General features: G+C 37.9%; 1 protein-coding gene across 2 annotated transcripts; it reads left to right on the top strand.

The window, feature by feature from the left end:
• Nucleotides 1-34,589: 34,589 nt before the first annotated feature.
• LOC131050260 (dihydroorotase, mitochondrial) lies at nt 34,590-119,113 on the top strand. 2 transcript variants are annotated; one of them, XM_057984447.2, is made up of 8 exons: nt 34,590-35,884; nt 62,921-63,039; nt 63,207-63,388; nt 63,684-63,820; nt 64,055-64,220; nt 64,435-64,551; nt 65,349-65,509; nt 118,548-119,113. In XM_057984447.2, the coding sequence occupies exons 1-8, from the start codon at nt 35,741-35,743 to the stop codon at nt 118,737-118,739; spliced, it is 1,218 nt and encodes a 405-aa protein (XP_057840430.2). In that variant the 5' UTR covers nt 34,590-35,740; the 3' UTR covers nt 118,740-119,113. The 2 variants fall into 2 exon arrangements, with proteins under 2 accessions (XP_057840430.2, XP_057840431.2); XM_057984448.2 differs by having other exon boundaries at nt 35,757-35,884; nt 62,893-63,039.
• Nucleotides 119,114-144,179: the final 25,066 nt, after the last annotated feature.

The raw sequence follows: 144,179 nt of genomic DNA, 5'->3' as shown, positions 1-144,179 counted from the left end.
CTCAGGTAGCTGCTTCTCAAACTTTGCAATCCCCAAAAACACCTTCAGCTAGTATTATTCCATTTTCTCCTCAGCCAAAAATTGAGCCAAAATCTCCTAAACATAAGGTGCATGATGGTCTTAATCCGGTGCGAGTTAAAGATCCTATTTTTATAAATCTTGATGATGATATAGATGAAAATGTTATTCATAATGAAAATGTTACTTCTGTTCATTCTGATAGTGAATATGAATATGTTGATGTTGATAACCATTTATCTAACGAATTTTCTAAAGCAATTATCCTAGCTCCTAGACAAGAACAATGTGGCTTGGAACATGAACATAGCCCTTGTTTGGACCTTGTGATAGCTCCATCTGCTGTGTTGGATGTTCCTCCTCTAGCATGTTTCCTGCCTTCCTGAAATATTGATCAGCAAGATCGGGGGGTAGATGACGTGCTAGACTAGTTTCATTAGCATAGCAGACTCTCTCCTCCTCTCTTGATCTCTTTTGTTACTTCTTCTATGTGTTACTCTCATTCTTCTATTTGTTGTCCTTAGTGTTGTCTGCTTGAGGACGATGCAAAGCATTGAGATCTCTTTTGGTCTCTCTCATGTTGACTCAAAAGACACATGTGTTCCCTTCTTCTAGGTGACCTTCCTTGATTGGGGAATGAAGAACAATTATGCATACATACATATGATATACATGAATTATCATACAACATACTGACCCCGAGGAAAGTGAAGTCACCTTGTGCTTTGTGTTTTGTGTTTATTATCCTTGGGCTTATCTCACACTTGGGGGCTAAATCCTTGTGATAACGTGCTCCTTTCTCATTTCTTATATGTATCACTACCTTAAAGCAATCACCCCCGGTGAGGCGTGTGCGATTGCTTTAACGTAGGGGGGCATACATCCCGTCCATATCTTTTCAAGATACTTGAAAATTTCTTGACAAATTTAGCTTTGCCTTGAAAATTTTTGATATCTTTCTTGCATGACTCATAGTGAGGGAACCTTACTACTGACAGTCATGGTTCTCCCTCGTGATCTTCCCTTTTACTTTGTCAATCAAAGTTGTAAGATCCTTAGTCCACTGGGGGCTTGGTGTATCTTGCCTCCTTGACGTGGTGAAAGTTTTTCAATGTTGTTTCCTTGTACTTTACCGGAAGTATGAGCGTACGCTTATACTCCCGCTAAAGTGGGGGCTAAATGTAGCGTCCTAAAATTGTGACACTTGCAATTTCGACTGCATTTGGGTCTTCACGATGGCGGCGCAACACTGAACTTGAATGGAGACCCCGAAACCTGTTGTGACACCAAAAACTGCATTTTTCTACACCTCGGCATCATCCCTCCTTGCACCCTGTTGTCCCGGGAGGTGGGACCATGGCACCCAGCGCCTTGGTCCCTGGCCCTATTTTGGGCCCGGTCTCTTTTGGGCATCGGGTTTTTAAGTTTGCAATTCGGAAAATATTGTTTCCTGGTCGGCCTAAGGTCGGGAAAATCAGTCTATCGGCCCTAATTGACAAGTATATAAACTACTTTTCCTCTCCTAGAAAGGGAGAGAAAAGGAGGAGGACATATGTGAGCAAGGCGCGAAAGCAATATTCAAACATTCAAACATTCAAGCATTCAGGCATTCCTTCAAGCAATTGAGCATTCTAAGTCTCCATTCAAGGCTAAGTGTTGCATTCAAGACAAGGATTCAACCATTGAAGAGGAGATCACATACAACATACAACATACTACATACATTACACCTTCGCATGTAAGAATACAAACATTCTTACAACAAGGTATCAGTACTTGTTTACATTACAAACATTTACATTTACAGCATTCTCATTTCTTGGTTAATTCCAAAACCGGGGTTTGACCTAAAGGCAAACCCCTCATCCCTAACCCCCCAATCGTCCTCTCTTTTCTGTGTGTAGGTTGCAGGTACGCGGCTGTAATTGAAGATCTGGAATCCTTGTACAGAGACGAACAGATCCACCTTCGTTTCGCGGATTTTTCGGAGGACCGTGTGCATGCCGAGCGCCATCGTCCCGTCAACTCTCGCTCAAATTTGCAGAACAGCACCGTCTCGACATCTTACTGCTAATTCCAGGTCCGCAGCTTCATCCTGTATCCCTAGCTCTATTTATAAGCGAATCTTTCCTATTTTACATGCATTCTTAGTTCAATCATCTTATCTACATTTCTTTACAAAAGAGGGTATCCTTGATGTCTTAACCCTTGAAACTCATTTAGAATCCAACCCTGCATTGTGTGGGATTGGATCTTGTGGGTTTCAACCCCTCTTTTGAATGTAAAGTCTCTCCCAAGTGAAAACCATCAACCCTAGTGACCTCCCTTCTCTCTCCTCGGAGTTGGAGAGGGGAGAACAACGAGGGTTCGATTTTTCCACTTTACAGTTTCATACCTCCTTCTTATAATATGATGATGGCTTCATTTTTTATTTGACACTTTAAATAGTTGGCAGTTTAATTGGAAAGGTATAATGTCTTGTCACGTGTGTAAATTAACTTATGGTAAGGTATTTTGGTACGTGCAAAGTTTTGCTTTGATCATTGCTCTGTATGTTTCGTTTCCGTTTAGGTATTGTGGTGGCTTGCTGAGGATGTTTATATTGCAAAAGATATCTTTGTGTAGATATGAATTTTCTGTTGTTTTGATGATTGCATATATCGATCTATGTGAGCTTTTATTATCCTTTTGTTCCTGGTTGTATTTATTTGGTTTTTCTTCCCATTTCGAACATGCATTTGTTTTGTGTTGCTTTGGGAGTTCTCTCGGTATTCCATGTCGTTTTCAATTTTGCTGGGTCGATATAGAATTTTGGCTCCTCCAATTCTTGGTGATTTTTAGCATGAACATGCTTATAATGATGAAAAAATGGGTAAAATTTTTAATCTCTATTCTCTTGAGGTATCTTATGCAATCATAAAGGTGGTGGGAAGAGTTTGGCTTTTGGAAAAAAAAAATTATTGCATGCATGAGATGTGGTCTTATTAGTGGAAATTATGATGATACTTTGTTGGCTCTGGAAAGGCTGATTGTTTATGTGCCACATTCTATCATGGCTCCTACATTTGAGGTCTTCATGAGAATTCATTTTCTTCTTGATCTTTGGGCGTCTATGATGGCTGCTCCTTAGGTTGCTGAACCCTTACAGATGGTTCCTTCTCCTCTTGGCGATCCTCCAGATGAGAGCTCTAGCAATTGGTTTAGAGACTCATGAGTTGTATGGATTTCTGATTGGGTTGACTCTTTTTTGTAATATTCTACATATGTAATGGGGTTCTTTGTTGGGTGGTGGATGGTTAGGTTTGGGCTGAGTTTTTTCTTCTTGATATCAGATGTAATGGGTTTTCTTTTTTGGGTGCATGGGTGGATGATCTTATATCAGGGTTCATGGGTAGTTTTTCTTAGGTTTTATGGGCTACAACCAGAGGTTTTCTTCTCCTAGTTCTTTCCTACCGGTATGCCTTTTTTTGAACTAGGATTGTAAATACTTTTATTAATTTAATAAAACAAAGTTCAGTGGCTATGCCACTTTTATCAAAAATAAAATAAAATTAATTAAGATTTATTAGAATTAATTTAATTTATTCATTTGATTAAAATTTTAATAATCATAACATAATTATATTTTGAATAAAATGTCTCAATTACTTCTTGTTCTTTTGATACGAATAAAATTTAATTTTTTCTTCTTTTTATTATACCTTGTTTTTTATTATTAATTTATTCTAATTATCATCTTCTCCTTCTTTTATAGTTTAATTTTCATTAATTTAAAATTTTATTTTAATTATTTTTGTCTTTTTATGGAATTACAAATAATAATTAAAAGATAATATAATTAATTTAATTGATAATTTTTGTATTATTTAATTTTGATTTATTGTAAAATAGTTTTCTTTAATTTTTATTTTTTTATTTATATAATAACATAAATTTCAATTGAAAACCTAAATTAAAAGTTTAAATTGAGAGATCAAGAGAGAGGATTTAACTTTTGCTTACTCGTAGATATCATGTGTCCTTGGGGAGTTATGCTTAGGGTAGCATGCCATTTGAATATTATCTTCATCTCTATCTCTCTCCCCTATTTACATCCTTACCTCTCCCCATATCTCTCTCTTCTCTCTCTATTCTTTTCATTGTATCTATATCTCTATACCTCCCTCTTTCTATCCCTCTCCCTATGTCCCTCTCTCCTATGGCTCCCTCTTTTAATATCTCTCTCCTTCTCCTGTAGCCTCTTTTTTATTTCTCTACATCTCTGCCCTTCTATATCTATTTATAGATATCTTTCTCCCTCTCTATATCTATCTCCATATCTCCCTCACATACACATTCCCTATTTCTCCCTCCCTATCTTTATCTCCATATCTCTCTCACTCACAGAGACTCAGTCTCCCTTTTTCTCCCTCCTTAGATTCTCTATCTGTATCTCTCTCTTAAACACTACTCTCCCTTTGTCTCTCCTACATACTCTCTATATATCACTTCCTATATCTTTATCTTTATATTTATCTCTCTATCTCCCTCTTGCTCATTGTCTTCCTCTTTATTTCTCCTTCCATCTCTCCCTCTCACTCATTGTCTCCCTCTTTATTTCTCCTTCCATCTCTCCCTCTCTCTCTCACTCCCTCTATATTTCACTTTATATCAATTTTTTCTATCCTTTCTATTCCTATCTCTACCTCTTTCTATCCCTATTTCTCCCTCTTTCTCCCTCTTTTTATCCCCCTCTCCCTCTCTCCTCATCACTCCCTTTGTTTATATCTGTGTGTGTGAAAAGTGGACCTGTATCTGTATCTGGAATACACAACACTTCAATTAAGTCAATACATGCATGGTTAGACAGATATAATCAATGAATAATAAAACCATAACAAATCGACCCATTGCCTTCTAAAAGATGCGAGTATAAGATTGCTCTCAGATTATTTAGCAATACCAGTGACCAGACAACATCAAGACGAAGGATTTAATCTATATGAGCATGATATTAGCTAGATGGATACAATATTAATCTAACAAGATTTAAGCAATAAATGAGATAAATAATCTAAATATGTATGCAATATTCTCAATGAACCTAGAGCAAAAACAGTATAATAACAATGTATTCTTGTTGGCATTTTTGATGTTTATGTTGTGATTGTCATTGATGGACACACACTTGTATTGAGATCCCCTTTATATGTATGAGCTCATGCTCAACCGGTATTTGTTCCAACCGGTATGTTGTACTCTAGTCTTTTGACTAGTGGTGATTTTGCAGAATGTGTTTCCCGGTCTGAAGCGGCATGTTGACCCCAAGCGATTCGTAGATCACAAGTGGTCTGAGGAAGCAAAGCGGCACAACACATTCTTACCAGTCTTCATTTTTGTCAAATCGACAACCGGCATTTTTGTCAAACCGGCAATCGGCATTTTGTATGAACCTGTAACACTCTGTGATGAGTTACCAACCGACATTTTGTGATGAGTTACCAATCCACCGATTGTTTGACAGTGCCGACACATTGATGGTGATTCTTGTGTCGTGTTACTGAGTATATCTAGATTCACTAAACCTAGGAAATTGTAATGTAATCCTATTGGACCGACATGAAATCAGATTCCTTTAAAATGACATCATGTCTAGGGTTTTAAGGTGGTTGAAAGAGCTGCGAATAGGGTTTATGTTGAGCTAGGGTTTAAGGTGGAAGAGTAGAGCAATCTTATTAGAGAAGATCGAGTTGTAACTGAGAGTGAGACAGAGAAGACTGAAGTAATGCTGGAATGCACTAGCTGTGAGTAATACTGGATCTAACCAAGCAGTTTGTGCTAGTAGATAGATCAAACACTTGTTGATTACTCACATCTTTGACAAGTTTGTAGCCCTTAACCGAGTAGGCCTCAAAGCCTTTGTAAAATCCTCTAACAAGGTGGTTCACACATGTGAATCTAAAATCCTCTAACAAGGTAGTCTTTAATCAGACTTATCTCCTAACAGAGATTGAGATTCCTAACAGGATCTGTTCTGGTGAAGAACATTAAACCGGTCTGGTTTCTATTCTGTAGATAGTGACTTATGAGTTCCATCTCACTGTGGTTTTTCCCAGTTGGGTTTCCACATCAAATATCTTGTGTTATGGTTGTATTGCTTTTGTGGGTGAATGGTTTATTCACATTTTGGTTTGTATGTGTGATAACCAGTTTGATTGTCAGACTGCTTTACCGGTTTATCTCTAGACTGTGTAAGTGTTTTAGTGCAAGGTGTTTTGGCATACTAATTCACCCCCCCCTCATAGTATTCATCAATTGGTATCAGAACCAACCTTTCTATAAGTTTAACCACTTGGAAAGAGATATGGGAGAATACACATTGAGGGAACTTACTCAATGGCTCACTAAGTCTAAGCAAGCCTATGATGATCTTATGGTCAAATACAAGGCATATCAAGCAAAAAGAAGAGAACATGCAGAGAGGCTGATGGAACTATCTGAAAGTAGTTCTGAAGATGAAGCTAACATGGAAGCTATGATTGCTGAAGTGAATAAGCTGAATGATTCAAATTCTAATCTGAGAAAGGAGTTGGAAGGACTGACTATTCGGTTTAGCCAAGAGCTTGAGAACCGGAGAAAGGCTGAAGATCTGGTAAAAGACAGAGATCATGAGATCTCCAAGTTGAAATAAGAGATTAGTGCACTAACTGCTCACCTTCATGAGAGTAGAATGGAGAAAGAAGACATGCAAGGAGAACTGAACATTGCCATCTCAGAAAATGCAAGTCTTATGGAGACAAATGCTGCTATTTCCAAAGAACTCTTTGAATCAAAGGAAATACTAGCTAAGTTTGGCAAAAGTACAGTCAGCCTAGAGCAAAAGCTTGAGTCATCTAGACCAGCAAAGAATACCAATGGTCTTGGTTTTTCTGGACATGAGGAAGGAGAATCCTCAAGGACAAATGCTGAAGCATCAAAGAAGCAACCGGCACTCAAAGGAAAAGGTAAGCAAAAATTCAAACATGTTTGCTTTAACTGTCTTAAAGAAGGAGACACTGCCAATGTGTGTAGGAGCAAAGCCTACAATAATTTTCCTTATTTTATCAACAATATACCTAGATCCAATAAGTTCAATGGTCATTGTTATGCATGCAACAAGTTTGGGCATAGAGCATTTAAATGCAGGTCTGTAATGGATAACACCGGAAGATATCCTCAGAGGACCAAAGGAACTGGTCCTGAATATTTTATGAACCGGAACCACAACCGGTTTAATGTCTTCAATCATCAATCAAGAAGCGATGGTCATCAAGCAACAACTGGATGGAGAGAAAGTTGTATGATATGTCATGGTCATGGTCACACTGCTGCAACATGCAGAAGGAAGAATGGAAACATGTACAATGGACCTTGGAGAACACCTGGACTTGTTTGCTTTCACTGCAACAAACCGGGTCACATTGCAAGATTCTGCAGAAGCAGAAAAAGTATATCTGATGATATACCGGTCACTCAGGAAGGAGAAATAGATGTTGAAAAAGTTCAAGAAGACATGAAGAAAGTATGGAAGAAGAAACCAGTATTATTGGAGGAGGAACCAGTTTCTGCACCCAGTGTGGAAATATCTGAACCGGCAAACTAAGCCTCAAAGGCTTAGGGGTAGCAAACGGCAAAATGCTTTCAAACCCCCAGTTAACACCGGTAAAAGACCTTAATCGGTATGCTACACCTGTCACTTGGCAGAAGACTGGAAATGGTAAAGAGGCAAATTAGGGTTTACGCCCTAATATAGGAGCATTAATGATGGTAAGTGAGAGACATGTATAAATGCAATTTTCAAATCATTTCTCACTATCTATTTTTCAAGCGAAGAAAAGTTTTCAAGTGCAGAGTGAAGAGAAGGCAATTTGAGCTTAGATTTCAAGGAATTGGAGAGATTTGAAGGAGATTCAAATATAGTTTGCAATCGGCAGTGGAGAACTCAAAGCGGTGATTTGGCATCCGACAGAGAGCGAAGCAAAGCAGAATCAAGAAGCCCTAAATTCGCATTTGAAAGGTATTTTTCGTATTCTTGAAATACTCTTCAATGGCTTCCGCATCTCATACCAGTTCAAGCACATCCATTGAGTCAGAAAATTTCACTCAGAGGAAGTCCAAGTATAATGCTTTGTCACAAGTCCCAGCTGGAGTCATAGTCGAAGAAAGAATTTCAGACTATATTGATTGCAAGATAGAAGACCTAGGGTCCTTAGCCATTCATACTCAATTAGGTCTATTTTGCGGTAAGGACAAAAGGATCAAACTGGAGTTCAGTATCTTAGAGAAGAAGAAACTCCATAATGCGGTATATTTTTATGGAAGATTTCACAGAGGATCACATCAGAATCATCCTGAGTAGAGTCCATGGTGACAAGATGTACCTGGAGAGAACGCATGATATCACACCTGAGGCAATTCATGCAATCACCGGTTTCTGCAACACAGGGGAAGTACCAGCCCTGAGAACGGTAAGCAAAATGGAAATGACCAAGCTCACCGGTTCGACAAGTGATTCACGAGGTATGACAGTTAATCCTATCAAGGATGAACTGGTAAAATACGCCTGCATGGTGGTAGGCTACAGGACATTCTCAGCCAGCAGGATTAATTCTGTATCTGCTGCAGCGGTAAATGCCGCTTACCGGATGATTATAGAGGATAAATCATTTGACCTATGCACCGGTATGCAAAGGCAACTCCTGTCAAATCTCAAGGCAATCAAAAAGGACAGTTCACTGAGATTTAAATTTGGACAACTACTGGTAGGATTGTTTTTCTATTTCCAAGGCTACTTTCCGGGTGTAGGAGATGTCCAGTGGTCCCCTGACCAACCGGTAACCAAGCAGATAAAGGAAAGTGTGCAAGCCATTGGAACCGGCTACCCTGAGATCCTGAACAAATACTTTGATGAGTTCAAAAAAAAAATGAGTCAGAGGATGTGAATCTCAGGTGACATAGTGAAGAAGTATGAAGACGACATTTGTTTCACTATTCAGGTGGACAAATGTCTAATGGAGACTGTTGAGCCTAGAATGGAGGAAGTGGAGTCTATGGGCTATGAAGTCATGTATGACATGTTGGAAGGGTATGCTTCAACCCTTATTGCCTCGCCTCTTGATCCAAAGGCGAAGTGAACCGGAACCTACTTGGAGAGGATCGCACCGGTTGAAGAAGGGAAAAGAATCGGCAACCAAGAAAGCTAAGGCAGTGCCTACGGCATCAGCACCAGCTACCACTGAGACTCCAAAAGTGACCAAGCGGTCACCGGCAAACAAGAAATCAAAGGCAACACTGGCAAAAGTCTTCGAAAGAAAGAGGAAGACTAAGGCAAATGAACCTGACTCCGAAGAAACTGAGTCTGATGAACAGCCAAAGAAGGCTAGACAAACCAAGAAGGTGAAGAACAATGAACCGGCAACATTCGCACCAATAAATATAGATATCTCCTCTTACAAACCTTTGACACATTGTCAAAGAACAGTAAAGAATATTAGGAGAAAGTTACTTCATGATTTAATTGATTATTATGATGATTTCAATAGTGAGGAAAAAGATGAAGTACTGCAGGAGATTATTCTTTATTTATGTAGAAATGACTAGTCACCATCAGAGATTAAATCTCAGACACCGGATTCATTGTATAAAGCATTGGATAACAAATGGCACATTGCCATTGAAAAGGAATAAGAGATTAGGGAGAAAGTTTTTGCACATTACTTCCCCGAACTTTCAAACTCAGAATTATTTGATGTATTAGATCAAAATAAAGGTCTCTTCTTCACAAGGAGAAGAAGACTCTGGTTGTTGGAAGGGAGAGTTGATGATGTAGAAAAGGATACACATTAACACATGGCCCATGCTATCAGTTCACACAAAGCTCGAATGGCCAACCTCCAAGTGGAAAAGGAACCAGTTATTTCCAAACCGGATGAAGTTTTTGATGAGGAAGGAAACCTGGTGGAGGAACCAATCGACACCATAGATGTTGATGCCCTGGATACAGAAGATGTCACTTAGGATATACCATATGAGGGAACTGAACAGGGGCAACAGGGCGGTCGGGGTGGTGAACAAGCTATGGACACACAGCAATCGGCAAAAGACAAAGAAGAAGAGAAAAAGAAGAAGGATGAAGATGAGAAACAGAGAAAAGATGAAGAGAAAAAGAAAGAGGAAGAGGAGAAAATAAAAGATGAAGAGAAAAAGAAGCAAGAAGAAGAAAGGAAAAAGAAAGAAGAAGAGGACAAGGAAGAAAAGAGGTAGAAGGAAGAAGAAGAAAAGAAGAAGAAAGAAGAAGAGAAGAGGAAGAAGGAAGAGGAAGAAAAGAAGAAGGAAGAGGAAGAAAAGAAGAAAAAGGAAGAGGAAGAGAAGAAGAAGAGGGAAGAAGAAGAAAAGGAAGAGCAGAAGAGGAGAGCAGAGGAGAAGAAAAAGGCAGAAGAAGACAAGGAAGAAGAGAAGAGAAGAGAAGTGGAAAAGAAGAAAGCTGAAGAAGCCAAGGAACGTGAAGCGGCAAAAAGCTCTCAGGTGGAGACTCCGAAGGCAACCGGAAGTCAACCCTCACCGGTTGATCTCTCTAGTCCTATCGATCTCCAATCTGCAAGTGAGTCAGAACTTATGCAAAGCATCAAGGTTGCTCAAGAGCGCCTTGAGATCATCCACAGGAAAAAGGAACAAGACATCATTTAGGCAGCTGTAGACACGCTCACAGGTTTAATCCCCGGTACTAATCTTCCTGACACTGATTCATCACTAGCACAACTCAAACTTTTGTGTACTATAGTGGATGATCAGGTGCAGAGCCTAGAAGAAGCAACTGAGGCCAATGTAAAGAAAGAGCACCAAAAGGCTCTTAATGTTGCTCTGGTGAAGAAACTGAATGAGCTTAGGACTGAACTGTCAAAAGATCAAAAGGACATAAGGAGTGCTTTGGATGAGGGAAACTTGCTACTCAGCAAAATCTGTCAACCTCATCTGTTTTGTGATGATGTGCTAGCTAAGAAGAAACAGCTTCAAATGAACTTACAGTCCTACTTAAGCACATTCAAGACTCCTTATGACTCCTTTGCGGCATATGGGCAAACCGTTCACCGGTTCCAGATCCAATCAGCCAAGATAGAGCAAGAGATCAGCACAAGATCTAGAGATTTGTAGGAACTTCAACTGGTATTACTTCCATGACTACAAATTCTTCAGAAATGCTATCTGAACCTGGAAGCACTAACAGTTACCCAAGAACTGAGCACAATAGATGCCATGGAGGAACAGGTATCATAAATGCAGACAGAGAAGGAAGTGGCGACCTCCCTACTTGAGTCCTGGTCTCTCTCCATGAAACAATTTTTGTAGGACTACAAAGCGGTTTTTGACAAGTATTATTCATTATTGTCATAAACTCTTTTATATATATATGGAAATAGGTTTTTGCAGCGGTACTTTGTCATTGTTGGCAAAGGGGGAGAAGTACATGGTTTTAAAATTTTGATGGTCTTAAATTTTGAAATTTTGATATATCAGGGGGAGAAGTATATCAGTCGGAGAAGTATCTGTTTTTGAAATTTTGATATATGCTGTGATATATGCTATATGCTCTGATGATTATGCTCTGAATGCAAAATTGCTATACACTCTGTTGATTAAAGGATAGTGTATATGCTTAGGGGGAGCAATTTTGTTAATGGCAAGTTTTTGTTGTAAAACACTTAGATGTCAAAATTTTATTTTCCTAAGTGTTGCCATCAATGCCAAAGGGGGAGATTGTTGGCATTTTTTATGTTTATGTTGTGATTGTTATTGATGGACACACACTTGTATTGAGATCCCCTTTATATGTAAGAGCTCATGCTCAACCGGTATCTGTTCCAACCGGTATGTTGTACTCTAGTCTTTTGACTAGTGGTGATTTTGCAAAATGTGTTTCCCGGTCTGAAGTGGCATGTTGACCCCAAGTGGTTCGCAGATCACAAGCGGTACGAGGAAGCAAAGTGGCACAACACATTCTTACCAGTCTTCATTTTTGTCAAACTGGCAACCGACATTTTTGTCAAACTGGCAACCGACATTTTGTATGAACCGGTAACACTCTGTGATGAGTTACCAACAGGCATTTTGTGATGAGTTACCAATCCACCGATTGTTTGACAGTGCCGACACATTGATGGTGATTCTTGTGTCATGTTACTGAGTATGTCTATATTCACTGAACCTAGGAAATTGTAATGTAATCCTATTGGACCGACATGAAATCAGATTCCTTTAAAAGGACATCATGTCTAGGGTTTTAAGGTGGTTGAAAGAGCTGCGAATAGGGTTTATGTTGAGCTAGGGTTTAAGGTGGAAGAGTAGAGCGATCTTATTAGAGAAGATCAAGTTGTAACTAAGAGTGAGACAGAGAAGACTGAAGTAATGCTGGAATGAATTAGCTGTGAGCAATACTGGATCTAACCAAGCAGTTTGTGCTAGTAGATAGATCAAACACTTGTTGATTACTCACATCTTTGACAAGTTTGTAGCCCTTCACCGGGTAGGCCTCAAAGCCTTTGTAAAATCCTCTAACAAGGTGGTTCACACATGTGAATCTAAAATCCTCTAACAAAGTAGTATTTAATCAGACTTATCTCCTAACAGAGATTGAGATTCCTAACAGGATCTGTTCTAGTGAAGAACATTGTAAGACCTTAACCGGTCTAGTTTCTATTCTGCAGATAGTGACTTGTGAGTTCCATCTCACCGTGGTTTTTCCCAGTTGGGTTTCCACATCAAATATCTTGTGTTATGGTTGTATTTCTTTTGTGGGTGAATGGTTTATTCGCATTTTGGTTTGTATGTGTGATAACCGGTTTGATTGTCAGACTGCTTTACCGGTTTATCTCTAGACTATGTAAGTGTTTTAGTGCAAGGTGTTTTGGCATACTAATTCACCCCCCCCTCTTAGTATTCATCAATTCTCCAACCTCAAAGATCTTTTTTTGAATGAGAGATGAGCCTGAATTTATAGAAAATTTAGAAAGAAACCAACGGTTGAGATTAAATGATGATGTAAATATGTAATGAGAAATGAGGAATGCAATTGTTTTTTCATTTTTTCTATGCAATAAGATGAATGCAAATGAATGATAATGAATGTATGAATCTATATTAAATGCTCATGTATGCAGCTAACATCTCAAAACACAAGTACTCGATCGAAGAAACGATGATGAAAAAGAGATCACTCAGTGAAGAAATGAAGACGCTCCCGACTCTCATTCAAAAGATAAAGAGATCATTGTTATTATACCGAAATCACTCTAATTTCACAAAATGCAGAATGAAATGCAAGATGAGATTCAAAATGAGATGCAATCCTAAACCTAGTCACTGGATTTGAACAACTTAATTTTCATCATTGAGCTTTTTACAATTTATAGCAGGCAGAATAGAGTTCATTTCTTTTCATGTGCAATATTAATTATCTTGTTCGCAATGACCCTTTTTTTGTTCATATCCTTGGACAAATTACTCATGGACATGGATTGCACAATGAAGAAATTCCCTCAAAACAGACAAAGAAATGATATGGAACCTCCCTGAAGCATTCAAATAAGCGGAGTCGAGGTATGTGAGGCGATTCCACCTTGATGTGAAGGCTCTTATCACAGACACCCAACTAATTTTAGATGTTTCCATATCATTGGGATCATTCTTTCAAGCAAAAAACAAAGAAGATAGTATGCCCCCAATCCTTGCTCCTCTTAGTCAAGATAGACTTCCTCGAGTTACTCAGAGGGATAATAATCGAAAACCAATATAAAAGACAACACACAAATAAAATTTTCATGCATAGCTCAAACTATTTAGTGATTGTTTTTCGTTATGTTGTTTTGCTTGTTAACTCAATGATAAAACTCTTCAGTAGTCAGGAGATAGGTAACTAACTTAGAGTGGACGACCAGGTTTCACTGACGTAAGGTTGACTTGGTTGATACTTCTTAGGACATGTAAATTGATCAGTCGATTACCCTAAGACTAGGACATTGATCGGTTTCGAGCCATAATGGTTCCAATGAACCAGGATGTCACAAAAGTGATTGAAATATGTACAAGCGAAAGCAAAGATGCGTGAAAGCGGAAATGCCAACGTTGCGTTGATAGATGGAGCGCTTGAGTACAAGAGGCGCCTGTTTACCAGGTTTTCACCTGCTTGGCAGAGATTCATATATTTTTTATTTTTTTTACCAAGGTGCTTGTTTACCAAGTTTTCACTAGGGCATTTTCTCTTCTTTTTTTCTTTTTTTTTTTTTTTCTTCTTTTTTTCTTTTTCTTTTTTTCTTTTTTTTTGAATTTCTTCAGGACTTTTTCTGATTTTTAGGATTTCTTCAGGACTTTTTCTGATTTTTAGGATTTCTTCAGGACTTTTTCTGATTTTTAGGATTTCTTCAGGATGTTTTCCGCTGTAAAAGTTGCTGGAGCAGAGAATATTTAGGTGAAGAATTTCTTCAGATGGATGGTGTTAATTGGTTCGCGGAGCTGTTCTCCTTTTGATGTTGAAAGTTGATAAGCACCAGAGCCAAAAGTTGCAGTAACGATATAGGGACCCAGCTAGTTGGGTTCAAACTTCCCTTTGTTATCTCGAAACTGTTGATTTTTAGGATTCTCTCTTAGAACTAAGTCACCAACCTGAAATTCTCAGTGTCGAACTTTCTTGTTATATCCTCTGGACATTCTCTTTTGATACACTTTGAGATGATCAAACGCCACTTGTCGACGCTCATCCAGCAATTTGAGCTCTTGCAATCTAGATATTCTACAGTCTTCATCAGTAACAAGACCTTGCAAGGAAACTCTTAGAGATGGTATTTCTACTTCAATGGGTAATACTGCTTCAGACCCATACACCAAAGAAAAAGGTGTAGCCCCAATAGGTGTTCTGATACTTGTTCTATAAGCCCACAGTGCAGGATTGAGCTACAGATGCCAATCCTTCCTAGATTTGTTCACTGTTCTATGTAAGATAGTCAGTAGGTTTTTGTTAGATGCCTCTGCCTGTCCATTACCTTGAGGGTAGTATACTGAGGACCACTGTTGTTTGATTTTAAACTTCTAACAGAGTTCATCTAGATCTTTGTTCTTAAATTGTCCTCCATTGTATGTTATAATTGATGAAGTTATACCATATCTGTAGATGATATAGTTGAGAATAAACAAAGCTACTTGTTTTCCGGTTGCCTTGATGAACCGTTTCTACCCACTTAGTGAAGTACTCAATGGCAGTGATAATAAATTTATGTACATTAGATGACATAGGATATATTTGGCCTATCAGATCGAATGCCCACTGTTGGAAGGGCCAGTGTGTCACAAAGGGTATGAGATCCCTTGTCAGAGCATGTATAAGGTGCCCATGCAATTGACACTTTTCATAGGTTTTAGCAAATTTTATAGCTTCCTTCTCCATGTCTGGCCAGTAGTAGCCAACCCTTAGTAGTTTGTGTGCTAAAGTCAGATCGTTCGAATGAGATCGGCAAACACCTTCATGAACTTTGGATAATGCGCATTGAGACTCCTCAGTTTCTAGACATCTAAGCAAAGTATTATCTAAACCTCGCCTAAATAGGTCATTAGCTATGATGACGTACTGTGACGCATTTTGGATTAGGTTCCTTTTTTCATTTCGGGAAAGATTAGCAGGGACGACTTGGTCACGCAAGTAAGAGAAAATGTGGCTATAACGAGATGAGTCATGTCCAATAATAGAACAGATTACCTGGGACTCAGGAGAATTATAGGTAGGGTAATGTAACTCTTCCACCAGGAATTCAAAGCAAAAATTAGACTCCTATAGCTATGGTATAGATGCCAAAGTGGCCATTGCATCCGCTACTCTATTTGTTGTTCTGGGGATCTGCTGAAATGATACAGAGGTAAAATATTTCTTGAGGTCATCCACCATCCTCTTGTAAGGCATCAGTTTCTCATATCTTGTCTGATATAGGTCATTAATCTGGTTGATAATGAGTTGAGAATCTCCATAGATGTGTAATTCCACATCTTCCACTCAATGGCCAGCTTGATCCCATTTACCAAAGCTTCATATTCTGCAATGTTGTTTGTGCAAGGGAAGAGAAGTTTGTAAGCTTTTGGAATTGAGTATTTCTAGGGAGTAATAAATAGTATCCCGACACCAGAACCATGTTGAGTGAAAGACCCATCAAAGAACATCTTCCATGATTGTTTAGTAAGGTGCGTGATTGATTCATCTGGGAATTCTATATGCAGAGGTTGATAGTCTTCCAGTGGAGCTTTGGCAAGTTGGTCTGCAATAAAATGTCCTTTGATGGCTGTACGTTCCACATACTCAATGTCAAATTTCTGTAAGGACCATGACCCATTTGGCTAGTCTTCCTGTAAGTGTTGCTTTACTGAGAAGATACTTGAGTGGATCAATCTTGGCTACCAGCTTAATAGAGTGTGCCAACATATAATGCCTTAATTTTTGTGATGAAAAGAACAAAGCTAAGCATGCTTTCTCTATTATAGTATAATTCATTTCATATGACACCAATGTTCTGCTAATGTAATAGATAGCTCGTTCCTTTTTATTATCATCATGTTGTGCCAGAAGTGCCCCTAGTGAAGTATCCGTAGTTGATATGTATTGGATTAGTGGCTTACCTTGAATCAGTGGCATTAATATGGGCGGATTAGAAAGATATTCTTTGATTTGTTGTAAATGTTGTTCACAATCTTCATCCCAGTTGTATTGAATCCCTTTCCTTAATACCTTTGTGAAGGGTTGAGCTTTATCAGCTAGCTGAGATATAAAATGCCTTATGGACTGAAGACAACCTTGTAGACTTCTCATCTGACTGATATTCTTTGGTGGAGGCATTTCCATTATATCTTGGACCTTTTCAGGGTCAACCTCAATTCCTTTTCTGGACATTATGTACCCAAGCAATTTTCCTGATGTTACCCCAAATGCACATTTCTTCCGATTTAAGCGGAGCTTGAATCTTTCCATTCGATCTAATATGAGGCCTAGCTCTTGAATGTGTGTAGATCTCTTCATAGTTTTTACCAGGGTGTCATCAACATAATCTTCCATGATTTTATGCATCATATCATGGAAAATAGTGGTTACTGCTCTTTGGTAAGTTGCTCCTGCGTTCTTTAGACCAAACAACATAACATTCCAGCAGAAGGCTCCCCATGCACATGTGAAAGTTGTCTTCTCTTGATCTGCAGGTGCTATCTTGATTTGATTGTAACCAGAGAATCCATCCATTAATGAATACATCTCATATCCAGCAGTCATATCTACTATCATGTCAATGTTGGGCAATGGAAAATCATCTTTTGGACATGCCTTGTTGAGATCCTTGAAATCTGTGCAAACTCTAATAGATTTGTCTGCTTTTGATATAGGTACTATGTTGGATATCCATTCTGCATAGTCTATAGCTCTAATAAATCCAACTTTTAGTAATTTCTCTAGTTCAGCCTTGACTAGTAGTGCCACATGAGGATGCATTTTTCAGAGTTTTTGTTTGACTGGTTTAACTCTTGACATAATAGAGAGATGATGCATGATGAGATCAGGATCTAGTCCTAGCATATTTGAGTATGTCCATGCAAAGTTGATCTTCTTTTCTAAAAACAAATTGCTGAAATATTTTAACTCTTCTGCTGATAGTGATTGAGCTAAATGAATGATATGCGGTATCTCTTGACTCCCAATGTTCCTTGGCTGAGTTGGCTCGATCAATATAGAAGATCTCTCCTGGAAGTGACTCGACAGTATGATAACTCAATGATGAACGAATAGTACCAAATCGGTACTGAGAGGGGGGGGTGAATCAGTATAGACAAAAACATAGTCCTAAACCGGTTTGACAACAGACACTTCAAATGACTAGTAAACAGTGATACCGGTTTGAAACAGAGTGCAACTAGTAAAGCTAAGAGTGACTGAGACAAGCATTAACCGGTTAATCACTTAGCTTTCCACTCAACTCAAAACTACACTACCATTTCACCCTTATGCATGAATAGGTAATCTATCATCGAAACATAATAACAGCTCGTTCAACATGTTTTATTGACAAACATAAAACACAGAACCATCACATGCTTGACAAGCAATAACAAAGCATCACAAGATAAAAGCATCACACATGACAAACATATTTTTCGCGTGGAAACCCAATTGGGAAAAACCACAGTGGGGATGAATACGCACAAGCTATTTTTGAACTCTTTAGAAGTCCGCTTTGTTATGAGCCTTGTCCGGTTAGAGACATTACAATAGGTTCTGCTAGGAACCGATCCTATTAGGGATCACCCGGTTAAGGGATGGCTAGAATACCCGGTTAAGGGTTAAACCTTGTTAAAGGTTACCTTGTTAGAGGATTTCAAGAACTCAATAGCTAAAGGATGTCAATAACTCAATAGCTTCGAGTTACCCTGTTAAAGGATTTACAGCAAGCCGGTTAAGGCTACCCTGTTAAGGGATTTCACAACTGTTGAAGTGGTTAAAGATCAACAGGTATAACAATGATCTAATGATAGCACTTAATGCCAATGCAAATCCGCTTAAGCTCCTCTTCACATTCTGCACTTACACTCTGCAGGTATCACTTCTCTCCTTTGGTCTGGCAAGAATCACGTATCCTTTCTCTTGGATACACACACACAACTTTTGCCAACAACTTTAGAAAGAAAAACAACATCGACCTTATAGGAAACAGACAGGTCAGTAGCATAAACCCTAAACCCTAAACCTGTTTAGGTTAAGCAATTCAAACGGTTCAATCCTGACCATTGAGCATACTGCATTAAATGCAATAGTTCTTGATCCACTCTCAAGACCTTCTCCATCGTCCATTTTCCACCGATTTCATGGCTGCTAATAACCCATCACGCGTTATCACCGTTTACAAACTTCACACATTCCCGAGGTAGATAGGGATAGTCTCCTTCATGCAAGATCCTTCACGCGCACAAGGGTGGCGTGGCAACATGAATAGTTCTTCATTATACTGCTAACTCATCACACAAAGATCACCGATTGAGTCACACAGGCTTGAGGTACTCCAACCGGAGACCCTGAGACTACCAACTGGAAACCCTGAGACTACCCACCAGTAGTCACACAAGGGTTCCATGTACCGGTTCCCATAACAACATGTCGGTTCACCTTGACATGCCGGTTCACCTTGAACAAATATACCGCTTCACTTTGGCTTATATACCGGTTCTCACATATGTCGGTTCTCTCTTCTCACATATGCCGGTTCTCTCTTCTCATATATGCTGGTTCACTTCATATCACATATTGACATCAATGATAACATACAATATCATTATGTCCTCATACCCGTTCACAAAATGCCAACACAGTATATCAAGTATCTCACCTTCAGGCGCCTCAAAGAGGTTTTCACCTTTCGGTTCATCCTTTATTTTCTCTTTTTTAGAGTCTGACACCACCACAATGTGGTTTTTGCCATCAGATCTTTTATTCTTATTTTTCTTGTTTTTTATGACTAAGATACTTGATATCCGCTTCAGTCATGTTTTCATTTTGTTCGCTGGTGGAAGAGTACATGGGTTCAACTGCATTGAGATAGTAGGCTAGTGTATAGTCATTGGCAAAAGTAGGTACATTCAAGGGTTGGTTATAAAGGGTGCAATCAATCAGTTCTGGATGCATTAAGGATAAGGTTGGAACAGGATCAAGGGAGTTCACGGTACTATCATCATTGATTCGGACTGACCAGTCGAGTTCCAGAAGATTACCTTGCGTATGTGTCTTGAGACCAGGAAGAGTTACGACATGATTATCGTCATTCATGTTAGTATGTATTGGACCTAATTCAACCGACCTACTTCTAGCGTCGTTACCTACTTCAAACTGGGCTACATACCGTGGTATAACAGTAGACAATATCTCATCATTCATGACAGAGTAGTCATAATGTGTTGTTGAATAGTTGTTGTCATAGATAGAGCTCTTGTCTGAGTCATTAGAGTCATAGGATGGAGTTGCTGACTCATCTTTAAGTGGTTTAGTGAAGGCATATATAGTATCAACACCCACATCCTTGATGCTGCAAGTTCCTTCGTGATTTGGTTCATTGACTGCTTGAATTTGACACACTTGTGGACATGACTTTGACGGTTCTGTTAATCCCTGTCGTTTGTTCCATTCAGCTTCTTCTGGACTGATGGCTGGTTCTTTTTCTGTAGCTTCTAGTTCTTCTTGTGTAGTTTTGTACCTGATTTGTCCTATCTCATTAGGAGGGTTGGTAGGTGAAGGAATTGCTTGTGTCTTTTCTTTCTTCAGCTGTTGTTCATAGTCTTCTTGTCTTTTTAGTCTGATTTCTTCTATTTCCTTTTGCATTCTTAGGCATATCAATTCTTGTGCGTCATCTGTAATAACTCTGGATTCTTCAGGGGTGTCTATAGTAGATGTATCTGAGAGATGGTCAGGACCCCATTCATACTCATTTGAATCAGTTTCTGAATCATCTACCTATTGTCTACTAGTATATGTGACCGGAATGTTCAGCGGTGCAAACAATTCTCTGATTTTGTATACTTCATCTCTCATATCCTCTGGGACTTCTACTTCCTGTTGTATTATAGTTGATATAACTGGAACTTGATTATCATCTGTTTCCTCTCTCTGGGTGGGCAATTCTTTTTGTTCACCATCACATTTCTCCTGAGTTTGTTGAGTATCAATTTCTTGTGTTGTTAAAGGTAGTACCTTTTTCTTCCATTTACATTGATGGTGAGATGTGTGCTTCTGATCTGATGACTTTCTTGGATCATATCCCAGTCCAGCTTTATCATTGGCAGACTTAGTTTGTAATTGAATAGGTTCAACAATACCTTTTTGACATTTGCCAAGAGGATCGATACCCGAATATCCCTTGCGTTGAAGCATCTTATAGCCTGGACCATATTGTGTTGGAGAAATCTCACAATGTCATATTTCTTTATCTGCACTGTCTTCTTTGAAGAGTGATTTAAGGACATCATCCCCTTCTATTTCACCTGCAAGAGAAGTAGAGGACTGTATAAAGGTGCCATCATAAATGACTTTTGGAGTTGAAGTTTGTGGCCTCATACCCTTTGATGGTTTTTCTGACTATCTTGGCGATGGAGGAAGAGATGTTAATGAGAGTATAGGCTCTATCTTGTAACCATCCATTCCAGTGTTTGTGATTCTCAGTTTCTTTTCCAAATCTTTCAGCAAAGATTCTAAACTTTTAGCTGCAGAAGTTGCTCTATTATTAGGAACAAAAGCATCAACACCCTATGTTAATGCATTGCAGGTATAGCTTGTATCGACCAGAATACTAACTTCTATTCCATTATAGGGAAATTTTAGACATTAATGATACGTAGATGGTACTGCTTTCATTTCATGAATCCATGGCCTACCTAGTAAGATGTTGTATGAAAGATGAAGGTCCAGGACTTGAAAAATGACATCTCTTTCCACAGGTCCTACTCTAGTTGGTAATGATACCAGTCCCTTAGAAGTTTTTTCCTCTTCATCATAAGCCTTGATTGTTATCTTCTTTGTTGGATCAATGACATTCTCAGAAAATCCTAGCTGTGTTAATAGATTGTAGGTACAAATATTCAACCCAGCATCTCCATCTATCAAAACACATTTAATGCTGTGTTTATGAATCATGGCTTCAATGTGTATTGGCTAGTTATGTGGGTTACTCAGTGAATTATCATCTTCTTCAGAGAATGTGAGATAATGGGGAGAGGTCAGGTGACCTACCATAGATTGAAACCGATCTATGTCCAAATCTTTAGGAACATTGGTGGTAAGTAGAGCCTTGTCTAGGACCTCTTTATGAGTAGAAGAGATCTTAAGCAGTTCTAAAATGGAGATTTGAGCATTGGTTCTCTTCAATTGTTCGACAATACTATAACCAGGAGAAGACCATGAAGCTGGTTGTTTTGATTTAGCCATGATTGTGTTTGTTTGTCTATTTGGCAGTTTTGATGTTGTTTGATCAAAAGTTGAGGGACTAGCACCTAGGAGAGAGATCTTCCTTTGAGTGCGAGTCATAGCATTAGCAGCTTGTGCTTGATTTTGGTGATCTGGGACTATGATCACATTGCAATATTCAGGTTGAACAGATTCAATCATGTTGATCACATTATTGTTGTTAGTATAAGTATAATTGACTCTGGCTCCTCCCTTGGATTTTGAGGAATCTCCTTGTTCATAAGTGGGTAAGGGATCTTTAAAGGCCTTCTGATCAGCATTAGTTGCATGATTTCCAACAATGATCTTGCCTGCGTCAATTAGATCTTGAATTTCATGTCGGAGTTTCATGCAATGGTTTATGTTATGTCTCTTGTTCCAATGGTAGTCACAGTACTCATTTTCTCTCCACCATTTGGGTCTAATTTCTGGGTCATATGGTCTGGAATTGTCTGGCAATGTTATTAGATTATTTGCCAATAAAGTTTTAAAAGCCGATTCATATGACTCATATAGAGGAGTAAACTCACGCTTAGGCTTTGAGACCCAAGGTTTGTCTTTAAACCACTCTCTTGTTTTCTTTGGGGGATTCTCTATTGTAGTTTCAGTTCCCTTGAGTGCTTGTGTGCCACTGGCCAAGTTAAATATTGTGGATTTTGTTTTTGCTTGGATAGTATCTACCACTCCATCACTAACGATGTTCTCGTTGCTGTCTTTGCCATATTTCTAGTATTTGCTCTTTTCTTTAGAGCTAGAACCTTGTGATGTTTCTTTCCAAAGTAATATATCTCCCTTTTTGATAAGCATGTCTTCCATTCTGAGGGCGTTATCTACCATTTTGTTGAATGAAGGGTGTACTTGCATCTAGACACTGTATTTCAATTTAGAGACTAAGTCATTGACGAAGATATCCATTTTCTCCAAATTTGGGATAGTCTGTGAATATCTAGAGAACATCTTTCTCCATCGTTGGAGGAAAGTGAGAAAGGGTTCTCCTGTCTTTTGTCTGGTATTGCAAAGCTCTATCATAGTGACTGGGTGACGAATGTTGTATGAGTATTGTTGTAAAAATAGTTGGATTAGTTTTTCAAATGTTTTTATTCCTTTGGGTAGGCTTGCGAACCATTCCATTGCTTGACCCCCTAAACTCCTTGGGAAAAGGCGCATGAGGTATGTTTGATCATGCATAAACTCCATACAAGTGCCACAAAACTCTCTAACATGATCTTGAGGGTCTGAGGTACCATCGTATTTATCAAATTTTGGGATCTCAACTCATGAAGGAAATGGAGACATGTAGAGGTTTTTGTCAAATGGGTATGGGCATATTGTGTCCAGAGAATATTGTTTTGGCGTTTTATCTTTGTTTTCTATTCTTGTGACTACAGTTTGTAATGCTTGCATTTGTTTGCTCATTTTTCCCCTTGGTGTCTCTTCCTCTTTAGCAATGAGGGCCTCCACATTATAACCAGTAGGGAGTTTGGCACCTTGTTTTGCTAATTCTAGGAAATAGTCTTCTTTTTCCCTAGCCATGATGACCTTCATCATTTTCCGAAATTCTTTATTATTCTGACATCTATGTACTTCATCTTCAAGAGGTTCAGGAAGCTCAGATTCAGTTGATGAATCGCTGTCAGTGACATGATTGCTGAAGTCATCATGAGTGTTTTGTTTATTAGCTTCTCTTTCTTGTCTTTCCCCAGACATGGTGGGATATAGGGGCTGACCAGAGATTGGTATGTCATAAACTGGTATCTGTGACGAGGACAGTTTATTGTAAAAGGGGTTTTCCACAAAGAATGAATTGTCTTTCGACACAAAGGGCGTTTCTTTTTCTTTGTCCTTTTTGCTGCGAGAATTTTTGGTTTGAACAGGCATTTTGTAACTGACATGACCAAGAGCGAGATGTGTTGCAGAAGTCAAGATCAAATTGTAGCTAGTAGTTCGTTTAATGTAGTAATTAAGAGAAGTAACTTAAGATTTGGTCTGGTTTCAGGAACGATCTATCCTGTATAAGACGTTAGCCAAGTTGACTTAGGTTTGATGAAATGTTTGTTTGAACTAGCTGAGAAATGATTGACAAAATCGTGCAACGCAACTGCAGAGGTACACTATCAAGGTCGTTTATGCTTATGAGGATGATAACCAGTTTTAGGCTCGCTATAGACTGTTTTGGACAGGTTTAACTATTCTGGATTGGCAAAATCAGAGACTCGTATGACATAATTTTTGAGACCGTACGACAGTTCAACAAGTTCAGGACGACAACAATTATGTTTCGTACGAGTTGTTGCCTAGTACCGTACAACAAATGGGTAAGTCCCGGACGACAAATGATTCTGTTTAGTTCTGTTTCGTACAACACAAGATTTAGCTTAAACGACAGACTGTTTGGTTTCGTACGACACAAGATTGGACTCAGGACAACAATTCAGTATACTCATACAACACGAGATATGGTGCAGGACGACAGTTTACCAGACTCGTACGACTATTCTCAGAGCAGGGACTAAAAATTCTCAGTTTTTTCAATGGCTGAGTATGACAACTGAGTACAACCAATTTTTGAGATGGACTGATTTTTGACAGGGATAGGCCAGTTTTGACACAGATAGAGTTTATCACTGAGTTGTTTGATCTGTTTGATTTGTTTTCTCTAGTTTCAATATTTCATTTTTTTTAATTCCCAGGATGAAAACACATAAAACACGCAAGATATGTAATATTTCAAGCACAACATGCTAATCCTATGGAAGTTGGCTTAGAGAAGAAAACCTTTGCTTGCTGACTTAGGTACACACCCAATAGCTAATCAGAATACGACTGCTGAGTCTCACGCAATGGATTCTCAACGCCGTATTAGCTGACTCCAAACGCTAATGGGGGCACGATATGGCAAGTGTCTTGGGAGAGTTACTATCTCTCTTGCACAAAGATTATCAACCTTTCAGAGGTGAATCAGGTAGCTTCTATTTTATAGTTCTTAATCAGGAATTCCGTTTGAGATTACCCCTTGAAGTCACGCAAGCATGATTGAGGCCTATATCTCGACAAGGTACCAAGACAAGCTATAGTCACGTAAATGCGATTGAGACCGTGAGGTCCTACAAAATGCTCGATATGAGAGATCTCAAAGAGAAAACTCAAATAATCCCATCCTCTGAGACTTTAATCACCAGAGGCCTATTTATTATAGTGAGTTGGAATGCTCAGGTCCAGCTGTACTCACTTGGGTCGTTCTCACAGGGTGATTACTTTTTCCCACTGTGACAGGCCCGCTAAAGATACACAAATCTCAAAACTTAGAAAAAAGAGTCGAGGGTCTAGATCAAAGAAATGAGACTCGGACTCGGCAAGGCCGACTCGGACTTGGACTCGGCGTCAGACTCGGCTAGACTCGAGAAAGTGAAAAACTCAAGAAATTTAGAGATTTTTAAAGATTTAAAACTTGTTTCAGACACCCTTTATTGAATACACCTTAAAGACATAATAACATCATCAAAATCGGCTCATTTGATTACATACACAAGTATACATCAATCACATAAGCATAAACGCAAATTGTAGCTGAAGAAAATAACAAACATAGATACATAAATATTGTCAAATGTATACAATATTACAAAACTCATGGAATAAAAAATACATGTCATCATATGATCATCATCAAATGTTTCATACAAATACCAAAGGTAAATACAACTACAAGCCTATGGCTCAGAGGAGCCTGCACGACAGCACCCTCTGGCCCCGACCCCTTACGAAGGCGTCTAAGGTAGGTCCTGGATGATTGGACAGCCATGGCCGCTCCCCGTGACACCATGCCATGCTCACCAACATCAGGAACATCTGTGTCACTATCTTCCTCTGAATCTCTAGTTTGTGCTCGTGCTCTCCGCTCCTCCTCTGCCATGGCTACAGTCTCAGCCTCTATATCTACCTAGTCGATCCAAACAGTGTCAGACTTGGAGGTTAAATTTTCCCTACTTCTATCGACGTAGTTTCCCCCCATAATTTTTTACGGGGGTTTGGGGGCAACGCCCCCAAGGTGGGGTCAAGGGGCAGCGCCCCTTGCACGCTCCCTGTTGCGATACAGGGTGGGGTCGAGGGGCAGCACCCCGCGAGCCTAAAAAAAACTTATTATTTAATAAAGGTGTCGGGTGTTATTTTTCTATTGGCTGACATGTTGTAACCCTAATTTTTCTCATTCTCAGGCGGAGGTTGTAGTGAACAAAGACGAGACCATTCATTTTTTTTAAAAATTTTAAAATGTTTTTTTTTTGTCATTTTACTTAAGCTAGGCAGTAGCCGAGTTTGGGGCTCAAGACTTGCCGAGTTTGGCGAGTTTGAGCCAAACTCACCAACTTGGTGAGTTTGGCGATTTTACTCTCCAGACTCAGATGAGTCCGAGTCCGAGCCCCTAGGACTCGCCGAGCATGACTCGTACTCAGACTCACCGAGTCCGGGTGAGTTTGGACGAGTCCCGTTTCTATGGTCTAGATTTCTGATTGTTTATAAAAGACAAGAGCATACTCTCCTACCTCTTAGATTTTTCTGAAAACATGAAAGATAGATTTGTTCATTAACCAGATAGCAAGTTAGGTGCCTCAAAAAATGAATTTAAAGAATACATGATGTTTGGTTGACTCTCTTTAGGAAACCTGCAAAAACAATGTATCAGTAGTCATGTTGCTTTTAGTCTTTGACAGGCATATGTTCGATTGATAAATTCTTTGACAAGCGTCCTGCAAGAAACTGGTTAGGCTGTGAAAATATCAGGCAGGCAGAAGATGATTCAGGCTTAGCGCTAGCATAATCAAAATTTAAGCAAAAAAAATCCTGAAAGGTAATCTGTTTTTAGTCTATTAGAAAACATAATCGTACGACAATATTCATAAAACAGAACGACATAGTAGTTTTATCGTACGAGTTAGAAACCAGCATAGAACGACAAAAGGATAGCATAAGCAGTATGTCATACGAGTTAGGAATCAACATAGAATGACAAACTATAAGAAAACCAGTATGTCGTATGACTCCATATTTCGATTCATACGACAATTTAAAGGATATGATCTTGTTTCGTACGATAAACTGCAGGTGTCAATATAATGTCGTACGATGCAGTGAAACTGCTCGTACGATATTTCGTAGAGGTTGTACGGACGAAACCTGCAGGATAAAAAAAATGATTTTGAGGCCAAAAAAGTAGTTTTTTGCCCCACGGGTGGGTGCCATAAATGTGTGTGTGAAAAGTGGACTAAGAATCTATATCTGCAAGACACAACACTTCAATCAAGTCGTTACATGCATGGTTAATCAGATATAATCAATGAATAATAAACCATAACAAATCGACCCATTGCCTTCTAAAAGATGTGAGTATAAGATTGCTCTCAGATTATTTAGCAATACCAGTGACTAGACAACATCAAGACGAAGGATTTAATCTATATGAGCATGATGAATGCTAGATGGATGCAATATTGATCTAACAAGATTTAAGAAATATTAAGCTAAATGATTTAATCAATATGAAGTAATTAACATGCAATATATCAATGAGTCTAGAGCAAAAACAGTATAATAACAATATATTCTCCAGCCTCTCTTTGAATGAGAGATGAGCCTGAATTTATAGAAAATTTAGAAAGAAACCAACGGCTGAGATCAAATGATGATGAGTGGAGATAGATCTTCCAAGAGGAAGCACAATCCAGGTGAATTGATGTGATTGGATGCTTTTTGTTGAAATGTGGCGATTGATCAACAAAGTACTGTACACTCAGCACGTATCCTTGTCGGGGTCCGAGTCGGGCGCCAGGTCGGGCCCTAGGCAGGGGTTCGGAGGTGGCAGCCCTCGAGAAAAGCGAGGGTTTGGGGGTGGGAGCCCCTGAGAATTTTTTTTTTTGCCATTTTTCGTTGATGAAAACCGACATTGTAATAAAACCCTAAAAAGGCTGACTTTGTTTGTTTCCCTAAAAATGCATGTTATAAGCGGATGGGATGCTTAAGGCATTGTAAGGTTGATGTACTATTTTTGTTGGATAATAAGAAAGATTGGACGATTGTGTATGGTGGATGTAATCCATTCTGGGTGAACCACGTTAAATCTCTATGTTATCTGTGTCCTGTTTTATTTCTTTATCTTTTGTATTTAAATCTGCATATAATTGTTAGTTCATATTTGCTTCGGATCTGCTTGAAACCCTAACACCTTTCTCAGTTTTAAAGGAAATTGAACTAAAAATAAGATTAAATCAGAAAAAACCGATTTATTCTCTATTTCATTCAATTTAAATATTTAATTGTTTTAATTGCTTTCTTTGAGATTATCTATCAATTTTTAATTTGTTTTTCAAGATTATCTCCAATTGATTTCTTTTCTCAAATTTTTAATTCTTTCTTGGTCAATTAATTCCTTTTTTGATTTATTTCCATTTTTAAAGATTTGTGTTGAATTGATTTATTCAATTAAATTTAATTCCTCAAAATGATTTAATGGCAAACTGATTTATTTAATTAAATTGGCAAAAGATATTTAATAAAATAAATAAGATAATTGTTTAAAATGATTTTCTTGGAATGATTTAATTAATTAAATATAAATATTTAATTAATATTGGTTGATTAATTTGCCATGTGACATTTGATGATTAAAGAATTAATTGTGTGCTCAAGATTTATTTAATTGCCTTTGGTTAGGACCTCGGTGACGTTGTCGAGATTAGGGGCCCATGGTTTAGATGACCATTTTTAGGGTATTACAATATCACTCTACTTCTTCTCTCTCTCTAATTAATATACACACACAACTTGTTTCTCACTCCCTATCTTTATCTCTATCTCTCTATCTTTCCCTCTCTCTAAACCTTTCTCTATTACTTGTCTCTATCACCTCATTTCTCTCACTCTTGCCCCCTCCATCTCTATCTCCATATCTCTCTCCCGCTTGCTATCAATATAGCATTATCTCCACCTCTCCCTCTTATTCAATCTATCACTATTGTACTATATCTATATCTCTCCATTTCTCTTTATCTCTCTCCTACTCCTCTCTACATCTCTTTCTAGATATCTCTCTTTATCTCCTCTCCCTATCCCTCTTTGTTTATCTATTTTTTTTCTTTTTTATATCACTAGATCTATTTCTCTATCTATCTCTTTCTATTGATATCTTTCTCTACCTCTATCTCCTTATCTCTCTATTTCTCTCCCTATCCCTCTCCATATCTCTATATCTCCCTCTATCTATATCTCCTCCCCCTCTTTCTTCATTTGTCCCTATCTCTCCCCCCTCATTCTCTCTCTATCCCCTTATCAATCTCTTTACTACTCTCTCTCTCTCTCTCTGTGAATATATGTTCATATTTTCCTATATCTCCCTATATTTCTCTCACATTCACTCTATAGATTCTATTTATCTATCTCTTTCCATCTCTTTGTATATCTCCTTGCATCTCTATCTCTCTATTACTCCATCTCACCATTTATATCTCTCTCTATCTTTCCTTCTTCCTCTATAGACTTCTCTATATCTTTCTCTCTTTCTCTCTCTCACTACCCCCCTACCTTTATATTGCTGCCTCTTCCTCTACATCTCTCTATCTCTCTATCTATTTTCCCTCTTCCTCTCTCACTCTATATTCTTTTCTACCTCTATCTTCTTCCCTCCTCCATCTCTACACGTGTCTCTCTCTATATATATCCATCTCCCCCCTCCTTCTCTCCCTCTCTCTCTCCTCTTAGACCTATATATTCACATCTCTTTTCCTTTCTATATCTATCTCTCCATATTTATTCTTTCATTTATCTCTCTCTCTTTAATTTTTGATCTTCCACATCTCTCTCTCTCTCTCTCTCTCTCTCTCTCTCTCTCTCTCTCTCTCTCTCTCTCTCTCTCTCTCTCTCTCTCTCTCTCTCTCTCTCCATATCACTCCTTTTCTCCATCTTCCTCTCCTCTTTCTCCATCTCCATATCTATCTTCTTCTCTATCTTTATCTCTTTGCCCCACTCTCTCTTGCTCTTCCCCCCTCTATCTCTTCCTCTTTCTATCCCCATCTCTACCTCTCTCTCCTTCACACCTAATTGCAAACATAACATGAGTCTGTTGGTAATGGAACTTGATTATCTTCCTAATTCAAGGTTTGGTTTCAATTACGATTGGATCCTTGTAAGTGGATGCAAAGTGGATTTGAATCACAACCGTCATCGGTTTCTAAATGGCCTACCAATTGACCTCATGTACTACACAAATTTACACAAAAAAAGATCAGTTTTTCCCCAATTGACCTTCCAAACCTCTTCAACATACCCCATTGCACACCACGGTGCAATTGCTAGTTTAATTTTATATCATAACATATTTCTTTTTAAAAATTAATATAAATTTATGCATACAATTGAGATTAATTCTATAGTCTTTCATCATTCTCCTCAAATTTGAACCATTGATTTCAAGAAGTAGGTGGTTCACTTTATTTTAATTTTATATCATAAAAGATTTCTTTTTTGAAATTAATATAAATTTACTTATATGGTTGAGATTAATTCTATAGTCTTGCATGATTCTGCTCAAATTTGAATCATGATCTCAAGAAGTAGGTGGTTTACTTCATTTTAATTTTATATCATAAAATATTTCTCTTTTAAAATTAATATAAATCTATACATACGGTTGAGATTAATTGTATAGTCTTGCATCGTTCTCCTCAAACTTGAACGATTGATTTCAAGAAGTAGGAGGTTCACTTCATATAGGGAATTCCTTTAAATTTTATATCATAAAAGTTTTTTTTTTAATTAATATAAATTTATACATATGGCTGAGATTAATTCTATAGTCTTGCATCATTCTCCTCGAATTTGAACCACTGATTTCAAAAAATAGGCATTCACTTCATGTAGGGAATGCCTTGGATATAAAAAAACTGACCTAATTTGAAGATCGATGTCTACCCAAACATCAAAATAGACCTTTGATTGTATTTATTATGCCGAAGGCATACCCTATATGAAGTTTTCCACTTACTTTGTGAAATCAATGATTCAAATTTGCGAAGAAGGATGCACGACTATATAATTAATCACAACCACACACTTAATTTTTTATTGATTTTAAAAAAGATATCTTTTATGATACAAAAATAAAAAAAATATATTTAAATATTATTAATTAGAAAAAAATTGTTCATAAAGGAAAAATTATAATAAGAATAGTTTTTCAATATTATTTATTTTATTAAGATATTCTATCTTGTTTTCTAAGTTTCTAAAAACGAAAATGAAAAAGAAAAAGTAGGAAAATAAATATATTATTAAGTTTCTACAAAGAAAAAAATAATACTAAAAAAAGTAATTAGCTTTATTCTAATTCATCTTTTCCCTTTTCTTTTAATTATTAATTTTCATCAAGTATAAAATTTATTTTAGTTATTTATGTCTTTTTATGAAATTGCAAATAATAATTAAAAATTATTAAAATCATTTTTTATAATTATTTGTCTTATCAAAATGTTAGTTATTGTAGAATAATCATATTTAATGCTACCTTCTTTTATTAGATATTCTATTTTTTAATTTATTTTAATTCTTCTACTTCTTTTTTTTCAAGATTATTTATTTATTAAGTTAAAATTGATTTTTAATTATTTATGTCTTCTTATGGAATTACAAATAATAATTAAAAGATATTAGAATTAATCTAACTTGTATTTTTGTCTTATTAAAATTTTGTTTATTCTAGGGTAATTAAATATTTGAAATTTATTTTAATTTATATAATAAAATAAATTCCAACTTAAAATCTAAATTAAATGTTTAGAACAAGAGAACAACTAACTATTGATTAGTCATTTCATACCAATAATTTATAGATAGTTGTGTCCTTAAAGAGTTATACTAAGGGTAACATGTCATTTGATTATTATCTCCATCTATATCTCTCTCTAGGCTATCTATATCTCCTTACCTCTCCTTGTATCTCTCTCTTTGACCCCTCTCTCTCTCTCTCTCTATATATATATATATATATATGTATATTTATATATTTATATATATATTTTTCTCCCTCTCTATATATATCTATATCTATTTCACTCACACAAACACATACTCCCTATTTATCCCTCTCCCTTGCTATCTCTATCTTTATCTCTATCTCTATCTTTATTTCTCTATCTCTAGATCTTATACACTCCTCTTCCTTCATTTCTCCTGCTTTCTCTTTATATCCCTCTCTACCTCTTCACATATCACACCCTATATCTTTATCTTTCTATCTCCCCCTCTCTCATTGTTGCCCTCTTTCTATATCTATGTCTCCCTCTCCTCATTTCTATCTCCTTCCATCTCTTCCTTTGTCTCACCACCTTTTTACAAGTTAGATCTCTCTCTCTCTCTCTCTCTCTCTCTCTCTCTCTCTCTCTCTCTCTATATATATATATATATATATATATATATATATATATATATATATATATATATATATATATATATATATATATATATATCCCCATCTCCATATCTTTCTATCCCTATACATCCCTCTCTCCTCCTTTCTATTTTATCTCTCCCTCTCTTCCTCTCTCCCCATCACCCCCTCTTTGTATATCTCTCTACTTCTACTCTTTCTAATGTGTATACACACACACTCCATATTTCTTCCTTCCTATCTCTATTAGTTTTATCTCTCTATATTCCCCCCTCCCTATCACTCTCCCTCTTTCTAAGGTTTAAACCTTTTTGTCTATTACTTATCTTTGTCGCCTTCTTTCTCTCTCACTCTTGCCTCCTCTATCTCTATCTCCATACATCTATATCTCCCTCTAAATCTATATATCATTATCTCCACTTCTCTCTCTTAGTCACTCTATCTTTCTTGTACGTTATTTCTTGTTCTCTCTCTCTCTCTCTCTCACTCCTCTCTCTCTCTTTATATGTGTGTGTGTGTGTATGTGTGTAAGTATGTATGTATCTTCCTATCCTTCTCTATCTATCTATATTTCCCCCCCCCTCTCTCTCTCTCACACACACACACACACACACACACACATTCACTCTCTATCCCCCTATCTATCTCTTTATCTCTATCCATCTCTCTCTTTCTCTTCCTATATATCTCTACATCTCTTTATTTCTCTTCCAATATATGTGCATCTCTCCCTCTATCTCCCCCTATTTCTGGCACCCTCTTTCCATCTCTATTTGTCTATCCCTAGATCTCTTTGTTTATCAATCTCTTTATCTCTCTCCCTCTCCCCCCCTCTCTATATAAGTCCTTAGATATGTCTCTCACTCTATCTCACCATATATTTATATGTATCTCTCCCTCTTCCTTTACATGTCTCTCTCTATCTCTTCCTCTATATCCCCCTATCTTTCTATCTCCATCTACCTCTCTCTATCTCTCTATCTATTTTCCCTCTTCCTCTCTCACTCTATCATTATCTCTCTCTCTCTCTCTCTCTCTCTCTCTCTCTCTCTCCTATTTTTAAACCTCTATATATCTATACCTCTTTTCCTCTCTGTATCTATCTCCCCCTATCACTTATTTCATTTATCCCTCTATCTCTATCTAGTTATGTTTATCTCTCTCTACCACTATATCTCTTTTCCTATCTGTATCTATACCTCTTTTCCTCTCTGTATCTTCCTCTCTCACTCTATCATTATTTCTACCTATATCTCTCCCCCCCCCCCCCCCTCTCTCTCTCTCTCTCTCTCTCTCTCTCTCCTATTTTTAAACCTTATATATCTATACCTCTTTTCCTCTCTGTATCTATCTCCCCCTATCACTTATTTCATTTATCCCTCTATCTCTATCTAGTTATGTTTATCTCTCTCTACCACTATATCTCTCCCTCTCTTTATATATCACTATCTCTATCTTTTTATTTTTCTTTTCCGTCTTTATATATTCCTCTCCCTTCTCTCTTTTATCTCTTCACATCTCTCTCCTCTCCATATTCCGCTCCTTGTTTTCCATCTCTGTCTCTCACTCTATTTATATCTCCATCTTCTTCTTCTTCTCTATCTACTTCTTCTTCTTCTCTATCTCCATCTTCTTCTTCTCTATCTACTTCTTCTTCTTCTCTATCTCCATCTTCTTCTTTTCTCTCTCTCTCTCTCTCTCTCTCCCTCCTTCTAGCACTATCTCAACCTCTCTCACTCTCACCATATTTTGTCGGTAAAGAAACTTGATTTTCTTCTCAATTTAAAGGTTTTGTTTCAATTATGATTAGATCACTGTAAGTGGATGCATAATTAATCTGAAGCTATGAATTCTTTAAAGAGAACTTTGTTGCATAAACAACATTATGATCTATTGATCTCATGTATTACCCAGTTAAATAGAAAAAAAATAGACCAATGATTTTCCTAATTCACCTTACACACCTCTTTTGGCATACCCATTGTACACTATGGTGCAATTGCTAGTTAATTAATTAATTTTAAGTAATTGAATTTTTTTATTTTCAATATTTTTAAATTAATAAACAAATGAACATCCTGATGTCGCCCCGCAAACACGGCTCCCTTAAACCCTTGCCTTTCGTGCCCGTGTTTCAATAGAATATTAACATGATACTGTAAACCACTGCAGCCGCAAACGAGGAGCAGACGCTGTAAATCGCGCTTAAATTTCATCTAGACGCTTACAAAACCCCGTCTTTATATTGTATCCTCTGCACGCCCTGTTCTGGCTCCTCTAGATCGTGTAACCCCAGCTTCTCACAAATAACTCAAATCACATACGAGTCTTCTCCCCTGAAACGCTCTTGTATAACAGAGAACTGAATTCATTCCTTGGATTCTTTGGTGCGAAATGTGAAAGCTAAGCACCGTTTGAGAAACGACATTCGAAAAAATAAACAAGGAATTCCCTCGTCCTTTTCACTGTGTTATTTTCACCAGAAATTTAATCAACTAAAAACGGAACTATTCTGTTTTCTTCAATATACCCTTTTCATTTACCATTCTTTGCTTTTCCTTACGTATCCTTGTGCCTGCCTGCACATGGTTTTCTAGCCTTCCCCATTCACCATTTAACATCAAAAAATACTCCCGCCAAGGATTTGTAGTCCAGTCAACAAAAGCCCATTTGTGTTTTAGCCGTGAATATTCTGTGATTAGTTTGGAATGCCTCGCGAGCCCGCTACTCTTGATTCCACACCTACTGATATTATTTCTGCTTAGGCTCATTTGGTGATTGACCCGCTTATTGGGGAGTCACTAGTAACAAAGAGAAAATCAGAAGCTCATGTATGAAATTTGGACAAAATTCAAGAAGGATTTTTTCTTAAGCCTGCATTTTTCCGGACCATAAACAACTCATGAAAACGATGGTATTTTTATGAACGACAATCGACATCCAATTCCTTGACAACAACGATATGAGGGGCTAGTCCTTGAGGGTTGAGTGGAGGATTTGGCGTCGTGAAAGGTGTCTGCTAGTACAAATCCTTTGTGGGAATATGAGAAAATCACAAAATATAGCACCCAATACTGATAAAATTGTGACTACGACATTTCCTTGAGCGCTCACTTTGAATCATTCTGGGGCACGTCAGGGATTGGAGATTGAAAAAAGGTAAAAATCCTTTGTTGGTGTTGGGAAAAAGTCAAGTTGCAAGACAGCTCCCTGTCATAAAAAGTTTTTCGGAATACTAGTGAAATATATATTAACGTTTTAATACTATTGTGAGCATGTCTATAACATGCATGAATTTACATTCACGGCTAGCTTCACGCTACACACATATTCACGCCTGGGAAGGAGTGAGACAAAAAGGCTTCAATAAGTGTGCTTATTTCAGGAGGATTTCAGTTCGAACCGCTCCAAGAGCAACAGTATGTTTTTATATTTCCTTTATTCTTATTGCATTCTTTTCACGCAAATAATGTTAATGAATTGGCATAAGTTCTATTTTCGTTTGGGGTTAATGCTTCTTAATAAGCTCTTTTCTTCTTTCTATGATTGAGCCATTCTCATTCTTCTATAAGTTAGAAGTACAGAGATATAAAGTGCCCCGATCTTTTAGAAGCACATAAAAATCACCAGAGATGATGCTAATCTTAATTTTTCCATCTCTCAAGGTGTCTCAATCATATATTCTGCGAAATATGTTGAATTTTTGAGTTTGAGCTGGTGAGGCTCAATTTTCAATAGCAAGGCCTAGTAGGTACTGAGAAAGATCAATTCTCAGTGGCAAGCCCTATTAGCTGCCTAGATTCACAGAGAAATATTCTCAATATCAAGCCCTACTAAACATGATTTTTTGAGTTTAAGCTAGTGAGGTTCAATTCTCAATAGATATATATATATAGAGAGAGAGAGAGAGAGAGAGAGAGAGACCATCATCATCATCATCTTTTTTCAAAGGATGAACATAATACCAGCCTCTGATTTGTAGTCCATGGAACTTGAAAATCTACATATCTCAGAAGAAATGCCATTTCCATCAACAGTAGTGGCCCACCTGAAAAAAATAGAAAAGAAGTGGCTCTAAAATTAAGTTAACTGCAAAGTACAGATGTAAAATACTTTTTAGATGAGATAAAGAAACGGATGGAGAAGAAGAAAACTAATTTGAAGAGATCTTTCAATCACAGCAGTTAGCAGCAGAGAGAGGATATTCTTCCCATCATAAAGCATGAGCCCAGAAGGAGGGGCTTTTTGGTATGATAAATCATGTGCACAACAACCTTACCAAACACCAGAGAGATCATCGGCATCGTCATTTTTTTTCAATGGATGAATATAATACCAGCGTCTGATTGGTAATCCTTAGAACTTGAACATCTACGTTTCTTAAAAGAAATGCCAATTCCATCAAGAGTAGTGGTCCACCAAAATACTTACCTGGAAAGTACAGATGTAGAAACCTGCTAGATGGGATAAAGAAACTGATGGAGAAGAAGGAAACTAATTTGAAGAAACCTTTCAATTGCAGCAGTTAGCGGCAGAGAGAATAGATTCTTCCCATTAAAAAGTTTGATCCCAGAAAGAGGAGGTTCTTGGTATGATAAATCATGTGCACAACAACCTTAACACGCACCAGAGAGATCATCATCATTATCGTCAAGTATTTTCTTAATAAATGAATGTAGTGTCAGCGTCTGATTTGGAATCCATAGAACTTGAGCATCTGCATTTCTTAAAAGAAACGTCCATCCCATCAAAAGTAGTGGTCCACTTGAAAAAAATGAATCAGAAACAAGAAGTGACTCTAAATAAAAGCTACCTGCAAAGTACAGATGTAAAACTCTGTTAGATGGGATAAAGAAACTGATGGAGGAGGAGGAAACTAATCTGAAGAAATCTTTCAATCATAGCAGTTAGCAGCAAGGAGATTCTTCCCCTTATTAAGACAAGCTTCTTGGTATGCTAAATCGTGTACACAACAATCTTGCCAAACATCACAGTTGTAATAACAAGGTCCTGCTAGGACTGGAAATAAGCCTCACCAGTTGCAGAGGAATAAACTAAAGCCTCGGAACTTCAGGCAGCTAAAACAGATAAAGTTTCTTCAATTGCGTTATTGTTTTGGTCCTCCTGGTGTTGTATACTAACATTCTGTAGAACTTTAATAAAAAATTGTCTTGTTACTTGCGGACTTCAGAAAATTGTTAAGAAACTGAGAGAGAAAATAGAGTGGCACAACCAGCTTGAAATTCTTGGTGTAGCAAGTTCATTTAAAATCAGTGTTCCACCGGCGTTGGGGATGGGGGGATGGGTTTCCGGGATGGGGGGACCAAGGGCCTAAGTTTGGGGACGGCGGCTAGTGGGTGGCGGGGTGGTGGTGCTGATATAGTTATACATATACATATAGTACTTGAAAAACTAGTTTTGAAAAGATGTATGACAGTATAACAGTATAAGAATTACTTTCAAATGAATCTATAGGAAATTTGAAATACTAAATCTAAATACCAAGATTTCTTCAATGCTAATTGCTAATTGCTAAATAAAATTTGACAAATGAAATTGTCAAATTGGAGATTTCTATTATATCGAAAAAGGAAAATATGAATATCTAATGCCATTGCAAAGTCTATAATAATAAAGATGATTACATGATTCATCATTACAATGAGTAGCCAAATACAAATACTAATAGCAATAGCATTACAAAAGAGACTAGAGTCAAAGACAAAATGACAAAACTCAAAATGTAGCTAATGGAGGCCTCTAATCATCTGCGAACTCCTCCTCACTGGAATTGCTAGACTCCTGAAGATCAAGATCCCTCAAGCTCACAACAACCAGCCCTGCATCTGAAGTGGTAGGATCATCCTCATCAATCTGTGAAGGCTCCTCTGGCTCTACATCCCATCATGCCGCTGGACTCTCCTTGTACACAAGTGTCTTGCGATCCATGAGACGCAAAGCACTATGTACAACCTCAAGCTTCTCTGCTCTCTTAGACGTGAGTCTGTTCCTCTTAAGAGAGTGGATGAAGCTATATGTAGATCAGTTCCTCTTAGCAGCTGAAGACCTGGAAACTTGGGATAGTAGATGGATGGCTAGATGGTGGTCAAAGATTTCGAGCCATGACAATTCCACTACAAAAGTGGGTCCTTTTGTGCCATAGTTTCTATATCCATCTTTGCCACATCTGAATAACTTCTAAGAGTGGCAAATCTTCCCCACTCAGTGTAAATTGTGCCGGCATCTCTGGAATCAAACATCTTCTCTATGCACCTAAAGGACCCCGCCTCCACCTCATCATCCTGAATTGGTGTCACTCTACTCGGTCTAGCCTTGTACCACTTAGGATTCAAGGCAAAGACGGCCATATGCAAAGGAGTGTTCAACTTGTCCCATCTACGTTGAATGATAGGCCGGATTTGCTCATTGTAGAATGTTAGAGATGGGTCCTTCACTCGCACAGCACTCATCTGGTCAAGCATAGAGTCAATGCACTCATACACCTCTCCAAGGTTAGGTGCATCTCCATCCCCATATCTGATCACCTGGAATACTGGAGAAATGATGGAGACAATGTATTTCGCATCAGTCCAAAACACATCACTCTTCACTATCTCCTTCACCCTTCTCCCCTGCTTTGTCTTGGCCTCAGTCCACCCATTCCACTCATTAGTCTTAACCATGAGTTGCAATGCCTCTTGCAACTCAATCATTCTCTCCAAGAGAACGAAATACGATGCATATCTGGTCTCAACTGGTTTCAAGAACTCCTTCGCGAAGGTCCTGAAGAGTGCATGCGAAGTGTGGTGGTTGCAGATAAACATCTACACATCTCTCACATCGGTGACCACTCCTCTAATCCAATCAATCTTCCCCATGTCCTTGAGTGCATTGTTCATGGCATGCACACAACATGGGGTCCACCAAATGTGTCTATAGGCTGCCTCAATGAGTCTTCCTGTTGCTCTACACACATGAGCTGCATCTGTCACTACTTGGACCACATTTTGTGGCCCAACCTCCTCAATAGCCTCCTTGAGGACCTGAAACTGGAAATCAACATCTTTACGATGCCCTGTACAATCAACTACTCTAAGGAAGTATGGGCCCTCTGCACATGTGACCATGATGTTGATGAGTGGACGATGGCTAATGTCCGTCCACCCATCCATAACTATGTTGCACCTCAATGCCACCCAACATGCCTTCATCTTCTCCATCAAAATATTGATCTTGGAATAGCATTTATCCAAGATCAAGGTCCTCATTTTCGTCTCCCCTAGTGGCACATAAGATGGTCTTCCCTTCGCTACCATAGCCATCATCTCCCTATAATAAGGAGACCGTGTAACATGAAATGGAATGCCATTGGCAAAGAAGAACTTGCCAACGGATTCATCTATCTCATCTCTTAGCTGCACATTAAACATATCAGCAATGGGGTTACTTTGTGGTGTCTGCAACCTACGTTTCCCTGCCCTGGCGGCACTAGAAGTGGAAGTGGATGGAGATCCAAACATCATTCCTCCCGTTTGCGAAGCATGAGAAGTATGTGGCGGATTCTAGTTGTGCTAAAGGGCTGCCCTAGCAGACAAAGTAGTAGGCATTAAAATATTTGTGTCATCTGGAACCCTCCAAAGCCTGTTAAACTCAATTCTGTACTTTATATTTTTAGCTTCCTCCAAGAAATTACAATGTCTCACACCTTTTCCTATCCAAAAAAGAAAGTGTGCATTCACCCTACTAATGCTACCAAACCATTCAGTGTCACAAATGTTGCACTTCCACTTCCTTGTTCCCCGCCTGAATGGGATGTGCCTTGTATTGATATTCTTGAAGCAAACTGTTTGAGAGTAGACTTAGGATGAAAAGGACCCCTAGCATACGGTGCCAACAACTTTGAAGGGCAACCCGTACTAGCTGGTGCACTCGCCATTGAACTAGATTGGGCTCCAAGATCAACCCCATGGTCACCCCCCTCATTTTCCGGTTCAAATTCTGAATCATTCTCAATATGAGAATGGATTTCCATCTCATCTTCACTCATGCCTTGGGAGCTCATTGTGAAATTGACACTGCATTTCACAAAATAAAATAAAAATAAAATCAGCCTAGTTTAACAAATAAATTTATTTTCCTATTCATCTCAAAATGAGATTTGATGTTGAATCTTGAGGGCAAAATGATGAATGATTCATTTTGCCCTCAAGACTCAACATCAAATTTTATTATTTTTTATTTTTATTTTTATATAAAAAAAATCATAAATTGTAAATTTTATTTTCAAAATTTACAATTTCAAAAATCTGTAATGCCTTCATTTGAAGACAAATGTGTCATCGAGTTGTAGATGAAATGCATGTTCCCAGAATTTTCATTCTGTTCACTAAACTAATTTAAATATATATATTTGAAGAGTATATTGCGAATTCGACATCAAATTCAAAAGTGTTTCAAGAAGATTGCCGTATGCAGGACTTGGTAGAACCATTCGTGCAAGGTGAAAAGGGTGACCGCACTACCTGTGGTCGGGAGTAGTAATTGTACAGATACACCCTACAGAGGTGCAAGTAAGACTTCACCGTACGAGTGAGACCATAGTTGGACTACTCGCGACTCGGCTTGACTCGCCAAGCCCCCGAGGAAAAAACTCGGAAAAACTCGACGAAAAACTCGGCAATGTAAAAACAAGCTTAATTTTAATAAAAAATGCATTTTTTCTGCAAAATTTAATGAGAAGATGCATCCAATGAGTCAATAAATGATAACACAAAAGAAACAAGCTGATTCTAGATATATTTAAATGCAAAGTGTCTACAAAATCGCATCCTCATGAGGAATGCTGATGGCTGGAAGCAAAATATTAAATAGTTTTTGTAAAACCAAATGTAAATACATCATTACAAATTACAATTACAACTTCCTCTTCCCAGCTCTAGCTAAAACTAGGGGAGAGATAAAACTGAGGGTCTAGTCCTAAAAGTTTGCAGTGGGTGTGACTGTGCCTCCTCCCTCGGTACGGCTGGCTCATCCTCCATCCTGGATGAAGCTATGTCTCCACCTGCTTGTGGCACTGGCAATGACTCCTCATCCTCATCCTCATCCTCCTCAATGTCATCCAGTGTAAAATTAAATCCACCGCCCTCCTCCTCCAGAGCTTGCCTCTCCAAATCAGTGTTGTCATCCTCAAAAAACAATGGAGGCTGCTCCTGTGATGTCCAATCACTATAAGGATCTATATCATCCAAGTCAAGTGGACCACCTGCTACTTCCTCTACCTTCCTTACGCGCAATCGAATATTATATTGCACAAAGACAAGGTCATTGAGGTGTTTTTGAGCTAGCTTGCTCCTCTTCTTCGTGTCGATGGCTTCAAACAAGCTCTAATTGTGCTCACAACTGGATGAACTACAAGGTTGACATAAGATTCTGAGGGCAAATTTTTTGAGATTTGGGGTATTTCCACCCCAACTTTGCCACCAAGCATCTGCAAATTAAAATTAGGTTGAAAGTAGCACCCCTCGCCGGGGTCTGAGGGTGAGAAAAAGAGGGGTAGAGAGATAGGTCTAGATCTTGGTGGAGATCTACAAATGCGAAATATTTGAAATTTCATCATTCATACTCGTAGTTTCAAACTTTCAAATCTAAAATGTATGATACCAAGATTTCTTCAATGCTAATTATGTTGTTATATGGAGCCTAATCAGACTCGGAGGTTAAATTTTCCCTACTTCCATCAGTGCAGTTTCCCCCTATATTTTTCGACGGGGGTTTGGGGGCAGCGCCCCCAAGTTGGGGTCAAGGGGCAGCCGCGAGGCCAAAAATACTTTTATTATTTTATAAAGGCGTCGGGTGTTATAAAGTATAAGAAAGGAAAAAGACATATTGAAATGCCACTTATACTTAAATGTTATATTTCATGTGTATATTCTGATGAAGAGAATGAAACTGACCTGAAAAAACAAAAATTGATAATTTTTTGACATGTTTGGGCCTCTTTTTTTAGTCTAGCCGAGTTTTAAAAAGAAACTCGACGAGTTTTTGCTGCGAGTTAAAGTCGTAAAAACTCACAGAGCTCAAAAACTCGGCGAGTTTTTGAAACTCGCCGAGTACTCTGTGAGTGTTCCATCTATGGGTGAGACATAGTCACTGTACGGGTGAAATATTGGATCCTCTCATCGTACGGGTGGAGTGTAGCCATCGTATGGGCTTGTTTGCATAGTCATCCAGCATGAAACCAAATCCACCGCCCTCCTCCTCCAGAGCTTGCCTCTCCAAATCAGTGTTGTCATCCTCAAAAAACAATGGAGGCTGCTCCTGTGATGTCCAATCACTATAAGGATCTATATCATCCAAGTCAAGTGGACCACCTGCTACTTCCTCTACCTTCCTTACACGCAATCGAAGATTATATTGTACAAAGACAAGGTCATTGAGGTGTTTTTGAGCTAGCTTGCTCCTCTTCTTCGTGTCGATGGCTTCAAACAAGCTCTAATTGTGCTCAGAACTGGATGAACTACAAGGTTGACATAAGATTCTGAGGGCAATTTTTTTGAATTAGGTTGAAAGTAGCACCCCTCGCCGGGGTCTGAGGGTGAGAAAAAGAGGGGTAGAGAGATAGGTCTAGATCTTGGTGGAGATCTACAAATGCGCAATATTTGAAATTTCATCATTCATACTCATAGTTTCAAACTTTCAACTCTAAAATGTATGATACCGGGATTTCTTCAATGCTAATTATGTTGTTATATGGAGCCTAATCAGACTCAGAGGTTAAATTTTCCCTACTTCCATCAGCGCAGTTTCCCCCTATATTTTTCGACGGGGGTTTGGGGGCAGCGCCCCCAAGTTGGGGTCAAGGGGCATCGCCCCTTGCGGGGTCAAGGGGCAGCCGCGAGGCCAAAAATACTTTTATTATTTTATAAAGGCGTCGGGTGTTATTAAGTATAAGAAAGGAAAAAGACATATTGAAATGCCACTTATACTTAAATGTTATATTTCATGTGTATATTCTGATGAAGAGAATGAAACTGACCTGAAAAAACAAAAATTGATAATTTTTTGACATGTTTGGGCCTCTTTTTTTAGTCTAGCCGAGTTTTTAAAAGAAACTCGGCGAGTTTCTTGCAAAAACTCGACGAGTTTTTGCTGCGAGTTAAAGTCGTAAAAACTCGCAGAGCTCAAAAACTCGGTGAGTTTCAAAAACTCGGCGAGTTTCAAAAACTCGCCGAGTACTATGCGAGTGTTCCATCTATGGGTGAGACATAGTCACTGAATGGGTGAAATATTGGATCCTCTCATCGTACGGGTGGAGTGTAGCCATCGTATGGGCTTGTTTGCATAGTCACCGTACGGAGCAGCACATCACACTGTACGCTGTGTTATTAGCCACTGTGCGGGGTGTGAGTAGGGGGTGCCGTACAACTGGGAGAGCCGTCGGGACATTACAATTGCTAAAGCTAGTTAGGTCTTCAATGTTGTCCAAAGGATAAAAATTGTTGTCAAGAATTGTTAGAGTTGCAAAGTTGTCAAAATGCAAGGAAGTTGCAAAAATGTTGTCATTTTGCAAGGTTGTCAAGAAAGATGTCAAGATAGGTGAAACTTGCTAGTTTCCTCCTAGGGGTCATTTTTCCACCCTCTAGGTAAGTTGATAAATAATGCAAGCAAAATCAATCAAGGAAGGATAAAAGTCCGGAACTTCCTAGTTTCCTTGTGGGGATTAAATTTCCAATCTTGGAGATCAAGTGTTAAATGAAAAGTGAAGAAAAGGAAAATTTCCTAGTTTCCTCCTACCACTCGAATTTACACTCTTGGAGGCAAATATTGGATGAAGATTTAAAGCATGGAAGAAAATCAAGATTCCCTTGTGCATATCGATTTTCTACCCTTGGTTACATTTGAATGATGAAGTGGAAAGTGAAATTTTAAAGCAATGAAAGCGGAATCTTCCTTCTACCTAGCGATTTTTCTCCCTTCCTTGTGCTGGTCAGTTTCCACTCCTTGACAAATCGGAAATTTTAAACTTCCTAGTTTTCTTGTGCCTATCGAATTTTCACCCTCCCTTGTAGAGATCGTATTTCCACCCTTCCTTGTAGTGGTCGATTTTCCACCCTTCCTTTTAGTGGTCGAAATTCCACCCTTCCTTGTGCATATTGAATTTTCACCCTTTTTTTTGAGTTTTAATTTCAATGAAATTATTGGTAAATTGTGAAATAAAGGTTTTTATAAGTCAGCTGGGATGGAAGAGATGATTTTAAAGGGTGAAGAATCATATAAAGGCAGGATGAAAATCATTTTTTCATTCATAATTCGCACCTAACCTAATCAGCAGAACATAAATTCTCACCAGCAGACCTAAAACAGCAGAGTGAATTAATTTTCATGGCTGGAGTTGTGTTTTGAGGGGTGGGATTTTCCCCATACTTTACCCTTTCAAGGCGATACAAAAGGAATTATAAAATGCATCCTTTAGCCAGCTGACCTAAGGAAGAGACATTAAAATCCTTCCAAAATTCGCTCATAGGAAAAGATCCAGTTGACCTCAAAATGATTGCAATTAATTTGATTTGAAGCAATTAAATGATCAAGTCGACCTAATGTGAAGAGGCGCAACCCTACATTTAAAGGCTTAATTAGAGAGGTCTGGAAATCAAATCACTCGTTCAATTCAAGCAAATTAATTCAATTGCAGAGCAGAACTAGAGGACTGCGAACTTAATCAAAGAGGAATCTGAAAGCAATCAAGAGGAATGCAAATTTGACCAAGGAGAGGCGATATTCTAGAAGCAAAGAAAAGGACATTTAGTAATCATTCACTTTAATACTGATTTTAAGCAGTGCAGACTTAGGCGAATAAAGAGCAGAACATCAGATTTAAAATAAAAGGGAGCAGACCTAGTTGCAAATCAATTCCCAGATTGGAGGGACATTTCAGACCTGAGAATATGATTAATTCTGTAGAATTAATGAGTGTTTCTTTAAATTCACGATGATTTAATATATTAATTGTCTCTTTTGCAGGTCTGCTGCGATTATATATGAATGTTGAGTAAGCATGAAAGGTTCTACAACAACATCAAGGTTGAAAGCTTCACCACGTAAGAAGGAGATCAATACATTCAAGTAAAGGATGAATTCACAAGTATTAAAAGGGCATTCAAGGTTCAAAAGAGTGAAGCACATGGAAGGAAGCAAATGAAGATGCTGCAGCAATGAAGAGGCCGAGGTTCAAGTCATACAAGAAGGTGGTTAGATAATTCTTCAACAACATGCAAGAGGGAGACACCAAGGAATTCAACATGTGCAAGACAAGGAATCAAGTGCAAAAGGAGTTGACTAAGGCAAACATTGTCAAGCAATTTTACAAGAGGACTACACAATGATATTAAAGGTCACTTCAAGGAGGCGAGTACAAGGGAAATATCATCAACATATACATAATAAAGATGAGGAAATTTGACAATCTTGAATTTTCGAAGGAAATCCAAGGATCATTGCCAGTACAACAAGGAAGTAATCTAAGACAAGAGCTTCAAGATGAGAAGGTTTGAGATTAATGCTAGGTTCAAGATGGAGGTTTATTATACAAGGAAGTGGATTCCCAAGCATGAGGATGGGAAAATCCAAGTATGTCAGGAAGGGATAGTTTCAAAGGAGCTAAGAAAAGTTAGGTGCTTGATCATGATGATAGAATTTGGGAATATGTCCCATCTTCATCGCATTGAGCAATTGGATAATGTTGAGTATCAAGAGAGATTGCTCAACCACATACTTTGTGATGATCTACAAGGCAAGCTAAGGTGGCATCCTATTCATGTTGAAACCATTCAAATTGTGAAAATTCAACATGTAATGTCCCCTTTTTAGCTCATGTTGCATAATGTTGTCGTTAGCCGATTTCTCCATGGTCCCATAAGCCAACCAAGACATTTAAGGGATCTTGAGGATATTTGGCCTAGGCAGTTTCAGTTGCAAGCGATTTTGAGGTGTTTTGATGTGTTTTTGGGACATTATTTTTAATAAGTCAGTTGGGCTAGGTTTGGATCATCAGTGATAGTGTCATGTGGATGATAAATGTTCATAATTGATTGGAGAATTTAATATCATTGATATGATTTATTTGTGCATTGATAAAGTTAAGTTCTTAAGTTAAATATTGATATTTAAATTTATTAATGCGGGGTCTATAGTTAAGTGGGAAATATTAAAATATTAAAAGGTCCTCTTATTTAATATTACATTGGAGACTTAAAATGCAAATGGGAGTAATGTTATTTATCCCACATTGGTGAGTTGAGTGAGTGAGCTCTTATGTGGGCATTATAAAAGACTCCAAGAGCTCATTTTCAGATATGCTTGGTAATGTGATAATTTGATGTTGGAATTTCTCCATAGTTGCTGGTGTGAAAGTGACAACTATTTTCAAGGACGAAAACGCTTGGGAATTTGTGTGTTGGACAGAAACCCAACTCCATGTAGAGAGGTGGATTCATTCAGAATTCATTTTGGGGCTTATTTGTAGTGACATGAACAGTGCATGAATAGTGTTGTGAACAGTAACGTGAACAGTGCTGCAAACAGTGCTGCTATACTGACGTGAACAGTGCTTGCAGTAGGTGTAGATTTGTTTGAGCAAGGGTTTTGTTAGTATTTCATTGCTAAGTTGTGCTAGGGTTTGGAGGAGATTTTGGAGAGTTTGGCATCACCAAATTATAATCAGCATTGTATTTTAGACCTTCTAGATATCTACAGAAATCTCAGACTTGTTGGAGTCCAGATTTGAGTTTGTTTCATCATCATATGGTCTTCTACATTGCTCATCTCATTGCCATTGGAGTTATGCATCATTCGGGTATGTTGTAATTGTCGAATACTTAAATACTTAGGGTTTGTACTTGCTGTTCCATTCTGATAATTACCTGATTTATTTGTAATCAGACTTCTTATTTCACCAATAAAGGGTTCTTTGGTATTGTTGAGTTGTTTGTTATGTTCTCTCTTATTTGGTACATGTAATTGCAACACAATCAATCCAAAATTCAAACAACAAAACTCAGAAATTCAGATCAGACCCAGAAAAATCAGAATTCAGAGGTTTGCATGCCAAGTGTTTGGCAAAATGCCAAACCATCAAAACTGAAAAGTAAGGGCTGAATTAGTTGGGGTTCCTACACAACACATCTAGATACATTGAACTTGACTCATTCAATGATGGAGCAAGTGGCACATGGTACTTCATACCTCAATTCCTATTGGTTAGAACTCGAAGATGGACGTGTGTCCCAAATAATGTAATTATTTCATAGGTCAAATGGAGTTTGTTGTAACAAAACTTAATCAGAGTTTTATTGTTAGATCTTGACCATTGATTTGAGTCAATTTGAGCCATTCATAGTAAAGAGACCTCTATATGAGGCTCAACTTTTTCATTTGTAAAGGTTAATAGTTAGTAGCCGAAGAAATTAGTAGATCATTAGCAATTAGAGTAGAGTAGGAGGAAGGAGATTGTTGCCAAGGCTCATTGTAATAAATATACTTTCTTCAATTGAAGTTATGGTGAATTGAATAAGCTATTTCAACTTGTTGCATGGTCTCTACTTCCCATAGTGTAAATTTTTGTTAGATGAATGAAAGACTTTATTGTTGATGAATGCTGAAACCTATGTTCATACCACTTGGAGTTTGTTGATTGCAAATTGCAGTGTGTGGTTAAAGTGAACTTGATTAAAAGCTTAACTTCAATTACTTTATGCTCATTGTTCATAATGTTGGTGTGCATGGGTGATACGAAAATCATTCGCTCATCTTTAGGAGATTGCACTATCTTTTTGTAGTTGTTCTTGCATGGCAAAGCAAAGCTTGGTTTGGTTGCACCAAGTCAATGATAATTTCTTACATTCTTAGGATTAGATTAGCTTCCTTAACCCTTTATCTCTATTGTCTTTATGTCCAAGTGAGATAGTATAGATCCCACGTTTTAGTAGAGTTCGAGCAAAACGTAAGTCCCCTTGTGATTCCTGCAAAAATCACATCATATTGCTGAGTCTATCCCAAGCATTTAAGTTGCATAGTTCGCATTGTAAACCTTGGAGTTTCCTTATTTGATCATATCATTCGACATATAAGGTTTCTTTGTTCAAGAGAGGATAGAATACCTTGGTATTTTATTCTGTGTTCGAGGTGTCCTAAAAAACCCATCATCAAGAACCACGTTAGATACCCATTTACAATGCAAATCTCTCACAAACAGAGAAAAGAAGAAAACCCATTGGGACAAAACTCCTCTCCAAAAGAGAGAAAGTTACAATGAAGTGATGAAAGATGGACTCAATGATACGCCTCAAGGAATGCATCCATCACAAATTCAATAAATCTCCTCTCCATACGAAGATACAAGAGAGACTATACAACCCCCCTTAACGAGATAACATGTTGCAAAGAAGCACTGGAAGTACATTGTGGACTAAACTTTAGAACCCTCAATCTAAGTAACAAAGGACAAGATACATCTGATGCAGGGAATACTGGAAACTCTCAATCATGGAGTATCTTTGGAATCATTTAAGAAAATAAAAAAGTCTTGGTGTGAAGGAACAACTAGAAAACTCTTGATTGGCACGACTCTAGAATTTGATGAAGCAACAATTGATTGATGAAAACGACACCTTCTCTAGTAATAGTTTGTCCAAGAAACCCTCTAGGGTACCCATCAGGCAAGAGCTGAAATAAAATGTACCTAGGGTTGAAAATGGAAAAAGTGAATGAATAGTAGGAAAGAGCTCCTTAATACCTTTCGAATGCCGCAAGAATTGCAACAATTGGAGATTGTGGCGAAAAGTTATGAGCTCAAAAGTCCAAAATGAAGATCTGACTTCAAATAGAAAAATTTGGTACCAAATAACAAAACCTGCAAAAAGTACCTGCTCCACTAGAAAGTACATTGAAGAAGCTTTTCGACAGTATCTCATATTTGAAAAATCGACTCCATGTGCAAAATTTATGGCCATTTTCCCTACTAGGGTAAAATTGCCAAAAATGGAATTTTTCTAGGCCCCAAGGGTTTGGCCCTCAGACACCCACTTGATTTGTGGCTCCATTGGCACAAAAAAGGTTTGTTGCCTACAGTGGTGGCTGCTGGGCAGCATGCCAACTAAGTTGGTGGCACTGCTAGGTGTTGGCCTCCCATTTAAACTCAGCCAAATTTAATTTTTCTCAAGCTTGCCATACGCCATTGCTCAAAATTTCAAATTTTCATCTCTATTTGCACTTTTGAAATAATTTTCCAAAATAGGCCCGATACATCTTGAGTAGTTCAACCTGCCTAATCACAAAATCAATTTCAGTCGACGCAAAACTCTTTTACAAGGTTGATTCTCACCTCATTTTTGTCTTGTGTTGCTAATTTTTGTGTCAAGTACCTTACCATTTGGGAAATTTTAAAATTTCAGTTTTTCATAAAGCATTTCATGGAAAGAGCCAAAATTTGAGTTTCATATGTCTAGATCAAAATTAAAATACGGTTTATGTTTTGGGTTTTACTGTACACCATTTGGTCAAAATTTCATGCAAGAATGAGTTTCTAGTCAAGAGTTATAAGGTTGTCAAGTTTCAAGGTTAATTTTTGACTTTAAATGTCATTAAGCCCTTAAAAAATCATATTTGCATTCAAAAATCTAAGGGGTTTTGAAATTTCATGAAGTTAGATTTTCATGTCAGAATTCGATGAGGTTGCGACAATCTCCAAAAACCCCAACAACCACTTCAACGACGAAGGGAGAAAAAGTGAAATTTTGATTCATTAGAGTTTTAATAAAGTTTCACAACCTGTTTTGGGGGTTTAAAGAGTCATTTCAACCATCAAGAGGCCGATACATTGTTTTGAGCCTGTAAAGAAAGACAAAGCGAAAGTTTTTCGACATATTTCATTAGCTGTGAAAATAGCTTTGGGACTTGACAAGATCATGGCAATTAGTCAAACTCTCAACACTCTTGCTAGACTCCATTCCCACATGGTTTTTCTCAACCCGACCCTTCATTGTTATCATAGAGATTAGGGGAAGGAATGTGTTCTATTGTAAACACTCACACCCCATTGCAAATGGGACCCCTTTTTTTTGCTTGCTAGTTTATTTGTTTTGCATAGTTTCCTTAGCTTGGCAATGATTTTGGTCTCTTGGCCTTTAGGAGGGTTTTAGTTTTATCAAGTCCTGAGGTAAGTTAAGGGAAGAAATTGAAAGGAAGACTTGTGAAAATAGACAAGGGTGAGAAGTGTGACATTGAAAATTGAAAGAGAAAAGTGTGAAAGGTGAACATCTAGTCAAAGTGTAAGATTACCTAATAGGAATTGCAAGTATCACAGGCAACTATCAAATGGTTATGTATCGCATACAACCTCATTCAAAATTGGAAGGCAAGGTCTAAAATTCGCTTGAAATTGTAAGGGCAGGGTTAAAGTCAACTCAAAATGTGACAGCCTAAGTAAGTATCCACCTGAAATTATAAATCAATGTTAGAATTTCATTTGGAAATTGCACGTGAAGGGTTTAAAAATGCAAAATTAACCTTGCAATCAACACTTAGAGTTTCACCACAAAATACAAGGCAATGTTGAAATTTTGCTTAAAAATTGTTAATCCCTTTGCAATTTCTTCTTGGTAATTTTTCTTTATTGCATGTAAACATTGCAATCCTGCTACTTAATGCATGATCAGCTTGTAATGCCACTGGAAAATGCAACACAAGATCTAGATTCTGTTAGAAAATGCATACACATGTCAAATTTCCGACCTACAATGCAAGGCAACCCTGAAATCCTGCCAAGGAATGCATGAAGAGGTCAGATTCTGTTGTTGGAGTTGAGAAAATACAACACCATAGGAGCCCAAATGATCTTTGCAAGCTGAAAAACCTGTTAGAAGGAGAAGCAAGGAAGCAAATCACAGAAGAAAGAAATACACAGAAAATATGCTAAAAAAGAGAGCTCAATATTCACAAAATGTGTAATGTAAAAAACCTTCTTCTTACAATGAAAATAATGAACTCAACCTTTAATAGGTCAAGAAACCCTAAAAGGGAAAACCTAGGTTTGCACATAATAATTAATAAAAAAATTAATTATTATGCACCTAAAGTTAGCTTAAGTGTAAAAGAGATAAAGGGAACTTAAATAATTAAACAAATATTGTTTAATTAATCAAGTAAATATCCGAATACTCTAACATCTGTGATAACCCCCTACTGTATCACTTGATGTAAATCTTATAAAATATCACAATAAGGATAATAGCATATATAAAATGAAGAAATTAATTATAAAAGAAATATATAAAAGAAATCAATTATTAAAATAATGTATTAAAAGAGGAAATGGATTATTAATTAATGTTAAACAATTAAATAAGGTTAATATAAATGAATGATCAAATAATGTTAACGTTTATTTAATATTAAAGGATGTTAAATATTAAATGGAAGTGAGAATTGTATAAAGTAAGTTTATTATATTAAATATATTAAAAGTGTGAGATAACCCCACGTGGAGAACTAACACCACGGTGGCCCCCCCCGCGGGAAGTGGTGGGACGGGGGTCGCAGCCTGGGCTGCGACCACCGTCACACCCCTTCCTGCGGAAGGGACCCCGTGGTGGGATGCGACCCTTCCCCTCCACGGGGTATAAAGGAAGGCCTCCACAGAGTTGGGCTGCGACCCCCGTCCCACCACTTCCCGCGGAAGGGACCCCGTGGTGGGATGCGACCCTTCCCCTCCACGGGGTATAAAGGAAGGCCTCCACAGAGTTAAGGAAGGGCACGAAAGTGAGGGAGACGGGAGGACTACAAACGGCCCCCACGGATTATGAACTGCAACTACGGGCTGCAGATTACGAACAGGTAAGAGTTGTTTACTGGTCACAAGGTATATATGTGTGTGGACGTGTGTGCCACACACACACATATATAGTAATGAATATTTCTGAATATATATTACTGGATATTATCTTATGTGTATGTAGCAATGAATAAAGGTATGTATGCAGAATATTTATATATATCTAGGATCAATAAAGAGAATTAAGGAATATGTAAATGTAGACGTAAATTATGGAATGAAAAATGATAATGAATTGTAGAATGTAATATGAATAATGTGGCTATATGATGGAGGCTATTGGGAGGAAATTCCCTTAGCCTAATGCAGGGATTATGATAATCCCTGGTAGGCAGTATATATTGAGTATTTATATGCATATATGTTATGGCTTGGGTGTCAAAGGTTCACCCAAGAAGAGACGGATCGGGCTGGTCCTCTCTGGTAGACTTGGATGGTGAGATGCACCATCCAAGGCAAGGAATTGATCATATATGATGGTTTTCCTTGGTAGGCTTAGATGTAAGAGGTTACATCCAAGACAGGAATTGAATTATCGATCGATTTCCTGGACTGGCTTGGAACCAAGATGGGTTCCAAGAAGGCGAGCATTACAACCGCCTAAGGACAGGTCCCAGTACTGCACTCGTATCCTTTTTATTAGATAAGAATTGAGATTAGTTTTAATTAAGTAATTGAAGTTTAACTGCAAATTAGCTTAGTTATATGTATATTTGTTGCATTCTAACAGTTTGTTTTGCAAGACAGTGATCTCTAACTAGTAGGGACATTATAGATTCCCGCCACAAAATGCATGAAGAGGTCAGATTTCTGCCCAAGAATGCTGGTCTAAGGCAAAAATCTGCTCAACAATGCAGGCAGAGGTGATATTTCTGCCCAGCATTGTTGTAAAATGTGAGCACTCAACTTGTTTAAATACCCCCTATAATGTCCCCAATTTTTCAGGTTCTCTAGCAAGCTTTAGTAGCTGACATTCTGGGTTCTCGTCAGCTGGTTCAGATGGGTAATCTGATGTTTTCGATGAGCTTAGTTGGTTTATTCGAGTTATATGCCACTTTCCGAAGTGATTTTTGGCCTCTGGATTGGTCTCCAAGAATCTTGGAGAAGCCGTCTATTTTTAGTAAGTCGCCTAACCTTGTTTGCTACTATTCGTCATCAGGATCACTCCGGTGCAATCCGATATTTTTTGACAAGGTTTCGCAAATTTGGTGCATTAATGAGTTATTTTTATTATTTTGCTAAGGTTGCTTATATTTAATTAAAATATTTAATTCCAACCTTAGTGTTATAGCTTGTTGGAACCGGGGCGAGAAGTTTTAAATCGCGGGCGCATAAAACAATGACCTATAGTGTCAAAATATTATTATATTATTGAAAGGGTCATTTTTAGAGGAAAAAGGAGTTTAAATTAATAAAGTGACTATTAAATTTAAGTACATTTAGTTATAAAGTCACTTTATTTTTTGAAAGATACATTTTATTCACTTGAGTGAGAGGTGATATTTTTAACAAGGAAGTTATTTATCCCACATTCTTGGTGCATTGGGATTTGAGCTCAAGTGAGGTCATAAATAAGGGCATCTAATGCTAGGAAAGACATATTGGGAAATTGTATTTTCTTGGAAGTTGAGATTTCTGGATTTAGTTCTGGAATTTCTTGGCATTTGGGGATGAAATCCCTTAGATGTGTCTTCTTGCCAGTGAGAGATCAGGTTGGAAAGGTTTTTTGAAGACAAACTTGCAATGGAGGAGTTGAAGAGCAATTAAGCTACATTTCGAACTTGTGCACAATAGGGGATTTTCACAGAGAACTCCAGGTATTCATATCGCTTTTCCAATTCTGTATTTTAATAGCAAGTCGATAGAGTTAAGGAGGTCAATTTGTGGACAATTTTTCTTTGGCATGGACAACAGAGGAAGAAGATGACGGCTCCAGGAAAGTCACAAAAGAATCTAGTCGCAGCTCCTAAGGATGAATGCCATTTGCTGTGACATCGACTGTAATAGGGTGCTCTGAGTGTGATCTTAGTTGAATGTTTGGGGAAAGAATTAATCTTCCTACACCCTGCTTTGAAATAGGCCAGATGTGTACACGTAGCTGCTGCTGTACACACTTTGGTTGTAGGCCGAACTGGGTTAAGACCACCTTGGACGTCTAGTAGAGTGCTAGAATGGCGTGACTGGAGATACCAAAGTCAACAAAAAAGAAACTTCTGCCTCCTAAACTTATAATGCCAATCATAGTCATCTGCTGGGTGCATAAATTGGTGTTGGAACATAGTATTAGACTTTGAGACAACGCAATAGTCAGCTGGAAACTTCATTCTGAATTCATATTGGGTTGGACGAATATACTTGTGGTTTGATGGAGGAAACTCTCTAGGTTGGGGTGCGAAAATATCATCTGTGCTAGGTGTGGACATTACCTTTGCTGGTCACACATTGAAAGATGGAACATGTAGTGATTGTTGGGAGCATATATAAGGAGCTGAGTCAAATCATAGTGTGCTGGGTGTGACAAAAATCACAAGGAAATTACTAGGTTCTTTGGCTATTCGATAGTCTTGTGTAATTGTTCTTCTAAATTAAAGCTGAATAGATACACGATATTTATTACAAAGTTATGATTGTTGGATGAAAAGTAAATTTGAAAAAAGAAAACAATGTAATTGTTCCATATAATGCAGTGTTCCACGACGATGCCCCCCCTTTTTGGCCGCATCTCGGAGACGGGGACGCAACGCCCCCTGCTGTCTCGCCACCGCCACCAAAGTGACGTCGAAGACGTCTCCACGTCTCCCAAGGAGATGTCCTCAAGTCTCCTTGGGAGACGTTTGCACGTATCTCGAGGGACGAGGAGATGCCTAGACATCTCTCGTCACCCTACGTGAAGCGAAAGTTTTAAAATTAAAATTTAAAAAAAAAGTGACATTTTGGGGGGTTGGGGGAAACCCTAATTAGACGTGGGCCCCACCATTTCCCCCAAAACAACAAAAAACCATTTTTTTTGTCGATTTCACTGATTTTGAAAGATTGATTTTTTTTCCAACAAGCTGAAGAGGAGGAAAAACTTGTAGAAGGCTGATTGAAGGGGTGAGAAAAGTGATTGCAAGTGTGATAGGAGCAAGAAGAAGCAAGAAGAAGAGGAGGAAGAAGATTCTACTGCATTTTGGAGAGATTTTTCAAGCACAAGGTAGGGTTTTTCTTGTTTTTTTGGTTTTATTTTCTGATTTTCAATGTCATTTTTGGTTCTTTGTTTGTTTAGCTTTAACTTTTTTTTTTTTTTACCTATTCATCTCAAAATGAGATTTGATGTTGAATCTTGAGGGCAAAATGATGACTCAAGATTCAACATCAAATCTCATTTTGAGATGAATAGGAAAATAAATTTATTTGTTAAACTAGGCTGATTTTATTTTCAAAATTTGCAATTTCAAATTTGTTTTTCAAGGTATTCAACATCAAATCTCATTTTGAGATGAATAGGAAAATAAATTTATTTGTTAAACTAGGGTGACTTTATTTTTATTTTGTGAAATGCAGTGTCAATTTCACAATGAGCTCCCAAGGCATGAGTGAAGATGAGATGGAAATCCATTCTCTTAGTGAGAATGATTCAGAATTTGAACCTGAAAATGAGGGGGGTGACCATGGGGCTGATCCTGGAGCCCAATCTAGTTCTATGGCGAGTGCATCAGCTAGTACGGGTTGCCCTTTAGAGTTGTTGTCAATGTATGCTAAGGGTCCTTTTGATCCTAAGTCTCCTCTCAAACAGTTTGCTTCAAGAATATCAGTACAAGGCACATCACATTCTGGTGGGTGAACAAGGAAGTGGAAGTGCAACATTTGTGACACTGAATGGTTTGGTAGCATTAGTAGGATGAATGCACACTTTCTTTTTTGGACAAGAAAAGGTGTGAGACATTGTAAATTTTTGGAGGAAGCTAAAAATATAAAGTACAAAATTGAGTTTAACAGGCTTTGGGGGGTTCCAGATGACACAAATATTTCAATGCCTTCTACTTTCTCTGCTAGGGCAGCCCTTCAGCACAGCCAAAATCCGCCACATCCTTCTCATGCTTCGCAGAGGGGAGGAATGACGTTTGGATCTCCATCGACTTCCACTTCTAGTGCTGCTAGGGCAGGGAAACGTAGGTTGCATACACCACAAAGTAACCCCATTGCTGATATGTTTAATGTGCAGCTAAGAGATGAGATAGATGAATCCATTGGCAAGTTCTTCTTTGCCAATGGCATTCCATTTCATGTTACACGGTCTCCTTATTATAGGGAGATGATGGCTATGGTGGCGAAGGGAGGACCATCTTATGTGCCACCAATGAAGACGAAAATGAGGACCTCGATCTTGGATAAATGCTATTCCAAGATCAATATTTTGATGGAGAAAATGAAGGCATGTTGGGTAGCATCGGGGTGCAGCATAGTTATGGATGGGTGGACGAACATTAGCCATCATCCACTTATCAACATCATGGTCACATGTGCAGAGGGCCCATACTTCCTTAGAGCAGTTGATTGTATTGGGCATCGTAAAGATGCTGATTTCCATTTTCAGGTCCTTAGGGAGGCTATTGACGAGGTTGGGTCACGAAATGTGGTCCAAGTAGTGACAGATGCAGCCCATGTGTGTAGAGCAGCAGGGAGACTCATTGAGGCAGCCTATAGACACATTTGGTGGACCCCATGTTGTGTGCATGCCATGAACAATGCACTCAAGGACATGGGGAAGATTGTGTGGATTAGAGGAGTGTTCACCGATGCGAGAGACGTGCAGATGCTTATCTGCAACCACCACACTTCACATGCGCTCTTCAGGACCTTCGTGAAGGAGTTCTTGAAACCAGTTGAGACCTGGTATGCATCTTATTTTATTCTCTTGGAGAGAATGATTGAGTTGCAAGAGGCATTGCAACTCATGGTTATGACTAATGAGTGGAATCGGTGGGCTGAGGCCAAGACAAAGCCGGGGAGAAGGGTGAAGGAGATAGTGAAGAGTGATGTGTTTTGGACTGATGCGAAATACATTGTCTCCATCATTTCTTCAGTATTCTAGGTGATTAGATATGGGGATGGGGATGCACCTAACCTTGGAGAGGTGTATGAGTGCATTGACTCTATGCTTGACCAGATGAGGGTTGCTGTGTGAGTGAAGGACCCCTCTCTAGCATTCTACAATGAGCAAATCTGGCCTATCATTTAGTGTAGATGGGACAAGTCGAACACTCCTATGCATATGGTTGCCTATGCCTTGAATCCTAAGTGGTACAAGGCTAGACCGAGTAGAGTGACATCGATTCAGGATGATGAGGTGAAGGCGGGTTTCTTTAGGTGCATAGAGAAGATGTTTGATTCCAGAGATGCCGAGACAATTCGCACTGAGTGGGGAAGATTTGCCACTCTTAGAGGTTATTCAGATGCGGCAAAGATGGATATAGAAACTATGGCACAGGAGGACCCACTTTTGTGGTGGAATTGTCATGGCCCGAAATCTTTGACCATCACTCTAGCCATTCGTTTGCTATCCCAGGTTTCTAGTTCTTCAGCTTCTGAGAGGAACTGGTCTACATATAGCTTCATCCACTCTCTAAAGAGGAACAAACTTACCTCTAAGAGAGCAGAGAAGCTTGTTGCTGTACACAGTGCTTTGTGTCTCATGGACCGCAAGGCACTTGTGTACAAGGAGAATCCAGTGGCACGATGGGATGTAGAGCTAGAGGAGCCTTCACAGATTGATGAGGATGATCCTACCACTTTAGATGCAGGGCTGGTTGGAGTGAGCTTGAGGGATCTTGATCTTCAGGAGTCCAACAGTTCCAGTGAAGAGGAGTTCGTAGATGATTAAAGGCCTCCATTAGGTACATTTTGAGTTTTGTCATTTTGTCTTTGCCTCTAGTCTCTTTTGTAATGCTATTGCTATTAGTATTTGTATTTGGCTACTCATTGTAATGATGAATCAAGTAATCATCTTTATTATTATAGAGTTTACAATGGCATCAGATATTCATATTTTCGTTTTTCGATATAATAGAAATCTCCAATTTGACAATTTCATTTGTCAAATTTTATTTAGCAATTAGCAATTAGCATTGAAGAAATCTTGGTATTTAGATTTAGTTTTTCAAATTTCCTATAGTTTCATTTGAAATGTAATTCTTATACTGTTATACTGTCATACATCTTTTCAAAACTAGTTTTCCAAGTACTATATGTATATGTATAACTATATCAGCACCACCACCCCACCACTCCCCCACCGTCGTCCCCTCTCCGTCCCCAAACTTAGGCCCTTGGTTCCCTCATCCTAGAAACCCGTCCCCGCGCCCCTCCGTCCGCAACGCCGGTGGAACATTTATATAATGCTTATGTGGAACATTTATATAATGCTTATGTGAAAAGTTGATTGTATGAATGCTTATAACTTGCCAATATTTGAGTTCGCAAACATTGAAAGCGCACCAGGTATCGACTAAACATTAAAATGAGAAAAAAGGAGTTTGCATGGCAATTGTTTGACAGAATTATTCTGAGTTGCAGCAATCAGATTTATCCACAAAACAGGGTGGCATACTACACCCCCCTTCAAATGCAAATGTGTAAGAGTCACTTGGCCGACTTGGATTAAAGGAAATATGAAATTCTTCTAAAACATGTGAAGTAAAAGGAGAGAAAGTGCAAACGTGTGTAGAAGGTGAAGGCTGACCTGATTCGAATTGAATACAATTTGTATTTTGGAGGGAAAGCAAACAAAATAAGAAGAAACAAACCCTCTTGGTCAACCCCTTTTCCAAATGAGAATTGTTTCAAGGAATGCATATTAAAGTGAAGTCCAAGTAATTATTTTACAATACAAATCCAATCAAGTTTGCAGCAGAAGGAATGGCAGAGCAAGGTGCAACTTTAATACAAGGAAGTCAGATTACAAATAAGACTAATGAAGGAGGAATGCTTGAAGTGTCAAAGAATCAGAAGCAGACAAAGATCAAATCCAACAGCAGAAAGTGCGAATTAAATCAGACACAAGCAAGTCATAAAAGAGAAAGTAGGGAGTGCCTGAAGTCTTCAAGAACTAAGACAATAAGGATCAAACAATCAATCCACAATTCTATATCAGAGCAAATTAACAACAGAATGAAGAAGTCAGATTCCATGGCAGAAGGGGCGAATTGTAGCAGACTTCAATACAAATCAGACCTGAAGAAAAGTGAATCAGATCCCGAAAAAGGTAGATCAGACTTGAAGTGAGCAATAAAGAACATAAGATCAGACCTGGAACAAGTTTAAGGAGCAGGGAAGGGCGAATTTTTGCAGAGAAAGCTGATAAAGAGAAGATAGGTGCGAATTCAATGCAAGAAAAGAAGACCCCAAGCTAAGTGTTGAAGGAGGAGGGGAGGTTGATGTTTTAGACAGAAAGGAAGTGATTTTTGAAGAGAAAAACTAATCATTCACATGCAGATCTGAGCAAATTCCTCATCAATTTGAACATTTTTCCAGATTGGAGACTTCATTTCCAGAATTTTCCAAGTTTGGAGGGGTTATTTCCAGATTTTAGAAGGGTTTATGAAGCATTTTTAATGAATTCTTAATGTTATCTTAAGATAAAATTTGTTGCACGACTTTCCCTTAAAGGTTGATTGTCATGAGAATTCTTGCAAGTGTTTCAAGATGAATTTGGAATGCAAGATTTTAAAATATCAACTTTTATTTTCTTATCATAGTTTCTTGCATTCCACATAGGAATTCCAGAATTGACTTAGGTTTTATTCAGAATTATGATCTAAGGTACTTTCTCTCTTTGCAAGGAATGATGATGAATGATGGTGAAAGATACAACAACATGAAGAGGTCAAGGTCCAAGTAATGCAAGGAGGCGGATTGCTCTATGATAATGGACTCAATAAGATTGATGGAAGAATACTTCAAGAAGATGACAAGGAAGGACATTACAAAATGGAGGATACAACTACGACAAGAAGATCAAGGTCAAAGATATCCAAGGAAGAAGATGGTGAAAGATGAACATGTTGAATGACACAAGTCAGGATTTTGAGAGAAGAAAGTTTTTTAATACATACACAAGCTGAGGTGGTGTGTAGTCACCTCCACCAATCAAACAATCCAAGGTCAACATGTCCAGATTCATCAAACTTGACTCCTACAAGGAAGGAAATTGGCATGTGGGAATTACATTTAATATAATGTTACAACTCATTTTTTCGTTGGTCCTTTCTCTAGAAGGACGTGCATTCAAAGCTGTGTAATCTCCTCATTGGTCAAAAATGTTGTGAGGTGTTACTTATAACTAACCCCACCTTATGGTTTTATTGTTTGATCTTGGCCATTGATTAGAATCAATCTGTACCCTTCACTTGTAATTGGAAGTCTATAAAAGGCTTGGCCTTTTCATTTGTAAAGGTTAATAGAATAATAGGTGCAATAGTTTAAGAGCAAGTAGAAGTAGTATTAGTAGGAGGAGATCATAAATTGTTGCCAAGACTGTGTTGGAATAAACATATAATTTTCATTGAAGATATGGTGCATCTTTGTATGAAGTTTCAACATTTTGCATGGTTTCTACTTCTCAAGTATTTAGTTTGAGTTTTTTGATTGTAATGGAGAAATGTGAAGATATGTGATGAATTCCTTGGTTCATACCTTTTGTAATTTGTTGATTGAAATTGCAGTGTATGGTTAGTCTAAACCTCATTTTAGCAATAGTTTGATTGTGGATGTTCATTTGAATTGTGCTAGCATTGGGCATTTGGATGTATGTTTGCAATAATGAAAACCATTCACTACCTTTGGAGATCGCATCAGTTTTATGTAGTTGTTGTTATCATGGCGAAGCAAAGCTTGATTAAGGAAATTCTGCCTAACACAATACATTATTATTATTATTGTCCAGAGGACTTGGATTAGATTTTCTAAACCCTTGTCCTTTTATCTTTTGTTTGAAGTTCGAGTCATTTATTGTTCAAGTTCCAATCACTTTGTAGAAGTGGAAAGCATAAGTCCTTTTGTGAGAAGAATAAAATCACATCATTTCACTGAGTCTATCCATTGCAACATCAAGACTTAACATTTGTAAACCTTGGGGTTACCTTATTTGATCACACTGTTTAACATTTGAGGTTTCCTTGCTCAAGAGAGGATAGAATACTTGGTATATTATTTTGTGTTGGAGGGTGTCACAAAACACACGTCATCAGAATGGATGTCTGTCAAAGCACAATGATCATGAATTTTTTATTAGATGTTTTATTGCAATTATTCCACAGAAATCTGTAAAACATGGACGCATAGATTGGGCCAAATAGAAAGAGTAATCGTCTGCTCATAGTTGAATAGGGCAATTGATAGTGACATGGACAAGACATTATATGAAATGGGAAAGATAGAAATAATCACTATGCATGGCTTATGGAACCATATAGAAGGCGAAATACACTATATAGAAAGAACACCTCAAAAAGATTCCATTTCATTGAATGTAAATGATTGTAGGGTGCACAAAAATCTTATTGGCTTCAAAAAATTTCAAGTAAAATTCAACTGGTAAATTTGAGAAATGACATCCACACAATGTCAAAGAAACTAACATATACAGATGAAGGCGTAAAGTGGAAGACAACAGGAAGTATCTATTTTGTGAGAGTTGGATGTTGCACAGTATATATTTTGTTTGATAGGATACTCATTTACTAATAGAGGTTTCTCTCTTCTAGTTTGGGGAGCATATTAGAGGCTCATGCTGTGAAAGCTTAAATCTAGCACTGCGAACTATCTATCATTTTGTCTACATTGTGGGTCTAGAACTTAGAACCAAGAAGCGAAAATCATAAACCAAGACTGTGAGATATATAATGAATGGGCCAAGGTCTAGCACTGCAAGCTAGCAGTTATCATGAGTTATGCCTCTTAAGATGCAATCCTTAAACAGTACAGCAGCATATTTTATTGATGTTAACTACTCTTTTCTATTTTGATTCAATTATATACCTTGTGGATTGTTTATTTTTTTTGTTAAATGTATAATTTATCTTGAGTCTTACTTTCACTATAAATCTGACAACTGATGAAACTCTGGCGGACAGACATGTAGGTGATGCATGCTGCATGTATCTTAGAGTCTTAAATGTCTACTGAGTAGTGAGTCTGTGTTTGTGGCAGGAAACAGAGATTTTTAGCAGTTCAAACTTCAAATGCAATGTAATGCGAGCAGAACTGTTACCTATTGAAGTACTAGCTATTTATTGTTTATATGTATCTGCTGTTTTCATAGAATTGATGAATTGGCGACAATCTAAACACTGAATGTGTGAATAACATTTAGAATTTGCAATTAATCTGAGTAACATGTGTTTGGACATGTAACATATAAGTACTGGTGACTGAGTTAGATTGAATGGAGCTCACATAAGCTTGTGAGTAAAGATGAGGGAAGGAACAAAATCAAGACAGGCATATTCCTTGTTCTTTCAACTTTACCAATTTGTAGTTTTTATGACTTGAAATATGTTATAGGAATCAAGAGAATTTATATCTGTTGAAGGGAAACATGGAGGTGGAAGTTTCTAAAGTTAGGAGCATGGACTTCACAATGACACAACCAGATGATTGGCACCTTCATCTTCGAGATGGTGACCTCCTTGAATCTGTTATTGCTCACAGGTACAAATGAAAAATATTACATGGGGCAGCTCGAAGCTTCTTAAATTTACCAAAACTTGCTGAACATAAGCATTTTGTCATTAAATTTGTGGATTAGTGATTTTTTTGTTTTCTTTTTACCAACAATAACTTCTATTCTTCTGTTGTTGAATTTGTTAATCTGATAGTGCAACTATATTTGGGCGGGCTATTGTGATGCCAAACTTGAAGCCTCCTATAACCACTGTGGCTGATGCTGTTTCTTATCGGGAAAGGATATTAAAGGCTTTACCATCTGATAGCAAGTTCACTCCCCTCATGACGCTCTACCTCACTGATAACACAAATCACAATGAGATTAGACTTGCAAGTGAGTCCATGCCACTGTTACTCATTTTAGATCTGCTATATTTATGCATATTGAAATTCAGATCTCTGGGCTATTGTCATTATTAGATAAACTGATGATGCCTAATTATAAAAACATTTATGATGGAAGGAGGATTTGTGAAATGGCTAACATTTGTAGTTTATTCAGTAGAGCAGATTGTGCTTCCTCACAGTTATTCCAAAAGATTTTAAATAAATAAGTTAATACAAAATTTCAATTATCGATCTGACATGTCATATCTGATACTGATTATCTTTTGTTTTTCTTGAGTCAGGGGAGAGTGGAGTGGTTGTTGGAGTGAAGTTATACCCTGCAGGGGCAACTACAAACTCAGAGGATGGTGTGACAGACCTTTTTGGAAAATGCATGCCTATTCTTAAGGAAATGATGGAATGTGGATTGCCATTGCTGGTATAATTTAAACCATGGGGCATTTTTAGATACAATCACAAGAATAAAGCTAGGGAATAGTACTCTGGTCCAGGATAACATTTTGGATATTTTCAAATTGAGTATGAGGGTTAAATTTTTAAATTACAGTTTTGGTGAAAGAAAATGAGGGTTTTGAGTCTCTTTTAACACTTTCTTTACTATGCACACTGATTTGACAAATATCAGCTCCTCTCTATTGTAACATATTTCTAGGTTCATGGAGAGGTCACAGATCCAAATGTTGATGTCTTTGATCGGGAAAAGGTCTTTATTGAGAATATATTAAAACCATTGGTCAATAAATTACCACTTCTTAAAATTGTTATGGAGCACATCACAACGATTGATGCTGTAAACTTTGTAAAATCATCTGTAGAAGGTAATTTTGTGAAATTTTCCTCTATCTTTCAAGTTCCATTATACTGTGAAGCTTTTGTGGAATTTTTATTATCAAAAAACTTAACGAAAAAAATGGAAAAACTTTCTCTTAGCTTTCTTTCTGTCTAATCGTTGTTAGAGTTCAAAACCTAGATTTCAAGTTCCTGTGGACAGTTGGGGTAAAAAAAAAATCATGTTGATATTTTCTCTTGCAGGTCTTGTGGCTGCAACAGTGACACCGCAGCATCTTCTTTTGAATAGAAATGCTTTATTTCAGGGTGGACTACAGCCACATAACTATTGCCTTCCTGTCCTTAAACGAGAGATTCATAGTATGTCTCTAGCTTGGCTACTTTCAAATTAATAAGACAAATGCATACTTTTTTAATTCCCATATGTATAATTTTTTGTCCCTTTATATTTACAATATCAGTAGTCTACGTACTAAACACTTATGAGTCTCATTTCACATTTTTTCTTAGGATTTTCCACCGACAAACACACTTAAATTTGCATGGCAGGGACATGCATAGCACTCAAAATTCTGGGAAGTGTAATAGCTAACCAATCTTAACTCAAACAGGATGTCTGGATTAAAAAAATTATTTAAGGTTAATGGGTAACTGGTAAGGATTCAAACTATCCATTTAAAAATCATGGCAATTTTGTAGAAGCAGTTTCAATCTCTGCATACCGTTTAGTCTAATAAAATCAAATGAAGACTATTTTTCCTATGGGTGTGTTGTTCCAATTTTTTAAGTAATGAGTGCTTGGGAAGAAGTCTCCATCATTCTATTGAACCGAAGGTCTGCAATGCCTTATAGTTTTTTATATGATGTACTGCCATGCATTTGTCATGTAATGACCCAAATATTTTTTGGGTCTATGCAATGTTGTTATCTCATTGTTTTGAGCTTGTATGAGTTGAGATTTGGGCGAATGCACATGCCAGGCTGAAATTACTTTGGAAAATTCCATATAAAACTTGAAATCAATTGGGCTAAATACGTAGTTGTGATGAATCTGTTAGCATTTTTAAAATATCCTTCAAAAAGGTTTGTCTTCTTTGCTCTTGTATATTTCTTTTTTTATTTGTTTTTGGTCATTAATTTTCCATCATGTCATTCAGGACAAGCAATTGTTTCTGCCGTTACAAGTGGAAGTAAGCAATTCTTTCTAGGCACTGACAGTGCTCCTCATGAGAGGCACCAGAAAGAACGCTCTTGTGGATGTGCTGGTATATACAGTGCCCCAGTTGCCTTGCCTCTCTACGCAAAGGTTTTTGAAGAGGTAAATTTTAAACAATTAAGAAATATATATGTAGATTTTAGTTGCCCTTGTAGATTTTAAATGTATTTATGAAGGCTGAAATTGTTGCCAAGCCATTTTGTCAGCTATTAATAAATATTTAATGCTAGTTTGTTAACCATTAACTGAGTCAGCAAAAAGATGAGTTTGGAAATTTAAAAAATAATGATATTAATAATGTTGTCAAATGGTGAGGTCTTGGAGGGATTACTGGTGTCACAAATTATAATAATGAGGTTATAATAGTTAGTATGTAGACTGATGTTATTGTAATATGATTTTTGTAAGATCATATTTGTTTGGTTTATTATACTCCTACTTGGTTGCATACTGCCCTACTTGAGCTTAAGAATATGATGAATGGCATCTCTGTTAATCTTACACCTAATCTGGGCATAAGTACAGCACTTTTCTTCTTGGTTATAAGTATTAATAGAATATACACTTATATTTATTTAGTCTTTTTGAAATGTTCTTGACTTATTAGGCTTAGTGGTAAGGTGATCCTTCCTTTGTCTTATCATGCCAGAGTTTCTCTTACGATTTTGGAAAGTGACTTGTTTTAATTTTTTTTTACTAGATACCTAATATTGGCTCAGCTGCCTTGGTACAAGGCCTTATCCCATCTCTCAAATCGTTTAAATTTCTTTGTACATGTAATGTGAAGGCTCATAGAATGTCTTTCATAAAATCTTGGGGGCTGTGATTTATATCCTGTCTTGATACCTCTAATGACTTCCTCATTTCCTTGTTCTGAGGTTTCCTCTTGAAATCTGTTTGCTATATTTGGATTATTAATAGGAGCTCTCCTCTCTAGGATAAATTTGATATTTACATACCCTTTCTTCATCTGTCCATTGTCCTCAAATACATATTATGATGGTCCTATTAATTGCTTTTTTTACTGTGCTCAAGTGTTCCTATAAAAAAATTCAACAGCATAAAAGTATGCATGCCTTGATGGTATATCTTCTCCATTCTCGTTCTTATTTGCATAATTTCTTTCACCACTTGCTCATTCTAACAACAAACTCTAGGTAATTATCCAGATATTGCTTAAATTTTAGAGATCAACCTAAAACTGGTGGCCTTGACAACTCCAATCTTAACCCTCTAGCCAAGGACATTAGGCATTGCAATCTGTTTGGTAAACCATAATAAAGACATGAAGAATCACACATGCACCTATACTGAGAAGTGGGGGTGAATCAGTATAAGAACAACTTTTTCAATTTATAACTTTAGCAATCTTAAACAATAATCAAAACATTGACACAGTAAGATCTAGCAAATTAGAACACAAGATGCACACACAATTTTACATGGAAATCCTTATGGGAGAAGACCACGACAAAATATTACTTTTATAGAAAAACTTCTTACAACTTTGTAGGCACCAACCCATATGAGACACCAATCCCCTCCATTTAACACCAACTCAGCAAGTGACACTGATGTCTTTGAGTGAGAGGTTCCAACCTCTTGAACTTGCAAGATAGAAGGCGCCAACCTTCAAAAAGCAAATTGATTGTAATGTTGTTGGATCTGCCCTAAATCCCTTCAAGGACTTCACAAAATATTGTGCACTCCTTCACACAAACCTGCCTTGAATTTCTGCTTTATAATCTCCACTCAGATCTGCAATATGATCCTCCAAAATATGCTCATAAATCTTAAATATCTTCACAACAATCCTATATGAATCTCGTGTGAATTCACCATAGAAGCTCCATAAGCATGAGACAAATTAATCTCATAAATTGTGCTCTCTAAGTCTGCTCCTCCTCTTTGCTGTAGATCTGCTCTAGAAATACAAATGCTATTCAATGAATGGTGTGTACAAATGAATGGTGTGTACTTGCGGCCTGTGCCAATGAATCAGCAACTTGGTTCTGTGATTTGAATATGGCTTTGATGTTGAAAGCATTAAAACTTTCCATTATGTCCCACACGCGGTTGCGATAGGCGCTGAGTCTCTTGTCATGGCAGGTGTATTGTTTTTGAACTTGCCGGACTACCACTTCGGAATCTCCGAAACAATGCAGGATCTGAGCTCCTTTCTTGATGGCTAGCAGCAAACCATGAATCAAAGATTCATACTCTGCTATATTATTGGTATAGTGAAATTGTAGTCGGTAGGAGGCCAAATAGGTTTCACCGGTAGGGCTTATCAGTTCTACCCTTGCTCCAGCTCCTCGCTTGGACTTTGAACCATCAAACCTTAGAGTCCAAGTGTGATTTGGGCCGGTGACCTTATCGGTTGCGGTTGTTGGACCTGTCATTTTATACTTTTCTTGCTCAGGAGGCCTCCTTTCAGGAATCTCAGGGAAAAGCGGTGTCTTCTGGCCTGAGAGTGTGGGTTTGCAGCACTTCTGAACGTCTCTTCCATACTTGATTTAATGCTGCTCTGCATAATGAACATGTTGTTTCTGAATGGGCGGCATTGTGAACTCTGCACCAGCTGGTCAAAAGTAGATCCTTAATAGAATCTTGACGGTTTAGATGAAGCATCTACTCCGAGGATTTGCAGAAAAACTCCCTAAAGCTGTTGAATAACTCACTTTCTTCTGGTGACGGGATCTCTTTATCGTAACTCTTTGCAATTCCTTCCAGATTTTGGACTGGATTTGAGCATTGTACCAACAAAACTTCGTTTGTTGAGCTTATGTCAGCCCTGTATGTGCCCATGTCTGACTCTAGAAACAGGGTCTCATTGGCCTGATTATATTCCGTAATCATCAATTTGAGCCGAGGTTCGGACTCAATCCGGATCTGGTTTGCTACCCCTCTCCATGGTAGCCACATATGAGTGAAACTAGAATGCAACCAGCCGTTAAGGACGCGGGTCCAATCTCGGCTAAGCAACATGCCATATGCTCCCGGGATGTCCACTACTTGGATATCAATGTACATCTGGATGTGCGGATCTGCTGTCAATTGCATGTGTATATTGTTCAACTCCCCCACTACCGTCACTTCAGATTTATCTAGTTGAGTAACCTTTCGGTTAGTCTTGGCAGGGGTCAGGCCTAGAGCGCTGCATATTGATAGAGGCATAACATTAGCTGAAGCTCTTGAATCTATTAGACAATTGTGCAGGTTCTTACCAAAGATTCTGAGAGTTAGGAGGAAAGGCGGGGGTTGTAGCTTTTCAGTGAACAAACTAACAGTAGGCTCTGATGGCAGGGTGTCGTTGTTCATGATTGAGATGTCCTGAGTTCTGCCTCGTGCACACACTCCAAAACCACTCCATAGGCTGATCATTTGAGAATTCAGGCGGTGCAGCATAATTTACTGTTGCACCCCTGGGATTCGTTGGTCCTCTTACCTCCTTGCTGATCTTCTGGGGTTGTCCTTGCGGTACTCTCTGTCCGGAGTTCTCATCGGTTCCTTTGGACTGAACTGGCAAGGGTTCCCTAAGGTTGCCTCCCTAAGGTTGCCCAAGACCACGTCCCTGACTTTGGAGACTTTCATTAGTTCAGCAAGGGATAAGCTGACTTTGATCTTTCTGAATTCATCTACCACCAACTGGCCTAGTTTAGTAATCTCTATATTGCTAGATGGCTTATCACTGGAGCCCTGATTTGTGGCAGCAGTCGGCTGATTCTGTGGAGCAAGTATTCTCGGAGGGGCTTGTGTCTTTTGCGGCTGACCTTGGCTCGCATACTGCTGCGATACCTTAGGATAATTCGGGTTGTTGCTGGCATTCTGATCTGGAGGAACTTGAATATCCTTGGGAGGCGTGGAAGTAGTGTAAGGACCACTATTGCTGTTCTGGTTATTATTGTTATAATATCCCCGATTGCCACACTGGTATTGCTGAAATGCATTCACATCAGCAGGCTGATTTGGGTCTGCCACCTCATTTTCATCCTGATTAGGGAAGAAAAACGGGGGAATGTAGGTCTCCAAGACAAGCGCTGTATCGTACCTTGGTGACGGCACTATTTCAAATCCGGAGGGAGGAAGCACTGGCTGAGGCATTGTGTTCTCAACTTCCCGCTGGAATATATTTGCTGCAACCTGAAACTCGTCACATTGTAGCTCTGAGTGCTGGTTAGTATTATGCAACCTGCACCAATTAGAAAGAGCTGCCTTTGCCAAAAATACCCTATCTGTTGGCCTGTTTTCTGATGCCGGTGGGTTATCAAGTGGAGTGGGGACTCCTACGTTGTTGGGACGGGTGTTCCATGTCCTCGTGGGTCGTTGATATCCCTGGTTTTGGTACTGACCTTGGTGTTGACCTTGCTGCTGGTTCCTCTGACTATTCTGCCATTGATTATTCTGATTTCGCAGATAAGTGACCTCAGAGGAAAGCTTCTTCATTTGGTCAGTTAGTTCCCGGATCTCATCCTTTTCCTCTTGGGTTCTAGACGACACTGTAGTATTTTGCAGATATATGGGCTGTTTAGGAGGGATCTGGGATATAGGTGGTCTTGGATGGAGAACTAGCTGATTGGCAGATTGCTGAGGTTGATATGCCAATTGCAGAATTGGATTCATAATAGGTGTTTGGTGAGCCAAAGCCTGGCTGATTTCTTGAACTTGATTGGGCATAGTAGGAGGTCCTAATTGCACCAATGGTCCGGCGATGTTTTGGCCTAGTCCCTTGCTGATCTCCATAGCCTTAGCGTAGGCTTCAGTTAATGTGGTCGGTGCGGGGTGTGACTGTCGGACAAACATAGCTGTTAGGTAGTCCAGAGTTGAATAGTAGATTTCCCTCGCTGAAGCATCACTTACCACATACGGATCCTGCAATCGGGTAAAGGCTTTATGGAACCTGTTATTGAAGGAACTGATTGGCTCATGCCCCTGCCTTTTAACTTCTACAAACTGCATGTATAGCTCTGTCGGGGTTATAGGGATACCATACTTTCTCATAAAAGCTATTTTCAGCTTCTCCCAAGAGTCAATAGAGGATATCGGCAAATGGATAAACCAGTAAAATGCGTCTTCTCCCAATGAATAAGGGAAAAGCCTACATGCAACATCTGCATACTCAATCTATCTATTGCGTAACGCATCTTCAAATATTTTGATATGTTCTTCTGCTGTTCTGTTCTGATCATTTGCATGAAAAATGGAGCAAAATTTGTCCTGGCTCTTAGGCATATCATGGTACGTTGGGAAAATGATGGGCGATGGATTGTCCACCAACCAAGTGGCACCATTTGGAGCGGGTGGATTGTGTGCCATCTGTGGCTGATTTGCTTGAGTTTGATTAGGGACTGGAGTTCTAACTGCTGGAACTGTGAAAACCGTACTTACTGGGACAGCAGACTGCTGATTTGCAGAGCTGGATTCACTGGGATCTGCAGCCCGGTGATAACTCTTGCATCTGTAGAACTGAAATCCGGCGAATCTTTCCCGCTCTGGACTTGATTTTAGGACTCTTTCAAATCTCTCCGGAGAGAAAGATCCAATTCGTTCCAGCGTGAGTTAATTTCAATGTCAATTTTGTGGATGTGGTGCAGGAGCTAGATTAGCCTCTTCTTGATCTCTCTGATTCTGTGCATCAATACGATCAGCAATCTCCTGTTCTTCCTCGAGGATCATGCGCATTCGAGACCAGTCTGGATAGTTTCTTTTTATTGACCAGGCCAAGCTATATAATTCAGTAATAAGGCTTTCTTGTTCGTCACTGAAATTCAAATCTGGCTGTATCACTAGTTCGGCGTCTCTTTTTGGCTGAGGAGGATTAATGGGTAGACCCATTGCTCACCATATTAATGGACTCGAAAGAGAATTGTCGGATTTCCTTAAGAACTTGCTTGCGAAGGGCAGCAATCCTTTGTCTTTCTAAATTCTCCTTGATCACAATCTCTATTTGCAAACCCTTTTCTTCTTCCTGGTTAATGGTGCGACTTACTTGTTTGAAAAGAGGGTGATCTGCTTCTGATTTCCAAGCGAGGGATCGTAACTGGTCTGCAATATATGACTGGTTTAGTCCCTGATCAGGCTGCTCAAGGGGAAGGTTGAGCGGGAATTCATGCAGCAGTACCATACTGCATCATGAGCTGCCCTCCTAGTGTCGTTTCTGTTGCGCGCGGGAGAGGGTAAAAAAGCTAAAGGGTTACTCTTTACAAATATAGACTGATATGATGCAGATTTAGCTGTTTAGACATTCATCATATGCCCTCCTTCTAGCGCCAATTCTGTTGACGACATTGCTGCTAACTCCATACGGCCAACACAGAATAGACTAACCAGCTGAGTATCCTATCCTCTCTTGAGATAAGGAAGTCCCTAATGCTATTTTTTTTTTGTTTGATCAAAGGGGACAACCTCAAAGTTTCTTTTGTCAGGTCTTGACTGTGGGATTTCTCAGTGGTTTGATGTGTTTATGCTGGAAACACAAAGGGGACTTACGTTGAGATAGGCGATTTATAGATAAGTTCCCTGGAACTTTTATGATCTTTCTACCAAATGATTTCGGTTAAGTTGATACTATTTTTTAATGGGACTGCGGATTTTCTGGATGAAAAGGGGGAAAAAAGGAGGGAAGGATAGGGAGAGAGAGATACGTGAAATGCAAATTTTAACTAATATAGCAGTTTCATCAAACAGACGGAAGCCTCCAATTAACAAGACTAAGCATTACCAGCTACTCAAGCATAGTGTTTGAATAAATCTAGTGCAATCTTCAAAGGAAAATAAGATTTTTCTTGTTATCACGTACAACATCAGAACTTTTACATTCATAGTGAGTATTCAATAACCGAACTAAGCATGAAAGGTCCAGATTGACCATGCAGAGAGAAAGGCAATCAGCCGTTCCCCAATGGTGTGGACTATGAGGATTCTATCAGATGTTTGCTTGAAAATGCTACGTAAAAGAAATAAACATAACTGAAAGATTTCTAAATTAAGTGAAGAAGGAGACCATGCACTCACAAGGAAACTTGAAAACAGTCTTAATCTTTGCATTAAATCCTGTAAATTTCGCCAGAGCTTTTGCAACAATCCAAGAACTTCTTACAAAATGAGGGAAAATCAGTCCCTTAAATAGGCTTCAAAATAGGATGAATGGCCTAGATTTAATCTAAACATATGGCCCAGATTCATCCATAAAACATGGCAGCCCATACCCATAAATGGGATGCAAATATCAACAACCACCCCCAAAGGAACAATAACTACCTAAAAAGGTAATTACAACAATTTCAGAAATAATCCAAAAAGGTGCATTAATAAAGTTTTACATTTTTGTTGACTTAGAAGTCAAATGTCACCTTTTGGTGCAAAAGTGCACTTTTAAGATTTTAGAGAGAAAAAGCACTTTTAGGAAACCACTTTTTCTTTTCCAGTTTCATATGCCTTTACCAAGAATTGATCCTCTCCATACAAATATTCTTGCCAAAGTTCCCGACCTGCTGTGCGTTCCTCGCGAACATACACCTGGAACCTGATGCATAATTGAAATAGCAGACTGAAGGGAGGCATAGGGGGATGATGAATTTTGTTTTGCATGCTCTCTAGATAATGATCTATGTGCTTCAAACCGTCTTGCCAACTGGACCGATTAGCCTCAAAACTCAAGATATCAGAGTGTAATTTACTAGCAAAATCTAGGTCCTCTGTAGAGTAGGCGACCTTGTCTATTTTTAATCTGTCCTCCCAGTCTGGATGGATTACGGGATCTGACAGATTGTTTTGCCAACCCAAAACCATGGACCGAAGGATTACTCCACCAAGGTCCTTGGTGTTTATCAGAATTTCTTCGCATGCCTCTTGTTCTTTGTTAATGGTGGCCTTTGTGTCATTCTTCATGCTGATAGCCCAGTACCATTCTTTAAAAATGCTGAGGACGTGGGGGCCCAAGATGTCAGACAATGTAGGAATTTGCGGATGGGTCCAAAAAAGAGCCGTCATGAGGGGAAGAGTTGTAGTAACTGCTTCGTGAATGAGGCATTCTCGCTTCATCTCGTACAATTTGACCAAAACGATTTCTCGGTGGTGGGCCATTTCCTTTACATCCTTAATGATCAGCTCCCCCTTCGCCTTGAGACTTCGAATCCATTCCCTGACGGCCTTTGCTGTGTCCCGTACTCCTTCAAATTCTGTAGTGGTCCTTTGTGCTAATGCTATCGGGGGAATATGGGATTCAGAAGCATTGTGTAATGGCCTCAGGAGCTGATTGATGTATCCCTCGGCCTGCTCAGCACGAGCCCGATACATGTTCTTTTCAGCTGTTATCTCTTCAAGCTGCCTGAGTATATTCTGCACTGAATCTTTGAATTCTTCTTTTTCTTGCTCCTTAGTGGCTCGTCCAATGGGGACAGTTGTGATGCTATAATCTGCCAGTGTGATCTGATCTGTTGGCTTGTCTACAGGCGGGGTGGCAATGTGAAGAGTGCGGTTCCTTTGATCATCCTTAGTCATTCTAGAATATGCCCTGGGCTTTTTCTTCCCCTTAGCTTCGACTTGGTCTATGCGCGAGAAGATGTCCTCCAGATCAATAGGTGATTTGGTGGCGGCCTTGTGCTGAGCTCTAGTAATCAACCACGCTTGAGGCACTGTCTGGGTTGATGATAAGGTTAATTCTGCATTCTGCTCTTTGACGTTTTCAGCCGACTCATCACAGATTCGCAGCTGTTCTGCTACCGGAGGGGTGGAAGAGGTGCGAAGCTCTTTGCTTGCAGCGGAATTTTCTCCCACTTCATTGAACAACTGTCTGGTATCTTCACGTGACAGTTGTTCTTTGGTCTTTTCGAGCTCGCGAATCTCCTCTGTCCTTTGCTCTCCTTCACGGTAGAGTCATCTTTGGTTGTATTGTGGAGCAGCAACTAATGGCGGCTCTGTTGAGTGGGTTCATGCAGCTCTATCCCCTGAATGGATGGAATCTCTCCTTCCTCTATTTGATTACCCGGTTCGGTTGATTCAATGGCTCTTAGCTCATCTTCCAGCATGTCGGGCGCGGGAGGATCATTAGCCTCAAATGCGTCGACGTCACTCTGGGAAGGCGGAGCAGGTATATAATCCAATTCCACTACATTGTCGGACGAACTGGGGTCCTTTGATGATGAAGTGACCTCTGGTCTCCTTATAGGAATCTTCTCCCTTCTTGTTCTTTTGGACGTCCGAGTCCCTCTACAAGCCTTGGCTTTCTTTCTCTTCTTTGGTTTCTCAATTTCTTCCGAGGGTGCACTGGATGTTCCCTCATCTTCGGAAGACTGAGAATCGAGGCTGCCCATCAGGTGGTAAGTGAACTGGACTCCCTCATGGATTAGCCTCTCAATCTGCTGATGTAACCATTGGTCTGTGAATCTTGCTGGGGCTGCCATGATTGCCTCGAAATCGGTGATCGGGTCCTGGGACCAATCCACGCCTGGCAAGAGATGCCTTACTGCCTCATATTCTGGGACTTGGAGGCAATTTCCCGAGTCTGTGAGCTGATCTGGGACCCGACAGTATTCAAAGAGTCGCATTTGCTGTACACTCAGCCTGGAATATTCACATCTTCGGACCTCATAGTCATTAGAGCAATTCTTCCAATAGTCTTCAACTGATTCCTTTGCTCTGTACCGCCTGCCATAGGCTCTCTTCGCCAGATTATCATGATCGAAATATTTTCTTGGAAAATGGTCTTGTAGGCCATAAGAGGCCAGCTCTGCAAGGGATTCCTCTGCTAGGGTAGGGGTCTTTAGGTGGACATCATGGTTGCCTATGATCATGGGGAATGTGAATCTAGCCTGCTTACTTTCTCTTAGTAGGATGCCGACCGGATGTGACTGCCTTGCGACCTCCATAAGAACTACTTTGTCAGTTGGGTACCGTGGGAGTCGGAGAGGGGCACCATCAAAGCCCGCTATTCGGATATAGGAGAACCTCGGGAACTGAATGAACCAGGCTCCATACCTCTGTACTAGAATAGTAGCTTGCTCTGAGAGCCTTATGTGTAATCCTCCTTGCATTAGCCTGACCAGGCGCATCGTGAAGGCGTCATTGACACGCTCATATTGGCCAACTGCATAAGCTGGGCTGTTCTTTTCCCTCTAAGCTATATCTTGGTAATGCAGCTGCGGGTAACAATCATAGACCTTTACCTGACCGGGTCCATTCCCGATTTCACCTTTCATTATCAAACCTGGCAGCGGTTGGTTCTTGGCGAACATGTAGACCAAATAAGAGGTCATAGTGAAGTATTTCTTCGTTTCAAGCTCAATTAGCTGAGTGTGGATGTTGTCGCTTATGATCTGGGCCTAGTCAAACTTAGACTTCCCAGCGAAGACTTGCTTTGTGAAATAGAACATCCACTCCTCAAAGTAGTTGGATTTAGGAAGTCCCATAACTCGGCTGAGTAACGTGACCATATCCCCATGCTCATTATTAAAATCACTTCTGGGGGTCTTTTTCACAATTCTGGCGCTTGGAAGCCTTCTCTCCTTGTACCACTCTTCGTTGATCAGTGCTTTGCATCGGGCTGGATTCATATCATATGCCCCTTGTGCTTCATCTATGGTTGTGGTTGTGGGATTGTTTGGGAAGGGAATGTCGAATGCGTCGCCGATGGCCTCAGGAGTGAAGTTGGCGATGGTCATGTTCTCAAGGAGCACCAATCTGGAATTTGGCTGATAGTGCCGGGCGGCCTCTAGCACTAGCTCATAGTTTTGCACTGCTGGAGGAAATCCCGCCGCTTGGGCGATGCCACTTTCCACCATTTGTCTAGGCTTGCCATATGCGTTAGGGGAGAAGACCCGATTCCTGAAGTCCTCAATGTCAATATGGCCTAGGTCGGTATCACCGATATTGTCCCAGACGCTCTGCACTTTTGACTCCCTCAATCCTCCTCTTTGATACTGGTATTTCATCCTCTCAACTTTGCGTGGGATATCTGATTTGGGTGCTCGCGATGTCTCGGCTGCAGCGGGCGTCTTTGATGATTCTACTGCCGATTTAGGCATTTATCTTGCATAGCCGGACGTGGATTACGAGGCGATACACAAAGAAGTAAGGCGGGTTAGATAGAGAATACTCCAACATCCAAGGATTAATTCAAAATTGAGATTGGGCATGGAGTGACATTTCTAGCTAAAAGCTTGATTGATTTTAAACCAAAGTATCCATGAAGCTTTTGATCGCGAATTTATACTTAAGCATTTTGGATTTATTTTCAATAGGGACAGAGCTCGAAAAATTCTACTAAGTTTGAAAATGCAATTTCCGGTTAAACCTTAGGAGCAAATTTTAAATTGACTGCTTTGCACAACGTTTTACAAGCGAAAATGATGCAGATTTTGAAAATTTAAGCATTTTGATCAGATTTCGCACATACGTCTATTTGATTTATAAGCATTTCAGATGATCACGAGAGACAAAGCGTACTTACCTGATGAGAGTGGATGGCAAGAAATTGCCTGACTTTGCTGCGTGAAGACGAATGGACGGTTCTGCAAATTTTGAATTTTCAATGGTTATCTCCTTGATTCAAATTTTCGTGGTTGCTGTTTGAAAGAAATTTATCATTTTAAACGGTTTTTTTACCTCGAGCAATTGGCAATCTGAACTTGAGTGCTTTGGAATAGTTTATGCAGCGTTTTACCTTGAATGTGAATCGTGCGAAATTGGCTCTCTTTCCCTTTCAAAATCGGACGTGATCTTTCTTTACATGAAATGCGGCAGGATGGAGGGGGTTTTACAAATTTGAATGGCATTTTATCTTTTCATTTTCGGACCTTCTGGCGAGTTTTGCAAATTCTGCGTCTATCTTCCAACTCGCGACCTTGGGGATATGGAGGCCCTTCCAGAACTTAAACTTTGTTTTATCTAACCCTAAGGGCGAACTTCAGACTATATAACGCCTCTTGCAAGCTATACAAACCTCAGAGCGTTCATCGCTTTTGGGATTTTGTGGTTTCAGGCTTTTGGCGAGTTTGAACGAATTTCAGACTATTTAACATGTTTCACAACTCTTAAAATCTTCGGACCCCAGGCCCATTTTCGCAAACTTTCATATTCTCAAATTTCGGAGCTTCGAGGCGTTTTGCGATTTTGAAGATTTTTGGAGCTTAACGCCTTTCACAAAAAACTTCGGACCTTTTGGATGAATTTTAACGCCTTTTGTGATTGGAGATATTTTGGAGCCTGGGGAGTTTTGCAAGTCGAAGGGTAATTTTCAGACCATCGAACACTTTTTGCAACTTTAGACAAAACTTCGGACCCTAAGCCCTCTTTTGGAAAATTGGAGAAATTTCAGACCATTAAACATGTTTGCAAATTCGGAGTTTCAAGGCGTTTTTGAAAATCGAAAAAAACTTCGGACCTTTTGCCCATTCTTGCAAATTCGACGAATTTCGAACCTTCAGCCCTTTTTCGCGAATTTCGGAGTGTTTAGATGTTTTGCAATTTTATCATTTTTTCGATTTCGGCTCCAGGGTCTGAAATTGGGGACTTAAGTGAATTTCGGGCCATTTAACATATTTCGCGAACTAAAAAAAAAAACCTCGGACCTTTCAGCATATTTTGCAAATTTCAGGGTTTTAAGCGTTTTTAGCGAACTAGAGGCATTTTCGGACCCAAACCATCTTTTTGCAAATTTTTAAAAAAACTTTGAATCTCGGCTCTAGGGTCCGAATTTGGACGTTTTAGGCGAAATTTGGACCATTTGGGGGGTCTCTTACAAACTTTTTAAGCATTTTCGGACCTTTAAACAATTTTGAGAAATTTCGAATTTTTTGAAATTTAGCCCCAGGGTCCGAAATTCAGCCCCCTGGGGGATTTTGGTAATTCTTTTAACCTTTTGAAGTTTTAACATTTTGGCCTTTGGGTCCGAAATTCGGCCCATAAGGCAATTTTGGCAACTTTTGAAATTTTGGACCCTTTGCCAGTTTTTGCCAGATTCCACAAATTTTGGATTTTGGATCAGTTTTTGAATGAAAGTCCAAAATTTTACTCCTAGAGCGATGTTGGCGATTTAACTTTCTCCTCGAGAAGCGCGAGCTTGGGCACTTGGGCAATTTTGCAACCCTGGCATTTGGCCAGGAAATTCGCTCCTTCACCAGCAGGGGAAAATCATCCTTTATTCAAATTTTACAAACGTCGCGGAGACAAACCTTATGCAACCTATCTCATAGCTCTTGTGCGAAAAACGGTAACTTTGGGTCCTCGTGCAACCTTCAGACGCACCATTCTGGCTTGGCGGGCTTCGCCAACTTCTATCACCTTATGTCTATCCAAGGCGATTCTCAAAATTTCGAACAAACTCTTGGCGTTCGTGCCCGAGGGCTAGACTAGCCTGATGAATTTATCAGCTCTCTTCTTTGGCATCATTACCTCATGGGCCAGTCGCGGACTCGCTCGAAAGGACGCGAGACACTCTGCGCGAAACTCAACAGGGCGAGAACGAAAGGCTCAAAAATAGGAAGGGGGACCCTGTCGGCGACAGGGAGCGTGTGCAACGCACAACAGTACCCTTAGGTATTTTATTCTGTGTTCGCATGTCGATAAAAAACACATCAACAGGGACCAAGGAGTAGAGCAGGATCCTTTTGAGCAGTTACAGGTGTTTGGAGAGAGGTTCCTACTTTTTAGGGCGATTCCCTACTTTTTAGGAGGTTGTGGCAGTTTCCATATATGAGGTTCCACGGGACCATACCATGGTTTCAGTTTCAGGAAGATTGGGTGTGTTTCCTTGTTTCTAGGAGCATCCCTAGATTTTAGGGATGGGACTGCCAGTTGGCCCATTTTGTCCGGCATCAGTCATAGACAGGTGACAAAGTCAGATTCATGTTTGGTTGGTTATTTTGGGCTATTATTGGATCTATGGAAATATTTTAATATATTTAAATATTCCCTAAGTTAGCGATTAAATAAATTAAAATAAGGCTATGTATATAGCCATTTTGGAGTAATAAGGGGTTTTTGGCTTCATCTGGTTTGATATGCCTATGTGTTATAGCTCGTTGGAAAGGTCTTGAACTTTGCTACATGATTCTCACCTCCCGGAGTCTTTTTGGATGCTTGAAGCTATTTATTCGCAATAAAGTGATATTTTTCTATAGTTTGATGCCATAATTGGGAAAGTGTCACTTAAATAATAAAGCGCAAGCTTTATTATTCTTTAGGGTTCGACTTGCAAAGGGAAAGGAGTTATAAGGAGATGAAAGCCTAATTGATAGCATCTTTGATCATTTTGAAACTTGCGAATTTGGGAATTGCTTTGGAAGAGTGATTTTGGTCTGGGACGCAAACCCCAGGTCTGAGCTTGCTGGGACGTAGCCCTCAGTAGGAGTTGACAGTGGATTTATCCAGGATTGCACAGAGATTGTTAGAGGTAGAAGACACATCTTCTTGGCCTGAAGATTCAGCGTGCATATTGGGGGTTTCAACAGGGCGGTCAGCTGACATGTGATTTGCAGCAGCTTCCACGCCTCCTTTGCAACCATGCCTTGTTTGTATGTTGGCTTGAAGGGTTGTATTCAGCTTATTTGGTCTTCCTTGTTCATTGCTAGTAATATTCCTCCATCTGGCATCAATCCAGATTGAGAACAACTCCAAATAAATGTATGGATTCTTGCTGAATACAAAACTAGGTTATTTGCCTGGTATGATTTGCAGTATTTTCAGATTGCTTAAGTGTTCTTACATATGAACATTGTTTACTGGTTTATTTCACAGTTGTTGCTATTTATCACATACTTTACTTATTACATCAAAATCCAAAAAGAAACAATCCCTTTCTGCAACTTCTGTCTATTCTATAAGATCACCGGAAAATTACAAAAATATAGTATGTTTAATTAAGAATTTACAGCAGCAACAGCAAAAGGATCCATTTGGGATCTTTCATACCTCCATCCTATATCTTACACTCCTTTACCACCCTACCTCCTACCCCTATCCTATCCTAACCCGTTGTCAACCCATTGCTATCCCCTCATAACCTAATCCCACCTAGCTCACACCCCCCTTACCCTCTCACTACTCCTTGTACCTCCCACATCCTCCATCTTCCGTACCCCATGGTATGTCCTATCCTTCCCTATTTCCCCCACATCTTTATCCCTTATGTCTACCTTTCCCACAACATCCTCTACCTCCCTTCCTCACGTGGCACCTTTCCTTACCACTCTCCACTTTCAACGCACAACACCTCACATTTCTCTCCCCTTCTGCCATGTCATTGTTTGGGCCGCATTGAACTTTAAGGTGAGGAAAAAGTTTTTTAAGGCATAAAAAACAAAAACATCCACCTTGCTGTTCCCTTTGACCTCTAATTATGACACATGCCCAAGCTCCTTAAAATCTACGATGACACATGAGGCAAGGTGTGGCCTAAAGGAATAAGGAAGCTAGCCTTTGAAATAAGAGACCTGTCATTTAAACAAGACCATTTGGGATTTAAATTCAAATAAAGTAAATAAAAGCAAATTCAAAATCAGATTATAAAAGAGCTATGTTCCACGGGGATGCATCCCTTGCCCTTTTTCCCTCGTACTCGTACTGAGGACGAAACGGGGATGGGAATTCGCCGTTTCCTAAGCGTCCCCTTTTTGGCAAAAACATAGGGGACGTTTCGGGGACGACTGGTGGGCAATAGGGGACGACAAGGGACAACAGGGGATGGCCAGTTGTCCCCGGGACAGCCATAGGATGCCTAGGCGTCCCCTGATTGTCCCCAAGACAGTTGGCCATCCCCTATGACCCAAAATTTTTATAAGTCCAAAATAAATTAAAAAAAACATTTTTAATTTACAATGGAGGTTCGGTTGGCCCCACCAAGACCCCAAATAAGCATTAAAATATAACAAACCCTAATCTAATTCATAAAACAAACAAAAGGAAGAAAAAGACACTCATTTTGACATTTGCAAAATAGGAAAAGAGCAGCAAGAAGAGAAGAAGCAGCTGGTTAAGGAGTGAACAGAAGATGAAAGAGGAATTGGTCCAGTTCCTCTGCCGCAGAGAAGAATTGGTCCACATATAGCTTCATCCAATTAGTCAAGAGGAACCACCTTACCTCTAGACGATTAGAGAAGTTAGTGCCTGTTCACAATGCATTGCAGCTATAGGATCTCTACACTCCTGAGTATCATTAGACTCCAGCCTTACGTTAGGATGTCAATCCTGAAGATGCTATGCAAGTTGAGGAGGACGAGACAACTCCATGATTGCTTGGGGTTCCATTCGTTGAGGAGGCATCCCCTCATATTGATAGTGACTCAGACAAAGACTCTAGCTTTGATCTTGATTTAGACTCTTAGTCTTAGACCTACCATGTGCTGATTATGGACAGCCATATATTTTCTTAGTTTATCCTAAGTCTTGACATTATGATAGACAATTGATTATTGACTTCTATGTTTTAACATTTCTATTTACAGTGTGTCATCTCATAGTGTTATGGATGTTTATGACATGTTTGTTGGCAATGATTGATAAAAGCATGTGAATTTTTGTAAAATGTGTCAATTCTCTCGTGAAATCTCAATTCAAGTCTAATGCAATGTATCAATGCCTATGATGAATGCTTTACCATTGTTATGATATGCAATTTTGAAATTTCTCTATATTTGTAAAAACCCCCCTATTTTTTTAACAGCCGTCCTATGCTGTCCCCTTGAAAATGACCCAAAAGTACCCCTGTATCGGAAACACGTCCTGGCATCCTGTTGTGACGTATTCACACATCGCCCCATTGCAAATGAGGACCCCTGCTTTTTGCTTTTTAGGGTTTGTTTTCTAGGTCTTTTAGGGTTTTGTCTGTTAGCCTTTGCGTTTTGAGTGTCGCCAAGGGGATCACTTGGATAGCAGGTTCTGCTTGAGTGAGGTCAAGTTGATAAGTGATGAAGTCTGAAAGTCCTGATCTTGAAATTTGGCTAAGTCTGAAAGTCCTTATCCTGAAATTTGGCTAAGTCTGGAATGTCCTGATCCTGAAATTTGACTAGGTCTGTGTTGTGACCATTTCACACATCGCCCCATTGCAAATGGGGACCCCCTCTTTTTGCTTGTTTTTTGCTCACCTTTCGCTTCGTTTTTAGGGTTTTGTTAGTCAGTCAATTGTCTGGATTTAGGGTCAAGCCTTAGGGTTTTAATTGCCGTCTTTCAGGCCAGAATCCAGTCAATTTTGAGAGCTTTTTGAGCTTCCTTTTGTAGGATGCAATTTTGAATGAAATGAATTCGCCATAGTGGTCCATTTTCAATTGGAATTTTTGAGTGCTGAGCTTAAATTTGTCTAAGTGTTGATGATGAAGCGTGAATTTTTGTCCAAATGAGTAATTTTGACCAAATTTTGACTTTTTTGATTTTTGATCCCGGGCATTGGGAATGATTTGTTTTTGCCTCGTGAAGTGATTAAATGTGCAAAATCATGATATTTTGACCTAAAGGAGCAAAATCGCTCCTGTCCCTCAGTGAAGGACCGGAGCTCGTTTTCAAATATCTTACTGTCCCTGCAGAGTCAAGATGAATTTCGAATTGCAAGTGATGAAGAATGGCGTGATCTTTCCGTTGAATATAAATTGAAGAATTTCACGAACACGGAAGTGCCTCCAGGAGTCAAAATCGCTCCTGTCCCTCAGTGAAGGACTGGAGCTACAAATCAAATTTTGCCTTGTACTTGCAGGATTTTAATGATTTGACGATTTGAAGAGATCCAAGGAGATGCATTTTATCAAATGAATATAACTTGAAGTGCCGACATGAAGGAGAATGACCTAGAATGCCAAAATCGCTCCTGTCCCTCAGTTAGGGACCAGGGCGAAATTCTTTGTAGCTCCCGTCCCTCTCCCAGGGACCAGAGCGAAGTTCTTCATAGGGCATGCACTGGGCAAAGATCAAGTCAGTTTTACGTTCAAAGGCAAGAAAGGAGGTGAGTTGAATCCGTTGAAGATAAATTGAAGATTATCAAACATCAACAAGGGACCTAAATACCTAAGTTCGCTCCTATCCCTCAGGGAGGGACCAGAGCGATTTTTACTTTAGATGATTTTCTTGCTCAATTTGAATGGACCCCAAGGCATGGGTAAATGGAATGGAACATTACGAATCCGTTGAAGATAGTTTTCGAAGATGATAAAGTGAAATGAAGCCCACAAGGCCAGGATCGCTCCTGTCCCTCTCCAAGGGACCAGGGCGATATAATGATTATATTGCTATTCCTCCAAGTTCAAACCACTTCAAGACGGAGAACAAGGTGGCAAGGACGTCTTAAGGCATCTCCATCAGGCACAAAGCATCAAGGGTCGTCAACATTGAAAGATTTGTACAAAATACCCTAGTTCGCTCCTGTCCCTCAGGAAGGGACCAGAGCGAAATTTGCATAAAGGCATAGATTTCGAAAGTTAAACAAGCATCAAGTGACCAAGAAGGATCAAGGGACTACGTTTTGCCCAAGGAAGATGATTGCAAGTTGGAGAACGCAAGCATGAACCCAAAAACTTGAAGTTCGCTCTTGTCCCTCAGGAAGGGACCAGAGCGATATTGAATAAATTGGCCAATTCATGCAAAAATCACGTTAAGTCAAGACTTTACAAGGTCGTAAAAGGTTCAAGGCGTCCTTTGAAGGTCATATACCAAGGTGTTGAACGTTAAAATGCTACCAATTTGTACAAAAGGCCTATATCGCTCCTGTCCTTTGGACAAGGACCAAAGCGATTTTTATTAAAATACCCATGTTCCCTCAAAACCAAGACAAGGCAAGGATAGGCAATATCAAGGACGCTATTTCGAAGGCAATGAACAAAGAACCAAGATCAAAAGTTTGCAAATTTGAGCCAAGACACATGGATCGCTCCTGTCCCTCTCCAAGGGACAAGGGCGATGATCCTTCCAACGTTTAAATGTCTTGTGGAATTCAAGCGAAATGAGCATGGAATGAAAGAATAGCATTGTTTGTCCTTCACAAAGATGATTGAGGCTCGAATTTACAAAGGTCAAGGAGAAATTATGAGGATCGCTCCTGTCCCTCTCCAAGGGACCAGGGCGATATTTGCCAAAACACTTATTATCCTTCGAAGATCATAACAAAACAAGTTGCAAAAGGTCTAAAACGCCATTTGGAAGGCAATGAACGAAGAGTTAGAATAAAAAAACGATGAATTTCAAGCTAGAAGACAAGGATCGCTCCTGTCCCTCTCCAAGGGCGATATCACATTTAAAGACATTCCTTCGCACAAACAAGTCAATCAAACTCGAAGGACCCAGCTAAAATGTCGATTTGAACGTGGAGATGAAGACTTTGGACGTCAAAAATGCAAAGATCAAGACCAAATTGATGGATCGCTCCTGTCCCTCAGTCAGGGACCAGGGCGATGAGGTATGTATATTTCATTTTCAAATTTTGGCGCCCAAAACAAATATTTTTTAATTTATTTAAATGCTAAAATTCGATAAAGTTTGAAAATCCAATTAAAATGGCATTTAAATATTGCGCTTGGTATTAATTAATTATTTTGCCTTGTAAAAATCGAAATTTATTAATTAAAAATGAAGGCATTTAATAATTAATTATTAATTTAATAAAAAATTAAATATTGCGCTTGGTATATAAAGGTCGGCTTTGTTATTTGTTTAAAAAGTCGTTTAAATTGCCTTATTATTCACCAAGTCGGCCTATATGGTAATTGAGAGGTAAGCGCTATAAAAGGAGGGTGAAAATCTTCATTTTCACATTATCATTTTTTGCCTTTTCACATGCGATTTGGGAGACAAAGGGAGAAGTGCGAAATTGAGTTCAAGTGCGAATTTCATTTCAAGTTAGGGGGTGCGAATTCATATCCAAAGGAAGGCGCAAACATCATCCAAGGAGGTGCGAACTTGGTTTTCACTTGAGCGAATTGATAAAGGATCGATCATTTAAAGGAGATCACGTCAAGGGCATCTCCAAAGGTGGCGAAATTGCTATTTGAAGAAAGATCACATCAAAGCTATCTAACGTCAATTTTGCCTAGGCGAATTTTATTCATTTTGCATTCTAGAGTTAGCTCTCTATTGAGGTATGGCGATTTTTGCTTTATTGTTTTAATTTTGATCGTTGATCGTCATAGCCTAAATTTTGAATTTTGAATTCCTAGCTCAATCGTTGTATTTTAGGAAATGATAACTCAAAGACTTATCATGAAGTTTCCTAAAATTTATTCTCTAATCTATGTTATTTATTGCAAAATCTAGCTTCTCATTATGAAATGTTGTGTAGGTATGGCAACCCCGAAGGCGGGAGCATCTACCAGTCGTTCAGCTCTCATGAAAGAAGATCAGAAGACCGAAGAAGTGGAGACTAAGATCGTGTCCAAGTGGAGCAACATTGGAGATACAAACTTAGGCAACTTTAGCACGAAGAAATTTCGAGAGGTCCCTTATATTGGCAAGCCATCACCTGTCGCCCGGAGAATAATCGAGAGTGGCATCATTAAGGCGGCCGGCTTTCCTCCAGCTATTCAGTGCCATGAGTTGATGATCGAGTGTGCTCGTCACTATGATCCACAGTCCAGAACGATCGTATCCAATGAGGGAAACACTTTGGCGTACCTTTCAGAGGAAGCTATAAGTGAAGCTTTCCATCTTCCAGAGCACAGGGACATGATATACAAGAGCGTAGAAGGAGCCAGGTCAATGTACGAAGATGAACCAGATGCTTGTCTAAGCATTATCAATAAAAACTGGTTACTCAAGAGTCGTCCCCGTCTAAGCAAGATCCCGAACACACCGCACAGGATTGATTTCCAGGAGGAGTACAGAGATTTGATTACAATGCTCAACCGAGTTACAGGAGCCCCTCACGCCTTCTATTTTGAGAAATGGATGTTTTACTGTAAGGAAGTTAAGTAGCGGAAACAACTTCCTACACTAACCTTGAGAGGAGGGTAATGCAAAACTTTTTCAGATCATTACAACAGTTACAGAAAATAGAAATAGATATAATAGCATTCATACCACAACACAATGATTTACGTGGGGAAAACCCTTTCGGGAGAAAAACCCCACCCTCCAAAAGCAGCTCAATATTTTATTCAGCAATCAAAAACAGATTACAAAATACTTGCAGAGCAAGCTCTTCGCAGGAGTACCACTAATCAGAGATTCAGAGGCAACTCAATAGCCACAAGACTCTTACACACAACCTCTATCTCACACACCTCATAAATAGGAGATACAATACAAGAAACCGTCAAACGGTATTACAAAACCATGGGCTAAAACCACCCAATAAGGTGTAGCCGACCTTATCTCCCTTCTAGATGCCCTATGACATGTTAAAGCACACATCAACACGTGTCGCTCCCTATTACAGCTCATTTATGTATCCGATACAAATTATTTTTCCTATTTCAGGAGTACAAACTTCCGGAGGCCATAACTTGAGAACCGGGTGTCCGATTGACGAACCGTTTGAAGCGCCGGAAAGCTCGCGAAGTGCTCTATCACCTCGTAACCGGCTTCGCCGGTTACGGCAACTTTTTAGGGCGTTTCGGAGCCTCTAAAGTCCCCAAAATTAAGTTTAAACATTTTATTGCACCCCTCCAAGACGAAAACTTTAATATCTTCAAAACTAGCTGTGACCTTGCGACGCAACTTTACCGGAATGCTTATCTAGCCAACCAGAAGCTTCAGGGAGAGTTTCGCACCATTTCGTGCTCAAATGAAAACTTACTATAAATAGTAACCTCACATAAATGCAAGGTTGAGACACCATTTTTCCCAACAAATCTCCCACTTGTCGAACACCTTGCATGAGCGGAAGGGAATGTCAACACAATGAATCAATTGCTAGGGGCCATAAGGCCCATAGACTCTGAACACCATCTGAACTTCTCTGTGCTCACAGCCTTAGTTAAAGCATCTGCAACATTCATCAAAGTTTCCACCTTAACCAGCTTCACCCTACCATCTTCGACCATATCTCTAACAAAGTGATACTGAACATCAATATGTTTGGTCCGGGCATGAAATGTCGGGTTCTTAGCTAGGCTAATTGCACTCTGATTGTCACAGTAAATTTTCACTGTACCTTGTTTTATTCCAATATCCGAACACAGTCTCTTAAGCCAAATGGCCTCTTTACAAGCATGAGTAGCTGCCATATACTCTGCTTCAGTAGTGGATAAAGCAACCACAGCCTGTCGCTTACTCATCCAACTAATTGCACCACCAAACAAAGTAAACACATAAGCACTGGTGGATCTTCTGCTATCAATATCACCTGCCCAATCTGAATCCACATAACCATGGATATCAAGGGAAGTCATGTCTCCAACTGAATTACCATGATAACACAAAGAATACTCTGAAGTACCCTTCAAATATCTGAAGACTCTTTTGACTGCATCCCAATGAACTCTACCAGGATTAGACATATATCTAGAAAGTACTCCCACTGCTTGGGCAATATCTGGTCTAGTACAGACCATAGCATACATCAAGCTTCCAACCGCACTCTGGTAAGGCACTCTGCTCATGTCTTCCATCTCTAATGGGGATGTAGGACAATCTGAAATAGATAGTTTCATTCCAACTGTAAAAGGAACACTCAATGGTCTACAATTCTGCATGTTGAACCTCTGTAACACTGAATTCACATACTTACTCTGGCCTAGCCATAGCTTTCTGTTCACCCTATCTCTTCTAATTTCCATCCCAAGAATGTGCTTTGCTGCACCAAGATCTTTCATTTCAAATTTAGCAGCGAGCTGAGACTTCAGTTCTAAAATCATACCTTTCCCTTTGCCAATGAATAACATATCATCAACATACAATGCAATGAATAAGAAATGATCACCATAAGATTTATAATAAACACAGTGATCTGATTTAGAACGTTCAAATCCCAAACTCAACACATATGTATCAAATTTCTGGTACCACATCCTAGGACTTTGTTTGAGGCCATACAAAGATTTCTTCAATTTACAGACCAAATTACTTTTGCCTTTCACCACATAGTGCTCCGGCTGTGTCATGTAAATATCTTCCTCCAAATCACCATGAAGGAAAGCAGTTTTCACATCCATTTGCTCAACCTCTAAATCATAAGCAGTAGCAATAGAAAGCAAAAATCTAATGGACGTCATTTTTGCAACAGGAGAAAATATCTCACCGTAATCAACACCCTCAACCTGAGAGTAGCCTTTTGCAACCAACCTTGCTTTATACTTCTCAATGCTTCCATCTGAACCAATCTTTTTCTTGAACACCCATTTACAACCAACAGGTTTTCGTCCTTCAGGCAATGGTACAAGATCCCATGTATCATTCTTTTTCAACGCTGCCATTTCTTCCTCCATAGCAATCTTCCAGGATTCTGCATCATTCATACCTAATGCCTCTTCTACAGATTTTGGTTCATCCACACTAGTATTCAGAGCAAAAATACATCTCCAATCATTAGGTGAATACCTTTCAGGTGGTTGTCTATGTCTTGTAGACCTTCGAACAAGCTGAGTTGGAGGTTCTTCCTCCTCTTCTGAAGATTCAGAGCTAGACGAGCTCTCTTCAAATTCTTGCCTATCTAAGGGTCTCGATTCAACTGTTTCAGGTGTAGAAGGAAGTTGAATCACATCTTCTTTTTTAGTCTGTTCTGGCTGCAATGTAACAGAAGGAGACTTAATTTCTCTAAAAATAACACTTCTACTGTGAATTACCTTTTGTGCAACAGGGTCCCAAAGCTTGTATCCTTTCACACCATAACTATACCCGATGAAGATACATTTCACAGCCTTGTTCTCCAACTTTGTTCGCTTCTCCTTTGGCACATGTGCATATGCCTCGCAACCAAAAACTCTAAGATGTCTCAATGAAGGCTTGTGACCTGACCATGCTTCCATAGGCGTTTTATCAACAAGAGCTGATGTAGGAGACCTGTTAATCAGGTAGCAAGTAGTGGCAACAGCTTCAGCCCAAAACTTTTGTTCGAGACCAACACCACTCAACATACTCCTAGCCTTTCTCCATCAGTGTCCTGTTCATTCTTTCTGCAACTCCATTCTGCTGTGGAGAATACGGAGTTGTCTTCTGCCTGTTAATTCCACAGTCTTTACAGAATCTATCAAAATCATTAGAGCAAAACTCACCGCCATTATCAGTTCTCAAACATTTTATTTTCTTTCCAGTCTGCAACTCAACCATTGCTTTAAATTCTTTAAAACGACTAAAAACTTCAGATTTACTCTTTAGAAAATAAACCCATGTCCTTCTACTAAAATCATCAATAAATGAAACATAATATGTGGATTTTCCAATCGAAGAGACATCTACTGGACCAAACACATCAGAATGGATAAGATCCAAAACACCACAAGTTTTATGAGAACTCGAGTAAAACTGAACGCGGTTTTGTTTTCCATAAATGCAATGCTCACAGAAATCAAAGTCAAGATTACAATCATTCAAACCTTCAACAAGATTTTTATTTTTCAAGGTCCTTAGACCCTTTTCTCCAATGTGGCCAAGTCTCTGGTGCCATAACATAGTCTTCTCTGCAGGTAACTTTGCTTCAGATGAAAGTGCACCCTTAGGTACCCAAAAACCATTTCCATCTGCTGAAGGTGAAACCTTCAAATCTTCCAGTGAGGTATCCACAGATTTACTTTTTACAGAAGTGCTATTACACTCAACAGTGTATGCTTCAAGCTTATACAAAGTGCCAAACCTGACACCTCTAGCAACTACCATAGCACCCTTAATCATCTTACATCCTGTTTCAGAAAAGACTACCTGCACACCCACATCTATCAGTTTGCTCACAGATAACAGGTTTCGTTTTAATCCAGGGATATGCAGCACACCATTAATCCCTTTTATTCTACCATCAGAAAACCTGATTCTAACCTTACCTCGACCAACAATGTCTAGAGGTGAATCATCACCCAAGTACACCTTACCTCCATTAAATCCTTCATATTCAGAAAACCAATCTCTATTGGAAGTCATATGAAAAGATGCACCTGAGTCAATTAGCCAGGCATCATTACCTGCATGAGTCGCCAAAGCCGCAATAAATGCATCGCCATCTTCCTTGTCGGACTCAGAATCAGAATCGAACTTTTTCTTTTTCTTCTTCTTTTCTTCTTTGCAGTCTTTACGGATGTGACCCGATTTACCGCAATTCCAGCAAATGACTTTGGACTTTCCAGGAGATTTCGATCTCCCTTTGGATTTGGACTTGTCGCGCTTCTCATTCTTCTTGCCTTTCTCCTTAGGTCTTCCACGAACGGTTAGGGCTTCCTTTGAACTGATGGATACCTTCCTTCGCATCTCTTCACCGAGTAGGGCACCCACCACGTCTTCAGATTTCAAAACAACAGAAGTACTACCGATAGCCATAACAAGAGAATCCCACGAATCAGGCAAAGAACAAAGCAAGATCTGACATTTCTCCTCCTTGTCCATCTTAACACCGACGGATACTAATTGAGCCACAATCATATTGAATGCTTCTAGGTGGTTTGCAATTCGTCCACCCTCTTCCATCTTCAAGGAATACAATTTCTTTCTTAAGAAAATTTGATTTAATAAAGATTTCACTTGATACATCTCACCAAGCTTAGTCCATAGCTTCTTTGCAGAGTTCTCTTCATGGACATTGATTAGAACAGAGTCTGCCAGGCACAGTCTGATTAGACCCTTGGCTTTTCGGTCCATAACATCATACTGAGCTGCCGCAGTAGGATCTGAGGGCCTTTGGACATTCGCATCAACAGCATCCCAAAGATCTCGATCTATTAGCAGATCTTCCATCTTCAGCTTCCACATCTCAAAATTACTTCCATTAAATTTCTCCACCTCTATTCTCCCTGACGAACTCGCCATCTGAATATTCCTGCAACAAGATCAAAAAGTGTCTTCTGCACAAGCTCCCACTCAAATTTGGATTAGTTCAAAAAACCCAACTGCCCACAATTGAAACCAAAGGTGATCAGGCTCTGATGCCACTTGTAAGGAAGTTAAGTAGCGGAAACAACTTCCTACACTAACCTTGAGAGGAGGGTAATGCAAAACTTTTTCAGATCATTACAACAGTTACAGAAAATAGAAATAGATATAATAGCATTCATACCACAACACAATGATTTACGTGGGGAAAACCCTTTCGGGAGAAAAACCCCACCCTCCAAAAGCAGCTCAATATTTTATTCAGCAATAAAAAACAGATTACAAAATACTTGCAGAGCAAGCTCTTCGCAGGAGTACCACTAATCAGAGATTCAGAGGCAACTCAATAGCCATAAGACTCTTACACACAACCTCTATCTCACACACCTCATAAATAGGAGATACAATACAAGAAATCGTCAAACGGTATTACAAAACCATGGGCTAAAACCACCCAATAAGGTGTAGCCGACCTTATCTCCCTTCTAGATGTCCTATGACATGTTAAAGCACACATCAACACGTGTCGCTCTCTATTACAGCTCATTTATGTATCCAATACAAATTATTTTTCTTATTTCAGGAGTACAAACTTCCGGAGGCCATAACTTGAGAACCGGGTGTCCGATTGACGAACCGTTTGAAGCGCCGGAAAGCTCGCGAAGTGCTCTATCACCTCGTAACCCGCTTCGCCGGTTACGACAACTTTTTAGGGCGTTTCGGAGCCTCTAAAGTCCCCAAAATTAAGTTTAAACATTTTATTGCACCCCTCCAAGACGAAAACTTTAATATCTTCAAAACTAGCTGTGACCTTGCGACGCAACTTTATCGGAATGCTTATCTAGCCAACCAGAAGCTTCAGGGAGAGTTTCGCACCATTTCGTGCTCAAATGAAAACTTACTATAAATAGTAACCTCACATAAATGCAAGGTTGAGACACCATTTTTCCCAACATTTACTTCATCCAGGTGATTGTTCAAGGGAAAGGTACGATACATTGGGCTAGGATAATTAGCCATTGCTTGGACGTACAGTTGAGGAGACTCAAGGCTACTAAGTCCTTCCACATGAGTTCATACGTCATCTATGCCTTGATTAGGAGTGTTGAATACGCAGGACTACCTCACAGAGGAGTGATTGGAAGAGGACCCGGCGAGGTTAGAGCTTGTGATTCCTATGCCTACTTGCATCATCCGCCAGGGAGCAACTACAAGCTAGTTAATGATACCTTCACGATGCACATCACAAGGACGTTGCAAGGTGGAATTCACAACAGATTATCTCAGGATGCACAGGAATTCATAAAGAGGTACGGTGCTTGGTTCATTCAGTTCCCGAAATTCACTTATATTAGAGTGCATGGATGTCCTTTACCTCCATACATGTTGCCGAGATATCCGACAGACAGAATTGTGTTACTTGAAGTAACAAGACAGTTGGCAGCATATGCGAAGGCATTCAGACACAGACATCAGAATGGAGTTCTAGTACCTATCATTTTGGGCAATTCAGTTGAGGTATGTCCTAATGCTTTAGCCATGGATGACGCAGAGAGGGAGTTAGCCTTGTATTCTTTTTCATCTTTTGCTTTGAGAGAAAGCTTTGATCCACATGGACATTTAGAGGAGACAGTCGGCAGAAAGTTTAGGCATGAGTACCAAACAGAAGATTTTATGATGAATCTCTTAGATGATCTTGAAGTGAAACGAAAAATGCATTCTAGATTGCCTTTGGATTTCATCAGGAAATGCAGGATTTACAGAGCGGCCGACCAAGCTCAGGACAGTGGCAGACATATCCAGTCTTCCTATGATCGAGAAAGCAAAACAATAAGGTTAGATTGGAATGAGCCCGAGGTCATGGATCTAGATACTTTGATGGCACCAGTCTTGTCTTGTACTCGCAGATGGGTTGACATACAACATCAAAAGTTGAGAGAACAAGGCATAGCTATGTCTTTCACTTTGGAAGAGAAACCAGCCGAAGGTGGAGCTAGTATGAGTGAAGGCAATCCTCATCCTAGAAATTCAGGAGAAGGTAACCTTCGATGTGCCAGTGAGGGCAATCTCCATCCAAGAGGTTCGAAGAGGAAAGAGAGACCTGGAAAGAGAGAATTTTCCAAGAAGAAACAAGAGGCTAACAGAGATCGATCATCCGGTACTTCTTCTAGACCAGAGAAGAGGACAATTCAAGTGGAAGAATCCATGGAGTCGATGGTACAGAATGACAGGCAGGAAGAAGGACAGGCACAACATGGTTCACCAGATGGATCTCTCCAGGATTATGCGTTAGATGAAGACAAAGAAGATAATGAGATGACATCTCCTCCCAGACAAGAAGAAATAGTGCACAAAGAGATTCAAGTTCAGGAAACAAGATCGATTATCCCAGATTGGTTGAAGGAAAGATTAACCAAGGTGATCGTAGTAGAGGACGAGGACAGTGCAATTGATTTAGAGAGCCTTGTTGGACGTTCACACGAAGTAACAGAGAAGAGAAAGGCTACCAAGATGTCCAAGATGATTCGAGATGAGACTGGATCCAGAAAACTGCAGATAGCTACACCGGCAGCAGACAAATATGAAGGTGAGATCCTAGCAGAGGAATATGATATACAGACATTTGAGTTAGGACCATCTACAGCAGAGCAGACTTTAGATGATGCTACCGACTCATTTGAGGCATTGAAGGACAAGCTTAGAGAAGAAATGGAGAAGAATAGAAAGCTTGAGAGAGAGGTCGGTGCATGGAGGACATATTTCAGTCACATCAATGAACCTTTGGGACGTCAGGATCCAGCTAGATCACCAGTGCAAGCACTTCCACTTCAATCAATCAATGAAGCAGAAAGATTCAGGAACATGGTCCAACGTACAAGTAATTGGATGGATAGATCTCATACAGTGGCCATAGAATTTGTAACAAGGATGATGAAGATTATTCATCAAGCTATCCAAGTTCTTGAGATAAGATAATCCACAATTTGATGATAACAGTAGCCGCATTTGCTCATACCAAGGATATCGTCATTCCTGTCTTGAAGGTAATTAGACACACATCAAGGAAAGTTTTAGCGCAAGAAAAGATCTTGGATGGAGAATCTCACAGTTTGTTTCAGTGGTCAACCTTACTCCATATGAAGAGTGTTTTCTTCGAGGACATTAGTGTTAGATGTGGCCAAGTTGAAGAGGTGATCAATCCGATCCAGGACAGAGTATTTGAGGTACTTCGTACCATTCTTGGCAGAAGGATCGAGGTCGAGACAGATGTGGATATGCAGGAATTAGAGGATAGAATCAAGGTCATCTTTTGCAAGGATGCAAATGTTACAGATGAGCAATATGATCAGATGTTTGCCACCATGCTCCTGATTGAAAGAACGAAGGAACTTGAATCTACTTGGGACGCAGCTCTTCTAGATGCATTCGATCAGGTCATCCACTTGGAAGAGAGTATGAAGAATCTTCCCGAAATTCCAATTGCAGAAATCGAAGGAATCGTGACAAGATTCATTGCATATGCCAAAAAAGAACATTGGAAAGGGAATAAGATTCTAGATGAGAGGTTGTTATAGATGACATGGCATCTTATTTGTCATTGGTTTATGTCTCCTAGGTTTTTGTGCCAAATTTAATATTTGGCTATGTATTTAATATTGTTCAGTAAAAAGGAGGCCATTTGTAACAAACCCTAATTAGGGTTTAGGTGTCATGCTCTTGACCGTTGATCTACTTTCAATCTGGACCATTCATTGTAATTGAGGATGCTATTTATACCCTCATTTTTCATTTCATTTGTAACTAGAGTAATAGTCAATAGTTAGATTTCAGAGAGTTTGTTGTATTAGAGAGATTAGAGTTAGAAGCAATTTTATTTTGTAGCAAGATTGAGTTTTGAAGAGAGGAATTCAAGCAATTGTTGTACATGATGACTTGGAAATCAATAAAATATTGAAGTTATGGTGTTTTGTTGCAACTTTCTTGGTTATCTTCATGGTTGTTTAATCTACTTGAATCATGCTCAATCAAAGTAGTGTGTTAATTTGAAGGATATAGCGTGAGACTCGATTTTTGGTAGGATTCGCTTTCCATACCACTAGCTTCTTGCTGATTGTAGGAACGCCTTGCGTGGTCGACTGGAGAATATTTTGAGTCCCTTAATCTTCAATCATTATTGTATCTTAGATATGTACCTTCGTGGTAGTGTCTTTGATCTTTGATGCATTGAAAATCATTTGTTACCTTAGAAGATCGCACTAATTTCAATTGAGTTGTTATCTTATGGCAAAATTGAAGTTGGTTGAATCTTGCCAAGTCTTGTTCACACGAAGTCATTCTTAGGGTTAGATTAGATTAGACCTCTTGAAAACCCTACTCTTTTGTTATTTTTTGAAAGTTTCTTAGTTTAGCAAATCTTTAGCTTTCGGAATATGTAAGACCCCTTGAAGGAAACAGCAAATCACATCATACCGCTGGAAGCTTGTCCACACGTAGAGACCCTACTAACCAGAACCTTGGAGTCTTCCTAACTGATCCTTTATGCGAATCTTCAACAGTTAGAGGCTTTTTCTCAAGAGAGGATAAGATGCCTATTGGTATTTTATTCTGTGTATGATGGTGTATAAAATACACGTCAACAGTCTGGAAACTGAAAAACCTCCAAAATCTAGATTTTGCAATATAACTCCTGGAGGTCTGAAACCACTCTCAAACATCCTGAAAGTATATATGGAATATAACTTAAAGTATAAGTGACATTTTTCACTTATACTTAAATGTTATATTCCATAAAATTATCCTGACGGAGAGTTCAAAAAGTCAAATTTCGCTCTTGACCCTCTCAGGAGGTCCAAAGTGAATCTCGCCCCTGACCCTTCTAGAGGGTCCAAGGCGAAAATCAACCTAGGACTCATTCCTTGCCTTATTTGATCAAATTTTGATTTGCAAAGCATTTTGTTTGGACTTTGGGATTGATTGAAAACCTTGAAGGAAATGATGGATTTTGGCCAAGATTAGGAATTTCGCTCTTGACCCTTGTTGAGGGTCCAGAGCGAAATTCATTATAAACTTCATTTGCCACCTTGTTTGAGCTTGAAACCTTGTTCCTGGCCTTGAAAACGATCTTACCTTGCCCTGTGAAGTGATTTGAAACTTGAAGATTTAGCAGTTTAGCCTAGACTGTGAATTTCGCTCCTGACCCTTGCTGAGGGTCCAGAGCGAAAATTTTATTTGAGCCTATTTGTCACTAATTTTGGCTAAATTTTTATGTGCAGGGTCTCCCGGAAGGAAGGTTGAACATCATTCAAAGGTTTGGACGCTTGAAAAATGGTGAATTTTGGGCAACAAAGGTAAATTCGCTCCTGACCCTTGCTGAGGGCCCAGAGCGAAATTCCCAAGAGCTCTCATCTTGCAATGAAAAAAGTCGAGTTTTAGGCATGAGTGAAATAAGAACAACTTCCTTTTGCCTCCTGAAGAAGTTTTAACTTAAAAGAATAAAGGATTTTGCCTAAAACCAAAATTTCGCTCTTGACCCTTGCTGAGGGTCTAGGGCGAAAATCTTAGTAGAGGACATTTCTTGCCTTGTTTGGTCAATTTGAGATGATTTTGAGTTTGAAAAAGGAAGAACTAAGCCTAGAAAAGGAAATTCGCTCCTGACCCTTGCTGAGGGTCCAGGGCGAAAATCCTGAAACCTATCTTTTCCTCCAAAATTTGAGCAAGGCCAAGCTTAGACCTAGGTGAAAAATGACATTTGAATTGCCTTGAAGTTGGGTTGGGTGGCTAAAGATGCAAATTTTGATGCCAAAAGGGAAATTCGCTCTTGACCCTTGCTGAGGGCCCAGGGCGAAAATTTGAAAACCTCTTATTCTACCTTGCAGAAACAAGACAAATTTGAATGGAGTGAAAGAAGAAGACCTTTGCCTAGTGATGAACAAAGTTTCAACGAAAAATGATGATGGATTGAGCCTAGATTTGCAAAATCGCTCCTGACCCTTGCTGAGGGTCTAGGGTGAAAAACTTGGAAAGAGGATTTTCTTGCTTAGTTTGGAGGCATAAACATGATCTTGCTTGGTGGAGAAGTTCTTAGATGAGGAAGTGAGGATTTTTATTCAAAATTGCAAAAATCGCTCTTGACCCTTGCTGAGGGTCCTTGGCGAAAAACACCAAGATCACATTTTTTCTCCTAAGATGGATAGAACTAAGACTAGAATTCAGTAAGAAGACCTATTTGAGATGCCTTGAAGAAATTTTGAGCTTGAATAATGTCAATTTTGAGCTAAATTTGGAAAATCGCTCCTGACCCTTGGAGAGGGTCCAGGGCGAAATTATTAGCAAACCTCATTAAGACCTTGATCAAAAAATTGATATTCTCCAGTTTGCATTAAATCACCAAAATTGCTAAATTTGAGGCATGTGGAAAGTTAAATTTAAATTTGAAAGCATTTTGCATTTAATAAATTAATTTTAGGCCTTGAAATAAATAAAAAATTCCCCTTGGAGGCTCTAAAATTAATTTTTTGAATTAAAATTTGTTAGTGAGTGCTCAAAGGCATTATTTTGCCTTTATAGGCAAGTCGGCCACCTTTTTAAAGAGTTTTTATTTATTTATTTTTTATCCCTTTTGCCAAGTCGGCCTCATGGTTGATTAAGGTGAGCACTCTATATAATGGGGGAGTATTGCTTTAAGTTTCAAATCATTCATTCATCCTCCTAAGTGCGAAATTGAGGAGCAAATTGGAGAGGCGAATTTCTTGCTAGATTGGAGGATAATTTCCAGATTTTGGAAGGTATTTGAAGGCGAATTTCCAGATTTTGAAGAAGCTAAGGAAGGTGGAACTCATTTTGAAGCCTAATGGAGGCGTAATTCATCCAAGGGAGGACTATAACCTAAGCTTTGTCCATCAAAATCCGGTCTTCTTTCATCATTTTTCAAGGTTTTGTAGTTAAGCATTCAAGGGGGAGGTATGAAGAATTTTTTGAAGTTCTTATTCAAGACTTGTTGTGATCTCATTGCAATTTTGTAAAATCTAAGTCTTGAAAATCCAATTTCCATTCATAATTAATTTGAAAATGTATAATTCTCGATTTATCATGACTTTTTCAAATTAATATCTTAAGTTATACCTTTGAAAGGTCTTAAATTTCTACACTTTAAGATATAATGCTTAAAGACTAACTTTAATTTTTTGTGTAGCCATCAAATGGAGACCCCGGAGTTGGAAAATCAAGCCAGATCAAGGACGGTCTCCTCCAAGAAGATCAAGCGAGGATAAGGGCGACCTCCTCCAGTCTAGCATCAACAAGGACGGCCTTCTTCGGTCAAGCGTTATCAGGAATAACTTCTTCCAATCCAGCATTCCAAAGCGAGGTACATCAATCATCTTGCACATCAAAGACAAAAGAAATCAGAGCAAGGGTTCGTTGAAGAAGCAGATAGTTTCAGAAGAGTTAATTAAAGCTAGCTTCTCAGCAACATCAAGCTGAATATCTACCAAGTACAAGTGTCAGATGAGGTGGCATCCCAATCATCACTTCTCCAGTCGGTTTGGTCCACCTCAGCATGTCCAGATTCAATGTACCTAACTCATGGAAGGTGGCACAAACTTCAATGTACCTACCCCAACTATCCATTGGTCGAATTTTCCAGAGAAGACATGTGTCCAATTAATACAATTATTTCATTAGTCAGAATTGAGTTTGTTGTAACAAACCCTAATTAGGGTTTTCATTGTAGAATCTTGGCCATTGATCTCAAATTGATCTTAGCCATTGAATTGTATTAAGGGCACTATATAAGCCTCGACTCTTCATTTGTAAAGGCTAATAGAAGGTAGATAGTAAGTAGGGAGTGAATAGTTAGCTAATAGTGGATAGTCAGTTGATAGAATAGCAATTAGAGTAGAATAGAAAGAGAAGGCAAAGATTGTTGCCAAGATGACGTTGTAAAAGACTTGTAAAACTTCATTGAAGAAATGGTGAAATTTATGGGTTGATTCAACAATTTGCATGGTCTCTATACTTCTCATATTTGATTTCATGTTATTAGATGAGTGGAAGAAACGTGTTTGATTGATGGTGAAATTCGTATATCCATACTACTAGCAGTTTGTTGATTGTAGACTTGCCTTGTGCAGTCAACTGGAATCATTTAGCTTAAGCTTAACTTCAATTGTCGCTTCTTCATTGACATGCATCAGCTTGATGGTGTCTATGCCTGTAGTGATGATCTGAACATCATAAAGCTTTCCTTCGAAGATCACACTAACCTTGTGGAGATGGTCCTGCGATGTCAAAACAAGACTTAGTTAGAATTTCATCAAAGATCATTCATTGCTCCTACATTCTTAGTATCAGAATTAGATCCTTTCCTCGCCCTCATCCTTTTTTTTTTTTTTCAAATCTAAGCCAGTAAAATCCTGTGTTCCAGCAACATTCAGAGCAAATCAGACGTTTAGTCATCAAGTGTAAGTCCCCTTGTGATTCCAACAAATCACATCATACCACTGGTGCTTATCCACACGTAGAGATCCTACAGCAAAGAACCTTGAAGTCATCCCGATTGATCCTTTTCACGACATCTTCAGCATTCAGAGACTTTATTCAAGAGAGGATAAGGTACCCTTTAGGTATTTTATTCTGTGTTCGCATGTGCATAAAAAACACATCAACAGAATTGGCACTAGAAGGAGGGCCGATCATTGTCAAGCTGCGATCAGTGGAACTTATCAAGTCATATTTAGAAAAGATATCCAGAGCTTTTTACCCTCCTCCACGCTCGACAAAATTGAAGCAGAAGAAAGGTGAGCGAATACGAACTCTTGAATCCAAGGAAGATCAATGGAAAGCCTTTTCTCAAACACTCGATGGAGGTGATACAAAGAAGGAAGGTGATCGTTGGGTCGTCAGTTGGACTTTCAAAAACAAGGAATCAAGCTGGAACCAGTTGAACGTTCAAGTTGAATCTGAGATATTCAAGATCTCTCTTATTCCAGAAAATCCAAAAAAAGAGGAAAAACCAAAAAATCAAAAAAAAAAAGTGAAAAATAGAAAATCCAAAAAAATCAAAAATCAAAAAAATCAAAAAAAGAAAAGATTTCTCAATGGAGTGTCAACAGTTTCACGAGGAGCAACAAGTTGATTTTCCTGAACTTTGGTGGAGATTAGATACACAACTTTACCTCGCAGATTGTCCGAGTTTGCAAGACCAGGGCAGTGTCGAGTTCACGAGACAGAGGAGCATGATGAAATGCATTGCTTGAAGTACTTATTAAGAATGGAATCAGCAGCGTAGGGAAAAATCTTCTTTTGGGATGTCCCCAGGCCAGAAACAGAAGAAGGCAACTTCAGTGTCCCAGAGAGCAAGAATCCTCTTCTAAGCTTCATGTGGATGATTGAGAGTCAACTCATTTTGGATGGTGAAATGCACTTAGAGAACACATTGCTACCATTGTGGTGTAGAATTCACAACTCACCTCACTCTGAATTTACTTGCTCAGTATGTGAAATGGCTATCAATAAGTCAGAAACCAGTTTGGAATGTCAACTTTGTCCGAGGAAGAATGTATTATTAACAGATCTTGGGGTGCACATCTTGCAGTTGAATTCAGGAGAACCTATGAACAGGACATTGCTCTAGCATTTGATTATGAGAAGGATCAGTTGTACGTTGACGATACAAATGCACCTGAGGAACAATGTGTTACAGTGGATAGCTCACCATGCCATGCACCTGAAAAAGAATATCATGAAACAAAAGTTGAAGAAGCAGTTGAAGATACTCCGGCAGTGATAAAGGAAGATCTAGAAGTTGAACAAACAATTAAAGGAGAAGATGACTGATTCCTTGAAGAATTCTCGTTTATGCTACAAAAGGAGATCCTTGAGATTGAACTGCAGGGGGTTTCAAAGGGCCTCATTGAAGAAGGCAATCAAGTTGACATATTGAATGAAGAATTACAAATCATCATAAGTGAGCCCTGGTATGAAGAACAATTCAAAGGGGCGCTTGAAGATTTCATCACCATTATGCTATTTGAGGAAGCATGGAAAGATCTTATAGAAGAAGTACAAATGGAATCACTGCCAAAATTTTTTCAAGATAAGCAAGTTACTGTGAGTGATATGATCCATCATCAGCTTCGACCTCCTGAGACTATGCTTGAAGACGAGACATCACTTGAGATTATCTTTGATCGACTAAAGGAAATGTTTGAAAATCAATCCCTCAAGGAAACTCTCATTTTTGAAGACATGCTCACAAAATTTCATGAAGATGCCTGGTTTATGCAAGATATCTTAGTGAAAACAGAGAATCTTGAGCTATTCAAAGGGGTGCTGAGCTTGTTTCAAGAGGAACTTCTAAATCAAGATCAACATACTACAAATGCTCGTGGAATGATTCATCATCAATGGCGACCTCCTGAAGTAGCTGGTGACCTCGTGGAAGTTTAGAGTGTTTATTGCACTTGAAGAAAACGATCTTCTTCAGTTTGTGGAGGAAAAAGACTTATCCGAGCCAGAAGATCAAGAGGAGAAACTTCAATTCAAGAAGAATGCCATAAAAGCGAAAAAGATATTGATTGACTCCGTGAGGGATCACTTAGTGCCTCTCATTTCCAAGATGACAACTGCAAGAGACATGTTCAAGACCTTGGAAGGCCTGTATGAGATCAACAACACAAGTAGGGCTCTAGCATTGTGGCAACAAATTCATCAAGTCAAGATGGCAAAAGGAGAATTAGTCATGTCATTCTTCATGAAGATCTCCGAACTGAGAGATCAACTAAGTGCTATTGGAGATCTAGTGGTTGATAAAGACCTTGTCATGTTGGCATTGAATGGCCTTCCTTATTCTTGGGAGCCATTTATTCAAAGTATAAGTGGGAGATCCAAATTGCCTAAGTTTGATCATCTTTGTGCGGATTGCATCCAAGAAGAATCTGGATTGGCTACTAGGGGAATTGTCAAAGGTTCTCAAAGTGAAGACACTCATGTGAAATTGGAAGAAGGTCAACTTCAAGAGGAATAGAGATCAAAGATTAAATTCTACACCCGATTCAAAGAAGAAGAAGAAAGATCTCTCACATTTAGTGCTTTAGATGTGACAAGTTTGGTCACTGTGCAAGGGATTGCTTGACAAGGCCTAAGCAGCAAATGGCAAACATTAATGAAGTCTCAACTCAAAAGGAAGCAAAAGACAATTCTAATGGATTCCTCTTCATATCAGCCTTATCAAGTAATATTCCCACAGATAGTGACACTTGGCTAATTGATAGTGGAGCTTCTTGACACATCACAAGCTATCGAGAACATCTTTCAGATTTGGTGGAAAGGGAGTCTAATCTCTAAGTAATCATTGGAAATGATGCACACTATTCAGTGAAAGGATTTGGTGCCACATCACTCAACCTAGAATCTGGAATTTCTATTCATTTAAGTGATGTCTTATTCGTGCTAGGAATCAAGAGAAATATTGTGTCTATTTCAGCCTTGGAGGATAAGGGTTATCAAATAGCATTTTATGAAGGGAGAGTCCTTGCTTGGCCAAAGAACTCTAGCATCAAGACTGCTCGTGTGATCGAGAATCAACACGAGAGTTTGTATAAGCTTTCCACTCATCCAGTTCAAGCCCTTCTACATGACTCTTCCAGTTCTAGTGAACTATGGCATAGAAGACTTGGGCATCTACATTTTAGGGCTCTTCCATCATTGGAGAAGATGGTTAAAGGTATTCCTAAACTTAGTCATGTACATGATAGTACTTGTAAAGGTTGTGCTATGGGTAAAAATATTAAGAGTCCATTTCATAGCAGTGAAAGTAGTTCAAAAGAAATTTTAGATCTTGTACATTCGGATTTATGTGGTTCAATGTCAATAGCATCCCTAAGTTGATTTTTGTACTATATAACTTTCATAGATGACTACTCTAGGAAGACTTGGATTTATTTCTTAAGGTCTAAAGAGTCTGATGAAGTCCTAGGTAGATTTAAAGAGTTTAAGGCTCAAGTAGGAAACTTATTTGGAAAGAGAATTAAAGTTTTAAGGTCTGATAATGGAGGTGAATATACCTCTGGTAGCTTTCATGATTTCTGTATTGAGGTAGGGATCAAGAGGGAGTTTTGTGTCCCTTACAACCCACAACAAAATGGGGTTGCAGAAAGAAAGAATAGATCCATTGTTAAAGCTGCAAAAGCAATGATCCATGATCAAGACCTTTGAACCTTTCTTTGGGTAGAAACTTCTAGAACAACAGTGTATGTTTAGAATAGATGTCCTCATCAGATATTACAGAATATGACTCCAGAAGAAGCCTTTTCAGAAATTAATCCTGATGTCAGTCACTTGAGGATCTTTGGTTGTCTAGTGTATGTTCATATACCCAAAGACAAAAGAACCAAGTTAGAACCGTCTGGCAAGAGAGGAATATTTGTGGGCTACAATGAAACCTCTAAAGCCTACCGAATTACATTCTTGGTCAGAAGCAAATAGAAGTGAGCAGAGTTGTTACATTTGAGGAAGATGTTGCATTCAAAAAATCTAAAGGTTCATGCATGGAGATAGATGATGAAAATCATGACACTCCTCAAGACATGGACATTGATCATACTCCTGAGATTCAGGAGTCCACTGAACCTGTAGCAAATGATGATCCAATTGAACCTTTGGATCCTACTAATGGGCCTAGAGATATTATTGTGAATCTAAAGAGACCTCTTTGGGCAAGAAACACTATGCAAGAGGTAGAAAAGTTCGCATCTCCTAGAGGCACATTTGGAGAAAGTAAAAGACCACAAAGATTCTCTAGCTATGTTGCATTGATGTGTAATCTTATTGTGACTGAGCCTTCCAGTTTTGAGGAAGCCTCTAAACAACAAGTATGGAAAGATGCTATGGATGAAGAATATGAATCCATTATCAAAAATGATGTTTGGGATATTGTACCTAGACCCGAAGGAAAGTCAGTTGTATCTTCCAAGTGGCTATACAAGATTAAGCATGCAGTTGATGAAAGAATTGCGAAGTACAAGGCTAGATTTGTTGCTCGTGGCTTCTCTTAGAAAGATGGAATAGACTATGAAGAAACATTTGCTCTTGTTGCTCATTATACTTCCATCAGGACCATCATTGCCATTGCAGTAGCTAAGGGATGGAAGCTACATTAGATGGATGTGAAGACAACTTTTCTCAATGGTGTGATTGAAGAAGAGGTCTACATTGAGCAACCTGAAGGCTTTGTGATTCATGGGAAAGAGTCTTATGTATGCAAATTGAAAAAGGCATTATATGGTCTTAAGCAGGCTCCTTTGTGCATGGTATGAAAGAATTGACAAATACTTGGTGAGTTTGGGTTTCTGCAAGAATGATTCTGATCCGAATCTTTACTTCAAGGTATTCAATGGTGAAGTTTTAATCTTGGTGCTATATGTTGATGACTTATTTCTTATCGGGGAAGATCATCTCATCCTTAGATGCAAGGAGTTGACTTCAGAATTTGAGATGAAGGACCTAGGACTCATGCATTTCTTCCTAGGTTTGGAAGTATGGCAAAGGCCTAATGAGATTATCCCGAGTCAAGGAAAATACACCATTGACATCTTGAAGAGATTTGGAATGTTAGATTGCAAGTCTATGTCTACACCGTGGAAACGAACTTGAAGAAATTGAGGGAATCTGCAGCTAGTTCAGATCTTGTGGATCCTACTATGTATAGATAGTTCATTGGATCCTTGATGTATTTAGTTAACACTAGACCGGATATTTGCTATGCAATGAGTGCACTTAGTCAGTTCATGTGTGAATCAAGGCAGATACATTTAGTTGCGACCAAGCATATCTTGAGATACTTGCATGGCACAATTGGATATGGCTTGAAATATTCTTCTAGTGTGACTTGAATCCACAAGGCTATTCTGATTCTGATTGGGCAGGGAGTGTTACTAATCGAAAGAACACCTCTGGTTGTTGCTTCAGTTTGAGATCTGCTATGATTTCCTAGTGTAGCAGGAAGCAGTCTTCTGTGGTGCTGAGCACCGCAGAGGTAGAATAGATTGTAGCATGTGTGGCAACTCGCGAAGCAGTGTGGCTTTGGAAGCTCCTTGCAAGATTGTTTGGACAATCGTTGGAGCCTACAGTTATTCATTGTGATAACCAAAGCCGTGTGAAGCTATCTGTCAATCCAGTATTCCATGACAGAACAAAACATGTTGAGATCCAATACCACTACATCAGATATATGGTACAAAGGAATGCTGTTCAGTTGAGATACATTTGCATTGAGGAACAAACGACTGACATTCTCATCAAGCCCCTTGCCAAAGTGAAGTTTGGGCATTTTTCGAGATAAGCTTGGAGTTGTGGAGAATGAAGCAGTTGCTGAGAGGGAGTCTTAGCATCAGTGATTTCATGAGATGTACTATAATGCATTCTTCTCTGTGTGGGAGAAGTTTGAGGTGCAAGCCCTTGTTAATGCATTCTTCTTCATGTGGGAGAAGTTTGAGGTGCAAGCCCTTACTAATGCATTCTTCTTTGTGAGATAGAAGTTTGAGGTGAAAGCCCTTGTTCCACCCTCTGGGAGTACCCATGGTGGATGTCATGTGAGAGACTCCATGACTTAGCACTTGTGTTTATTCACCTTATAGGAGTAGCCATGGTGAACGTCATCACGTCGAGTGACTCCGTGATGAGTACGTGTGTTCATTTGCATTTCCATACAGGGGAGTAGCCATGATGGACCCACCCTCTGGGAGTGGCCATGGTGGATGTCACTATGTGACTCAAATATCGAGAAGGATTCCTCCCTAGCTAAGAGGGAGTGTTGATGTTTATAGCTTTGGTCGGATTCCTTCTATGGCCGACCTAGCTAATCTATATGTCTAATTGGCCTATCGGCCTTAGACATTTTTAATATAGATTCGAGTTATAAGTATTGTAATGCACTGATTTATTAATTAATTGATGTAACTATCATTTATATTAATCACAACATGGCCGACTTGAAAGTCCGCCACCTTTGCATTGGGACGTAACCTCTTGAAGGGTGCCGACTCTTGGAGAAGAGTCACCATCAATAGGTATAAAGGAAGACAATATCTTCCTCTCTTGGCAATTAACATATCGTCCTTCAGTAGTGCTATAACCATCTACAAGCAGATCGAATATATATAGTAGCGAATCAAGTATACACCTTCAGCAGTTCGATATCCATCTACAACAGATCAAATACCATTCTTAGCGGTTTGTATTCACACAACAGTTTTCATCATACACAACAAGCAGATCACATTACATATACATAGCAGATCGAACATATCTTCTACAGTTTGTGGTTTGCATTGTGATCATCAATTAATACTTTCAGATCGGAGTGTGTAATCAAGTGTTTGATTCAGCTTCAAGGAGTGAAGCGAATCTATTGTAAAGACATCTTGTGTATTAATAAATATAATAGGGATCTTTGATACTGGATTTTTCATATTCAAGTTGGAAGGTTTTCCCAGGGTACATTTTGTGCATTGTGTGAATTATCTTTTATCTAATCTGATCATTAAACTTAACATTGGAGACATGGGTACATCCAATGATAATCGGGGAAGGGCTGTATGAGGAGAATTTGAACCTATTGAAGGGGGTAAACTTGCTGTATTCTCCTCGTGAGTATCATTGTTAACATCAATAACCTGCATTTGCACTTGTGGTTTTTCCTTCCCTTTTAGTGACACTTTTGGCGGAGGAATAACCAAAGCCCTGCTGGCCCTCAGCTTGATTCTAGTGCCAAAAGAGGAAGCACCTTCTTTGGACTTGATCCTGACCTCAGACCTTCGGCCAATAGGTCCAGTTGAATCATCTTCTGCTCCATTTTTAATCTTTATGGTCTTGACATTATTGTTCTTCAACCAAGCATTGGTGTTTTCAAGAATGGGCTGAAATTTGTCAAGGATAGAATCACATTCCTTCTTTGACCATTGAGGAGAAGGAAGAGGGGCTTTGGCAACTCTTTGTTCTATGTACTCCGAATCAAGGATCTTTCCATCATTCACCATTCCTTCCAGGATCTTGGTCAAATCAAGATCTACAATCTGCTCCAAGGTGAGCCTACTGTAATCCATTCTTTTGATATCTTCTTCAGTGCGAAGATCAACCCATATATCTTCGAGGCGATGAACATGAGTGAAGGCCCTCTTGATTTTGTCCTTCATCCCTCGATAATCAAAATCTTTCCTCTCCTTGAACTTTCTCAATTTGATTTCTTGAAGTTTGGTCTCCATTGCCTTGGCTCTTGTTGAGGTATTCAAAGAATACCGATCAATCTGCAATGGATTATGGGAGGAGATGTTGATAGCTAACTTGTGATTGGCAAGTTGTATTGCATGAACTGCCAACAACTATCTTGCCAACTCCATCAAGATGATCTTGTTTGTAGGTTATCTAGGCAGCATGTATGGTTGACCCTCAAAGCATCCAACCCTCATATAGGTGAAAGTCGGGAATTGTAGAAATAGGCACCCATATTCATTCACTTTCTTCCAAGTTGCCTCAGAGACTCTTCTATTTTTGAGTGTTTTGCCAAAAAGACACATGAAGTGACCAAAGAACGCATCCTGCACCCTTCTGTAATGAACTCTGCTGGGCCTCAGAGTCAACTGCTCATAATATTTCCATACTGGCACTAGCAACTTGTCACCCTTGGTAGAAAGACAAGGAAATTGTCTGAGTGACGCTGTGATATACACCAAGTATGAATTCATATAAAAAGTGAGGGTAGTGGGAACTTGTGACAACTATTCACACAAGTTGTTGCTGATGACCTCTCCCCCAAAAATGTGAGATTGCCCCTTTCTCATGATCACAATATACTTATACATCCAGATTTCAAACACGTTAGAGTGTTTCAATCCCATTATTTTGCTGAGAAGAGTGATCATGTCGCCAACTTATTCAATGAAGTCGCAACGATACAACTTGGGCCATCTTGAAAAGCAAGTCCTGGGAATATTAAGCCACTTGGCATTGATGTGCCTAATGCAGTAAGATCTTCTCTAGTTATAATAATCTAGAGCACTCTTCATAGTGATCTGCATATGCAGGAGCTGCAGGGACTTTGAAGATCTTATCAATGGTCTCTGCATTTAACCTAATAATGACGTTCCCATCATCATCTTTGATTGTTCTAGTCTCCTAATCAAAATGAGAGGCACATACAAGCACAAACTCAGGTTCGAGGGCAGCCACTAGGAAAGATGAGACCAAATGGATATGGCTATTCCAGAGCAATTGTATCCCATGTGTTGGTGAGCCCTTTGTTCTTTCCAAGAACTCAAAGATGTCCACATGTTTGATCTCTGTGTCTCGGATCTCATCAATGAGAGAGACTATCTGAGTGGGAGCAATCTCATTCTGGTATTTGTCATACTTATATTTCATTTTCTTGTTTGGAGGAGATACCAACTTGTTTGTCATCGAATAGGAATCTACAACACTGTGATGAAAACTTAAGAGGGTAAGAACATCTTCAGCAGCTATTGGGAATTCCATAATCCTCAAACCTTACAAGAAAGAAAAAAGGAAATACCTGAAAATGAAAACCCTTGAAAGAGACAACTAAACTACCAATGCAATCTTGAAGTATTGAAGAAAACTTTGAAACCCTTGCAAGGAACTAAATAGGTGATTTAGAGGAAAAATACTCCTTGGGTTTAAAGACTAATGCATTAATTGAATACCTCCAAACACACAGACAAAGAACATGGGAGTCAGGCTATAGGAGACTTGATACAAATGCAAAGAATATTGGTATTTGTTTGAGCACAATGAGCGCTTGTAATCGGGCCATTTTCCTCCGATTACAAGTGTTAATGCTTTATAATAAAAGAAAAGAACTTTGTGCAATTGGGTCTTAAGGGTCCGATTGCACATACCAAAACACTTTATGAAGACCTTATCCACTTGTAATTGGGTCTTAAAGACTTGACTACAAGTGAATAAGTTTCACTTGTAATGCTTCTTAAAGGTTCCCAACTTGCATTGAGACTTCTAAAACCTGAAATTGCACTAGAGACACAAAAATGTGAATTTTAACGAAAAATTCAAAGGAGTTGCTCACATTTTTGAAAACCAAAAATGGGGACAACAGTTTTCTCTTTACATGATAAAACTGATATTTGAATTATTGACATAAATTACAATGCATACTAGATGGAAGAGTAAATGTATATCTTTATTCACACATGAAGTTATTACAGAAAGAGACTAGAGATGGTTAGCCAAGGGTTATAATCAGAGTTACCCGGGGACGCATCCTCGACCTGAAAACCCCTGTCCCCGTCCCGGGGACGTTCCAGGGACTTGGGGACGGCCAGGGGACGTTTCCCTCCGTCCCCAAATTGCCTTGTATTTTGAGGGGACGTCCCCGAAACGGGGGGACGCTTGCCCTAGCTCTTGGGGACGTCCGTATGTCCTGGGGACGGCTGGGGACGGCTGGGATGTCCCCAATCCGTCCCGGGGATGACCAGACGTCCCCCATATCTAAGGCCCTTGAAAAAAATTTAAAAAATTTTAAAAGTTGTATTTTCAATTTTTTATTTAAATTTTCTAATATATGCCCCTTATTAATTCAAATTGTTATTAAAAATTAAAAAAATTAAAAGATAACATTAATTAAATTTTAAATTTATTAATTTAATTCATAATTTTGACAATGAAACTATATGGCAATAGTGTAGCCTTTAGGCATTTTGACACAGAGATTAGAAAATTGCCAAACTCGGCGAGTCAATAGAAAAATAACACCCAATGCCTTTATTAAAGAATAAGTTTTTTTGGCTTCGCGGGGTGCTGCCCCTCGACCCCGCCTTGTATCGCGATAGGGAGCGCGCAAGGGGCGCTGCCCCCAAACCCTTGTTGAAAAATATGGGGGGAAATTGCGTCGATAGAAGTAGGGAAAATTTAACCTCCGAGTCTATTGATATGCATATTGACAATGTGAATGAATTGAAATTCTGATTTATGAATGCATAATTGCATATTGTCTATTGAGTATTAACAATGTTGTATGTTCAGAATTTACATTCTAAAATGTTTTCAACTTTTCATAGTATCATACACATGCTATATCCATGTTTCATTGTTTTCATATGAATATTATGTATGTATGCATGCTTTATCCATGTTTTCATATGAACATTTAGAATTTTGAAATTTTCCTATATATTTTAAATTTTTCCTATATTTTATATAGCCGTCCCCTTTGCCGTCCCCCGCTGTCCCCAAATCTGGCAAAAAAATTTGCCGTTCCGGAAACGCGTCCCGCCATCCCCTGCTGTCCCCGTTCCGGAAACTCGGGGTAACTTTGTTATAATGCTTTCTATGACTATGCAAAGTGTTATTTAAAAAACCCAACAGTTGCCATGAGAACACAACTGTCTATCAACTGACTCCTATAACTACTCAAAAGCTGACAAACAATTAATTCATAGCCCGATACAAGCATATTTACAAAATATAATAGAGGCACTGTATGTTGACTGCAATTTTGTCATTTAAATCACAGGGTTTTAAACTTGATTGAGAAATTGTGAGTAATTGGCAAGATTAAATGAATTTTTTCATTTTGTCTTATGATTGTTTCTATTTCTGTGCATGATATCAGGCATGAAATAACAATAGCAGTTTTGTTTGTCTGTGTTTTCATGGATATTTTATCATTTTTTAATTTTCTGGGGTTTTCCTGTTTTAAACCAAAGTAATTGAATTTCATTTATGCTTTCAGTTTGCTGTGTCAATGCCTTATAAATGGAATGCTACTATGATACTTATACAATATTTTCTTCTTTCTACTGTTTTACAATGAAATATTTCTCTTTTTTTAATTGCCTAGATCAGTGAATATTATTACTAATAATCTGGATTAGATCCTATGAGAAGCAGGAGTCTGAAATAAAAGCCAATAAGTTTAACTAATTAAAAGCATTTTGATGAACGCTTTCCTTAAATTCTTTAGTTAAGTCCTCTACAATGGGAAGGGTCATCTTTCCGCAGATACATGCAGGCTATTTTGGTGTTTGTTTGGCACAAAATGGGGTTACACAGCAAAAATGGAATCTTTTATCAGTTTTTGTACCAGCTGAAACAGAATTGCAGTGTTTTCAAACATGGGATCTCTATCATGATTGGACATTTTCGATTCAGTGAAGTTTTAGGAAATTCTTGTGCAGTGATGCATAAGGCTAGATATGCCTTATTTAGTTTCTGCACAACTTTCTTCTGTAGAGCATCTCAGGGGTCATTTGGGGCCATTTTGATCCTTAATAAAGACCTGCTTTCTGGCACCAAATATTAAGGCTTTCTTATGTTTGGGAATTGATGAAAAGAGGTTGTGAATGATAAATGTTTCATATTGTTATCCTTAATTAGCATGGCATTATGTGATAAGTTTTCTTCCTTGGAAAGATGTTACAAGTTTCCTTTGGAAGTTACCTATACAAGCCAAGGGTTAGACTCGTTGGGGAGTGTGGGTCTAGGAGCAAGGAAGCTTGCAACAATGGTATAGTGAGCTTGGAGAGCAGAATTGACGATCCAGGCAAGAGATCTAATTTAAGTGTGATTCCAAGTAGCAGAATTCAAAAGTCCCATGGCACATCAGTGAAGATTTGAATGTGCATTGCTCGAGGTGTAAGCAAAGGATTGATGATTGATAGTATTGTTCATGTTGTGGATTGTGTAATTACCCATTTTTGACAAGTTGGGAAATAAAATATTATTTAATTCTCTAAGACTAAAATGTATAAAAAAGAGGAATTAAATTTAATTATTTAATATTATTACCAAATGGAAAATTAAAAGTGATAATAATAAATAATTATTAAAAATGACTTTAGAAGCTTAATATTAATCAAAGTCACTAATTTGCAACCGTCCGGAGAAACTGAAAAGAATATTATAAAAGAGACTTTGGAGTTGATATGAGACAGGGAATGATTAATTATTTTTATTATAGATCTGAGGAATTTCTTGGAGTTGCAGACTCAGGACGGAACCCTGAAGTCACCATTTTCGGTAGTGGGACTGATCTGCTCTAGATGGTCTTGAAGGAGTCAGGCAGGCTTCTCAGATGGAGTCATTAATTGAAGTTTTGTCAAATAAAGGTTTTGAAGGATATTTTGATGGCTTGAATTAAATAATATTTGAAATGCTTTATTTATGTTGAATAATAAAATATTATTTTGGGGGACTGTTTGAATGCCGGAGTTTATTTTATTCCCACATCTGGGCACACATAAATTATTGACGGGAATATTAATGCTAGCTTTGGAGAAATACATTAATACTTGAATAAATATTAGCATGGATTTCTAAGTGGAGTCAGGCATTCAATTTTGATGCTGTATTTTGGCTTGGTGAATGATATTATTTTCCTAGACATGGGTAATTGATATCAAACTTGGTCTACATTATATTAAATCATATTGACGGCAATTTATAAACCTCAGTTGGAAATATTGTTAAGTTTTGCGATTCTATTATATGCTGAGCAAAATAGCCATTTGGTGAAATCGTGGAACTGGCGGAAGAATATCTGTCTGGGTGATGATTTATTGGCATTGAAGATGTCTTTAGCATGAATCAGGACTCTCAGAGCTGGGTGCTGCTTCATTCATATAGGTGCAAGTCTCTTCTTTTGCTCTATGTGGGAAAGAGTAGACAGGTCAGTATTCTTGAAGGGAGTGTGAAAGCAGTTGGAAGGCGTGAGAATATAATACTAAGTCTGGGTGCAATTCATAGTGTGTGGAAATTGTTGACCGAACTGAGTAACCTGCTCTGATATCTTGTGGGTAAGCCTACCCTTCACACGAGACTTGCGCTGGAGCCGGTTTCTTCCTGAGAATGGTGTATGGCTTGGGTGAAATAAAAGGTGCAAAAAAATCATTTAACTCTGCTCTCAATAAACTCTGTATAATTCATTTCTCTTAATAGTGGCATTGATTTCAGTTTTGAGAATTTCAGGAATAAACTATAGTGTATTTCCTGCATTGAGTTCAAACAAGTATTCTTTTTCTGTTTACCATTGCAACTGATGGAAGGAAACAGACAAGTAGTTGGTCAATCAAACTTGCATATCTAAACTGTCCTTTCAACAATACGGAATTCCTACCACAAGGTATAATTTTGGGGTGACAATTCAACGGTGAATTGACCGAGTCCTTACAGATTTGATATTTCTGTTACTGTTTTTATGTGCTGTTGCATCTGATGTTTCTATAATGGTGGTGAAATTAATGTAAGCAAACAAAGAAAATGTATATGTTGAAGCTACTACACAAATCATAGCAAATCAGAACATACCAAAATCATTGGCAAACAAACTGTTAGACAAAATGTTAGAGGGATGAAGTTGCAGATTTTGGGTTTAGTAATAGTAGGGGTTATTACAGATTGTAACTCATATATGAATTGGGAATGAGTTCCTGATGAATTCTATTGTTTGGATTGTTGGACATGGTGTGTGTTTATTGTAAGGCTTCAAGGCTTGATTGTAAGCCCTAACTGCTTGATGTAATTATTGCGGATGGAATAAAAACATCATTTGATGTTCATTTTTCTTTGTATTTGAATTGATTTGCTGTTTGATTTGATTTGGGTGTTTGATACTTAGATCTAGGGGTTAGGGATGCATGGTTGGATAGTCTTTCATTAGACCCTCCATCCATGACTGCATCAAATAATGTTAGAGCTTAGGCTATTGTTGGAGTAAGCGATAATGCCATGATATGAGTCTAGTGCATGTATTTGTACTGCAGGTAATCCATTGGAGGTGTGGTTCACATAAGGAGAGTGAGGGTGTCTTCCAGTGTTGTGGTGTTGGGTAGAAGATATCCATGTGTGAGCATCTTCCAACAAGTGTGAGTTAGGTAGAGGTTCATTGGATCAAAAGAAATTCATGCGAAAGGAAGGTGTCCTGTAGTGCTGTAGTGTTGGATCGTGGTTGTTGACTGGGTGCCGAGGATAAGGTAGTCAACACCCTTGACATTAGATTCAGCGAGAGGAAATCTGCAGGAAGTTGTGAAAGAAATTTGCAATTTACAGTTTGCAAAGGGAGCAATAACATAGGAAGTGCTAGCAGATATGCAATGACACAATTGACATTAGATGTAGTTAAGTAGTTTCCCTATAGGCAATAGGTGATTCTCTTGAGGATCAATGATGAGGTTAGGCAACCTAGTCTAGGCAGTGTGAAAGGTAAACAAATTTGTAAGCAACATGTGACTGATCATGGAAGAGTAGATGTTTGTGATGTTTCTAATGTTGAAGACAATAAACATTATGTTTGATCTAGTAAAGAATGTGGTAAATGATTGGCAGATATTGGTAAGAAGGATGGTGGAAATGACTAAAACCAATAGTACAACAGGGGAATTTCTAGTTTTGGTAACATTGATTATTCAAGAGATGAGAAAGATGAGCTCCCCTAAAGGAATCAAGAGGATGTTTTGAGGAATGAAGAAATCCAAAGAGGTCATGTGTGGCCGATAGAAGAGAAGTGAACTTCATGGTTGAGGATCAAAGAATCAAAGTGATTGAGGTGATGCCAAAAAGATTAGAGGCATTGAAAAATAGGGGTATCCAAGATGTGCCTGCAAAAGGAGCAGTAGTGATAATGAACTTTCCATGGATTGTCTCCTTGGATAGAACTGAACTCAGAGGTGATATTTCCAACTTTGCAGTCTAGGATTGTAGAATTGCTTTACAAGGAAATGGATATGTTACATGAGTTGCCATATAGTGTCATTTTGGATAGAGATACTAAGTTCTTGCATGATTTTTGGTAAACATCAAGAGATAAGCTTGCACAATAGGATTTTATACTGGCACGAGATGAAATTGAAGAGATTAGACCTAGACGCCATTCTAGTTAGACATTTTTTTGAGGGTGTTGATCCATCAAGTATTTTAGTTGGTGAGTGTGCTATAGAAGTGAGGACAATTGATGTTGGGCCCATGTGTAGTAGCATAAGGGTGGGAAGGAATTGCAATAAGCCTAATGATTGTAGCTGGGAATAATCCTTTAGGAATAGGAATGAGTAGAAATAACAACCTATCGCCAACAACAATAAAGATGAAGGATTGTGTGAAGTCCTTACATTGGGAAATATTTAGTAACCTAAAAGATGTGGTATGTATTGGAATTGAGGAAAGGTTCAAAAATGTGGTTCAAGAGATTGCTTCAAGTGAAGACATTTCATTAATATTGATGAAGAGTAGAGATGCTTGGGTGGAAGAGACCAAGTGGAGCAAAGAAGTGGGATAATGAAAAGATGCTGATGAACTTGAGTTTATAGAGGGAAAGATGTTAATAGAACAGTTCCACATAGTTTCGTAATGGGGAAACGGGGGGATAGGTTTTGGGGATGAGGGGACTAGCAAGGGCGGTGAGGGTGCGGTGCAAATACATATAATGCTTGAAAATTTAAGTTATAAAAAGATGTGTAAGGAATAAGTATAAGAATTTCAACTAAAAATTTGGCATACTATGTAAAGTTTAAACCAATAGACATTAAAAACATGACAATGATTGCATTGAACATTAACAATGGTGGGCAAAGCTTTGGAACTTGGGAGAAAATCAAGAGTAAGAATAAGAACTGAAGTTTAAACTAATAAACGTAAAAACATGGCAATGATTGCATTGAACAATAACAATGGTGGGTGGAGGTTTGTGGTCAAGCGGTATCGGCCCATGTGGGGATTTTGGGGTAGAGCCCCCAACAAGGTCAATGGGCAATGACCCTTGCAGGGGTTTTGGGGCAGAGCCACCAATGAGGTCAAGGGGCAATGCCCCTTGCGGAGGTCTGAGGGTAGAGCTCCCAACAGGTTCAAGGGGTAGTGTCCTTCGCAGGGTTTGAGGTAGCATAAATAAGGCTTCCAAAACCTCACAAACCTTCATGACAAATGTCATTTTCACAATTTTTTTTCTTTTAGTTGGAGTTTTTGATTGGAAGTTGTGGGAGACACTTGGGTGTCCTCGAGTCCTCCATACGTCTTGGCGTCCTTGGGATGGTTGGGGACTCCTAGGAGTCCCCAAGACTTCTCGACATCCCTGATGTCCCGAGCATGCCAACAAAGGTGGCGGTGCAGTAGGGGTATGTTTCCCCCAAGTCCCTTTGTCACAGAAATGTCACCATCCTAGAAATGTGGGGATTTTTTTTTGGGGGGGGGGGGGTTGTGTGTCCTTGTAGTTGATTGGAACTTGATAGTGCGTGTGATAACATCTACAAGTATAAGAAGGTTGCAAAGAAGCCTAAGAGGTTGCAATTAGCTTAAGGTGGATACAAACCCAACAAAGGATGGCATGGTGATAGTAGGAAGCTAAAGGCAGTAATTGAGAGCTGCCATAGGGAAGGTAGGTAAATGAGATACAAAAAGTTCACGTGTTTGCTGGAAATTCCATTGGAGGAGAGTTTGTGAACAATGATTTCATTAGAAGCATGAGGAGGAATGTGGCATTAGATTAATGCAAAAGCAGTAGTAAATATTTTGAGAAGTCACTAGTATATGGAAGCATCAAAGTGTGTTGAGTAAGGTGCAAATGTGGATTGTAATGATGTGGTAATAGCTATTTTGAGGGAGTTATGCCACAAGAAAATTCAATGGAAGAACACTTGGAGGTGTATAGTACTAGTGAGACTCCGGTTCTCTAGGAATGAGGAAGAGCATAGTAGAACCAGCTCTTGGTTGAGGAGCTCAGTATATGCCCTAGTTCTTGCTTGTAGAGTTGAAAGAGGTGTAGGAAAATATGCAAGCATGTTTTTTGAAACCTAGTCAATTGTTGAGGATGCACTGAGGTTGGGATACTATCTTAAAGGGTGATTTTACCAATGCATTCCTTGTTAGCTCGAAGTTTCTTATCTGAGGTGTTTGATATAGGAGCATCTTAGGGGTCATTCAAACTCGAATTATCCAAAAAGATATGTTTCCTTTTTCTTTGTTCTTTTGATAGATTTTTGGAGTTCCAGTTAGAGTTTGGCTTTGTGGGCCTAAGAATGTATATTGTGGTGGTGCATGGTCATTGGTTGAGTTTTGGTTGCTGGATGAAGATTGAGGTATATTTGACAGTCTTCAACCAGTTCAGTAATGCTAGAGGAATCATTTATCATCTGGAAGCGCTATGCAGTAAAACCATTGAACTTTCTTTGCTCGTGATTCATGCTCAAGGTGGCATGAAGATCAAATTATTCAAATTGAAGCTGTTTTCTTTAACTCAGAGGACAAAAGGATACATATCATAACTTGTGGTGAAGAAAGGGGCTAAGTAGAATTATTCCTGAGGTACAGGTGTACACATTTGGTCATTTGGGGCAATTTTGATCCTTAGTGGAGAGCTATTTCTTTGTGCCAAAAAAATCAGGCTTCTTTATGTGTAGGAATTGATGAAAAGTGGTTGGAAATGATTGATGTTTCATAAGGTCATCTTTAATTAGCATTGGAATTATGTGATGGCGAATTTTCTTACTTGGAAAGATTAATAAATTTCTCCTGGGAATCACCCATATAAACCGAGGATTTTGATTCACTGGGGTGTATAGAGCTAGGAGTCTCGAAGTTCACAGCAATGGTACAATGAGCTTTGAGAGCAAAGTTGAAGATTTGAGCAAGAGGCCTAATCCAAGTGTGAATGCAAGTAGCAGTATTCAAAAGTGCTGTGGTGCATCAGTGAAGATCTGAATGTGCATTGCTTGTAGTTTAGGCAAAGGATTGAAGACTGTGGGTAGTATTCAAGTGCAGAATAGATCTATAACTCATGTATGAACTTGGAATGAGTTCCTGGTGAAGTCTATTGTATTGGACTGAGACTTTTTGGTCTGTGATTGTTGTAAGGTTTCAAGTCTATGATTGTAAAACCTAATAGCTTGATGTAATTATTGGGGATGAAATAAATAAAGATAAGATTTGCTGTTCATTTTGTATTGTTTCACTTTTGATTTGACTTTTTGGTGTTTGATTCTTCATGAGATCCTCCATCCATGACTGCATATCTTTCATTATTCACTTCAAAACTCTAAATATTGTTCTTGTTCTTTATTTTGGTATGGATGAGATATATAAAGTACTATAGATTTTATAGGAGCATGGATGGGGATATCTTTCTGAATGTTCATTAAATATATGGTTTACAACAATGGTGGTTTTTTCTAATCTATTTCAATTTCTAAAATGGATCTCACAGGCAGGAGCACTTGAAAATTTTGAGGCATTTGCAAGTTTTAATGGACCTGATTTCTATGGCCTCCCTCGTAACGCATCTAAGATCACCATGCAGAAGGTCTCTTGGCGAGTACCAGAGGAATATAATTTCAGTTTTGGGTCAATTGTTCCGATGTTCAGTGATCAGATATTGGAGTGGTGTGTGGTTGATTAAACACGTCAGCAAATTCCTTATATACTTCTTGTATCTCATTTGGCATGTGGTGAACCGTGAAATAGATATTGATGTAATTTAAGACCCATTTTGGAACCAGTAGAAGTATTGAGGTATATCTGAAATATTCACTTGTTTGTACTTATAATTAATTAGAAGTAGAATTAGACTATTGTCCTAGTTCATAATTTATAAAAAAGGGTGATGTGTTTATTAGTTGAGATCTGCTCATTAAAGTGTAAGGAGCAAAAACACGTTTGCTTCTTACCAGAACACAGACTGAATTACCCGGACAAGGCTTGAACTGTTAACTGAATTATGTACTGGAATATTAAAATTGACAAATAACCACAATTGCTGTATGCTCCAACTGATTTAGTTTCCAAGATTATTTATACTCTGGTAGACTTTGTGGCAAGTCCATAAGTAATCACAAGGGACTTGATTGGTCACACTGGAAAGTCTGCAACTATAACTGTTCACTAAAATTACTAGCATATAATTATCTGAATATGTTGTGCACATATTTTTCTTACATATATTTGGATGAAAGATTCTCTGTTGAACAAAATTAATCTGGAGGACAGATTTAGATAGGATGAGTTCCTGGATAGTTTGAAGCTACGCTAGAGAAATTTGAGGATAACAATGATCAATTCAATGCACCTACTCAATCGATGAGTAAGTGATTGTTGGAACCCTTAGGGTGAGGAAAGGAGTATTGAATCTTCAAAACTTATATCTCTTTATGTGTCTTGAGTCATATGGGTGGGTTGGGAAATACATCTTTGCATTTGGTGACTGTTGTTTTGAATTTGATGTCTTCTTTACAAAATCATCTCCCTTTGCAGTTGAGTTTGGTGAATACTACAAAACACTGGTTTTGTTTTCTGGCTAACTGTTTCACTCGAAATGCTATATTTCGTACATGCAGACCAACTTTGTCTCCATTTGGTTTTATCTTTTTGCCTCTTTGTAGTTGCAGCGTTCTCTTGGGTCAGGTAGGGCCTTCTACTCATTTCTTCCACCGCGCATGATATTAAAATCTTGGCAAACATTGTAATTTTAATGTTTTTTGACTATGCATAACACCACATGCACCTTATGGAACCAACTCAGGTCTGATGCCTTGATTGAATTGGATATGGCTAAGGTATTTCAGATGGAATTAGGCATTCCTCTTCCAGACTCAAAGCTTTAGGATTCAGCATGTGGTAGGGTGCATAGGCAGCTGCACCACTACTCAGATTCTTTGGTTTTGTTCATTAGTGAAATGGACCACATGCAAATCTATAAGAGGACTCTGCCATGGCAACTCTTTAATCCCATATCCTTTTCTTAAAATTGGAAATTGCCTGTTTTGAAAATTGCGGAGGCCAAACTATGAGGTAAGGTTTATGTGGTGCCAGTAACCGAAAGAGACAACATAGATACCAATTTCCATTTTGGGGATGATACTTTTTGTAGATGTTTTCTTTTGTTTTTTGTGAAATGACATTTCTGACAAATCCTTAATATGTACCAACTGGCCTTTGGAACAGCTCATTAACAATTATAAATCCATTGTTGTTTTTGCAAATATGAACAGAGTTTAAAAATAAAAACTTCTTGGAATCCTCCAATTTGTATAGGGCAGCCTTCATCTGACATATTTGGGTTTTCCTCTTAATTGAAAACCGAGGAAATATTGGAACCAACTGTGGCCAAGTTGCAATTAAAATTTAATAGTTGGACTGATAAATGATTGAGTTTTAGTGGGGGAACAATTCAATTAACTCAAGCGATCTTACAGGACAGCTCAAACAATCATATATCCAGTGTTACTTTTGCAAACATAAACAGAGTTTCAAAATAAAAAATTCTTGGAATCTTCCAATTCGTATAGGGCAGCCTTCATATGACATATTTGGGTTTTCTTCATACTTGGAAACCAAGGAAATATGGGAACCGACTGTGGCCAAGTTGCAATACAGGCTGAAAACACGTTCATCACAATTCAATTAAACTTTGTCAAGCAAGGGGTGGACACAACTTTCAATTGCCATTTGTTTTATGGGTCACAATTACAGACAAATAAGGAGCATTGAATAACAAGAAAACATCAGGTTTCTAGACAAGGCTTTGCACTGAAGTAGCATGGAATATTAACAGAGGACCACAAACAATATGCAAATTCATCCTCATAATTATAAATCTAGACAGGTCTAATCAGTGCCCATTAAGCCTCTCCAGCTTCAGAACCAACAGAACACGTGCAAAAAGCTTCATCCTTCCTCAAGACCACATCACTTTGCAAGCAGGCAATGTTGTGACAATCAGGTTTTGGAAGGACAGTTAGGAAGGTAAGCTTCATCACCACCCCTGAGTTCACAAGATTGCACCTCAGCATGCAAGCACAAGGCTCATTTGACCTAAAGGTTAACATGTCAAACACTGAACATGAATCAATCGGATGGAATATTAAATTCATAATCAAGTTAGGCAGAAAAGCACCTATCCAAATTCAAGCTTTTGGTTGAATTTTTTTTTGGCTGAAGCATCATATACACATCAGCTTTGGGATTACCACAGCTAGCCCAAAGTAAAATCTTTTGGATGGCTCATTCTGCACAATAAAATTCCCACTGTTGTCAATTTGAAAGCAAAGAAGCAAAATTTGCCCCACAATTTACCTGAATTGTGAGGAAGACTCAGATTGGCACCTACTTTTACATCCACTATAAGTATGGTCAAGTAAGGCTACATAACATTTCTACCTTATCCTTTATGTGGTCAAGACCTTAGGCTAGATATTTAGTTTGTTCAACTTCCACATTTTCTTGTTCCTCAGTTTGACATGTGGAACATAAGTGTAAGTTAGGTACCCAGAGACTTGTACCCTCTGTTAGAAATGTTGTCATCGATGTCAATAGTGGCAAGATGATGATGCCATTAAAGTCCAGACTATATGACGATGGAAATAATTGACAAAGTAACAATACATGTTTGAAAGCATGATCTCATTGTCATGTGAACATGTTTACAAGGGGTCAATATATAACATGAAGAATGCAGCAGCAGGGTTTATGACAGCAAGAAGGTCAATGGTGATAGTAGAGATAAAGACCAAATTATCTAAGACAAAAGATCTGAGGAACAACAATGCTTAAGTTTATTTTTAATGTATGAGAACAATTAAAGTCTTCCAAGAAATGATGAAAGATATCGAATGTGAACCAAACAAGGAGACATAATCATCTAAAAGACAAGTCAATAATGAGAAAACAAGGTATTAATTGATATGATAAAGGAACGAAAACAAGCTATTAATTAATATGATGAAGGAACGGCTTAGAAAAGAAATGAGATGTGGCCAAATGCATTAGTTTGTGGTTAATACAAATGACGGATAATAAGGAGTCCACGATGCCATTTTGATAAGAAGAATTGAAATCATAATAATCTAAGAACATTAATATGAAGTCAGCGATAATGATCAAAGACAAAGCAGAAATTATGACAAACTAAACACACGACATATTGTGGATGTGCTTCACAAAGTATGGTCGACTTAATCAAAGCCGAGATTCTAATGCAAAGTTGGACATGGTTGATGCATTGGAGTTTTAAAATATTTTTCAATCATGAGAATGGAAGAAATGTGATTGTCAATAAAAGAATAAAAGGAGGAGAAACATGATAAAGGACCCGGTTAAAGTTATTCAAAAAGAACAATATGTATATAAAGATCCCATAAACAGAATTTCCTAGAATGCAGCATCTTGAGGTTGCAGGTGTATGAAGTTGTCTTATGTGGAGATTCATCGCATTATCGTAGGAAAACAAAGATCACAAGCATCTATTGTTTCAAGCCTATGTAGATCAGATGAAAAAATTATGCACAGAATAATAGTATTTCAGTCCGATGTTGAGAAGACTTGCTAATGAGGTGCTCAGCTTGGTGTTCGAAGGATGTGAAAGTTCACATGAAGCATAATGGCTATACAGGCCGAAAATAAAATTGTGCAGGTTGAATCAGTTGTTGATAAAACTAATCAATGGTTTGATTATTGAAGTGTGATTTCTGTTAATGAAAGTTTGTAGCTTAGCCGCCAAGTAATCACCGTTTGTTGGTAAAAGCTTTTGTTTGTTTTCCTTTTGAAAAGAATCAAGATATTGAGGCAGACTATAAGCAGCGATTGAAGTCTTAGTGGCAGCGAATAATATAAAGAGATGAGATACATAAATGCAACAATGCTTGTTTATTAATAAGTCAGTAAACAAAGACAGCAGTGCATGTTTGGGCAGCGATTACACTTGCAAAAGGCAGCGACCACATTTGTTATGCATTGAAGTCAGCAACTTAATTACTTGCAAAGTTTGCAGTGATTGGTTAAGAAAGCGATTTGTTATACTTAAAATATGCAGCGTATTATTAAGCGGAAAGGTTGTGATTCAATAAGAGGCTTACTTTGTTAAGAAAAGGTGCGATTTCTGTTAAAGGAGTAAATGTTAACAATTGAAGAAAAAACACTTATGTTTGAAGCAGCGATCTGATTATAAAGATCAACGATTACAAAGGATAAAGAATGTGATTATTAATGCAAGGGCTGTGACTATTAAAACAGAGATAAAAATAAAGTGTGCAAACAAATAACAATCATTCATAAAGAGGTGCAAGTCAATGAGAAGCAATTACAGGCAATGATTTGTTTATTCTATAAAAGACAGCGATCAAGTAAAAGTAATTATCATTAAGGTAAAAGGTCACCTCACTTAAAAGTCACATATCTTATGAAAAGGGATGATCTTCAAAGACTAACGCACCTTTTGATAAAGGTATATATAGAGGTTTATGTAGTGTGGTGTGGGTGCGTAGTGAGGCTATGAAAATATATGGAGAGAGAATATGTTGTACGGTGTGAAGTGAGGGTGATATGTGAAGTGTATTTGTGCGATTATATAAAATACACAAGGAGATTTGAAGTAAAATGAAGATATAAAGAGTGCTGAATTAATAAAAGGATTTTCAAAAGAGGAGTGATATATTTTCGTCATATATATACAATGAGGTGATGAGAAACATGAATAGTCAGTTCTAGAAGAGTAGACAGATTTAAGTGGAAAATGGGCCAAGTTGATAGGTGAAGTTTTAAAGGAAATATCAAGTAGCTTTATGGAAATGTTTATGACAGGCTTGTGATCAAACTTATAGCTGGTTCAAGAAAGAATATATGCAGATTAAAAATAATTCTAATATCCATCATCCATTGAAGAAGCAACATATTTAAGGTGGAACCATATTTTAGAAGTTGGCACTTCCTAAAAGAGAGATTGGTGTCTCTTGCTAAGTTGGTGCTTAGCAGTGGGGCTTGATACCTCCAAATTCAGAAGCCGGAGTTGGTGCTTCCAGTGGGTTGGTGCTCACAAACAAACTTAGGGGCTGGTGACTACACACATTGTAAAAGAACATATTCATACATAAGCATTTATTATTGTGGTTTTTTCTATTAGGGTTTCCACCCAAATTTTGTGTTCTTTGACGTCCTTATTTGCTAAAGCTTGCATATGTGTTGATTAAGTTTTAAAAAAGAATTATTTTTTTAATCAAGTTTTAAAAGGATAAAATTTCTTAATATATCGATTCACCCCCCCTCTCAGTATATTTGAATGCTCTTCACCCTTAGTCTTGGTACTTGTATCATATTGAAACATGCCCTTGTCTTGGAAACATGCAACACATATGGGTATGCCTCCAAATGTGAGGGGCCTTAAGATGAAGTTTATGGTGTCTCTATATGTCTCATGGGAGTTTTTATTGAGAATTGAGAAGCTTACTATATCATATTAATTGCATTGGTTATTTTCCTCAAGTGTTGATTGGTTGACAAGAACTAAAACAATGTGATAAATTTAGGAAGATTTGTAATTTTCTTTAGCTCTTTTCCAAGATAATGAATGAGTTCCTTTTTAGAAAAAAATGTTTCTTATCAAAGCCCAAAGCGGTAATAGTAATAAATAATCATAGTTATTTCTTGATGGAAAGAAATGAACAATTCCTAGAGACATTGAAAAGAAATGAGCAGTTACTTAGAGACATGTGCCTTGATTGTTGATACTTGTATCTCACATTGGAAACACAACACACATACGGGCATGCCTTTAAATCTCAAGGGCCTTCAGACGAAACTTCTTCACCCTTAAAAATTGATTAATTTTTTTAAATCATATAAACCACTTTGAATATTTTCTTCAAGTGCTGAATAAATTCAATAGGAATTGTAGTTTCCATTTTTTTTACAAGCAAATGGATGATTTCTTTAATAGAAAAATAATTTATTGTCAAAGCCCAAAGAGGTACTTGTAATAAGAAAAATATTAAAAAACATTAAGATATTTATGTAGAATGAAGCTTATTAATACATTAAAAACATAACATTCTCTAAGTGTCCTTATACCATGTTTTTAAATATATGTCATCTCAAGTATTTGTCTCCCTTTTTCATTTAAAAAATGATGTATGAACGCCCATCCATGTCATAATCATCTCAATTGTGGTCACGGTTTCTACAACTTTACAACTGAAACTCTTCATGCTACAACCGTTGTGATGCACATAACATACTACAATTGTTGCCATGGATTAGAAATTGTATCACAACAATCACTATGACAACCTCTATATGAATTGGCAATTCTTGAATGATTTTCCTTTCTGTTGACATTATGATAATATTTCTATTCTAGTTGAAGTGTTACAACATGCTACAACAATTGAAATTATATGGATCCTTATTACAACTGTGATGAAATTTTGTGCGACATACAATAATGGTGGTTATGAATCATAAATGTGATGGTCATTTTCTTTATTAAAAGTTGATTACCAACCTCATGCTATTCAAAGCTCTTTGGAGGGCTTCATACTTGATAAAAATAAGTGGTATTTTGGTGCTTTTGCTTAGCATTCCAAAGCAGTTTCCTATGTCCATTCATGATAAGTAGATTGCCTCCTATACTTGCCCGTGCAAGTGGTGTTAGGTTTCCTTGTTTTACCATACCACAAATAAAGCTATTTATGTGTTACAATGACAACATTGCCATGAAAGGTATGCATGTTTACAACACTAGAAAATGTCTATAATGCTTGACCATTTTTATTGGTTTTGTAAGAAGCCATGTACCCTCATACAACCAACAATGTTTACTCCTTTTTTTCACAAGTAGTGGATGTAAGTACCAATCATTAATGAAAGAAATGTGAAGGTTGAAAATAACCCAATACCTCACATTTTGCCATTTTGTCCCTCATTGGACTTTAGGAGGGCATGCTCTTCATGCTCACTTGTGGAGAGTGAATAGCCTTGTGCTTTCTCTACAAGCGAAATTATTAATATAACTAGATTCACAAGAAATGCTTGCAATGCTATTTGTATGCCCAAACAAATGAGTACAACTCACTTTCATTTTCATTGCAAATCGAGCAAATGCTCTATCCAAAATCACATGGTAACCCCTCAGCATTCAATAGAATTCAAGGTTTATGTGGGAGTTGTTCTCCCTTTGATCCTAGTGTTTTGGTATTCTTGTTTTCCCTTTTTCTTCGTCCTATCCTCCTTATGGAGAAAACTCCTTAGAGGCATTTGTCTTGAACATTATCCTACAATGGCTACCCCTCTCACAACTAGTACAAGGAATAAGATAATTACATTCTTGGACAACATGCCCTTTTAGGTTTGTTTACCTTTGACATACCTTTGTTTTTTGATATATCGTCTTGCCTCCTTTCTTGGTCTATTTAGTGGTGAAGTAGGTGGAGTGTAATCTTCTCATTTTTTCTTTGCATTCTTTTGTCCTCCCTTATCCTGAAGGTGTGTATTTTTTTCTTTAAAGGATCTTCTTTTCCCTCTTAGGGTAAAATATTTCTCTCTTCTAAAAGATTGGATTGATGCTCATGTTTTAGAGAACCTACTATCACATTGAGGCTTCATAAAATTAATATTATTCGACCATCCTTGGTTTCTACATGTTGTAAATTTCTCCATCAAGCATTCACTAGTCTTCATGCTCTTATGTCCACAACCCTCATACTGAGCTCTCTCATCAACTAAAATGGGTTTGAGTGTTCCTTAACCTTCCTTGGAAAGACTTTGCCATCGTAGCCCATCAATTTCAGTAGCTTAGAGCCTATAATCTTGGTATTCTTTTTGAAATCATTAATAAATCCATCAAATTTAACATGTTGGATGAAAACATGTTCATAGGTGTTCTTTTGCATACCTCAATCATTGTTTGTTCTTCTAGAGTATAGATTTCTCAACTTTTCTTTGTAGATTCCACTCCCTTATCTTCTACAACATGTTTGAATTTTGATAATGATTAATCTTTTACCATCAATTCCTATTGTGATTGCTCAAGGATTCCAATGAAGGATTATTGTTGGTTCTCCTTCCTAATTTCCAACCCCACACTCTTTCTTACATGTAATATACCTTCTCCCAAAAAATTCCATTATTTGCTAACACTTACTTATAGGATCCTTGGAGATCCTCAAGCATACTCTTTAGTGGCTTGGTCATTGCTTTATTGTGCAACCAATAATTTCAATGATACCTTGGCAAAGATATAGAAACATGGTTATACATACAAATACCAATGTATTGCCAACAATTCTACAATCGTCAAGGAACTCGCTACTTTCATATTAATTGTCCCATAATTTTGTACATAATCATGCTTGAATAAATTCACATGAAAATAAAGTAAATTTGTGCTATGCTACTTGAATTTCCATTCAAATGATGGAGATCCTTTTAAGTTAGAGTGCCAATTCAAAGTGGAAGGATGATTTAACAAGCATGAACATAAATAAATTAGACCTTATAGACACAAATTTATCTTGAAAATGTTAAGATGAAGAAAAATAGTTGGAAGTGGTCATTGTACACCTTCTAAGCTTCCTTAGAATTTAGAAATGATTACAAGTGTGGAATTCATTCCATGTGTCACCCATATTTTTATTAGTCTTTAGCATTGAGTACTTCTTACGACAAGTTAAGAACTTTTTCTTGTACTTGTAGACGCTTAAATTAATTATGTAGAAATTAATTAAACTAGCGGTTGCGCGCTTTATTTGCGTGCAACGGGAAGCCGATAGGTGGTCAAGCATGCAAGAACAAGGGCATGGGGCAGCGATTTGGTAACACACAACAAAAAGCTTCTGAACTTGATGAAAACAAAATATAGAATAACAATTAGCATTAACAAAACATTTTTAAAAAATGAACATAGATATCAATTGTCAATTGCAATTATTGTATATTTATTGACAAAATAACATTGATAAAAAAATGTCAAACAGTAAAAAGCATCATCCACAATTAGATGGTTTCTGAATAGGTAAGCACTATAGTTGTACAACTGAGAGTTAGATTTGTTAGTCTTTAAAATTCATATGCCGTTGAAAATGGATGAACAGTGTGATCTACAAAGAGATTTGTTAAATTGACATAATATTTGGAAAGAGTAATTAGTCGTCAAGATCTAGTAGCATATGGTTGAACATTTAAGCAAAACATATCTAGAGAGTTATATTTTGGCATATATATAAGAAATCATAAATAAATATCATATTTCTAAATTGTATGCATATTAATCAATAGTGAGCACTCATAAACAAGATTTGGCCAACAAAAATGATGAATTGTGCTTCAACAACAATGGCTTTTAATGAGATCTTCAAACTACAGTTCCAACATCAGTGGGATTTTGTACGTACATATTTCATAAACATTGAGATTTAGTGACTTACTGTCACCAATATTTCTGCTATATCTCAAAATTTAGTTCATTGTTGAGAAGATAGCAGTCAAATTTCAAGTATGTACATCTTCCCTCCTTAATATAGATTCAGACGATATGCATAGAAAGTATTAGTGCACAATAGTTTTATGAGAACATGGTTTGCTCTTGGTGATTGTAATCACTTGATGGATTTATTGGAAAAAATTTCAAACAGTACAATTGCTATTGATTGCTGGTAGACTACAAAAATCTAAACGTAATAACTTGTTTGTTTATAGCAAAGCTTGTAATTTCTATTTGGCATGCATAAGCCAAGCAATGTTGAGAATTCCAAAGAATTACCCATTGTAAATGGACAGATTTTGTAATCTATTTGTTTGAAAAAATGGTTTGGGTTATAAGCATCTCAATTTGTTTGGTTAGACCTTTTTTTAAGAAATCTTGGTTGTGGTTTGATTGTGAGAATGATGACTTTCAATGAGTGTGAGGCCAACACATTTTCTAGAACCCAACAAATACAATTTGCTTGAATATTTTGGAAATTGTGATTCAGAATGCCAATGAATAGTTGGATTTGGTAACATTGGAATCCTTTCGCCCAATTGCTGATCTGTTATCTTAATCTCGATGAATAGTTTCATCAACGTAAATTTCATTCCTTATCTACCAAATTAGGTGTCAACTGAAAAGCTTTGTTATGCTTCAGCCAATCACTCAACACAATGCTAAAGTCTGAAAATGTAAAAGGAACCCATAGCGTGAAAACTTGTGAAGTAAACATAAGTTGTTGTTCAGGTTAGAAGAAATTAGTGACAAATGTGTGGAAAGGAAAGAAATAAAATATTGTTTGAAATAGAAACAGACCAAAGGAATATAGCTACCTAGCAGGGAAATGATCTCCAATGTGGATGGGAGAAATACAGAAAGTCATGACAGAGGTAAAATAAAAACAGTGCTGGTAAAAAAATCAGTGAAAGAGAGAAGTGTATTAAACAATCCCTAATTAATAAGGGTTTGGTACACCCTTAAAATAAAGGGGTTTCCATCATTACATGCTATCTACAAGTGATCTTTAAGAGTACTATTGGTGATACTTGACAAATCCTAAACATACACAACAACATTTAGCAAAGCCTAAAAAAGCACAATTTTGCATGATGATAGAGATTGTAAGGTTGTGCAACTATAATATAATTATCAAGGGTCTTTGTGTCAGGAAATAATCAGAATTGGTTCTCAAATTGAAACACAAAATGTCCACACAAAGTTTTCCATGAGATAGGGTTATATTTGTATCTTTGTTGCATAGTTCATGTGACAAGAATAGACTAAGCAACATGAATAATTCTATGTAAAAAAAAAAAAAAAATTTCTTTCAAGGAATTTCTTGTATACAATAACAAATAAAAATAGAAAACTAAATAACTAATTCAACATCACCAAAATTTACAAAAGAAAATAAAAACAAATGCAGAAAGAAAATGGTATAAATGATTTCATACTTTTTACATTTGAGAAAGGCATGGGGATTTTATGCAGGATTAACGAACAAGTTAGATACTTGTATTCTTTGTTGTTGTGCATCTATTTTTTGGTTGTAGGGTTTAGGTGAAAATAGAACTACCTAGAACCTGTCATATATTTTGATGTCATATATTTCATTTATATTATATTTTTTTTTGTTTTTAATATATTTTATTTATATTATATTTAATATAAAATGAATAAACATAAATATTAAATATTGAGATATAATATATCTTTATATAATGTAATATAATATTAAATTGAATATTAACCTGTCATATATTTTGATGTCATATATTTCGTTTATATTATATTTTTTTTTGTTTTTAATATATTTTATTTATATTATATTTAATATAAAATGAATAAACATAAATATTAAATATTGAGATATAATATATCTTTATATAATGTAATATAATATAAAATTGAATATTTAATATATATTTTTATATATTTAATTTTATATATTAAATTTTAAATTATATTATATAATTCATAAATAACTATATATTCTCCATTTAATTATGTATTATAATTTAAATTATATTTTTTCTATACTTTATACTATAATTAACTTTGTACACTTATATTTCAAAATTCAAAAGTGCATAAAGTTTATTATAATATAACATTTATATACTTTAAACTTTATTCACTTCTGAATTATAATAAACTTTGTTTCACCTTGAAATGAAAGCTTATTGATTTATTAAATTTATTCACTTTTAAATTATAATAAACTTTATTCACTTATAAGTGAAAATTTATAAGTGTATAAAATTTATTTATCTACTTTTGAATAAACTTTATAAGTGAAAATTTATTCACTTTTTGAATTATAAGTAATAGTTTTTCACTTTGGAATTATAATATTAAGTATATAAAAGCTATATTATAATAAACTTTATACAGTTTTGAATTATAAGTGTATAAATTAAAAGTTCATAAAGTTTTATTATTTATATCTATATTATTTATAAAGTTTATAAACATACCTAATAATAAATTTTATAAAGTTTTATAACTTTATATATTAAATATGAAACTTTAAATTACAATATTTAAATTATATTATGATGTTAAACTTTAAAGTATATTAAAGTTTAATATAGTATATTAAATTTTACATTTTAAATTAACATCATGTTTAATATTTTATATTTAATTCTATTTTTTAAATTAAAATTAAATATATATTTAATATTAAAATAAATGACAATAAAATGACAACCAAAATGTTAATAATTTAAATTTAAAAATAATATTCAATATTTCAACATGAATATTAAATATAAAAATATATTGAAAAATAAAAAAATATAATATAAATATTGTACATTTATATAAAAATATATTAAAAATTAAAAAATTAAAAATAAAATTATTAAACTAATTTTTTTAAAATTTATTAAGTAAAATATAAATAAAATATATAAAATTTTAGATATATTAAAAAAATAAAAAATTATAATATAAATAGAATACATTAAATAATAAAAATAAGTATAAATAAAATACAGTTTAAAAATATATATTTTAAAAATAATATAGAAAACATATATTAAAAATTTTAAAAAATACAATTAAAAATTTATTAAATGTGGCGAGTGAGAGAGAGAGAGAGAGGTGGGGTGTGGGCCCAAACTGGGCTGCATAAGCCCACTGACAGGAAGGATTTGATGGGTTTCCGTCGTATGCCAATGCAACGCAAGTTGCCCACCAAAGAAAACGGTGGCCAGAAAATATGACCGGCAGGAATTTACCGGGATACTGACACTTTCCCGGCAAGCAAACCCCCATACAAAAAGCCTATCGACTTAATTAAAATTTCTACATAATTAATTAATTTAATTATGTTATTCCTATTCCTCTCAGAATTAAATTAAATTAAATTGATCCTATCACTATAGTCCAATAATTGATTTATCAAATAAATTAATTACTCCCCTATTCTTCTAAAGTCCCCAAACAATTTAATTCTTCCAAGTCCCATTTGGTTAATTAATTTTAATTAATTAACCTAATTGGAGTGATTCCTACAAATCACTTCCTCTAATCCTCACTTAAACTAATTAATTCTTCTAGAAGCCTGATTATCATTATTTCTCAATTTTAAATTCCTCCACTCATTCTCTCCCCTCTTGCACAAATCCTCCTAACTTATCCACTTGATCTGTAATCTCTCCTCCTAATCATTTGCACATTCCTAATCTCCATGATTAGGAGCAAGTCAACTCTTTGCCATAAATGGCTTGTCTCCTCTCGCCTTCCAAACCTTAAATGCACCAATTTTGGTCATTTCAAGGATTTCAAATTCCTACATTTCCCCATGCTCCCTCACTTCCCAAAGAATTTTTAATTCCCTTTCTCTTCCCTTTCTCCCATGTAACCCATTATTTGAGAATTTTTAATTCTCTTGTCCTCTCCCAAGGAATTTTAAAATCCATATTTTTCTCCCAATGTACTTGGGGATCTCTTCCCCATGTACCTCAAGGTATGTGGAGACAAGGAATGCCTTTATGGCAAATCTCTTGAAACCCACACCTTCTCCTCTCAATCTCTTCCACTATTTTCCTTCAATATTCACCCTCCATTCCAAATCAATCTTAGCTCTCCATTTTCCTCCTCTCAAATCTATAAATTGGGGTCTCCTCCCCTCATTTCCACATCCATCATTTGTGCAATCTTATGCTGCTAGTATAAGCTTAGAAAAATCCCCATAGCATCCTCATTATAACCAAATTAGCTTCCCATAATCAGCCATTTCAATCATCCATCCAATCATCTATCAAGCCATTTTTGTTGTGTTGTTGAAAGCATTCCACATACCCACCTAGGACCAATCCAATCAAGTTGAGGAGGGGCGCATCCTTGACTTCACCAAAGGTCCAATTAGAAGAACAAGTGGCTACATTATGAAGGCATAAACAATTATTTGGTATTTGCTTGAATGTTTATGTTTGTTTTGATTTAACCTAACCTTTTTATCATTGCATTGTTTCCCCTTGATTCGGTACTCCTCCCTTCTCTATGTTGCACCCACTCTTTGTGCATTGTGCTTGCATTCAATAGATTGGATTTTTCTTTCCCAATCTTTCACAACTTTATAATTCAATTTAATTGCCTTATGCCTTTAAATGAATGTTGGGGGATCCTCCCTATGCTTTAGAATGGGAATTGCAAGAGGAATGTTGACATATTTGTTTCAAATATTTTCTTTTGTATTTATGAAGAAGCCACCCTTTTTAGTAGATTAATAGTTTCACAACTGACTCACTAGTAGTGTGATTGTGTCTTAATGTAGTGACACTTTTGAAACCTACCCCCATGATAAAACAAAACCATCACTTTGATAATAATTTTCCCTCCATCTTTTGGAAGCTACAAGTTTTGCATACAAACTCAATTTTGGGCACTAGTCTTCAAATTGGATAAATTTTTAAAAGGATCTTGAATGTATAAAAATATTCTTTGGATGCCATGATAGTATTATTCTTAGACATATAGGGAAATTACATTCACAATTTAACCAAATCCATGTTCGTTTTCTCCAAGCAATCATTGAATTCAAACAATTGATCTTGGTGATGAAATATATCCATTTATGAATCAATAAAGAACATGATTAGTCATTCTAGCAAGAATAAAGTTCCATGTGGTCAATTGCATGATCTCATTTTTTCCTTAAGCCTAAATTCTAATGTGTTCAAAGAAATCCCATGAATCCCACACCTTGTCCTCTCAATCCCTTTCACCATTTTCCTTCAATATCCACTCTCCATTCCAAATCAATATTAGCCCTCCATTTTCCTCCTCTCAAATCTATAAATTGGGGTCTCCTCTCCTCATTTCCACATCCATTATTTGTGCAATCTCATGCTGCTAGTATAAGCTTAGAAGCATCCCCGTAACATCATTATAGTCAAATTAGCTTCCCATACTTAGCCATTTAAATCATCCATCCAATCATCTATCAAGCCATTGTTGTTGTGTTGTGGAGAGCATTCCACATACCCACATAGGACCAATCCAATCAAGTTGAGAAGGGGTGCATCCTTGACTTCACCAAAGGTCCAATCAGAGGAACAAGTGGCTACATTGTGAAGGTATAAAAGGTTATTTGGTATTTGATTGAATGTTTATGTTTGTTTTGATTTAATCTAACTGATGCTCTGCAAAAAGGATTAGAAAATCTGTTTGATAGCAACACACACAAGAGCACAAGAAACAAATGTTAGTGTTAGCAACAAAAGATTATCCTAAACAGGCATATCAAGAGAGATATTAAGCATGAAATAGAAAGCATATAAACATAGAATAAAATAGCTAATCAAGATGCTCATAGTTGCTCCTCCCTTGTTCCTCTCCTCTCCAAGTCCCAAATGAGTGTAGCTCTTAGCAGCTTTTTGCACTATGGATGCTTATGGAGGATTGAGATTTAATATTAAGCTTCAAATATGAAATGAAAAGCTAAATACTATGCTATTGATGCTAAAATGATTGATTTTACCAAAAAGACAAGATTTTAGTTATGCTATGCTAAATGCTCTCTAAAAATATCTATAGCCTAAATGCATACAAGTTTTCAGGATCTGGATTATGAAGGAATGGGCTCTATTTATAGGAAAAATGGAGCAATGGATGGCCAGGATTGAAAGGTTTAATCAAGGGTCAAGCTTGAAAGTTGGGGATCCATGTGCACAATTTGCACCAATGAAATGGTGACAAGTGTCAACATAAGATTGGGTTGAGAGAAGAGGTTGGAGGCATTAAATGCCCGATGAGACCTCATGGTTATCTAGAAGGTAAGGGTCAAGCCTAAATTAGGATTACCCACTGGATTAGGAGTTAATGCAAGGATAAACCTTTGTGCAAATGATTAAGAGATAATCATGGTCAAAGCATTAAAGGCTTGATGAGACCCTTGGGTTGGGTAGAGGTTGAGTCAAAACAAATGTTTTAACCATGTGGGAGGGTTTGAGGTAACCATTAATGGTTATTGGAGACTTTGGGGATTAAGTGGTTGAAGGTTGAAAGCCTTCAATGGTTATCAAAGACTTTGAGCCATTTAGTGGTTGAAGGTTGGAAGCTTTCAAAGGTTATCCAAGACTTTGAGACATTTAGTGGTTGAAGGTTGAAAGCCTTTAAAGGTTATCCAAGACTTTGAGACATTTAGTGGTTGAAGGTTGAAAGCTTTCAAAGGTTATCCAAGACTTTGAGACATTTAGTGGTTGAAGGTTGAAAGCCTTTAATGGTTATCAAAGACTTTTAGGCTTTGAGAAGTGACTCCATTTTGCTTAGGAATGTGACAATAATTAGGGGATGGATTAAGTTAATTAGGAAGGGGTTAGAAGAATCTAGAAGGGGATTAGATTTTGCAAGTGGATTTGGTGGGTGAGGGAAAATAGGATTTTATTAAAATAAAAATTCATTTATTTCAATAAATGTGTGCAAGTTGTATTTGGATAAATATTCAAATAAATATTAATTTATTTAAATGAGAAAAAGGAAGATAAAGCATTAAAATGCTTGAAGACTTTGAGGGGAACCATTAAAGGCTTGAAGACTTTAAGGAAAACCATTAAAGTCTTAAGAAGACTATAGAAGGAAGCCATCAAGTTTGAAGACTTTAAAGCCATCAAGTTTGAATACTTTAAGGGAAACCATTAAAGGTTTCAAGTGGGTGAGGATAAATAGGATTTTAAATAAATAATTTATTTAAAATAGTTGTGCAACTTGCTTTTGTAGGAAAATACAAGTGGGTGGAGGATAAAGGTGATTTAAATAAATTATTTATTTAAAATAATTGTGCAACTTGCTTTTGTAGGAAAATACAAGTGGGTGGAGGATAAAGGTGATTTAAATAAATGATTTATTTATTTAAATGTGAGAGGTGGGATTTTGGGGGATTTAAATAAATATTAATTTATTTAAATGTGAGAGAGTATTTAATTAAATAAATATGATTTATTTATTTAATTAATGGTCTGAATTTGGTTAAGTGAATTAAATCAAATAAATTGAATAATTTATTTAATTAATAGGAGAAGAGGGTTAAGATGAATTAATTAAATATTAATTTAATTAATTATTAATTGATGGTTAAATAATCAAATAAATACTAAGTATTCATTTAATTAAGTGGACAGATTTATGTGACTACACTAACATTTTTATCATCGCATTATTTCCCCTTGGTTCATTTTGGCACGCCCGGTGGGACACATGTCCCATTTACTAATCATTTTGAGAGATTTGTGAAGTTTTAAGTTGCAGGTTTCTGGTTCAGCATCTCTGTCTGCAAAACAACGTCTTCACGTCTACTAGATCGATGTCTCTATTATGCTTCAACATATGCATTTAAATTTCAAAAAATTTCGCTCTATTTTTGCAAGTTCTATCAATCGGCATTTGCATATTTCTTGCTTTGGTGTCTCCACCCTCTTAGTGTTTCTAAACACTTTCTTGAACTTTTCGCATTCTCAATAATTAAAAAGCACAAAAACAACTAAAAATCTATCTAAAAATCACATAAAACACTTAGCTTAGGATAATTTACAATTTGTCATTCAAGATTTTACCAAAGATTTGAAATTTCTTAGGTTAGTTAATTAATTTTCGAGCTAATGAATGCTTCAACATTTGTGCAGACAACCGATGTCTACGCTCAAGTTTGGCGTCTGTGCTGACCTTTGTTTCCTGCCCGATTTTTGAAATTTAAAATTTGATTTTTTTGCTCTTAATGACTTTCTATAGTAGTTTTTCAACGTCTGCGCAGATGGGTAGTGTCTGCGTTGTGCATCGACATCTCCATAGGTTTAAATTTAAAATGAATTTTCAGATCTGAATTTAGAATACTTTTTCCTGCTTCTACACTTTTTGTTTGTAGCTCAGGCCTATTTTGGTGTATGCACCTATGCTTCAGCATTTGCACCAAGGTTGTTAGGGATTTATTTTGTTGATCAAAATCTGAGTTTTGCAGGTCTTAATCGTATGTCCAAGACAAATTTTTCAAACTAATGACTTTGTTTTTGTAGCACGCTTGTCAAGGATCATTGTTTTTCCACTAGTCTTTAGTTTACTTTTATTGCATTTCTAGATTAGATAAGCTTATCATGTGGGACTAAAATTAACATATGTTTTCCATGTTTGGTGTGCTTGCACTTCTATAGGGCGGACCCACTATCACGCCTATTATCCTCTCCCCTCGCCTTTACTGACTTTGGGTGATGAGAAAGGTGATTGACAACACCTGATTTTTATTTTTGTAGTTGAGGGTTATTTTTTTATTAGGGATTCCATCACCGCACAAGGTTATCTCGAATTGGGACATGTCAGAGATATCAACTCTCCCAACATGATCTCAAGCGGTATTTTTTTTGAGCCACTATATAAAACTTGGTTAGACGATCATAGTGCTAAGTGAATTCGACATATGTGGAGGCCTTCTTTGCACCAATAATCTTAGTTAAAACCTTTAGTGCTTGTTCGCGAAACCATTATTGGATTGAACTCGTTAGAAAATAACTAATAATGTTGTTGTAGTAGCCAAAATCTCACATTTGACGGTGCAGGGGATGCAGATCATACCCCGAAGTTACCTTTCATGTACCCACAACTCAAAGGTTAATATGTTAGTCTCAACCAAAACTAAAACCAAATGAACTATAAACCTTCTAATGCATATCAAAAGAGATTAAAAAGCAAACAAATGGAAGCAAAACAAATGAAAAGAAGAGAGAAGAGACTCCCTAAGATGTTCCCATTGTGCTCTTGATGACTCTCCCATGTTCTTCTCCTCTCCCAGATCCAAAAGCTTGCTTGAGTGTAGCTCTTAGTTTTTAGCATTTAACCATGGATACCAAATGGAGGATTGAAATGGTTGAATATGAACTCGTATTGCTATGCAAATGCTAGAATAGAAGTACTATGAGAATTCTTATTGCTATGCAAATGCTAGAATATAATTACTATGAGAATTCCTATTGCTATGCAAATGCACAAATAGAAATGTGATGAGAAAACTAAAATGCCAATATAATAACAATGCTTAAGAAGGCTTCCTCTTTTGCTTGAGGATGGGGTTCCTTTTATAGGTAAAATGGTTGATTGGATGGTCAAGATTGATTTGGTTTGTGGAGGGCTAGGATTGCATGATCTTTAATTCATGTGATAGTTTTCAAACCAACCCCATGTTGACAAGTGTCAATATGAGAGGGCTTGAGAGGAGAGGGAAGAAGCATTTAATGCCTGAGGGGACATGAGGGTAACCTCATGTGGTTGGGTATTGGATAAAGCTATTATCCAATGGTAAAGCTATTACCTAGTGGGTAAATTATTGTGCAAGGTTTACCCATGGTTAGGCTTTGACCAAAGGGACAAGACCCATGTGGGTTGGCGTGTTGAAGAAGGGAAAGCCTTTAAGGCTTTGTAAGAGTCTTAAATGTTTTTTGGAGACTTTGAGGGTTAACTTGTTGGAGATAAAATGACCTTAAATATTTTTGAGAAGTGACTCCTTCCTAATCCTTAGTTTAGGAATGTGCAAATGATTAGAAGTGGGTTTAGCCCAATTAGAAGGGGTTAGAAGATTCTAGAAGAAAGGTTAGTGAGAAAGTGGGCTTTGTAGGAGAATGCAAGTAGGTGAGGGTAAATAGGATTTTTAAATAAATATAAATTTATTTAAATGTGTGTGCAACTTGCATTTGGATAGATATTTAAATAAATATTGATTTATTTAAATGTGAAGGGTACTTAATTAAATGTAAATTTGATTAAATGTGAAAGAGGGTTTTAAATAAATGTTTAATTTATTTAATATGAGAGGAAAGGGTGAGATTAAATAAATTGATAAAATTATTTAATAATTGGACTATAGTTAGCAATTTTAATTTTAATTTTTTTATGAAATTTATTTAATTAAAATAGTAGAATGGGGTCAAAATGAATTAATTAAATGTGAATTTAATTAATAGAAGAATATTAGTGTATTAAACAAATATTAAATATTTATTCAATTAGTGGACAGATTTATGCAACATTTGCCCCTCTTTGAAATGGTGCAGTTTATTGCACCGTTTCAAAGAAAGATAGATAGGCATGAGAAAAATGCCCCAGGGATGTTAGTTTAGTGGGTGGTATGCCCCCTCGAGAGATGTGACAAAATTTTAAAAATTCGGGCTATCCCTTGAAATTTTTGAGAAAATTAGGCATGGTAGAATGGAGGATTTGGGATGAGGTAGGGTGAATTATGGAGGAGAATGATGAGCCAGTCAGTACTCTTAGGTCATGCAAGAGATACTATGTAGATGTAGTGTGATGCATTTGATTGATGCTATACAATTGATCAATATTGGCTGGATAGCCTGGTGCGATTGATTGAATTGCCCTGGCTTAGTCAAAGCATGACAATTGATGTCAAATGGTCGCTTGAATAGGATAAATTCTGAGTAAGTGTGTCAAATTGACCTAATGAGACTTAGACAATTGATGTAATTTCTTGATGAAGTCAAGGTATTTGAAGCAAAACAGTCTTTAAGACTTAGACAATTGATGTAATTGTCTATTTGGATTGTGCTTGATTGGTTGACCAATTGACAGTTGGGTGTTAAAGGATGACCTAGATGACACCGGTTACACAACCCTTCCTGTTAGATGGAATATGATGAACTTGGCTTGATCTATTTGATGGGATATGATATAGGGGATGATTTGAGGATGATCGAGATGGGGAGGGCAAGGGGGTTAGTTGTAGAGAGAAGGTTTGGAGACCTAGTACCTAGTCCTTTAGCTTGAGGCTACCTTTGAAGAGGATCAAAATAGAGTATCGATTGACATGGATGGGGTGTCTATAATTGTACTCATTCATTCTTTTGTGGATCAAGAAAGGTTTCACATGTTTATAGCTTCGTGTACCTAGTTTTTCATAGCATCTGTTTCTTGCATATGCATGCATACAAAATATTTACAATGTATGAATGAATACACGGATGAGTGATATGCAATGGAATGCAATATATATAGATGATATGAAATGAGCGATCCATGGTCTTAATCATAATGCTTAATTTCCTCATCGAGTGTGGTAGTATCGATCTTGGACGAGGTATCAAAAACTAAGGTTGAGCGTTCCACCTGTACACAAACATCGTAGACAAGGAAGGTTCCCCTCCATTCTGGCTCATATATGCATGGTGGAGGTATATGCTATAGTCAGTAAGCCATAGTGATCCATGACTTTGTATTCTTGCATAGGATCTCGTAGCTTAGCGAACTTCCCACGTAGACACCATGAGTATTTGCCCTAGAACTTCATTGGAACAATCCATAGACAAAAAACAAAGAAAAAGATATCACGAACCATCCCAACCACTCTAATCACCTATGGGTATCTTGGAGTAGCATAGGAACCTGATATAAAAAGCATTAATCTAACCAAGTGCCTATCAACTGAACATAATTTTCTTGTCAAAGAAATATGATATCACGTCTTGTTGTAAGGTAAGATGTATCCTTGTTAAGACAATTTCGCATATGTTTTGCTCAGATGTTTGATTGTTTGTTGATTTGATAGTTGGTCATCTTTTTGTTAGCTCAAATGTTGTTTTGCGTCTAGCTCGATGTTTATGTACAAGGGACAATTTTATTGCAACGTTTTTGATTAATTTTGATGTTTTCTCATATTTTTTGGGTTTTGTTTATTTCTGAATATTTTTGGATTATTTTAGGACATTTTCTGAATGTGTTTTGATTATTTTAGGACATTTTGTAAATGTTTTTGGTCTTTTGAATGTTTTACGAATGTTTTTGGATTATTTCAAGACATTTTCAAAATGTTAACTCGACGAAACACCAATATTAAGAATCCACTCCTATCATTAGGTTACAAAATTTCCCCCCAGTTAGGTGTCGATGTGAAAGCATGATGTGGTACACATGAGGCAATACCCTTGATTGAAAGTCAATAACAAGCCATGGTAGATATGATGTATGAGCAGATGTAATGGATGTGATCATAACAAGTCTGAAAGACAATGGAGCCATAGACTTTACGAATGGAACCTGTTTGCTAGGTTTTCAACACTGTACTTATCCAAGGCGCCACCAAAGTGGTTTTCACCGTTTGGATGAATGATTTTTCTTTACTATTTTCTTGATTTTTTTCATTTTTTTGGTTCTTTTTTTTAGTACTTTTTTTTAATGTTTTTGGTATTTTTGAGAATTTACGAGCCTGATGCTCAACTATTCTTATGTATGATTTTTTTTGAGATGCATGTTGTTGATTGGATCTGCTAGTGGTTCCCCTTCTGAAGTTGCTAATAGATATACCTCAGACCCGAAGACAACGATGATGACATATGGACCCAACCAATTGGATTCAAATTTGCCCCAGTGTCCTCTATTTGGTTGATTGCAAGAATTCTATCTAAGAACAAGATCTCCTACCTCAAATGTGTGAGGTCCAACCCTGTGATTATAGCTTCTTCTCATGCACTGCTTATATGCTTTAAGGTGATTGTAGGCAACTTGTCACTTCTCATCAAGTAGTTCCAAGTCCTGAAGACGGGAGACTCGATTCTCTTCATCATTAATCAGATTGTGCAAGGAGACCCATAGGGATGATAATCCAACCTTAATAGGCAAGATAACTTCTGCTCCATAAACAAGTGAGTATGGGGTTGCACCTATAGGGGTGCAAATGTTGGTTTGATATGCCCATAGTGCAGGATTTAGACAAATGTGCCAATCATGACCGTCATCATTGACTTTCTTCCTTAAGATCCTCAATATGTTCTTGTTTGAGGATTCTTCTTGACCATTGCCTTGTGGGTAATATGGGGTGGAGAAACGGTGTTGGATATGAAAATTTTCACAGAGTTCTCAGACATCCTGATTTTTGAAGGGAAGCACATTATTTGTGATGATGGACATGGGTACACCACACCAACAAATTATGTAATTGAGGATGAATGAGGCGATTTGCTTGCCAGTTACTTGGGCGAGTGGAACGACTTCAATCCACTTTGTGAGGTACTCAATGGTGGTAATGATGAATTTATGACCACCAGATGAAGATGGATGAATTTTACCCACAAGGTCAAGTCCCCACTGACAAATGGGCCATGGTGTTGCGATGGGTTGCAGTTCTTGCATAGGTGCATGTATCAAATCCCTGCGTAGTTGGGACTTATTGCACTTTTTGACAAAGTAAAAGAAGTCTTTTTCCATGGAAGGCCAATAGTATCATGTTCTCATGATCTTTTTAGCCAATGAAGGGCCGCTAGAGTGAGCCCCACAAATTCCTTCATGTACTTATTTTAAAGCTGTGGCCACCTCACCTCTCTCTAAACATTGGAGGATAGTACCATCAAGACCTCATTGGCATATGGTTTCAACAATGATTAGGTATCAGGCGGATTGGTGTATGAAGGTTTTTTGTTGATTGTTCGATTGGTTTGGTGGAAGGATTTGATTACGTAGATAAGCATAAAACTCACCATACCATGGGGAAGTGGGATCGATGAGTTGACATACCATCTTGGATTTTGAGATATCATAAGTGAGGATCCAAAGTTGTTCAACCAAGAACTCATAGTGTGTTGAGTTCTGTGGAAGATTGAGAAGAGAGGCTATCATAGCCATTGCATCTGTGACTCTGTTTTGCTCCTGAGGAATCTGATCAAAGACAATTTGTGAATAATTCTTTGATTTAACTATCAACCATTTTTTTTGTAAGGCATGAGATTATCATCCTTAGTTTTATAATCATCATTAACCTATCGGATAAACAACTGTGAATCGCCATATACTTGTAGCTCCTTTAAGTTCCATTGTACAACCATTCTTAGTCGTGTGATCAAGGCCTCATACTCTGCTATGTTGTTTGTGCATGGAAAGGTGAGAATGTATGTTTTTGGAATGCTATCACCTTGAGGAGTGATAAAAAGGACAATACAAACTCTTGAACCATGCCTAGTGTAGGACCCATGAAAATACAACTTCCATGTCGGTGTTGACATGACTGTGAAGATATCCTCATCTGGAAAATTTGAGATGAGAGGATGGTCTCCTATGAGTGGCGCTTCATCCAATCGATCTATAGTGACTTGCCCTTTGATTGCTTTTCAGTCCACATACTCTATGTCAAATTCGCTGAGAAGCATAACCCACTTTGCCAATGGACTGTTAGTGCCTCTTTACTGAGCAACTCCTCAAGTGGATCTATCTTGTGTTTCAACATGTAGTGCCTCATTTTGATTGCTGCTAAAATTATTGCGAGGCAGGCTCATTCAATAGGTGTATAATTGAGTTCATACCCTACTAATGTCCTGGAGATATAGTATACTACACATTATTTTTCCAATTGCATTATGTTGTGCTAGTAATACCCCTCAGGCCGAAGCTGTACTTGATATGTATAATAATAATGGCTTGTCTGGAGATGGTGGTGATAGAAATGGTGGCATCATCAGGTAGTCCTTAAGTTGCTGGAATGCTTGCCAGTAATTCTCTTCCCATTTGAAATGGACTTTCTTATGGAGAAGATGTGTGGAGAGATGGCATTTATTGACCAATTGTGCAATGAAGCGATGGACTGACTATAGTCTTCCTTGTGATGTCCTCAACTGGTTGATGTTCTTAGGAGGTGGCATCTCCATGATTGCTTTTACTTTAGTAGGATCAACCTCAATTCCTTTGTTCCAGACAATGTATCCTAGGAGCATCCCGGAAGTCACTCCAAAGACACTTCTTAGGATTGAGGCAGACATTGTATTGTTCCAGTCTGGTGAATATTTTTCCTAGTACTAGGAGGTGACCCTATCTTGTTAATGATTTAGCTAGTAAATCATCCACATAATCTTTCATTAAGGTATGCATCATGTCATGGAAGATGGTAGTCATTTCCCTTTGATATGTGGCCCTTGCATATTTGAGACCGAATGACATGGGTATGTGCAGGATCATGGTGTGCCAAAACAAGCCCTTAAGTGGCAATGAAATTTTAGAAAAATCAGAGTTATGCAACTTGACATGAAAATTTGAATAAGTTGTGAATATTATTTTTAAAATATGTAAGAAGAGAATATATAGAAAATTGAATGTAGTTTCTAAGCTACTAGTTGTTTTTTG

The sequence above is a fragment of the Cryptomeria japonica genome, chromosome 7, assembly GCF_030272615.1.
Source record: "Cryptomeria japonica chromosome 7, Sugi_1.0, whole genome shotgun sequence".
NCBI classification, from domain to species: Eukaryota; Viridiplantae; Streptophyta; class Pinopsida; order Cupressales; family Cupressaceae; genus Cryptomeria; species Cryptomeria japonica.
Note: the sequence above shows the minus strand (reverse complement) of the source record. Positions and strands in the feature narration are given on the sequence as shown.

Coding starts and splice junctions, on each gene's coding strand:
- LOC131050260 (XM_057984447.2), top strand. CDS start 35,741: ATGTCTATAACATGCATGAATTTACATTCACGGCTAGCTTCACGCTAC. Junction 35,885..62,920: donor GAACCGCTCCAAGAGCAACA/GTATGTTTTTAT, acceptor TATCTGTTGAAG/GGAAACATGGAGGTGGAAGT. Junction 64,221..64,434: donor TGTAAAATCATCTGTAGAAG/GTAATTTTGTGA, acceptor TTTCTCTTGCAG/GTCTTGTGGCTGCAACAGTG.